Raw genomic sequence first — 144,179 nt, forward strand, 5'->3', positions numbered from 1 at the left:
GTTATAGAGTTGTAGAGTTCTGGGTGGAAACATTAAGCCATAGGAACCCCCTCAGAAGGTTCTCGGGAGAGAAACCTAAAATGGTTACAGGTAGAGCCTTTATAAAGGTTCTACTAAGAACCAAAAACAGGTTATCCTATGGAGAGAAGCCAAAGAACCCTACATGGTTCTAGTTAGATCTTTTGATTTTAAGAGTGTAGTAGAATGTGGATATTACAGCTAGAACATCAAGCGTTTTGCTGCAGTGCTTCTGTTTGTGATTCTGCTGTTGGCATGTGATCAATGTCTGGAAATACAGCTATGGCTAACTATAGCAGCTACAGCTAATATGTCTTAAAGGAAAAGTTCACCCAAAAATGAAAATTCAGTCATTATCTCCTCACACTCATGCCGATGGAATGTCAGATTAAGTTTCATACTCCACAAAACATTTCTGGAGCTTCACAGCAAAACAGTGTTGCAGCATTCTCCGAAACAACCGCAGCTGATGGAGAGCTGTTTTAAAGCGTTAAAAAACAACCAGAGAAACCCCATAAAATGGTTCCTTACAGCTCGTCTGGCATAATCCAAGTCTCCAAACGCTCATAGATCCCACGCTGATTTAAAAAGACAGTATTTACACCCTCGACGCGTTGTCAAGGTTGCACATCCACTCCAGACGGGGTTTGGGCTAATGCTTTGAGCTTAGCAGCTACAGTGAATTACATCTTGTCATGTCAATTTGGGATATCCGCGCTTCTGAAGACTTGGATTATGCCATGTTATGTTTTCTTTCAGTTGCTTTTTTTACGCTTGAAAACAAGTCCCCAGTGCTATTTTGCTGTGAAGCTCCAGAAATGTTTTTTGACTTTGAAACGTCACACAACTTTCCATCGGCATGAGGGTGATAATAACTACATTTTCATTTTTAGGTGAACTTATCATTTAATAATAAGATGTAAGGTTTTGTTTTGACAGTGCACATCTCCACTGAGGATTTTTAATTCTTCATTCATTCTAAAACTAATTTTTCATCTTCTGTCAGTGATTTTGTGTCTCTTCCTTTTCCATCTCTTCATCTGACCACCTTGATATAAAATTTACCTTCAGTCTTTCCACCATGAATAGATGATGCGATGTGTTTTGACAGAAGGTTCATATTTTACCAACAGTTTCATTACACATGCTCTAAACCTCACCAATGCACTCATCTATGAAAACCTTTACAGGGCTGCAGCCTCACCTTGTGCCTCTTCGCATGCACACATGAACAAACTATTGCATGCAGTACGCCCAAACACACACACAAAGTAGGTCACCTTGATGTGTGACGCTGAGCTCAGCTGGTGTATCTATTGTGTGTGTGTGTGCACCTCTGTGTATTGTGCTCTGTCCTCTCATGTTCCTCTCTGTGTCCTCATGGCCCCAGAGAGAGTCTAGTCATTAGACTGGCTGTAAGTCACTTAGCTCCAAACTCTAATTCAATTGTGCGACCTGAAGTCAGATGCACTTACAGTCATGTTTTGCATGCACATCGATACATGTTGCACATGGCTTAACGGCTGAGCATCCACAGATACGGTATGGTGATGGCCTTTGATTGAGAACATGAAGGGTGGAGGCTTTAATAAATAAGCAGGGGCTGTCACCATGCAGAACCATGTGTGCATTTGCATAAAGGGCACAAGTCCAAAAATCTATCACCAGTGATAAACAGAGCTCCGCACTTGCAGTACTATTTCTATCTATGGACCACCGTGAGGATGAATGAACACCCATGAACTGTCTGAACAAACTGAAGAGTCCTTCAGCCTAAAAATCCTTGCACACCACTGGGAAGGACGAGACAAGGCCAGCTCCACACCAGTGTGTCGGATTTACACACAGATAAATGACATGGACACACACACAGACTCAAAGTCATACTGTTTAATTGGGGTTTTAGTCTAGTTGGTTACATCTGCAAATGTTGCCCCACCAACTTGCTGTTTTAATTAAGACTTAATCATTCATTAAACGTTCATTAAAAACGCCTCCGGTGACAAACAGCAAGGATGTGTTTTCCTGGAACACAGTGTCTGTTGGGATGAGTCAAACAAGAACAACTTCCTTTAAAGTACATCGTTGCCTTGAATGTGCCCTTTGCCCTCTTGCCTCGTGAGGGCTTCTCCTGTCTGATTGTATTACAGACAGGGGTGGAGTTGACTAATTACATCTACTCAAATTACTGTTATTAAATCATGTTTCTCATTTTCAGTATTTTTTCAAGGGTCCAATTTTACTCATACTTACGTATGCATTACACTATGCAATCTACTCAGTTACTTTAAAATCATAATTTGAATTCATATCTAAACCTTTCATCTGCATTTTTGTAGCCAATAAGTCTATCTGATCACAAACAGGCCAATGAAAAACTGTATTCCCCCTGTCTGAAATGCTCTGCTTTAGCTCCTGTCTCTTTAAGCCACCCCCCCACCCCCCCCAGTCACAGTATGTTTGACTCGGTGACAAAGTGTGACGTCACTAAGTCACGGAATTAAAGGCGGGAGGCGTTTCAGGAGCCATGTTTCCTGTGGGAGAGAGGAGCTTTACATTATGAAGTCTATGTATATATTGTTTTGCAGAGATAGCTACTGAGGTTAGCATGCTAGCCATCTAGTTCCAATCCTGTCCCAGCCCAGAGCTCCTGTACTATTGGTGTAAACACTAACCCTGGTCCCCGAGCTCCAAGTCCGGACCACTAACTGCATGGCTAATTGAGCTAAGTTAGCAGCAGTTAGCTGTTACTCTGGTGATGTGCTGCCCCCTTTTGGTTTGACTATGAATTCAACAGGTGGTCAATTCCTACATATTGCATCTTTTACATGTACCAGAATATATTAAACACCGAGGGAAAGGAAAAATATGAAAAAGCATCCTTTAAAAATCAACGGCTAAAAAGTAACTAATACTCTGAGTAGTGTTTGAGAAGATACTTTATACTTTTACTTAAGTATTATTTCAATACCAGAAGTTTTACTTGTAATTGAGTAATATTTCAGTAATGTAACTGTACTCCTACTTGACAGGACAGATGTTAAGTACTCTTTCCACCACTTTGACAGCACACAGGACTAAATACAAAAAGAGGTCCACGCAATTACAGCAAACTGGTCTCACTTTGGTCACAATGTACCACTCAAATCATTATTTAATTTACATTTCCCTTAAATTTCCTGACTCCATTAGGCCAGAAAGGTTTCAAAAGGGAGCGTCGAAAACGTATCTACTGAAATTGTCTGGCACACACACAGTGTCTGTGTTGATGGTAATTTTGGTTCCCAAATGGGATTAAGCTCAAAGTAAGGGGACTAGACTCAAACACAAATCTGCATCTGGATCTTTAAAAACAAGCTTTTTCCCCCACCCTCATTTGTATTCAGTTGTGGTCAAATGTCCCTCACTCAGAAGGATAGAGGGAGACAGATGTGGGGTGGGGCTGGGGTGGTCTTAGTATTTGGTGTGACCTGAGGAAAAGGGTCGAGCAGAGCCACATATGAAAGATAAGCCTGATGCGTCGGACCAGGCTGCGTTTGGCCCAACCCCAGATGATACCGTGAGAGGAAACGGTGATGACGACAGCGCGTAAATCGGCAGCTGGAGCCAGGAGGTGCCCCGGCTGCGCGGTATGAGCGGTGAACACAAGCGCCTGCGAGCACGGCACCGGGAGGCTCCACATCCAAGGCACTGGGAGGCTTTGGTTACGCGTGCGTTCCCGTTTGGATCGGAGGAGGATGCTGCCTTGTCTCTCTCTCATCATCAACACAGTCTGAGATTTTTTTGTTTGCTTTTTTGTTGTTGTTGTTGTTTTTTGTTTGTTTGTTTGGGTTTTTTTTGGAGATGCTGCGTTATGTCGTGCCAGCGCGCTAAACTTTACAGCCTAATGAATCCGATTTGACCAATTAAAAGTGCCAAAAAGAGACGGAGAAGTTAATCCACTGAAAATGTCCACCACGCACCTCAGCTCTCCGGCGCCCAACCAGAGCTACCTTCCCACGTCCACCTACGAGAAGAAGACAGACCCGGCGGGGGTGGAGAGGCAAATCCGCCTGCTGCTTTTCGGCTTGTGCGTAACCATCGCCGCTGCCACCCTCGTCGGAGGGGTGTACTCGCTGCTCTCTCTCCTCCGGATGAGGAGAAAAACCTCCCTGTGTCTCATCGTGGCTTCCATGTCGGTGGACGACCTGCTCAGTGTGGTGCCCCTCTCCTTGTTCATGCTTCTCCAGTGGGAGACGAATGGAGATGGAGGTGGAGGTGGAGGTAAAGGCGCGGGCAGCCTGTGCACTTTATCAGGACTTCTGTACGTGTTCCAGGGCGTCTCCAGCAATATGAAGGCTTGCCTGATAGCAGCCTACACTTTTTATGTCACTAAGAGGTTTGGAGTGCTCCAGTCTGTTCGCCGGCCCCTCAGGGTGATGTGGGCCATCGCCGGTGTGTGGGCGTTCAGCCTGGCCGTCAGCGCGTTGCCTCTGTGCGGATGGGGCAGCTTTACGCCGGCTTCTCTCGGGTGTTTCCCAGAGAGCGACAGCTTTTACATCCTGCTGCTCTTCATTTTATACTCCCTGTGTTTCTGCGGCTTGTTATTCTTCTTCATCCCCCTCACCTACCAGCTGCTGTGCTCCAGAGAGCCCCAGAGGACCTTACTGTACCCCAGCTATCTGGAGATGGCGAGAGGGCTGAGTGGGTCCGCTCCCCTCTGTGATCTCCAGTCCTTCTCCCGGGACAGCCTGAACAAAAGTTTGGGTGCCTACAACGAGCTGAGCCCGAGTTCATGCGGGACTGGGCTCAGGGACAAAGAGGGCAGCTGTGTGTCCCCGGTGTCCGTCAACGGGCAGAGGACAGCCGCTGTGGAGGACACACCGGTGGTGTTCGCACAGAAGCGCTTCTCCCTGATCCTGGCAGTGGTCCGAGTGATTTTATGGATGCCACTGATGGTAAGTAGTGTAATAAAAATCCAATTCTACAGCACTTGGAGCCAAAAGACACAGCATGATAACTTTCAGAACCCTCCCCCCTGCCAAACCACTTAATCTAATAGGCTTGAAATGATTTCATTGTCAGTGGACATCTACCAGTTATCTTTATTTCCAGCTTGTTTGCAGAGCTTTTAAATGGGCTCTGTGGAACTTCTGTTTAATACTGGAAGCCAGTCATACATAATGTTAGTGGGCTCCATCTCTAAACTAACCTCAGCTACTGTTGCTCTCTGTAAGCAGAGAGAGCCACTGTGCATCTTTGGGAAATCCAACCTGAGTCCTTCACAGGGAAAGCCACCATCCTGCAGCTTTAAACAGCTTAAACAAATAATCAACAGGCTTGTAAAGGGGGATGGGAAATGGGGAAGGTCTCCTTTTTCTCTTCACCTTACTATCCACTAACATATGGCCAATAAAGTGATTAGTACATGTTACATTACATTATATTATGTAAGTTTTAGTCACCAGACACTCTGTTTTTTACATTGCAATATCAGTATCTACTGCGACCTTCCACAATCCAGGTCAAACTTTTTGCACAACTGGATAAATCTGGACACCTACTTTAAAATCGGTCGCACTCTATTTATATTTTTATATTTTTATCATGTCTTTTCAGTATTTTTAGTATTGTTTGTTGTTTTGCACCCACAGACGTCAGCAAATTCCTCATATGTGTAAACTTACTTGGCAATAAAAGCAAATCTGATTCTGATTCTAACATAGAGCCCCTTTCATGTTGGATTTGTTTTCATGTTAATGTTATTAAGTTGGAATGATCCCACGTTTCCAGGAAATTCTAACAAAAGAAACTATCTCATTATATTGGAACAACTTCTCAGCTCTTTCAAGAGAAATAAGATTAAAGATGAAGATTAAGTCACCCGAGTTTTGTTCTGCTGTGTTAGTGATTTGGGTGCTTAATGTGAAAGATAAGCAGAGCGAGGCAGTTTCTGGTCAACCAACTACAGAGAATCATAAAGGAGAAAGTTGTCTGGCGTTATACTGTAGGTGCAATAAAAAGATGTCAAACAAGCACCAAAAAGTGCTCAACAGCCAACTAGAAACTCTGGGCCTGAAATGAAGCAAGCATTTTAAAGGTGCATTATGTCGTTTTTTTCATTGACTGTTTTTTTTTATGCCTAAACAAACTAAATAAACAAACTCTCTTTGTTTTCATGACTGAATAGACTGAATAAACAAACTGACCCTCAAGGACAACACAATCTCATACTGTTTTACTTTGTTTATATCTGGCGTACCCTGCCACCTTTCTAGATTCAAACAGTGTTCTGGACCTTTTTTCCTCTGAGAACAGCTTGTTTATTCAGTTTTGGAGAAAAATAAATATTTCTGAGTTTATATTATTACCTCATTAATATTATAGATATTTAAATATTTATATTTAAAGTTCAAATTTCCTCTCCAAAACTACATATTGCCCCTTTAATGCCACGAACCAGCAGTCCTGAGCTGTAAGAGTCTATTACGTGGCAACAGTAACAGGTTGTGGGATCTTTAGTCTGAATAGAAGTGGATGATTCTCTAAAAATACTTTCCTGTGATGAAGAAAAAGACAAACTAGTCTTCCTTTTTTTGCTGGAGGCACAATAAAAAACCCTGAATGTCCTCTGAGGCAGGCTTAGAAAACACTATTTTCCAGGCTGTATTCAATTCACAAATAATCTGTTATCTGTCAAGGTTCAAAACCATTTAGACATCGAGTCTCATTAAATTGGTTTAACAGTGATATTTTAAAAACAAGCAGCCAGTGTCCTGTTAAATTAACGTTCCCCGAAGGCCTCGGGAACAGAAGTTGGTGGGTTTTAGTCGCCACTTAAAGGGCACCATTCACGGGGTTGAATACTGTACATGATTGCCACACGAGCGGGTGCTGCTGCTGTTGCAACATTTGTTCTTGCTCAAAGAAAAGAAAAATGAATAATAGGTGATAAATGCTGTGCAGCCAGCTGACAATGATAGGCAAACAGAGCTGGCATTCCAAACTGAGCAGAAGCACTGGATATGATTAAAAGAGAAAATGTCAAAATTCAAGAACAAAAACATTTTCTAGGTAGCCGCTGAGGTCAATATCAGCACAGTGCTGAACCTGTTGCTGGGCCACAGTGTCTGAGTCATAAAAGCACGCTTTCATTTTTCTAATAAGCAATAGAAAATTATGCATTTATTTTCAATTCAGCACACCCATACATAATACAATGGTGCGACTGTCTCATCATGTTGCATTGTGGCTCAAACAGCAGTGACGTATTTGAAGAAAATAAAAGAAAATGAAAAGCAAAAAAAAGCCCAGTATGGGTGAGAGATCTTTGTCATTTCTTTCCATTCATGTGTGTCCCTGCCCCCACTTCCTCATGCATACTAAATCACTGACTCCACAGTGAATTAATTTCCCCTTCCCCTTCATTCACAGACTTTGGTACTGGTGCGCCACGCTCTCAATGCACGCAGCTCGTCCCTGGAGACTCTGAGCTTCTTCCTCACTCTGCTTGCCCCTGCGGTCACGCCGTTGTTCGTGCTGTCTGAGCGCTGGATCCACATGCCATGTGGCTGCTTCATTAACTGCAAACGGGATCCAGCACAGGAAGCCTCAGGTATACATAACAAACCCCTGAATGAGTTGCCTTTGTTTATTTGCTGGCAAGCTGTTGCACTAAAGTTATTCTTTTTGTTTCCACAGTGATGAAAAGAAGATTTGAGTTCAACCTTTCCTTCCAACAAGGCTATGGAGTGTACAAGCTGTCACATGCCACCATGTCTCACAGCAATCCACACCTTGACAAGCCGGCCTATCACAGCCTCTTTAACTGTGACTTCCCCAACACCCGCCTTGATGCACTAGAAAGTGGCGGGCTCTCCACCCTGAGCCCTGATTTTGATTTCAGCACCACCTGCCCTGTGGACAGCTCCTCTCACGCAGACCTTCTGTTGGAGGCTGTCGCCGGTGGAGGAGAGGGGCTTGCTGAGTGTCCTTCACTCCCTCACGAGAACAACGGAGATGATGGGGACTTCCACTGTGTCACTTCGCTGCCCTCTCAGGATCACAATCTCACGGACGCGTCGTCTGTGTTCGAGGGCACGGAGAGGAGGCTGTCACACGAGGAGTGTCGGAAAATCGAGCTGACAGACTGGGAGTGGTGCAGGAGTAAATCAGAGAGGACACCCAGACAGGTACGACAGAGTAGGCGCTTTATTATCATCAAATTAAGTCGCTTGTGTCCGTCACTGTGTGGTTTATGGCTGGCATTAATTGATTTTCCACAATCTCACCCTCTTTCTTCCCTAAACTAGTCAAACACCTGCTGCACTTGCATGCAACATATGGCGATGTATTCTAGAGACAATCATTTAGGAGTGTTTGGTGTCTCAGGACCATAAAATGGATGGATTTTCAATCTCCCTTTCGGTGTTTACATTGTGTTCAAGAGGAAATTAACTGCTGTCTTATTGCAGTGCACCTGTACAGAGACACAAAGACACACAGATGGTGGATTTGAACGCGGGCTAGAGAGGAGAGAGTGCATGTTTGTGTGTTTTTTTGGCTGTCTGACTTTCTGTTTGTTGGTCCGTGTCACTGTGGGTTTTCTTTACGCATCTGCGAATATGCCTCTTTTATAATCAAGCTGACAGACTGGGAGCTGCGTGTGTGATTCGGATAAAGTGGTTAAACTCTTAGCGTCCTCTCTCTTAGCCTCTGTTCTCTCCTATCTTCTCTCCCCATATCTCTATTTGTGCTGAGCCTCAATGGATTCTGATCAACAGAGCGATTGATCAAGCCACTATCAGCAGCAGAGCGTTCGAGTAACAAATGCCAGGCTGTCTTTCAAAACCAAATATTCATTCATTCGACGCTGCTCCACACACCCTTGAAAATCAGAGCAGCTCTTCAGACTCAGCTCCATTCATTGATTTAGTCTGGCGGTCTTGGGGGATTTAAAGGTAGTTTTTACGGTTTCAAGAACAGTAGTGATGAGATTTATGAAGGTTAGCTCTTCTTTAAGTGTTTTGAGCAAAGCTGGGATTTGGTGTAATATGAAAAATTAAACAGTTTTTAGATCAAGTTCAGTCAAACAAATGCTGTTTTTCTATGTGTACAGTACAGTATAGTGGAGTGTTGTCTGTCTCCCAAGACCCAAAGTTGTGCTCATAAATATATTATTCGCTCAGTCGGTCAATAGTTCCTCAGTGCAGTAGATGCAAATTCAAAGAGCGCAAAGTGTAAACAATCCAGCTCAAGACAGTTTCAGACACACGAACCACTATCCTCTAATCCATTTTTAATCCATTTCTCTCCATGCCTCCTGACATCCTGTGCTCTTGTAATACCAGAAGCTTAAATCTCTCTGTGTTTTGTTGGACCCAATTGAATTGTTAAACAAGGACAAAACGGTGAAGGCTTAATGGTTAATGTATCCTGGCCTTAGAGATGCCAGACACAGATGATAGAGAAGCTCCAGCAGAGCAGCCACAGGCGCTTCGTTTGAAACCGACAGCACCGGAGATGTGACTTTTACAGAGAAAGCACTATGAGCTTGTTCTAAACTCACTTAACTGTCTGAGACGTGAGCAGATGCGGAAGCATGTGCGCGCGCACTTCGTGTCTGTCTCTGCTCTACTTATAAGTCTGAAATGTTTTGGTTTGAAAATCACCAGAGGGTGGAAAATCCATGAAGCATGCATCTACAGCTTTGCTTTGGCACTCACTTTGCATCATGTATAAGTCTGTGATGCTCACTGCTGGCTTGTGTGTGTGTTTGTGTGTGTCCTACTTCTCAGTTTCTTCGTGGCAAACTCTGTATATTGTGCTCCCTTGGGTTTTAATCATTGATTGGGGTCAGTATATACAAGTATAATAACAGTATATATGTGCAGTCACGGACTTCCTATCAAATCCAGCAACTTTCTCCCTTTGCAAACACAGCCAGACATAAAGATCAAAATTTAGCTCACAAACTTATACATACCAAACAACACACAAAAGCCCAGCCGAAATAATTTGTGATTTATAGCATTTCCTGGTCGTGTTTTGTTCCTCGTTAGCAGGCTAGATGTCATTACCCAGCGTCTGTCCTCCTTACTGTCAGCCCCTCTGGCCTTCAGCCTCCGCAGGGAGAGGTGGAATTAGAGCTTAAAGACATCTTTACCCTCCCTGTGACTTTATACTCTCTGTTAGCAAGCACAGAGCTTGGGGGCACATTCACAAAGCCCGCTCCCAGAGGGGAAATGGAGTGCTAATGTGCATTCAGATGTGTATGGCACAGAAACACGTTAACCCTTCAGAGAACACACCCAAAACTGAAAGTAAATGTCGTTCTTATAAATAAAGCTACAAGGCGGTGAATGAGAAAAACTATTGATTTTGACTGGATAGGGGGAAAAAAACACAATCAGAATCAATATGCTGCAAACATGCCTGTATCTGGAGGCATCGATAACAGATACCTAACAGCACTGTTGCTTATATGAAAATATGTAGTATATGTAAACACTTTAATTCAGTTGTTAGAATAAGTACAAAAATCTGTGAATCTGTGTGATTGAACTGAATGCTAAATGTAGCATGCTAAAATGCTCACAATGGATGCTGTTAGCATGCTAACATTTGACAATTAGGACTGAGCAAAAAAAAAATGATGAGGCTAATGGGAATGTTATTAGTTACCTTCACCAAGGAGGTCTCTTTGTTTGTTGGTTTGTTGGTTTGTAAGCAGGATTACTCAAAAACTACTGAGCATATTTTCGCAAAACTTGGATGGAGGATGGGTCTCAGCCCCAAATAGACCACATCAACTTTTTGTATGGATCTGGATAAAGGGACGGATCCAGGAATTTATTCTCACTGTCTTTGACACGAGATAGTGTGTTTGTCCGCTCTCTCAGGAAATAATTAATGCATCTTGATGACACAAAATCTGTCATATTAAGTTGGTTGGAATCTAATATCCTAGATCTAGTGAGCTTAAATTATTGCTAAGCAGTCACGCTGGTCTGAAGGCGCAATTTGTAGGATATGGCCAGAATTTTGGTTGAAAGCATTTTTTTTCCTAAAAGAACTAACATTATCAACAAGTGTGAAGAAACAACTGTGTCGATGTTCTATCAGATGTTGCGGAGATGCTAAACAGCTAGCCCTAGGTCATCCTGTCCCATAAAACCCATTTGTACTGCGACATAAGAGGCGATAGCCCATCATAGTCTTGGTCAGAGCCGCTGTAAATCACCTCTGTACTGTATTCCCTGTTATCAAACTAACCTCAGTTGGTCTCAGAGGTTGTGTGCAGTCCCAGTTCGGTGTTCAGCCGTGTTCACTCTCATGTCAGGCTGCCAAATCCAGTTGAGTTGGGCCCCGTTGTCCGTGGTTACCTCCCCTGCAATCTGAGGTCCTGGTCCAGACAAATATAGGGCCGCTGGCTTCACGGCTAACTAAGCCATGAACTCATTTGCTAACGTTAGCTAGCTACAGCCAAGTATAGCTAGCAAAGAGCAGCAGTTGTTGGTAACTGGTGATATGCTGTCCTCTATGATGACACTAGATGAAGAGGGGATCACTTAAGTAACCAAGTAAGATTTGTCCTTTGTTTCCAGTTGCTATCTATAAATGGTAATGTTAAAGCAATACTGAAAAAGCAATGCACAGTGAAAATGTTGACATGGATTCATGTCATGCAAGTTTATATACTGGAAATCAAAATAATTTAGAGAATTGCAACACTGAACGTAACAAAAGCAAGTTAGTTGTGTGAGTATACCACACACACACACACACACACACACACACACATCCATCACTGTACTTCCCACACTGATGGGTTCAGAGCATGATTTGAATTACTTGTCAGTGTGTTTTCAGCTCAACATGATGCTCTCCCTCCCTTCCTCTGCGCCTCCCTTTATTCACAGTGATGCAAAGACAATAAGAAGAAAACAGACAGTGTCAGGGAGGACAAGAGATTGACATCCTCTATTGTTTCTATTGTGCGTCTTAGTCACAATCAGATCATTACATCGAACTAATCTAAATAATTTAGAAGGCTTAATGAGACCTGCCACAATCTCCCCACTGTTACGCCACAGGCAGGACGCTTCTCCTTCCCCCTGCCAGCAATATGCATCTTCTACAACACGTCATGTTGACAGAAGCTCACTTTGATATACTGTGGGGTGAATTAATCTCTGAAATGATTTAAAAATATGATGGAAAAACGTGAAACACGGGAGTCATATGAATGAGCCCAGGAATTGAAAACAGATGGCAATCTGACGTGAAACGCAGAAGAAATTTATATTCAGATCAAATTAGTTCATTAAAAAATTCTGTTAGGGGCTAAATAGCTTACAGATCACGCTTCCATCTTTTTGCTGTGAACCTGACTGGTCTGATATCTCATTTGAACAGTAGAGTGCTGTTGACAGGGCTCTTACATGTAAGCCTCATTAACTCGGGATGGAAGTGGTTGGTCAACACATTCATCTCCCTGCCTCTGACATCATGGACACAATCGAAGCTCAATTGGTTTGAACAAAGGCAGCGAGATGCAAATGGGCCTTGTAAGCTTTGAACTTCTTGTCAATAACGAGACGAGCAGCTAAGATGGATTTTGGTAGCGCTTATAATGACATTCTCTTATTTGTTTCTGCTCTTTCCTTTCATTTTTCCATGCAGAGGTCATCAGGTGGTCTGTCAATCCCCCTGTGTGCCTTTCAGGGCACCGTATCTCTGCAAGCACCCACAGGGAAGACCCTCTCGCTCTCCACCTATGAAGTCAGCAGTGATGGACTCAAAATCTCCCCCAACAACGCAAAGAAGGTAAAAGCCCTCAGAGCAGTCTCCTCTTAAGTCTTTGTGGTTTCATTCCTATTCATTTTAGACAAATTAACAAAGGAATTGTTTCACATTTTCAAGCTAGTGTCAGGAGACAGTTACTGTAGCTTGGCTTTAAAAAAACTGGAAGAAGGAGGAAACAACTAGTCTGGCTCAAGTGTACACAAAGAACTTGTTGCTTTTACATTTCAGTCTGCATGTGGATTAAAGAAGTAAGATATATAATTACCAAGATTTAGAGATGCTGGTAGGTGGGTTATTTAGCTTTGAATAGAATCAAGCTGTTTCCCCCTGCTTCCAGTCTTTCTGCTGAAATAAACCAATCTCCTCCTGGCTCTCGCTTCGTCTTTAACACACAGATATGAAAGTCATATCCATCTTCTCATTTAACTCTCAGCAAAAATACAAATAAGAGTCCCTCAAACTATTCCTTTAACATCTGTCTGCAATTGTAACAATTACTATCAAGAACAACTCTTTAAATTTCCCATTGGCTGATGCCAAAAGATTAATGTGAGATTCAGCTGGATGATGATTTTCAAGTAGAAAGAAATTAATTAGCCTTTGAACAAATCTGTTGGATGTATTTGCTTGGGATATAAACTAAATTATGACATACTACACTGTATCCCAAGATGATAAGACTTGAATGAGCCCTGGGGTGTAGAGCTGCAGCAATTACATCTACTGGCTCCAGCTTCTTAAATGTAAGGATTACCTGCTTTTCTTTGTCATTAATGATAGTAAATAATGGGTCTTTGCTGTTTAGACTGCTGGTTGGACAGAGGAAGCAATTTGAAGAAGCCATTGTGGTCTCTGGGAAATTTTGACTTTTGACATTTGATAGGCTAAACAATAAATCGATTAATCGTGGAAATCATCAGCAGATTAATCGATAATGAAAACTAGAATGGCACTCAGTAGAGCGCATAGGTGGAGCTGCCAAGGCCCAACAGTCCCCTTTTGTACTCACTCACAGTTACCAGATAGCTAAATACACCAGATTTTTTAATCAAGAGCCATGCATTATTCCCTGAGAAATGAATGAAAATTTAAAAAATAAATTCATAAAAATGCCCCATCTTGCAATGCTAAAGAAAGTGAGAAGAAATTCCTGGATCTGCCCCTTTATATGGATCCACACCAACAGTTATTGGGGTCTATTCTGGGCCGAGACCCATCCTTCATCCAAGTTTTGTGGAAATCCTTCAAGTAGTTTTTGTGTTATCCTGCTGACAATCCAACCAACTAACAAACGGACATGGTTGAAAACATAACTTCCCTGGCGGAGGTAATAATTGTTAGTTGCAGCTCTACTGTTGTGAAATTTGGTTTCCAGAATCAAGCAAATATTAAAGGAGACATATTGTGCTCAATATCAGGTTCATTATTTTATTTTGGGTCACTACTACAATATGTTAACATGCTTTAATGCTCAAAAAACACATCAGTTTTCTCATACTGTCCAGTACTGCATCACTGTATTCCCCCCCTGTCTGAAATGCTCCTGTCTCTTTAAGCCCCCCCTCCTGAATACCCAGTCTCCTCTGATTGGTCAACTCACACACGCCTGAGCCAGCACCGCTAACAACAACAGAGCAGCTGTGCTAAATCAATTCTTACATGCCAAACTAGCTGCTAGGCATACATTATGCAAATGTGTGACATGGTGACGTAGTGTGATGTCACAAAGACTACTAACAAGGTGTTTCAGGTGCAGTGTTTTCTGTGGGAGAGGAGCTTCTGTTGGTGTGGACTGATCATTTTTACTTTACATGCATGTTTACATGCACATGTTTATATGTAAAAGACTGAAGGAAAAAAATTAAGAAGCATCATAAGTTTTTAGAAAAAAAATTACCTAATGTTGACTCACATTTTGACCCCATATTGTTGATGAATAACTGACTAAATCTCCCTGTGCTTCAAAGGTTGAAGTGTATCGCTCCAAATCAGTGGGCCACGAGCCCAGCGCAGACGACCCAGCATCAGGAGGCCAGGCCGGAGACGTGAACGTCAGCAGCGTGGGAATGGGCATGGAGATCGGAATGGGGATGGGCATAGGAGCCGGTGTGGCGGACACCAACGTCAAGATCCACCTGGAGGTTCTGGAGATCTGTGACAACGAGGAGGCCATGGACAGCGTCTCCATCATCTCCAACATCAGCCAGTCCTCCACGCATGCCCGCTCACCGTCGCTGCGCTACTCTCGAAGGGAGAACCGCTTCGTCTCCTGCGACCTGGGCGAGACGGCCTCCTACTCCCTGCTCATCCCCAGCGGAGGCAACCCGGAGGCGGAGACCATCAATATCACTATACCTGACACTGTGGAGGCTCACAGGCAGAATAGCCGGCGGCAGACGCAGGAGAGCTCGGGGTATCGTGAGGAGATACAGCTGCTCAATGAGGCCTACAGAAAGCAAGCCGGGGAGAGGGAAGAGTGACATACACAACGAGAGAGTGTCTCTCAGGAGGAGATTCAGATCACACCTCTGAGAGCAAAGGATGAAAGACAAATTTCCAAATCATTCCACATTTACTTCTTTCTGATCACCTCTCTAATACAGCTGACAGGTGACCCAAATAGAGACTTAGCTGAAGACTGTTATTATAGACTTGTGTACTTCCTCGCAAGATAGCATCATAAGAGCACGTGCATCACCTGTCTGCAGAGTACATAGGGATAGATTGGTCTGTAAAGGAAGAGGGATAGCAGAGAGAGAGGAAGGGGAGAGAAACAGTATTCTAGCAGAGCATCTGTATTCCTTGCGAGACTTTCACCATATGGCAGCCTGTCATCATAAAATAGACACGGCGAGAGAGAAATTCACTTAGACGTGGAAGAGGAGGGGTCTGATATGAAGCCGCTCCTGTGATGACGTCGCCGGTGACTCAGCTGTGAGGGGAGGGGTCACCTGACCCGTGTGTCTGACTCATCCCAGTGTGTGTTGTTGTGCATTTTTCATGTGTGAGAAGTAGCCATCCCATAAGGATGAGGGTGTGAGAGTAATGATGTCAGCCAGCTAAATGTATTCACGTTTCGCCTCATAAGAAAGCATATATTACTTTTAATTGCAGTGTGTTTTTCCTTTGCATACAGCTGCTACGTCCATCATGTATCACACAATTCCTACTATCAAATGAGAGAAAGAGAGCGCTGTCCGTGCTTAAAATCTCAAACAGGTGGAGAGGAGAAGGACAGAAGAGGCGAGCGATCGAGGGAGAAGTCGAGGGGATACTTATGCAGAGTAGTCTTCTGCCTCGTGCACATTCAGTGCAATTTAAAAGAGTGACAGTGTGCATATTTTACTACACAACACTATAGGCAGCATATGAATGTACATTCCAGAGCCACTTTGGGGGATCATCTTCTCTGCCTGCTCAGTTCACTGCCCGTCCAATCAGCGAGCCACCGGGGCCTCTCGCTTTCTATCGAACACATGCATAAATTCAACTGGAATCAAATTTACATAGATAGTATTGTGTTTCAGTACATGGGCTGTGATCAGAAGCATCTTTATTCTCTTTCGCAGATAATATCCTTATATGCACATTTACATGTACGTGTGTGTGTATGCAATTGCAGTAACATAGTAAAAAATGTGTATTTCAGAGTAACTTTAGAATATGTATTTATTTAAAGGTGCACTGTGAAGTTTTGGGGGAAGAAATTCAAATCTTCATTGGCTGATTTTTTTTTATGCCTAAAAAAAACAAACTGTCTTCATTTCATGACTGAATAAACTGAATAAAGGACAACGCAGTTAGTTACTGTTTTACTTTGTTTATATTTGGCGGACCCTGCCACCTTTCTAGCTTCAAACAGTGTTCTGGACCTTATTTTCCTCTGAGAACAGCTTGTTTATTCAGTTATGGAGAAAATATTTCTGAGTTTGTATTATTACCTCGTTAATATTGTAAATATTACAATTCTGAGTTTTGAATTTCTTCACCAAAATGACACAGTGCCCCTTCAAGTTTGTTTCATGATGGTGTCAGCTGTTTGGCTGCTTGATCTCCAACATCACATAGGCACTTTGTGGACTTCATTTGCAGGCTTTTGAATTGTCCTTCAGCGAGCCCACTTCATCAGCTGCGACATGTTCCATCCCCCCTGAAGAATGTTGGCATTAAAGATTCATACCAGAAAATTGCCTCCAACAGGATTGCGATGCATTTCTATTCCGAGTGCTCCTGGGCAAAAAAAATGTAAAAGAAAAATAATGTACAGGCATATGAATCATAATGAATGTAAAGTTGCAGTCAATGTCAAGCTTTTCAGCTGTTAAATGGTGCCATAGGTTTTTTTTTCCAGCTGGGCACAGCTTCATCTCTGCAGCTTAACAGAGTGGAAGTGATTTGATCATCTGCTTGTTCTCACTTTCAAACGGGACTAACGTTCAGCTTCTGGTCAAACGTTCCCTTAAACCATTGTGATCAATAAACTGTCATTTGCCTCGTTTGTGAGAAAATGGGAATTGCACATCAGCTGGACAAGTGTTTGCATGTTTGCTCATTGACGTCAACCACCTGGACTGATTGGGTAACACACAAACTTCTCAAAAGGGATTCTCTGTCACAGATTAAAAGCAAATGAAGCACAATAATGAACTACTTAAAGAGACTGACCTAGATAGTTGGCAGCCATCATTGCTTGTTGTGCCCCTAGGATGACAGTAATCTGACTAATCCACAACAGCTGTATGATATTTTTTTTTTTTGTTCTGGTCTTATCAGTGTTTGAGCTGACATAAAATCAGAAGTAAAGACGTTTTCTTGTGCTTCAGGGAGCAATTAGTAAGATATGTACAGACTTTTACTTCACTTTAACAACAACAAAAACTAACTAACATTATCAACAAGGAGTGAAGAAACAACAGTGCTGATGTCATGTCAAAGACCTCTATGCACTGTGTTGCAGAGATGTCTACTGAAGTTAGGATGCTAACCAGCTAGCCGCAGCCCATCCTGTCTCCTAGTACCACTTTGTACCGGCAAGAGGCGATCGTCCAATAGCCCCCATAGTTTCAGCTGGCTAGATACTCTATACGCCAGCTGTTATGGTAGTAAATAGACAGAATAAATCCACAAAATGCCAAGAAATGCAATACTCGCTGTCAATCGCCTCTGTACTTTATCCCCTCTTCTTCAAACTGACCTCAGTCAGTCTTTAAGGCTGTGTTCAGTCCCAGTTCGGTGTCAAGCCATTTCACTCAAGCCACATTTTGTTGAGCTGGACATCATCGCCTGTGAGAACTCTATGAGCTAATTAGCTAACAGTAGCTAGCTACAACCAAAGATAGTGAGCAAAGAACGGCAGTTGTCAGTTACTCTGGTGATGTCACTTATCTTTTTGGAGCTACCTTCAAATTCTGGCCATATTTCACAAATTATACCGCCAGCAAATTATTCTTTGAATTTGATCTTTGTGCAGTAAATGTATATGCATGTCGATGTTGTCTGCTGTGGAAGGCGAATGGAGGCAGGGAGAGCCCCGAGTGCAGGAGAAAATGGTTAAAAGGGCAGCAAAAACTAAAAGTAGCTATTCCTACTGTTTTATCTTCTTGCTCTGGTCCAAGGACTTTCACCTCCCACTCGCAAACTCTGATTATGCTGAAGCAATAATGTGCAGGTGAGCCGGCATCACGATGCAGCATCAGTGGCACCGCTTGAGACCTCCGGTTCGACACATGCAACCATCAATGAGTACGGCATGCATTATTGAGACTGTGAGTCCGAAGAGGAGAAAACACAATCATGTTAAAACATTATGCTTTCATCAGAGGTTTTTCATCTTGCTTAAATGATTCATTAGGGTCAGAGATCATTTGTATGCATCACAGGTAACCCTGAGGGTATAAAAACAAGGTGTGCAGAAGAGTCACAGTACAGTGCTGAGAGCAAAGAGCAGGGGGAGGGGGCTCAGAGCATGCGAAACAGTCCTTTTTCCTCTCGTATCCTTTTGTTTTCACAAGCTTCCACTACTGAAAATGCTTTCTCCCTTTCCTCACACATCTCAGCTTCATTCTCAGCTTGTTTTCTGTATATATTTCCTCCCCTTGTTTCTCGGACTCCAGCTCATTTTCAGTCCCTCACCTGTTCCCTGCAGAGCTGCCTGCTGAGATATTGATAGTGCTCATATCAAAATAATGATGGGTAAATGTATTGGCAGCTGAGGCGAAAGCCTGTGGGGCACTGCTAATTCAAACAAACAAGGTTTAGCTGATCATAGTTGATTTATTTTTTTATTTTTCAAGCTGAGCCTCGCTCGAAGACACGACTGAATACATTTCTGTCAAAGCTCATTATTGAAGTTTGCTGAAAAACAGAGCCAGAAATTGATTTCATGTGATGAAACCAAATTCCTCAACACACAGACTGAAACAGAAATGTCACATAAACCAAGCTTATCTTTCACACATTTCATCCAGATGAATGATTTTCCTTCTGTATCTGTGTGGTTGTGGACAGCTTGGATTTTCCTTGATTACAAAATGGTCGTCGACCAATGTTCATTTCACAGTTTATGAAATGAAACGTATCATACCCTCCAATGTATCATTGATGATGACAGAACAGGAGCGCGCGAGGGGAAGAAGTTCATCTAAAAGTGGTGATGCATGATATTCCATGACAGCGACACAGAGCCCGAGGGCGGGGATCTACTCGGCAGCCTCTCATGAGCATCGTGCACAAACCCCATGAATGACTCTCTCACACCTTTCATCCCTCTTTCTTTTCTCTCGCTGCTTCATGGCACTAATTGGGTGTTCACAATGCTTTTATTTTGTAAGACAGAGACAGAGAGAGAGGAGAGGAACAAACACATCCCTCGCTCACACAACAATCCAGCTAATTTAAAACAGGAGAATGTTGCGTACAATCCAATTGGACATTTGCTTTAAGTGTGAACACTCAAAAACAAACAGGATCAGTGGAGAGTGAAGAACAGAAACGAGAAAGCAGCGTAATTGCAAAGCCCCACATAATTCAGGAATATGAGCAAAGCAGAAGTAGATATTGATTGAAAACAGTCTGTTGCCTAATTATGTTTCACAGTGTTGCCATGTTGCTTTTTCAGACATGATTTATTAAAAACATTCAGCCTCGGGTGAAACAAATCATGCAGTGTCAAGGTTACAATAGAGAGAGTCAGTGTTTCACTAATTGTAAATGTTACTAATCCAGTGTATTTTCAGTCAGAGGGTGATAGACTGCTTTTGTTTATTAAACTTTACTAGAGTAGATGAATCACCATCATATTTTTGGATAGAATAAAACAGAATTTAACTGAAAAGCTACAGACGTTTTATACATCTGAGGTCAACGCTTTGAATGTGCTGATAGACGATATTCACCACAACGCCCACAATACAGCAGAGCCGGAGCCCTTAAGGTGAATCCGTCTATAGCAGTCATGGCAGATCTTTTTCATTTCACTGTAACCTTTAAGGCCCAGACAACAGGTCATTCCCTGATGTTCAGCTGAGCTGGGCGCAGGATGAGACGCTTACAGCAGTTAAACTGACAGCACAGACTGGTTCTGTCGGTGAATACATTACAGCTTGAAGATGTTTTTCGCCCAATCCTCGCTTCTTCGGGAACTCAAGACGGACTCAACGCCTAAATACTGGCTATTCGTATAAGCAGGATGAGGTCACAAGGGTAAACGGGAATGTGAGGGTCTGAGGAATGAATAGCCAGAGGTTCCTTACATTTTGTGCTTTATTTTGTTCTTTTTGGCATACAGAATGAACCAGAGAGGGTTGATAAAAAAAAAAAATGTTATAATGAGGAGAAAATTAGGTATAAAAATAGTGTATAATAAATTGGGTACACCAGGAACTAATCAAAATGTCCAAGGAAAATCCTTTTTAATCACTTCAAAGAAAAAAATATATACCAGTAAATAATGTTTTGAGAGAAACACGTTATTGTTTACAAGATATTTAACCTATCTGTCCTGCATAAAGAATAAAGATTCCGTAAAACAATATACTTCACGTATGACCATACTGTTTTGGGGGGACGACCCATTGAATGATATATCGTTGATTAACAGTAATCAATGACAAGAGATCAGTTCTTTTGAGGGAAATGAAATATATAATTGACATTTGCCTCTAATCTTAGCAGCTCTAATGATCTTACTGTATTACCTTGTCTGTTATCAAGGCTGTAGCAACATTTGTACAGTTTGACACAAAGAAGTTTGGATTATTGAGGGAAAACGTGAAAGCCACCGCATCTATACTGATGATTGCAGTGAGAATTTTTAACCACATGAGTTCCATGGTCAAACGTAACTAAGTACATTTACTCAAGCACTGAATACAAATTCCAGGACTTGTACTTTGAGTAGGCCTATTTATACTTCTATTCGACTACATCTGTATATAAAGTAGCCTATATGAATTTGCCTCATCCATACACATCTGCAGTAGTGAAATACAACATACACATTAATGCAGAGGTAATATTAATCCAATAACATCATATATAATAGAAAAACTCTGGCAGGGACCATTCTTCTGCATAAAGAGTACTTTTACTTTTAATGTTTTAAGTACATTCTGATGATACTTAAATACTAGCTTACAGTAGTGGAGTATTTTCACAGCGCGGTATTCATACAGTAATTCTACATAAGTAAACTGCATGAATTCATCATTTGATGGTAATAACTTCAGAGGTTTTTTGTTCCTTTCTTTATTAATAAAAGCAAAACATACAGAGGCATTAATACATGAAAAGACAAGTTAAGAACAGAGCCAGGGGGAGTTCTCAAATAATACATTGAACAAGGAGCACAAATAAAAAAGTCTTTGCAGCTTTCTTATTTTTTAAGGAATAGTTTCAATGTACTGCTCGGTTTCTTTTTCAAAAGCTATAAAGAGAGTTTTTGAATGGTTAAATTTAGCTTTATGGATATGGTACTTTCCTAAAATGATCAACAAATTGTTAATATATTATTCAGTATATAACAGTACATTTTTCCAACATAACGAGAATTCAACAATTTACCAGGATACATCTCTCCAGACTTTGCTTGTGTAGGGACATTGTCAGAACAGGTGCAGCATTGATACATTTCACACAGTGGACAGTAAACACAGATGTCTTTCTTAAACTTAAGAGGATAGTGGCAAGAAGGTGTAATATCTATGTATCATTTTGAAAGAAACTTCCCTTAATTCATCAGTAAGGAGATATTTGTATTTGTGTGAGTATGTGCTGTTTGTGTGCGTGGGATAGAGTGAGAGGGCGAACAACCAATCACAGAGCGCTGCGACAGTATCAGGACGCCGAAAATTCTGACGTCACTACGGTGCGACATGCCGGATGGACTCGACAAATGCACACAAACTGCTGCATTTTGACAGCAGCGTCTGCTTGCTGTTGTTTAATGAGCTAATTATTGTACCGAAATTTAAGGTGTACATGTAGCTATCAATAAATGAACGGTCAGTAGCTACGTGGGTGTAGCTTCATATTTTTAACGTCAGTCTCTGGTCCACAAATCCATCCAACAGCTAGCTGAGCAACATTAGCGTTAGCGAGTAGCTAACGTTAACTGTTGAAGACACCGTTTATACCGGTTAACAGTTATCTTGACAGCGGTTCAGCATTTGGTGCTACTACCGCTTGTTCCCGACGGCGGGATGAGTTATGGATATGGCGGTGGAGGAGGTGGGAGAAGAGGCAGAAGAGGAGGTCGAGGCTACAGAGATGGAAGCAGGGAGAGATGGGACAGAGGAGGTGGAGGAGGCGGAGGAGGCTCGAGGGGACACAGCACCGACTTTGACCAGGATAGAGGAGGAGGAGGAGGAGGAGGAGGAGGAGGTGGAGGTGGACAACGGGACCGTCCTCCTCCACACCTGAAGGGCCGGGAGATTGGTCTGTGGTACGCAAGATATGGAGCCGTGAGGAGGAAACAGGCTGACCGGAGATCGGTATGGACTCTGTTTGGTTGTTCTTGTCGCGTGCACAGTGTCAGTGTATTAGAAACAGAGATCAGGACCTTCAACACAGATGTGAGAGACGTATAAGTAAACAGTTAGTACTTCTGAACTTAAGTGTCAACTGTAAAGTGTGGGGCACAGGCTGATTTAATGCATGCTGATCTGTGGGCAAAATCTTGCAAACATGAGCGAGGCAGTGAGCCACCAAGATCTTGAAACACTGGGTAGACAATGACCTACAAAAGGCAAACCTTACCCGAATGTTAGTTTTTGATTCATTGAACTAGCCCATCTCCACAATAATACCATTGGGAAAACCTACAGTTGTTTATTTCCTTTACTGGGTTTTGTATGGGCATCTTCAGTTTGAAGGTGGCAGAACTGGTTTCGATCCTTAAAGCGAATAAACGTCATTTATATACCACCGATGTTATAAAGTGCTGAAAGAGCAAGTCATCACCCAGCTGTTATTAAAATGAAAAAATGAACAGACATATTTAACATATCAGAAGCATTTCATATTACTGTTATATGGATTTCATAGTTTCAGAGGGATATAAGTGGGATTTGTCAGTGGGAAAACATTTGTAGTACGATTTACAACATTTGGAAAGATTTATTCAAACCAAGCCATGGTATCACATCTGGTTAGGCTAAATGCAAGGACCTTTCCCCTTCCCTTGTCTGTGTGCAGCGAGCTGTGGTCCAGATGGACGAGGCCAGAGAGCAGCACATCACCAAGCTGCTTAACTCAGTCCAGAGTGAACAGCCTGGTCCAGCGAGAGACGGCTGGGATACAAGAGCCTCTACGTCTGGCAACTGGCGGGCAGCTGCAAATAGCGGTGGTCACTGGTAAGAACAGCTATAATTTCTAGCTTACAATAATGCAAATGGGAAAGCTAGATAGAATCTTAAGTGTCTGGAGTGTCAGTACTCTAATTTACATGTTTATTTATTTATTCATTTTATTTGTCAGGGACAGTGCATATTGATGAACATTGCTGTAAATATGCCAGAATTAGCCAAGAGGCTAGTTTTCATCTGTTGTTGTGACCTTTTGTGTGCAGTTTCTTTGACGGGGATGAGCCAGAAGAGGAGAAAATAAAGATCGAGATCAAAAATGAGGAAGAGGAGGAAGAAAATAATGCAGGCCAGAAAGCAGCTCACAAATCACAACGGTAACTTGAGAAACAAAATAAGAGTTTAAGAGTTTAATATTTTGATGGTGCTTCATGCCACAGTCACAACTCAACCAATATTGTCTGGTGATCTACTTTGTATATTGTGGATTTTTACATGCTTAAATGTATTTGTTTAGTTATTTCGCTCAGGCAGTCGTTAAAGACGAGACTCCAGACCAGTGGGATGACGAAGAGCAGCAGGAGCAGGAGCAGCAGCAGGAGGAGGACAAAGAGGAACTTAGAAAGAAAGACAAGGATCTGGAGTTTTTATTTCAGGAAGTACGCAGAGACAGTTCACTGGACGAGCGCTTACAGAGAGATCTGCAGAGCAAGAAATCAGATCCAAAGTACAAAGAGATGCTAGTGAGTATAATGATTAGTTCTGTGTATACACCGGTAAAAGTTAAGATAGGCCCTGTAGCCTTGCCTGCATTTATCTCACAATTAATTATGTTGAATTAATGATTTTATCATCTGCCTATACAGTGTCCACTGTGACAGACTTTTATTGCAAATTTGATTATTTGATATTTTTTTAGATGATATTACAAAGTCGCATGATGATTTCTGTCTGCAAATTAAGTCACTAAAGCAATGAACAGTGGAGTATAATTTACACGACAACAAAAGGATAATTGGTGATGATGCAGAGCGTCTGTGTCTCAATAATGAATAACACATGCCAGTTGGTTTGTAAGAATCTGTTGCTGTGTTGGCTTCTCTGATATTTACAGGTCAACAGATGTTTATATTTACAGCTCTAGTCAGTCTAGTACAAGACCCTAACACAGACTAAACCTGAGCCATATGGTGAACTAACATCTCTGTAATCACAGAGATATTATCACAATATTCCTTTTATATATAGTGTTAAATATTTTAAACATGAATTTACAGAGCAGATGACTCACAGCATCACAGTATTGTAATGTCATATTATTCCACTCAGTGAATGGAGAGGAATTACTGAATTATTGCCAAACCACTACATGGAATCTGTTTTTTTGTTCAGTTCAAGTTGTAAAGATAGATCATTTGCTTTTTGCTCATTTTTTGTCCTCAGAAATTCAGGGAAAAGCTACCATCCTACGGGAAGAAAGAGGTACGTTTTTGATTTCATGCACTCTTAAAGCTTCACGAATCACACCATTTCTGCCAAATCAGACTTTTTCCCTTTTCAAATTTGAAATCTTATTACCCTCCTTCTCATCTCATAATTTCACTTTCTCTCGCCTGCTTCCATCTCTTCGTCCTCAGGAGCTGGTGGAGCTGATCAACTCGAACCATGTCTTGGTGGTGAGTGGCGAAACAGGGTGTGGAAAGACCACTCAAGTCACCCAATTCATCCTAGATGACTACATCAATCGAGGCGTTGGCTCGATGTGTCGTGTGGTCTGCACGCAACCTCGTCGCATCAGTGCCATCTCAGTATGTACTCTTTTGGATTGTATGTCGCTGTGATATGATTAGGCATTGTTTTTCAGTCATGTACATTTGATGAGTGTTTTTCTCACAATGGTGATTGTAATATTTTTGTTTGTGTGTCCTTCTACACAGGTAGCAGAGCGTGTAGCAGCAGAGAGGGCAGAGAGTGTAGGGAATGGAAATTCTTGTGGTTATCAAATCCGCCTGCAGAGGTAAGGAAGTCTCTTCAGACATATGTTGTATAAAATGTAAGCACATTGTTGCTAAAATAGCTATTGGTTTAGTAATTAGGGAACCAAAAGAAATGGCCAGTGATGAGTTTCTAGAAGGATATCACCGGTTTACTATGGTCCCAGATAAATGCTGAGTGAGTGCATTCAAATCAGTGATTAGATGTGCCAAAATGTCAGCCAGTAAAGAAAGATACAACAAAACGTGTTTTGACCCACAGAATAATGATTCAAAGTCAGTGCTCGCCTCCAGTCGCTAATGTTGCAGACCACAAACCAGGCCAGAAATATTGGTGTAGTCAAGAGTCGAGAGTAAAGGACTTGTGTCTCAGGAGGATTTAGAAAAACATGTCCATGTATTTATCTTCAGTAGGCTCGACTGCTGTAATGCTGTCTTTACAGGTGTCTCTAAAAAGTCGATCAGACAGCTGCAGCTGAGTCAGAGCACTGCTGCTAGAGTCCTGAAGGAGAGAATCACAACATTGATTTTAAAATACGACTGCTGGTTTATGAAGCACTGAACGGTTTAGAGGAGAAAATACAATTTCTGATCTGCTGCCCCGTTATGAACCGTACAGACATCTCAGATAGTCATGGGCCGGTCTGCTCACTGTCCCCAGAGTCAAAACTAAACCTAAAAACCTGAGATGAGCTCCAGCTCTCAAATCTTTGCATCAGGACTTTATTTTTTTAAGTTCAACGTGGGAACATTTATTCATATCTTCCACTGCACTGCAACATTTATGTGTGTCTTTTTATTGCCTTAACTTTAAATTGCCTTGGTGGAGAAAAGTGCAGGTACATTTGCCATGTCTTGCTTTGCAAGTGTTAATAATCTGATCATGCCTGAGAAATTGTTTGGCATTGCTGATTGGCCTTTTATTTTGTTTTTGAAGGAATTTTGTTGCAGCACAAAGCCTGTGACTGTTCCTTCCCTGGTGCTGTTTTTCTTAGAATTCTGTCTGGTTGTTTACTTTAGAAAAGCCTGCTGTTAGCTTTCCTGCAAGGTTGAAGAATAAAATGAAGCCAACAGCCTTTGTGCGTTTGATGAAAGATTTCCTTGGTGCAGTTATCTTTACTGAGGATCATGTTTGATTCACAGTCTTTCGAAAGAAGCAGATGTACCTCTAAATGTGATTTCTTTTTGGGTATTTATGCACATGAGATTTCACATGAACTGCATTTGCTTGATCCATGTATCACAAATGTGTTTCTTGATGTATGGGCTGAATTAAGATGGATAATGGAAATGCATGGGATGGATGAAGACTACAGGTGTCAAGTTTTTTTGAGGGGCAGAAGATATGAGAATTGCTAGATGGGAAAGGTACTTGACCGTCATGAGAGGGTGCAGCAATCTAAAGTGAATTACATACAATAGAGTATGGCGTATGAGAGAGGATTAGATGGGTGCAGTAAGAGGGGAGGAAAGAGGCAACTCAGGTGTGATATGAAGGAAGACTGATACGGGGAATGAGAAGCGAACAGATGGAGAAAAAATGATTACTGAATGTCAAAGAATGGGACATAAAAGAGGTGGCAGACTGTGAATTTAAGACCATTTTTAAATCGTTTTATGCTTTTTTATTATGAAGTTACCGTTGCTGTGATTCATAGCTCTCCCTAAAACAATGAAGAAAGAAGAAAAACAACAAAGTAGTGCTTTGTAACAAAGACCTTGAATAAGTCTTGACGGTTTAGAAAAGCATCTTTTTAAGCTTGCTGCTTTGCTGTCACTGCCCACTGAGAGAGACCACTGTCTCTCAGTGGGTATATGCAGAAGAAATTTGTTCTTTAAAATGTGTCTAACTTCTGTTGATTCACCAGCACCCCCACATAGCAACTAATATAAAAAAGTACACTCTTCTTGTCTTAACTTTTCTTATGTCTCTCAGTTGGTCGTCCGCTTCTTTGAAAACTGAGTACAAATTGGCCAAAACACATTTAATCTTTTTCTTTAGAAACTTCATTTCCATCTGCAGGGAGGCAATGTAGTAGTCCTCATGACTCAGTCTCTGCGGACAGCCACTGTATAAATAAATGTCCTATAAAGTAAGAAGCTGCCTAGGGTTAATAAAGTAAATGTGATTCCTAATCTTTCTCAGCTATGAGATTTCAAAACAGCCATAGATGGTAGAGAAGTTGTGTTTGTGTGTTTTGGGATGTTTGGAGAACATCACCTTTATACATGACAATAGCCCATTTGTTATTTGTAGTTTTACTAATCACTGAGTAAACTCATCTTTTAGGAGGTAACACAGCCAAAGATTCTCAGCCGCAATCTAGATATTTATGTCATTATTCACTTGAAAATAAAAAGATGACTGGACCTGTGTGTGTGCACAGTTGCAGTACCAAACAGACAAAGCATTAAGCTGTTCCAGGACCCTGAAAGTTCAATGCTTACTGTTTTTTTTTGCTTTTGATTTAATTGTAAAGATGTTTGAAAATATGCACCAGTAACTGCTTGGGGCATTAAGGTTGGTGCTGCTTTATTACCGGACCTTGAGGTTGTGTGTGGAAGAGGGTCACTGAATAAATTGTAATTTGAAGTTTGTGCTTACATGTGTGTTTTACTAAACTAATTTGTGATTTAATCAAATAACTACACAGCAAACCTGTCTCCAGGTAGTATAGCAGTATAGAAAAAACTATACATATTGCACAGAGAGTGAGGACTGGGAGGTTCATAGAGGTCCAGAAGCACCTATTTGCCCTGAGGTTAATCTAGCCATGGCACCTGGCTCCCAGCAAGCTTCTCCTTGAGTAGTTTCTTTTCACTTTATAATGAACATGCTTGCTGTTTTAGTATCTATATATTGGGGCCAAAGCTGATGCCGACATATTGATATTTGGGAGGAAACATTCCAATATCAATATATAGGCCAATATACACACATTTTTTGCAGTGATCCCTGAGATGTAGTTATCAAACACTGGACATTTTACAGTTTAACAATAAACGTTTCTGTCTAAAATGATATCAGTGCACTGAAACAGTTTGATTAGAATTTGAATTAGATTAGTTGAAAGAAAATTAATTGACAACAATTTTGATAATAGGTAAACTTTTTCAAGCAAAAATTTAAATATTAAGATTTGCACCTTTTTTGTCATTTATGACAGCAAGTGATGAGTCTTTGGATTGTGGACTCTTGGTTGGACATTTCAAAACAACCTGTAGCCCTAGTAAGGTTTTATTAGTCCCACTGTTTTTTTTTTTGTTTCACTGCTTTGGTTATTTGCATTGGTGTGTTGATGGTTTGATGTGTTTTTATTCTCCTGTTGTTCGTCTTATTTCTCCTGAAATATCACAATTATTAAATATCAAACTTGCATGAGTGAGGCATTAAAGCTTTTGTTGCGGCAGTTTCAGCTTTGTTTGGGATCGAAATAAATGAGAAGTCATTCCATGGTTGCTATCAATGGAGAAACCTTTCATCATTGACTATTGCTTATGTTAAGTCTGGTATAAAGATAGTGTTAAGTGGCTATTACAACCAGTTACATTAGTTATTAAAAAAGCCTTTTTTGTAACAACAACTTTTTATAGCAACTTCAATCTCAGCTTTATGTGCACTTTTGTGTCCACGCTGAGCATCGATATATAGTGGCTTTGCATAATCTTTGAACAACCAACTGAAGAAAGAGAAATATAGTCTTATAACAGCTGCATACACAAATGTAGGAAGATTAGCAGAGAAACCCAGGATTCATTCTGGCAACCTTTGTCCTCACTGGACACTGTGCTCGTCTTAATCTGTGTCATTTGGGAAATGTAAAGTCTTTTTTTCTTTCCTCCTCCCGTTTCTCAGCCGGTTACCACGGAGACAAGGTTCGGTCCTGTACTGTACAACAGGCATTATTCTTCAGTGGCTTCGCTCAGACCCGTGAGTACTCCACCACCTACATCTGTCCCTGCTTCCTCATCCTCATCCTCATCACATCTTCTACCAGCTTTTCTTTTCTTCCCGGCTTTTTGTCTGTATCTCTGTTCCAGTTGTCCTTTCACCATTCTGTGTCACTCTGTTTTATCCCCAATGATTTGTGGTAGAAGCATTAGTATGGGTCCCCATTCTCACAGGCAGAGAAATGAAGACACACACATGCACACACACACGCACGCACGCAGGGCTTTTGTTGACTCATCCCTGCCTGCTCATCCTTGCATTCTGAGCGTCTTCAGAGGAAACACAGAGACTTAGTGAGGGTGCCAGCATTTCTTGTTGTCTTGCTTCATGCTTCCTTCACAATTGGCACGACTCTTGTTAGAGTCATTTCAGGACTACAGCAGTCTGATAAAGTTCTGCAACTTTTTTAGGATTCAGGTAAATTCACACAGCAGCTGGCTCACAAGCTGGCAGTCTGCGTGGACCTCAGCTGTGTTTACCCTTGTCAGTCATGGTGTGACTATTTGATTCAAGCCATCACTTTAGTGACTCATTAACCTTTTCAGATGCTTCTGACTCGTCATTACGGACTACTGCTGTACTGATAAGCACAGAGTGCAACCCTTATTCCTAAAAAGGTGGGAAATGTCAATGTAAATGAAAACAGAATGCAATCATTTGCAAATTAACTTTGTTTACCAACAACAGTTTTGCGAAGTGTTTCTGAGCCTGTGTAGTAATATCCTTTACACAATCGTGTGTTTCACGATGCCCTGTCCTTGCCTGTGACTGACTGACTTTCCCAGGATGCCCCTTTCATAACTGATCATAACCAACACCTGCCAATGAACCTGTTTACCTGTGAAATGCTCAACATTTCACAACTTTCCCAGTCTTTTGTTGCCCCTAAATATATTGTCTTTGTACTGTTCTCAATTAAGAATATGTCCAAAGGATTAGCAAATGATCACATTCTGTTATATCTATGTTTTACACATTGTCCCAACTTTTTTGGAATCTGTGTTAATCTGTGTTTTCTGTGTTTATGAATAAGACAACATGTTTTACTGGACCAGCTTGATATGTAAAATTAAGATTAGATGACATCTTTTAAAATGTGAGGGGAAAACTTTTTTTATTTATTGATTTATTTTGATACAGGCAATTACAAATAAACACATGACTAAATGACACAAAAGGACAAATAGACAATTGGACACAGAAAATTAAGAATAATAAATTCTTGTTTTTTTTTTAATGAAAATAAAATGTAATAAAATTCGATTATATGAACTGCTGATGGGATCCAGCGTTTTTTTAAATTTTTTTTTTTCCCCAAAAAATATGATTTGGCTGCAAATCTCTACTCAGAAATGGGCGTGGCCTTTAATAAATATTGCTTAGATTTCACCCAAAGAAAGCAAAAATTTAAAAAAATATGCATCAAAGTGTCATGGTTCAACAATCATGCAGCAAAGTATGAAAAGAAAAACACTTTGATAAACAAAACTAAAAACATGATCTTTATTGCCATACTTCAAGTGAGGACATACAGCCGCACACGTAAACCATTAAAACCCTGTTTTTTGTTTTTTGTTGTTGCATGTCAGATTATTGTCCAGTGTCAGCCACTTGGTGTTGGACGAGATCCACGAGAGAAACCTGCAGTCTGATGTTTTGCTCATCATCGTGAAGGACCTGCTCAGCATCCGCGATGACCTCAAGGTCATCCTCATGAGTGCCACGCTCAACGCAGAGAAATTTTCCAGATATTTTGGTATGCAACCCACCAAATCACACACTCAACCTTGTTCCACAGTAATCTTGCAATTTAATTGGTTTCTTCTTCTTATCTACCCCTTCCTCTGTGTCACACTCTTAGGCAACTGTCCAATGATCCACATCCCTGGTTTGACGTTCCCAGTGGAAGAGTTCCTACTTGAGGACATTTTGGAGATGACCAGGTAAAACACATGCACAGACACAAATACAAAAAGACAAATGGTACCACTACATCCCTTTTATTAGGGTCTTATGTAAACTGGTTGGTGTGTGTTTGCCAGGCATCAACCCAAGAATAAGGACCGTCGCCCCGCATGGAAGAGAAACTTTTGGCACGGACGCAACGCCAGATCCGAGAAGGAGGAGAAAGAGACTGAATACAAGGAGAGCTGGCCTTGTTATGCTCGCACGCTGCAGGGCAGGTGAGTTAGTGAGAACAGAAGGGTAGATAAATTGGCAGAGCAGCTGCCAGGTTGATAGATGTGTTGCTGAGGTGGGAGGATTTGGCTGTGTGACATTCACAGTTTAGAATAAATAACTCACTTCTCTTTGTGAATTTGAACCTCAAGTTGACACTCGAGTGTGTAAAAGCCGAATACAGAGCCGGCTGAGTGCTTTCGGAAAACTTGACCCTAAGAGAGATTTGTCAAGTTAACGCTGATTTATACATCTGCAAGTGTTGAAGCTTCGCCATATGTGGCTACCGTCTCTCCTAAAGTATGAAAAACGGAAATGTTGTAGCTTATTTGCTTCTCTTCAAAAATAGAACTGCATTTAGGTAAAGTGGCCTATATAAACACTGCAACTGCCACTTTGCACTTTTCCTTCCGGCAACTGCCTCAACATTTCACTTAAGATGTCGTCCTCTTCTCAATAACAGTCAGAAAACATTCGTCTTCATTTATCACAGCTGTTTGCTGTAAGAGAATGTCAACATAAGTTCTGTAGAAAGTGTATTCAAGTGTCTGACCACAAACAGCGCCATGATCATGTTATGACAGCGCTACAACGGTCGATGGGCAGAGAGCTTCAGGCAGAATTATAGATCACTTCCTACACTGCACCTACACTGCCTTCCTACACTCTATGCAAGTACAGTAAGTCCTTGATGCCCAAGTGTAATTCAGGCTCAAGTGGTAAATGTAAGGTTAGGGGCTATTTAGCACTCCATGGCTTTATGAAGATTGAAACAAGGTTTTCTGCCTGTGATCATCCCTTCTGTTCATACTGACGTTTTAACATCAGTCTCAGTTAAACAATTAAAATGGGTATCTTCCAAAGTGACAGTACTTACTGACAAATGCATTCTTTGTGTTTCCTTCCTTACTGAGCTGCAGTAGAGGCATAGTAGAAAAAGAGGGAATTTTGTAAAAAGACTGTAGGCCTGGGGGCTGTATGCACTGTCATTTGTCTAACTTGGACATGTGAAGCCTCATATTAGCTCCAGATTCATTTTTGAATACATTTTTGCACAGATTTTTTCCCCCATCACTGACATTAAAAGCCTATTTTGAAAGATCTTCATTGCGTCTGTGAACAGAAGGAATGATTACAGCAAGCCAAAGCTGTTTTATGTTCACATGGGCACCTGAGTATTGTTAATGGGACCTATCCTTTAAACTATAGGTTTTTGTTGTCCGTGCTAGGTGCAATGCATTTTGATATTGGTGCTGCAGTGTTTTGCTATCTTTCCATTTATTTGAAAACATACTAAAATATTCTATGAAAAAGAAATAGTCATTCTGACAGAATTCTGATAGTTTGATACGCTCAACCCAGCATGTAACCAAATAGAAAACATTTTGTGCTCAACACTGGCTGGGTATTATTACACCTGAAAAATTACACCAGCTTAAGCTTCAAACCAAAATAAATCCACAGGAAACACCGATTTATGTTTTGTGTTGAATCCTGGCTGAATAGCAGAATGTAAATGTCTTTTTTGTCACTCTTTGGAATAAGTTTCCAATTGTTTTGGTGAACAACTCCAGGGCCATAAAAATACTTGTGTTGTTTAACACCACACAGACATTGACAAGGCGCCATTCTCACAACTCTAATGAGCTGATTAATGACCTTTCACTCTCACATCAACGGCACTGCTTCCACATTTGCAAACTTTCATGTATCTGACCAAGTAATTTGCAATGGTTCAAACCCAGCATATACCCAGAATATTTATGTATTCTTCTGTGTCCCATGTTTTACAGATACTCTGACAGCACCATTGAAGCACTGGAGATGTTGGACGACGATGACAAGATTGACCTGGAGCTGATCCTGGCACTGATTCGCCATATTGTGCTCAATGACGAGGTGGGTTCAGCTTCGTGTGTCTGGTGTCAGGGCAGCTGTCTGCAAGTGGCAACCATTTTTGGTGTCTCAAATTAGATTTCTAATCCTCAGCCATGAAATTACCCGCACCCCCAAAAACATTAGTGACTCAGGAAGCTTTGCGTTGTTTAAAACCAGCCTTAAGATTTGGCTAAATATCAGCCCAAAAGTATCACCACCAATGATTCTATTTATTGTTATCTCACACTAATGCATTTGTATGTTTTACACTGTTTTTATATAGTGTATTTTTTGTTCTATTTTTTTTCTATCTACCTCTACCTGCCTTGAGACAACAGATGTAAGTTAGCTGCTTGATGTTGATGAAGGTTCTCAGTCATCCAGGTCTTGGTTATTATAAGTGCTGTACTGTAGGCAACTGGACATGTTTCAATTTCTTGAAGACGTTTCACCTCTCATCCAAGAGGCTTCTTCAGTTCTAACTAACTGGAGGAGAGTTGCAGGCTTTTAAACTTGGTGTGGGAGTGTCCTTACAGAGTTGTTAAGGACACGTGTGAGCTCTGAGTTTCAGAGTCATTAGGGCCACTTGTGGGTGAGCCCCAGACAGCTTAACAACCATTCACACCTGAGCTCACCTAGCCCTAGCAACCCACATGAAGGCCGGTTAAGTCAACAACCCGCAAGTGGCCCTAACGACTCTGAAACTCAGAGCTCACACGTGTCCTTAACGACTCTGTAAGGACACTCCCACACCGAGTTTAAAAGCCTGCAAATTCCTCTCCAGTTAGTTAGAACTGAAGAAGCCTCTTGGATGAGAGGTGAAATGTCTTCAAGAAACTGAAACTAGTCCAGTTGCCTACGATACAGCACTTAGAATTAGCTGCTTGCTAACTCTTCTGCAGATACTTTTAATAATGTGAGCTGTCCCTGCAGAAATAAACAATAAAATAAAAAATTAATGGGATTCTAGGGAACCTGTTCTATGAGCCTGAGTAGTCCAAAAGCCCTTAGTGCTTGTTTGACTAAAACTTTTCTTGCATACTTTAAGATTTACGTCGTTGGACTTTTATATCTCCCGACAGAGCAGTGGTCCATGTGGAAGATGGTTTCAGATCAGATAAAGTTGATAGTTGACACAGACGTAGAAACTTAAAAAAGGAGAGGAGTGTAGTAGACTCTTAGGTAGAGCAGATGGAAGGAACAGGAGGGCTATCTTCCAAACGCAGAGCAATATATTAGATCAGAGGAAATAACACAGATCCTGGCAGCTGATCTGTGCTAATGAGTGATCGAACAGATGCTCTCCCAACACGTGTCTATTTCCTTTTTTCTCATTCCAGTTCTTGTTACATTTCCTCGCTTATATTTCCTTTGTTTCAGTGCTCAGTTTCGGTGATATAAAGTATAATGTCCACTAAGTGAGATGAAACTTCTCTTTTGTGTGAATGTTTTACTTTTTCAGTAAATCCAGTGACATATAACTGAACTCTTCCCATATCAGGAGATGTTAGGGCGGATTAAATGACAGCAGAGCAAATATGTTGCAATGTAGTCACTATTTCAGTAACTTCACCGTTCAAATTTATATTTGCAGCACGTTTCTTGTGTTTTTCCATCAGTTTCTTTTCACAGAGTCACGTAGACCAGTGCCAACATGTGTGAAACAGAGCTGCACAGTGGAAAAGAATATCACAATCAATACTGTTCAGTGTAGCCTATTGTCACTATTAAAAGGAGAATAATGGAGGGGAAGACAACCTGAGAAAAACAGTGCTAGAACTGAAGGAAGAAGAAAAACCGATGCACCCACTTCTCCAAGTAAAGTGGAACTATTTCACATATTTGTTAGTTTGTGGCCGTTTGTAAAAAACATTTACGAGAGAGGAACTGAAGAAAGAGACAGGCCCAGAATGAGGAGTGACTAACGCAGATAGACAGAATAATTATCCCTTCCCTCGTGAAGCCGTATCTCTATCAGTCACGGCCACCCTGAGCCAGTCGACCAGCTGATTCGGCGTGGCATTGTCAAACGGCCGAGAGGGGAACTTGCTGATTTGCTGTGACGGCGTTCTGAACTGAGGATACAGGCCGCCTGCCAGGCCTTCGACTGTGATGATTGGTTAATTATGTCGCAGGGGTCTGTGATTAGACACCTAGGGGGTTGACATGCAGGCATTAATGAACGCCTGCTGGGTGCAACTGTGTGTGTGTGTGTCTGTGTGTGTCTGTGTGTGTGTGTGTGTGTGTGTGTGTGCGAGGCCAACACTAGAGAGCTCAGTGTGCTGGTAGATGATTTGTAGTTTGAATTAATCAGAGCCTTTTTCTACACCTCATGTGTGTGAACATGTCTGTTAGACAGGTTGTAAGTAGGCACATTGCCTCTTTCACACACACACACACACACACACACACACACACACACACACACACACACACACATACATGCAGAGATATTAACACACACATACAGTCCCATGTGGGTGCCGGTGGTTAGGTACTGGTAATAATAATTAGCTTTAATTAAAAGGCAGGGGTCCTCAGAGCCCAGAAGCTACTTCTTATGTCTGTTCTTTATCTCTCTTCCCTCTCAGGAAATGAATAGCTTGCAGTCCTTTTTAGTTTATACTAGCTTAATATTATCCTGAGAATATTTTTGTACATATGTCTTTGATGTGGTGAAATAGCATTTTCCAGAAACTTTTCCCCATTGATCATAGCATACAGTAAAAGTTGGATTTTGCTCAGGTTTCTGAAGTTTAGAGCTTCTTAAATCCCTTCTTCTTTCTTTGATATCTAAGCTGAATTATCTCTGACCATTTCAGCATGGTGCATAATGCTGCTCTGGTCTGCTTTGCACAATCTGATCTGCAGGCGTATGTTGTTAATTGCAGCCTTCATATTTGTGTCAAGGATTAGTCACACACTTCTTAACACCTTTGAAGTCATCCTGTTTCTTTTGTATCTAACTCTTGACTATGTGAGTATTTAAACATGATAGAGCTGGGTGTCAATCCTCACTACTTTCTGAGTACAGACTGAAATGTGTTTGCAGTAGTGGGTGTTGAGCAACTGCCAAATTTGGCATCATAATCCTTTGATCAGATATTTCTGTCGCTAAATCACTAGACAAGAAAACATAGCCGTTTTTGACAGTATTTTATTTATTGGAAAGTTATTGAATGGCAATTTATGTTAAGACAACACACATTGAACACTGATACACTGAGCAGTTTGGCATTTTATCAAAGTAAAAAAACAATCTGTACCTTTTGTATTGGTAACCTATGATGGAGTATTAGGGCCATGTTAGGTTAAAATAAAAATAAAATACAGAGCCAGTGGAGGGATGAAATATTCATAGGTAAAAGTTGTAAATATACAAGAAAAAAACCAACAAATGTATAAGAAAAACAACTTGAACCTTCTCTGAGATTACGAAGTTATAAATCTGAGACAAGAACTCTCACTTCATTACTTTAAGCATCCGGACTTTGAAGAGACATTGTCATGAACTGGGCCTATTCAGAAGAAAATAACTGATTTGGATCAGGTGATGGCTTTGGTGCATCAGGAACTACAATGCAATGGAAAGATGCAAGGCTATCGCTGGTTACATGCAGTTTCCTTTGGATATATAACATATAATCTGGGTTAAAGTCATGAATCACAAGTCATATGTCCTTATTGCTAAATCAAATTGCAACGTACATATATATATGTTAGTTATACCCCACATAAAAAAAAAAATCAAAAAGAAGACAGCACCTCAAAAAACACAATCAAAAGAGTTTTTCTTGCCAATTGATCTCCCCTGGCTTTTATATTAAATTATTTATTTAGTTATTTAATGATTTATTTATTCCTACAATGGTCCTGATAGGCTGTCGACGTAAAAGTGAAAATCTTCAAATAGTACCCAACCCTAAATAATTAACATGTGTAAATCTGTTGTGTATGAGTGTTCTCCTCCCCTCCTCTTTGTAAGCGTCTTCCTACCTAAATTCAAGAAACTAGCTCATTCGACTCTTTCAAAATTAAAGTCAAAACACATCTTCTTGCTTGAGCCCTCAGCCTCACTTAGTCTGCACTAAATAATTCAGATATCCAACTTTTACACAGACTGTGTGGGTAATGGGCATGGTTAGGTAGCCTATTTTGCATGTTACACCTTCTTTTTTGTATAAATATGTGTCTCTCTTCTGTACGTTGTATATTTTGCCAATGCTGCTGCTAGTTTTTGTCTTTTCTATGTTTTTGTGTGTTTTGATAATGTTGCTGCTTGCTGTTTTTATTCTACCAAAGCCCTTTGAGGCATCATTTGTGATATTGTGCTTTAATAAACTTGACTGACTTGACTGCAAGCATCTGTTGTTCCCAGTAAATCTTTTAAATATTCTGTCTTGCAATCTAGTGAAATTCGCTGTTTGACTCTCTGTATCTTGTTCTTTGCTGCTACAGTAACAGAGTCGCTCCTCATTAATCATTAAAGGCTTCTTTATCTTATTTTAGCATTATGTGAGATTGTTTGTACGGCCGAGTGGCTGACACCTCCTGCACTGTACGTTAAGTGGTCACCCATTCACAATCGCTGTCAGACGGCTCATTTGCTCTCACTGGAATACCTCCAGCTCCATTAGTCACCATCACCTGTTATCCTGCTGATGTTTTCTCAGCTTGCACTCGTGTGTCTCTATATTTTCCAGGTGACTAATTGGTTTTGTTTTTCGCTTGCTTTGTGAAATTTGAGACTTTCTCCGTGTTAATGTGCAGCAGAGGCTGTCCTTTAGGGGTGAGCTGTTGTTGTCATAATGATGTTGGCAGGCAGTGTCAGGGCCTATTGTGTGGCTGGATGTGGAGGTTGGAAGCTCGGGGCAAGTCGTCTCTGTCTGGCTTGGCTCGGCTCCTCTGAGGACACAGGCACCCCGTCCACTTGGCTCAGTTGTTGCTGAGACTCGGCCTAATGGCTGTTTATCTCCCTTGGCAGTTTGTTTTTTGTGTTTGTGTCTCTCAGCTGCTAAGTGTTGTGTCATGTCTTTGTCTGACAGGAAGGAGCAATCTTGGTCTTCCTGCCTGGCTGGGACAACATCAGCACTCTCAATGACCTGCTCATGGCTCAGCAGATGTTCCGATCAGGTAAACACACTTGCCAGTAACATGCAGCTTCATATGCTGGAGAATAAATCATAAAAAAAAACATTTTTTTTTGCCAGCAAAAATCCGACGTGATGTGAAATGTCTCATCTGTCATCCATATTGTTTCTGTACTGTGAAAACAGAGCCTGAAAACACTCACATATTGTAAAACAAGGCAGCACTGATCAAATATGAATGACAGTCCTATTCATTGTGTATTTCTTGCCCGAAATGTTTCCAACAACTTATTTTAGTGTATTGTTTAGCTGTGATACGATAGTGTTTGTTACTAGCTGACCGACTTGCTGTTTGCTTTTTAAAAACGGACTCTGAGCCATAAATAAAACAAGCACCCTACAACTTGCAGTACATCACCGATGTATTGGTCCGGTGCAGCATTCTGGTTGTTGGTGGTTTTGCTCTCATCTTCCAGCACCACTTTCAAAAATATGTATGCCTTTCTTCTGCATGGACTGCCCAGTTTTATCCAAATGCCACCAAATACTTCTTGAATTGAAATACAGTACAAAGATATAGACAATATATTCAGCGTTCTACCTCATAAACTTCATTGATTTTTGTTAATATCTATCCATTCTCAATTTGATGCCAGCAAACAAGTTGGAACAGGAGCAACCAGAGACTCCGAAAGTTGTGGAATAATCCAAAAACACCTGTTTGGATGCTCAGTCATTCACAAGCAAGGATGTGACGAGGTTCACCACTTTGTGAAACACATGATGGTATAGAGGAGACGAGGAGCTCAGGAACAGTTTGTACAACCGTTGTCGGTAAACACAGTTTGTTTGCAAATGGTCACGTTCTGATTTTATTCATGTTTTACACAGCGTCCCAACTTTTTTGTAATCAGGGCTGTAGTTGATGTACATGAACTAAAAAGGTCTGATGGACATCATCAGGTTTTAGATAACTGTGATGGACAATTTCACCAGTGTGGGACATTTTAAAGACGATTAAATACTTAAAAATGCTACAATTAATTACTAGATATTTTATGGGCCTACAACTGTGATGTGAACACTTAGAAACCCTCAGTGCACCAACACTGAGAGTTGACTGAAAGTACAGACATCTTTTATTTAGAAATTAAGATATCAAAATGAACAATACTTCCATATTCATAGATTCTGGGTTTTTCCAGACGCTTCAGTGGAAAATCATATCAAACTGAAATGATTATTCTAGCAGAGTGTTTTTATAAAGCCATAAAACATGACTGGAGGGGATCTTTCAATCTGTCGGATTTCCTAAAACTGAACTGTTCTTCTAGTGTTAATGAAATACTATGTCAGAGCGAAGTCGGTATTCTTACATATAACAAAATAACAAGATGAATAATACATTAAATAAATAAATTCGCAAGGATATTTAAGGTAATAGTTTTAGACATAATCGCGCAGCCTCGAGTACTCGCAGTAGTCTCTTGTGTTTGCAAATGGTGCTTTGTTTGAGTTTCTCTTTTGTGTCCTGTTGTGTTTCAGACCGGTTCGTTATCATCCCTTTGCACTCCCTCATGCCTACCGTTAATCAGACGCAGGTCAGCATTCTTCGGTTCCTCTCTTTGTCCGTCCCTCTGGCTGTGTCTGTCTGTGTCTTTATTCCCTTTCCAATATCAGAAAAGACCAATCTAATCTTTCCCTCTCACTCATCTCAGGTGTTCAAAAGGCCTCCTCCTGGAGTTAGAAAGATTGTGATTGCTACCAATATAGCGGAGACCAGGTATTTGTATGCATGTGTACTTGTTTGTGTTGTCCAGCCTTTGTAGTTTTACTCCCTTTGAAAATGTGTTGTTGGTTGTTACTTTCTAGTGAGATTGTACAAAAGAAAAGAGAAAAATGATGACACTCTATTGAGTGTTTTTGTGCATAAGTGGAGTGCAGCCGGTCCCAGTCATTAATACAAACAGCGGATTTGAGGCCCATTAGCATACATTTCTAGGATTGATTGTGAACACTGTCACATTGGCTCCGATGGAACAGACTGAGACTCTGACAGGCAATTTGTTAATGCATCTCACACACACTAACCGAGCAAATTAAGAAGCTGCCAGCACTCCCCTCACATCACTCCACTAAATATAGACTCTAAACCTACTGAAGGGCTAAATTTTATTTTTACTTCTGAATGATTGCGTGTGTGTGAGTCTTAGCCAGGCGTTCTTGACAGACTGCTTTGAAGTGCTTTTTTTTTTTTTTCCTTTTTGATTTGGTCTTTATTCAAGCCCCTTTTTTCATATCTTTCCCTCTTTTCTCTGTCTGCCTCTTTATTTTTCTCTCTCCTCTCTTCATCACAGCATCACCATAGATGACGTCATTTATGTGATAGACGGAGGCAAGATTAAGGAGACCAACTTCGACACCACCAACAACATCAGCACTATGACGGCAGAGTGGGTTAGCCTGGCCAACGCCAAGCAAAGAAAAGGACGTGCCGGCAGGTGTGTGTGTGTGTTGGTGTGTGTGTTTGTCTGCACGCTAGGGTATTTCTTGATTTTTTGATAATGAGGGCAGGCTGTATGTTAGCGCCTCTGGGTATGTGATGCTAATCTGGGAGGATTATTTTTTCCTTCTACTCGCCATCTCAGCTTTCTGTCAGTCTTCTCCTTCCTGCCTTCCCATCTGTTAACACTGAGAAAGGCAAATTGCAGCAACTCCCATGTTGTCTCCAGTCTGTGACCTCAAGCTCTGACATCAAAGTGGAGCAAGGCCCAATTAGCAGGAGCTGCTTACTGAGTGCAGTTTCATCCCATTGATTTTAGATTAAGCACCTGTCACAGCACTGATGAAACACATAACCCTTTTTTTGCTTCCTCTCTTCTTCTGCGCATATGTCCAGAGTGTGTCCAGGGAAGTGCTATCATCTGTACAACGGTCTCAGGGCCAGCCTGCTGGATGCCTATCAATTACCGGAAATCATGAGGACGCCGCTGGAGGAGCTGTGCCTGCAGATCAAGGTTGTGTGTGTGCAGATAGAGAGGGAGACAGACAGACGGAGAGAGACAAATAGATGTTTGGTTGGGAGTTGAGATGAGGACGATATTGCTGTGAATGAGTTTTGTGAGTGCAGGAGGAGGGGAGGATCAGGACAGTGCTTCTGTTTTAGGTCTTTGGAGTTGAGTTACAGCTTCTCCTGCCTAATGAGAAAGAGGGATGAACACTGAGGGCTGACTCATGCCCCCGTGCTCTCCAGCTCTTGTTCTCTCTTTTAGCCGAACATCATAATCGCTTCTCTTTTGAGCGTTGTACTATCTCTTCTTTGCTTGCTTACTATTTTTTTCCCTCCTCTTTTTTTTACGTTCTCTTTATAAATCCTCAAACTCCACTCAGACATATTTCAACCAATGCTAATGGAACATTAAGCCAAAGTTCACTCTGATCTAGTGTTTGCGGTGATTGTTCACACCGGTGGCTTTATTGGATATGCGTTTGAGTGTGTCTTCCACGGGTTCAGCTGGATCTAGTTGAGTATGTGTGTGTAATGTGGTTTTTGTGAAGCTAGTGGGTGAGAGGCGGACTAATGCATCAGCCTGTCCTTAAAGTGAGAGAAACACTGTCAACATGCTAGCCCTCAGCACACTCTGCTAATGCACAAACACTCCAACACCAGCCTATTAGTCAGACATAGAAATGCTTCCTTACTTTGTCACAGAGAGATGTTTGGTACATTTAGAAATCTCTTTTTGATGTGGAGGTGAATACACAATTAGAGAATGTGGATATTCTTAGTCTCATCTTTTATCATCACATTAATTCTGTGCTAAGCCCAGCCACTTAGAGAAGAATGTTAATGTGGTTAACTCTGCACGGTGTTGTTTTGTCACAGACAGCTTGTAAACAGCAATTTGAGTAAACAAGAAGAGGGTTTGCCCACAATTAAGTATTTGTCACAAATGACAAGAGATAGTTTTGCTGATAAATGTGTGATGTAATGTGATGTGTGCTGCCTAGATATTGAAGCTTGGATCTATAGCTCGATTCCTGGAGAAAGCCTTGGATGCTCCCACTGAAAAGGGCGTCAACCTGGCAATCAAGAACCTGACAGACCTGGTAAGAAAGAGTAAAGAGCATTTTAATGATATGTTAAAAAGAAACCAGGAGCAACAGTTCACTTTAGGGTTAGGGTTATTGTTAGCTCTATAAAATGTCAGAAAATGGTAAGAAATGCTCATTGCAATTTGTTAAAATGAAAAAGAATGTTTTCAGGTAGCTCGTTTATACAATCGAAACTCAAAATGATCCGTTCACATAAGAAGAAAAACGATACTGCTCAGAAGCTGGAATTTTGCATTGTTGGTATCTTTGCCTGAAAGATGACTGTTGACTAATTGATTATCAAAATAGTTGAATATTCATTTTCTGCCTATCAACCAATTATTTAATCGACTCATTGTTTCAGCTTTAAAGCTGCAATATGTAAGAACTGACCACCTGTCAAAGGTAACTCCAAAAAGTAGGAGGCAGCACCACAGTAACCGCTCACTGCTGCTAATTGTAGCTGCCATTAGCTAGTTAGCTCAGTTAGCCATGCAGCTACCAGTCCAGACTGGGATCTCAGAGTGGATATATGTGACAGGATGGGCCATGACTAGCTGGTTGGCATGCTTACTTCAGTAGTTATCTCAGCAACACGATACAAAGATGTCTTTCACATAAAATTTTGAAGCTTATCTTCTGGTGAAGAGTTAAGTATTAAGAACATGAACAATGTTTCATGCTAACAAGGCTAAGACAGTGAAAATCATTGGTGGAAACCGTGTTCTACCAGACAGTAATAATAACTCACCTGAAAACTAAATCAAACTTTATTAATGTGGCAACGTGATTAAAGGCATGACCGACCTAATAGTTCTTGAAAAACCTTGTCTGTATTAACCCGTTGCCATGTATATAAAGGCATTCAATTTACACTTTAATGAAGCCAGGAGCTTTGCAATCTGGGGAAATATGTTCCCTTTCATGTGAATATATCAATTAGAATATATTTATTACATTCTTTCATATACAACACAGAGTAAAACAGCTCAGAAATGACAGAATGAGTAGGTAAGAGCAAGAAAAGAAAAAATAACAGTGGGCATTATATCCGGCTCCAACCCTCTCCACCCTCTTTAACAGAAAAAGGCAAAAGTAAATAAATATTTAAACACATAGCAATTTTACAGGAAAACTGGTTTTGCTGACGAGGAGGTACAGAGACAGGGGTCAGTTTAGGAAAACCTTGTAAAATGGAACATAAAAGCACAGGTCCAATATGTTGTAAGTTATGGTCCCAAACTTTATAGAAATTGTCCACTGAGGAGTGAAGCATGTATTAGGATTTATTTATTTGGCATACACTCCATTATAAGATTGTGCCACTTTCTGCTGGAACAACTTAATCCAACTCTTGATCCAAAACAGCAAAAATATTTTTCCTTGCCACAGAAGTCAATAGAATGAATAGTGTTTTGTATTTTTAATATGACCATCTGGTAAACAAAGAAGGAGGCATATGGAGTCTAACTCTATTGGAATACTCAAAAAAAACCCACACAGTTCATTTACAGTACTATTATGTGGCTATTTAAAAAAAAAAAAAAAAAGCCTGTTTTGAGCTCAGATGATTAAGTTTGTGTGCATGTTGTGTGTTAGAACGCCCTGGACCGTTCAGAGAACCTGACAGCTCTGGGTTTCCACCTGGCCCGTCTCCCCGTGGAGCCTCACATCGGGAAACTCATCCTGTTCGGGGCTCTGTTGGGCTGCCTCGACCCCGTGCTCACCATCGCCGCTTCACTCAGCTTCAAAGACCCTTTCTTCATACCCCTGGTAGGGCACTCAGTTCACTGACATGAAAGCTTACGTCTGCAGCGACACATGCACACTTCAACATGTTGCTGCACTCTATCTTCACTGCAGAGTCTTTCTTAAAGAAATGTTCGTAAAAACATGCGTCTCTTTCAGGGTAAAGAGAAGATGGCAGACATGAGAAGAAAGGTCCTGTCCAGAAACTCCAAGAGTGACCACCTCACTATTGTCAATGCCTTCCAGGTACAACACCCCACACCTGTCGGTTTTCTTTCATCTCTGCCTGCTGTATGAATTGATCTTGGCTTAATTTATCATCCATTGATTGGCTAGGGTTGGGAGGAAGCGAAGCAGCGTGGTGCCAGGTATGAGAGGGAGTACTGCTGGGACAACTTCCTGTCTGCCAATACGCTCCAGGTGAGACGGGCTGATTGTGAGCGCTGTGCTGAGCTCTTCACTGAAGTGCTTTGAAAATAAAGTCACGGGTCCTCAGTGATTACGTTTTCAGGTCCGGGCAGATAAGGACATGCAGCCAGTTTAGAAGTAATTCGTTCTTTTATCATTCAGATGCTGCACAACATGAAGGGCCAGTTTGCTGAGCATCTAATGAACACAGGCTTCGTCAGCAGCAAGGACCCCAAAGACCCCAATTCTAACATCAACTCAGGTAAGTAAGAAGAGTGTTTGGGCTGCGATGAAGCTGTCAGAAAATGTTCAATAATGTCAGTAATGTTTAATATATTGATGTTATTGTCATAATCAGTGAATGACTAATGGTCTAATGATTATTTTGAGACTATGGTTTTGCTCTTTTTATAACTGAGGGGGATGTAAACCATCTGACACACCATTGTTTTCAGTGAAATGAGACAAAAATATTTTTTTTAAAGACTAAAACTGTACCCCCTCAAAACAAGTAAGACTAAAATATACCTTAATATAAGACTATCCCATATCTCTGACTCTGATGAAGACACAGTAGTGTCGACGTGTTGGCTCGTCTGCACTATTAAAGGCTGCAAATTTATCAGTGTGTGCTCCAGTCCCCCTCCTTTCTTTGAAAGTCTGCTGTCCGCGTGGAGAATCCTGTTTTTGATTAGATTATCCCAATTAGTTGGAAATATTGTGCTTGAAATGAGATGTTTTTGTACTGACATACTAGTGCTTAAAATAAGTCCTCTAGCCTTAAAGGCGTCTCTCGTATCCAGTTAAAAATAACTCAAAGACAAATTGCTTATCAGGGCGAGGGAAGTGACATTTACTTGAATTAAGTAATTAAGGAACTTCCTTTGAAAGCACTAAATAATCTATTAACAAGAGCAACTTGATTTTAATCTAAATTTAAGATTCTTTCACTTGGGCCTTTCAAGATAAAATAGATCTGGATATTACCTTGTTAAACTAGACACTGCAAAACTACTAAAGGTTTTTGCTTTATACCATTAATGTCATCCTCTTCAATTCATGACACATCACTCCCTTAATACAAATACTTGAGTCTGAATGCAGTGTACTATTTTTTCTGATGTATGAGTTGGGCAATGACTTTTGACTTCAAGGTTTTCCAATAAAAACAGATTTATCTTCTTGAATCAAGTCTTTTTCTTGAAACAAGATGATCCATCTTTTACAAAAAACACAGCAGCTTAAAAACCGTGACATATCAAAAAAGCTTATTTCATCCATGAAAACGAAATGAAAAATGAAAATCAAACCAGATGTTTTCAAAACTTTCACTTAACAAGATATTCAAGACGTACTGTCTAAACAAACCTGTTTTCTCACTGACTCATTGGTTACTTGTTAGGTGACTGTGTCTTGTGTTAATCTTAATGAAGTATTTTGACTATACATTAGACAAAGATACTGTAAGATTTTGAGTCGTTGCAGTTTAAAGGTTTAAAAGCAGGCTGTGGAGCGGTGGTAGAAGATTTTATGTGATATGTAAATGTAGCAGTGCTCATTTGTTCCTTCCTCACTTTCTTCCCCAGACAACGAGAAGTTAATCAAGGCTGTGATTGTAGCCGGTCTGTACCCAAAGGTGGCCATGATCAGACCATCTCACAGCAAAAAGAGGCCGGGGTGAGTGTGCCTATCAGAGAGGGAGATGAACAGAGACATGCAGGACAGGGCTGTGCAGCACAAGATGGAGAAGCACACAATCATTCTTATTGATCCTAAGACGGAAAAAATGGCCTTCATGCTGCAATACCTTGTCAGTCCTCTTAGGTAAGAGTTCTCTAAGGGTCCAGGGACAATTACCTGAGGCTGTGCACGGACTGTGTTAGGAAAAACGTCAAAAACAGAGGTGCTTTTGCAGCTGAGGATCAATGCAGTCATCATAAAGCCGCCCTCGGGCAGCTGTCATAGGCAGCGGCTGTGACTTGTGTGCAAAAGACAGACGCACACTCTCACAGCAGGGCTGTCACTTTTGTTTGTCTGTCTCACTGACAGCTTTAGACCCAGTCGCACAGTGAAATTGCTGTGGTCATTTCCTCTGCATAGGTAATTCTTAACAGCTTTGATGGTGAGCCAGTTGTAAGTTTTCACATGTCCGCACCACAGCTCCGCAGTATTTAATGAAAGCATCGCTCCATGAAGCAGTTTTCATTTGTTTTGCTGCGAAATTTGACTGTTGTCTGGTACAAGCAGCTTGTTCCCACAGTCAAGCAGTCGGTTTTGTCTGGCTGATGTGCAGGAGTTTGGAACACGGTGTTACTTTCATGTTCAGAGAGGGTTTGCCAACTGCATCATAAGATCTCTTTGGTACCCTACGTGCCAAAATGGCAGGAAGCATTCTTTATGCATGGATTAACAAGCCAAAAGCACCTGATGGGTTTTTTCCAGAACTACTTTATGATTCATTTTAATAAAATTTATTCCGGTGATGATAAATTATCAGACTACCTGGGCAATAACTGGTGCACAAGTAGTGGGTAGATGTGAAAATTGTATAATTTTGACCACAATAATATCTCTGTACAGCTTTGAAGCGTACTAAAGCGTCCACACTCACAATGGACATTTCCAAAAAAGTATTTTTTTCTGCTTTCCAAAGCACTTGGGAAACATTATCCATGCCTTTGTGTCCTCCCGCTCAGACTACTGTTACGCTCTTTTTTCCTTCTTCAGCCAAGATGCCATTACCAGATTACTATTAGTCCAAAACTCTGAAGCAACACTTACTCACTTTCACCTCAGTTTTGATGTCACTTCACCAACTTCCCATTAAATTCAGGATTCTGTTCAAGATCCGTCTCCTTGTCTATTTGATTGTTTTTGATTATAATGTTTGTGCGGCATTTATCTCTTGACCTAAAATCTTACTAACTTCACTGACTATTTATCTTTCTCAGGGCAAAGGTGTACACCCAGGCTGATGGAAAGGTGAACATCCACCCAAAATCGGTCAACGCTGAAGAGAGCGAGTTCAACTACGCGTGGCTCATCTACCACCTCAAGATGAGAACGAGCAGCGTGAGTAGGAATGATGTCGTTTGAATGCGTGTTTGTTGTATACGAGTGGAGAGAGAGAGAGACCAGTGGTTAAAGGTTGGCCGTGGTGCCACGCCAGCTTTACACTGAATGAATATTTGATTAAAACACTGCCTTTCAACTCCCTCTCAAAGGCTCTTGTGCTTCAAAGCTTCCAGACACAATGTAAGAGGTGGTGGTGGTTGGGGAGGGGGGGTGCAAAACGGTCAATGCGGCTCCGTGACTGCCGCCCTCTCTCTCTCCTCTCCCTCTTTCTACCTTTTTTTCTTTCTCTCCCATTTCCTCTCCCTCCCTTCCATCTGTCTTTGTTCTTTCCGTGCTGTCTCTTTGTGAACGTTACCATCCTGCAGAAAAACACCTTTCATGTTCTCTCTGATTGCCGCCTGTGCCATTGTCTCTCACTTTGCTGCCTTCGCCGTTATGAAGAAAAGTGTTTTGCTGGATTTCTCCGTCATTATTCCCACCATTAAATGTTTTTTTTTCTTTGTAGCGCTTAAGTGGTTTTGCGCACGGTGCTATGCAGTTTTGTCCGTGATATAGAAAGGTATTCTGAGATCGTGAGATCGTCAAGGTCATTTGTTTACTGAGCGAGAGAGACAAAAGGAGAAGTCCAGGGACGGAGAAAGAATAGAAAAAAAGGGAAAGAAAGTGAGGGATGACGTTAAACTTTATCTCTTCTGACGCACTTGCCCCTGGTGGTCCATTACATTACATATTCATGGGGCAAAAGCAGTTGTCCCTGCTGTCTCCTTGCTTTTTTATTTCTCTTGTCTCCTTCCCGCTTCCTCCACCTTTCTCTACCGCACACTTGTGTCTGTTACCTTCGAAGCTGAAACACCTTTTGTTGGCCGCAGTCTGCTGCTTATGTAGTCTCCGTGGCTTTTGACCTCAGACGTAGGCAGTTACAGTATGTGAGCATGTGCATACAGTCTTTCTCGCTATTTCTCATTCTGGATATTAGTAGGCAAACTACTTTACATAAGCAGCTGTCAGTGTAGCAATGGGAGGAAAATGGATGGAAAACAGTGTGACACATTTAGGAGATTCACAGTCAGGGCATGATGACATTTCTCCTCACACTACAGGCACTGAAACACATTTCAAAATCTCCCCACTAATGGGACACTTTCAGCCCACACCACAGAGTAACTGTCGGGCGCGGTGTGTCATAATGATGCCGCTCCCTGTCACAGCGCGTGTTAGGGTGTTAGTTGTAATCCTCCCGTCGGCGTGCGTTATCGACATCTCTCTGTGTGTCCTCAGATCTTCCTGTACGACTGCACCGAGGTGTCCCCGTTCTCGCTGCTGTTCTTTGGAGGAGACATCACAATCCAGAAAGACGGGGACCAGGAGACTGTCGCCGTCGACCAGTGGATCGTCTTCAGATCCCCGGCTCGCATCGCTCACCTTGTCAAGGTAAGCAAAGGACACATCAACAGTACTCCAGTCAAGGCAGGTAATTTTGCTGACCTCCCTTTCTTGTCTTTTTCGACAGAGTTTAAAGAAAGAGCTGGACTCTCTGCTGGAGGAGAAGATTCGCAACCCCACTCCGGTGGACTGGCAAAACCGTCAGTCCAAAGACTGCGCGGTCATCACAGCCATCGTAGACCTCATCACCACCCAGGAGAAGCCTGCAGGCGGCAATCGGGGCTATGACCGAGCGTGGGCCTCGAGAGGACAACACATTTATTTCGATGACGACGATGATGACGATGATTAGAAGAGGCCATGTGTTCGGCCTGGGAAATGACTGAGTGCATCCTTGGACACAGAGGTTAGTTGGGATTATTTATGACAAGCAGCTGGCCTCCTTCATGATGCTTCTTGGTGGAAATCTTAGTGCTCCCTGGGTGCAAACCCAGAGCACTGGAAAAAGTTACGCACTTGAATGACTCCCGTAATTATTATTTTTTGCGGTCATTATTTTGCAAGGACCAATCCATGTTCAAAAACTATGAGTAGCTGTTTTTATTGTTTAGTTTGTGCATTTCTGGTTGTGCTTGTTTCTGAGAAATGTCACTTAATGGACTGCGCAATAAAGAAAGGATGAATCACCAAACGCCTTGCTTCATCTGCCCTGCTGAGGCTGAGATTTTAAATGCTACAGGATGAATAAAAGTTAAAATTTCTTTAGCAGTGGTCCTCAGGAAGAAGAGATGACATCTTGACCATTGAGAATACATGGCAGGCACCAAGCAATTCAGTTTTATTTAGAGTGGCTGATTAAAATATATAAAGTTTGACTTAATAAGCAAGTTTCTGCAATATAAATCTGTATTTTGGAAAACATACATGGTACAATTCAGGCTGTTTTACATATTTACATGTACACAGAAGATTTACAATAGTTACAAGTACAGGAAGTGATTGGAATAAAGGTGAGTTCATGCTTAGATGTGTAGAATTTTCCCTGAGTGCAAATGCAAAGCTTGGAGAGTCCAGATACTCATGTCCTTCTCTGCCCGCCACTGTCATACCTCGCCTCCTGTAGCTCACCAGTCGTGGTCATCATTTGGACCGGGGCCAGAGCAGTGGGCTTGATAGATTGTGTTATCACCACACTCTGACCAAGCCATTTATTTCTTTTGGCCGGGCATGGCAACACTGAGAAGATGACTCACAGTGGACAATCACATTAAAAGCAGGGCTGCTCTTCCCTTCCGGTCTCCCCATCAGCAGCTCACACAAATTAATTTCAGCTTGCCTCTGTAGCATCACAGATATAAATCCTGAGGGTGTGGTATTTATATATACACCTCTGGTTGGCATCAAGTGTGTGTGATATTTCAGGCTGTCCAAATCATTGAGTGGATCGAGAGAAAAATGGCGTTTGTGACACAAATGTGGAGTCTGATTCATGGCGCTGACATTAACTGGTGACAAACGGTAAGGTGGAGAACCGACACTTGGCCCTTCTGCTGAGCTCATGATGACATATGAGATTATGTCTCCCAGGTGACTGTAATATTTTATATTATCCAATTAATTAAGTTTTATTCTATTTACACAAAGTGCCTAGGGCAAAGTAGCTTTCATTTTTCTTTTACGACTCAGCCATATTGTATTTTCTTGCAAATGTCATTGTTATGGTTTCAGTTCCTACATTAAAGGGTAGGTCCACCAATTTCACACATTAATGGGGGAGTACTCCTGCGTATATGAAAAGAAAGGTAGAACAAAGCCTTCTGTGGCTCCAGAGGAAGCTGCATGTAATCTGATACATTTCTAGCAGTGATGTCACTGTTGCATTATGGTTAATGTAGTTGCCAGGTTTCAAAAAAGAAGTAAGTATGCATGGAAAATTGTTTTGTTTTAATAATTTTTTTTAAACTGTGCATAATGAGTCCAACAGTGTTACAGGAGAGCAACGCTGGACCAGTGGATAGCCGCTCAGAACTGGCGCTTACATTACCCATAATTAACCAGAGGCAATTTAATCAGATTAAGGGGAGCAAATTTTATCGGTTAACTATTAAAAATGTATGAAATATGTTGGATGTTTTCTCCGCTCTAAAAGAGTTTTAACCACTGACATGAACCATGTTTGATGCAAAGTCAGACTATGCTACATTAGGAGTTTAAAATGAAGATAAAAAACAGAGTAAACACCAAGTTACTTGAATGATAAAATAAATAAAACAATAAAGTCGCTTCATTTTCATTGTGGTGCCCCCATTAACATCTGGCACAACAAAATCCAAACAACATTAAGGCTTAAATGGCTAAAATGTCAAATGTATGTAATATGAGTTTGTACAGTATTTTTTTAAATTACAAATTACTTCGGTTAGATACATGTTCTCATACCAGTATTTTGTGTTTTGTTTTGTTATATTTGACAAGCAAGTATTTGTAATTTGTAACAAGATACTTTTTGATGCACTTGGTGGTGTCCATCTCTGATCGTCAGTTAAAACATTTTGCATCGGTTAAATTCTTCTAGGCGATTCATCAATTAATCATTTACATCGCTAATCAGATTACATGCATCTTGTGCACTTCAATGTGTAAAAATGATGGAGTTAACCTTTAAAGCACACACTGTAAAGAAGCTGCCAATCCAACCCTCTTATTAAAGTTTTTACAATCAGCATCTTCATAGCTAAACAACAGCACACATCAGGCTATAGCGGTACTGTAGTCTCACTTATTACATTGTACACTCAAAAAATATGTTTGGAAAAATAACAAAAATGCACAAAATTTCACACCAACAGTTGATATCTAAGCAGGGTGTTGAAAGCAGTGACTCTGGCGGTGACTGTGAAGTTTTCTAACCATCCAGGGAATTAATGAATGTGACAGATTCCACTGCTGAGCCATCCCACCCACGCAAGGACAGATCTGTGATTAAGGAAATCTCTGTTCTATCGCTGTGTTTGTTCTGCACGGTCTTTGCTTTGAAACTCAGGCAGCATGCCCTATTATTTACTGGACGCTGAGCAGAAGTCTTCATCTTTTTATCCAGAGTCCAGCAGCCGCCAAAGCTCCCATACTGGTCCCACGTGGTCCCCTCAAGGGCAGGTCACTGATGCTGTTACTGAACTCATTTGTCTGGGTCACTGCTGTGTCAAAGGGTCTCTTTAACAGCTGAGGAAAAAGCCCTCCCTGGTCCCGCTCATACATTAGTCTCCAATCCCTGCAGGCGGTCCATCCTCTGCATGTTGCGTTCGATGGTGGCCTGGCACGTGATTGGTTCGGCACACTCGGCGAGGAACCACCCCCTCTCTCCGTCGCGCAGTCGCTCGCCTTCATACCAGCCTAAGAGGAGAGATTGTATGAATACGTGAAAAACTGAGGAATGCGTTGTGTTTACTGTCCTTCTGTTCTTTAATATGAAAGCCGGTTGCCATGGTCACCGAAAGGGAAATGACCTTTAGCCTTTGTGTAGCTTTAAAAGCACATCTTCAAACATCTATGAAGTCTATTATACGTGAGGCAGGCAGGTATTGAAAGGGTGAGTGTATAAAAGTGCATGATGAAAGGACGTGGTTAAAGTAGGAAGCTGGGGAATGAGAGGAATACTAAAGAAGGTGAGTGAAAAGGAAGCGGAGGCATTGAGCGCTGACGTACCGTCTTCTACAGCCTGCGAGACAAGCACCACATCAGCCACCTGCAGGGACAACTCGTCTGGCTGCTTGGCTGTGTAAGTTCTGATTACCTCCACCTGCATGACGTCTGAAACACAAACACAGGTCACATAAATCACTTTAAAGTTGCACTGGGTTTGTTTGAAAATATGGAAACCAACCCGTGATTGAATTATGTAGTAGTAAGTACATTTAATCAAGTAGTTTTAGGTATTTCTATTTTGTATGTGTGCTACTTCATACTTCCACTACACTACATTTTGGAGGCAAGTATTGTACTTCTTACTCCACCAGTTTCACAAATTAAAGATGTTCACACGTCTTGGTGTAAGTAGTAAAACGCCTTTTGTGGCTCCAGAGGAAGCTGCATGTAATCTGATAAGTTCCACCAATGATGTCACTCAGTGGCTAAGTTGCATTGTGGGTAATGTAGGCGCCAGGTTTTAAAAGAGTGCGTGAAATTAAAAAAAGGGCTATCTCTGGTTCTGCTGTGTCCATTTTGATCATTCGTTTTTAAACTGTCCATGATGAGTCCAACAGTGTTTTAGGACTGCAATGCTAGACCAGTGGACCACTTTTCAAAATCTGTTGCCTACATTACCCACAATGCAGCTTAGAAACTTATCGGACTGCACGCAGCTTCCTCTTGCTGGGCTTTTTACAACTTTTTTAACATACGCAGTAGTACTCCCCAAGACCTGTACACACACTTTAACATGTAAAATTGGTGGGGTTACCCTTTAAATGTGTTTTTTATTGATTTTATTTTCATTGTGCATCTAAATATAGGAGTATTGACTGAATTCTTTAATCTTTCTTCAATCAATCCCTTGGATCTAACTGCACTGGTTTACTTTTAAATGGTGTGTCTCTGTATTGCTCGCCTGTACTTCTGCAAGTTTAAATTGTAAATCTGTTTGCTGCGACTTGATGTTTCCACGAGACAAATGTTGAACATCAGATCTGATAACCAGTCGACCCATAATGTACAGCATTACATACATGTAAGTATACGTATAATTTACATGCACTTTTGATACTTATGTACATTTAATATCAGATACTTTAAGAGTCATACTCAAGTCATATATTAATATGGGAAAACTTTCACTTTTAACAAAGTAAGCTTTAACACAATAACTACTTTTACTCTCGCTGGAATTGTTTTGAAATCAGTGTTAGAAAAACAGTTTCCACAAACAACCACACGGTGGTGCAACAGGCTAAAAGTAGAGGTCAGTAGAGCAGAGCGTGTATGTGAATAAGTGTGTGGGAACTCACTGGTTCTGTCCTGACACTTCTTGTTGTTGACATTGTGGCCCAAAGCAGTGATCCATCGAGCACGCTCGTTCCTAAAGGCAAACATAACAGCAGACAAACAGGTTATGAATATGATCAATATGAACACAATGGAAAGTTTTACCAACTTCACAACTCCTAAAACTTAACAGTGATGTTGGAGTTGCTCCCCTCCTGAACCGTGGTTAAAGTAGTTTAATTGTTATGATTTTGTATTACAGATGTGGTTCACACTCTGTCACACACAGCTACAACAGACCGTCAGGATTCATTTAAACCGACTAACATCAAATCTGGCTTGCCTGCACACAAGCTAACAGGCTGTTGAGGCAAATGCATTATTTGGTTGCCCAGCCAGTGTTGCCTCCCCCCCTCCTCCTCTGTCCCCCGTCAATGAGAGAACAGAGGTGAGTTTTCAGTGGGAGAGAACAAGCACAAAGGCCGATTCTCAGGAGGGGACAGACCTGCTTTTGCTCTCTTTCTCTCTCTTGTGTGCGTTTCATGGGAAAAAAAAACAGTGGGTGGAGTCGCTCAGGTCAGATTCCAAGAAACTCTACCTCTGATATCACCTGTTCTCATCCCCTACTGATGGAAGGAGAGGATTTAGAAAGAGCCGGAGCGGGAGAGATAAAGGGGGGGTTCAGGAAATGAACCAGAGGGGGGTTATACTGAGGCCCTCTGTGACTCAGCGGCGCTGGCCCTCATCATGCAGATGGGAACAACATGCACAGACAATCACGGACTGAGCGAGGCATTTGTGTGGACGCTCTTCACAAGGGCCTCAAATGGACCTCAAACTGGCAAGTCCCATGAGTCAGCCCTCGTTATTGTGTTCCCGTCGTACACATGCCGTTTCCAACCCCTTTCAGGACACAGGCTGTAAAACACCAGGTCACGTCATCCCTCAACAACTAATTGGACTGTGTGAAATCACCATAAATCTTTATAACCATTACTGTGGATCAAAATCAGTGGCTTAGAGGTTATCAGTGTGCACCCACAATGCAGTTTTACGACTGTTAAAGTGCAACCTTTGGAGCTGAACCACACATTTTTATAGTCTAAATTGACAGCTATCAGGTCAATCACCTCTTTTGGTACCTTTCAGTATTTACCACTGACATTTTAACCAGGCTATTTCTTGGGCTCATAGTCCAGGTAGGAATAAATCATTAGTCGGCAAAAGTGACGTCAATTCATCTATTAATAGTTGGTGTTTGTTTAGATTTGTTTCCTGCTCTCGAGCTGACTCGAGAGGTTAACTCAACTTTCATTTTGGCTTCTCTTGATACTGGCGATGCTAATGTTTAGATGTTTGACAGGTTGATGTTGATGTCGACAGATTAATCAATAATTAATTAAATAGTTAGTTAGCCTTACTGTACTGTAAAAGATATTTCAATCTGGACTAAAGTCGTGGACCGACGGACGGACACTGCCATCCAGTCGACCGTGTTGCTAGCATGGCTGAAGAAGAGAGAACGACATTGCTGCCGGGCACCATCACATCCACGTTAGTCACTGATGACTAGGCGCAGCACATATTTATGTAGATCTACTTATTAAGCTTTCAACAGCCCATGAATGGCAAAGCATTCAACAGAAGAAAGTGGTGAAGGCAAAAATGGAAGAGGCATACCAGCTGCCAATTACATTCCTGAAACACACACCATATCATTTTTTTGCACCCAACAGTGACAGTCACTGACACATTTGGGATCCATCTGCCACGGTGACCTCTCCAGTGTCTCCTGCCTGCTTTACAGGCCGACAGTCTGGTAACTAACAGACTGGACATCCCACGGGAACACACATACGAGAGATAAGTGAACTTCTTCTAACGTCCGAGCTGCTCCGTGGGAAGGGCAGCTGCGAGTCGCCGCATCTGACAGCTGGACACACATGCCGACAGTCAGATACTGTACATGTGCACATACACGACCACGCCATCGTGACAGGTCGCTTTCTCATGCTCAAACAGCTGAAATACTTTATCAGAGCTACGAACGTACACGTAGTCAGTATATGTCCAGCAAACAGGCGACAGGCACTTCATGGTTATCTGTGGAATGTGTGGCACATACCGAGAGAGGTTCAGGTAAAAAAAAAAAGCAGCCTGTGAGAGTGTTTGTTTACAAGCTGCATATGCAACAGCAGGTGCTCGCCCTCTTCCCCTCTGGGTGGCTACAGGCCCGTGCAGGATCGGTCTATTCACGGTGGTAAAGCTCCCTCTGCTTTTAACCATTCATCCCAATGTGCACGAGAATGCCAGGAATCATAAATCTATTGTCAGAGGTTTTTGTTTCACCTCTGAAAAGCGGAGATGCCTGGCTGCTGCACTGTGGAAGCTCCTTCGCACAGGCAGATAAAGAGCGACGACAGCCCGTTTCTAACCTTCCCTCCTCTGCCAACTTCAAATCAACAGCAGACTTCTGTTTTTCATCTCTTCCTCTCCTCCTCACCCCTTTCTGTTCTCTCCTATCAACTTGTTTACTCTCAACCAAATCCCTCCCTTGTTTCCACTTAACCACAGGTCAGAACAGCATTCGGGTACAATTATTACTCATCCGACAAAAACATGAAGTCTCTCCGCCCGGAGCTGTCCAGCCAGGGAAACTCCCCCGGCAGACGGAATGATTCCCATCAGCTTCTCGTTATCATATAAATGAAAGCAGACTTAGTGAGAAAGTCAAAAACAATAACAGAAATGAAATCAGAAACAATGCCAAAGTGTGCAGCTGAAGTACAGACTCCCTCCTCTGGCCGGGGATGTTACATAACCGGCGCTGCTTTGTGTTATAGCCGCATATCTGCTGCAGACTTCTGTAGCTGCTCTGTTCCACTAAAAGAGAAGCACTATTCACTGACTCTGGACAGGACACGACATCAGGGTCATGGGGAAGGCTCGCTGGCATGAACACAACCAAACAAAAAGGATACAGAGAAAAGGAAGAAGACACAGACAGAAAAAAAAGAAGAGAATCACAAACGATTGCCAGAGAGACTGTCAACAGACGAGCCACAGAGACGTCCTTGTGCCATCTCCGATCCAGCTGTCTGTCTGAATTCCTGATGTATTATGTAACCGCTGCGGTTAGAGATTGATCTCTTGTATGTGTGCTACTTAAGACCTCACACATCGATGTAAAAACACAGGTAAAGCATCGGCTTAAAGGCTGAGCAGGTGGAGAACAAATGAAAAATGAAAGCAGAAACAGACGCCCACGCTGACCAACGCGAGAAAAAGTCCAATCCTACAGTTTTCATTTCCACAAAGCAACAACACAGACCCGCCTTCAGCCAGAATGTGTGGAATTTCACATCGGAGTCCGAGTTTAGCTGCACTTAAATTCAGTGGTGAGGTGAGCAATAAAGGCAAGTGTATGCAAAACATCTGCTGGCTTCTCAGTATTCTTTTCTGTCGTATACGATACACCTGCTCCAACACTCATTAACAGATATATCTTGCACAGAGCAGGTTTGATGGTTTTTCCCTTTTGAACTGTGACAGCAAGAAGAAATCAGCCGACCGTCCTGTTCCATCCAATCAGCAGCGTCCTTCCCACACTTTGCTTACCACTCAGTGAGGACTGAAACACACAGTTTGGGTACTTTCAAGTTAAAAGTGTAAACTCAGTTAATTACCTTACCACTTTTTAAAAAAGGTGCCATATGTAAGAATTGGCTCGATTGGCCGTGCAGCTAGTGGTTCAGACCGAGAGCTCGGAGCACCACAGGGGTGTTGGTGTTTACACTGCTAGCACAAGAATGTTGACCGGAACGGACTCTCTAATAACTAATATCTCTAAGGTCTATGTCAATAATGTCAAAACTTTTTATTTTTCACACTCTGTTGATAATTTTGGTTAATATTTTCAACTAAAATTGTTACATATTGCACCTTTAAACAAATATATTTTTTAAGCAAGTCACACTATCTTGAAACGATAAGACTACGTACGTTTAATGACAGAAACCCTTACACGAGGACTTAACCTGATTGATAAATTGAGCAAAGCAGAAAATCAATTTTGCAATTTTAATAATTAATTAATCATTTATCAAGCAAAAAGACTGATTAGACTTTTGCTCGTTCGCCCAGCTTCTGAAAAGTGAGTATTTGCTGCTTTTACACTTCCCATCATTAAATTGAATATTTTAAACGCTGTGCTGTAATGATTTGTCAATTAATTGATTAGTAGTTCGAAAAAAACATCTCTATCATTGCAAATTGAATCCATTTGGGTTTGTGTTAGTTGAACAACAACGAACGATTTAACACCTACAGCTCCGAAAACTAGAGAATTGTCATAATTTTCTGGCATTTTATTGACGACGCAATCCTTTAATGTAAAAATAATCAACATTATTGATTCAATAATGAAAATAAGAGATAGTTGCAGCCTATTAAAACAAGAAATTTGGAGACATCACCCTGGGAAACTATGCATTTCTTTTTCTATTTTCTGACATTTTACAGATTTAACAAATAATCAAAAAGTAGTTTAATCGATAAAGGAAATAACCATCAGTTCCAGCCCTGCTCTCCACTCTTACAGCATTTTCTAAGCCTGACACTCATCATTGTCCTCTCTACTTGATTTAAATCTGATAAAAGACAAAAATAGGCTGACTAATGTAACACCACTTCCATGTGTCATGTTGGCTTAGATCACTAAATTGGGATGAATGGCCGCAGGAACAGGAAGTTATTCTCTGCTCATCAGCAACAAAGAGCAGACACTGGCTGCTGTCTAAAAGATGAGACACGGGACTGAAGAAGAGTCGGGGAGAGTGAAAATAACAGGCGGGGGGGGGGAGAGATAGTCGTGGGAAACAGCCCACTTAACAATGAGCCGCTGCTAGGCAACAGCTTAAACAATGGATAGCTGTGCCAGGGTCTCCTCGTCCTCGGCTGGTTCAGGGCTACAGTGAGAGTGAGTGGAGCACACACACACACATCATTACAACTAAGCCGAGGGCCCCAAACGCCAGCTATCAAAAGAGGGAGTCTGGGGGCTTTCCACAGCGACACACACTAGACACAGGGGCACTTAGTCGAGGAGACCCCCTCATGTATACACGGGCAGCGTATAAAGCTCAGCGGGCAGCGTATTTAAGTCACATCACCAAGATTCCCTCCCACACAGTCCACAGCAGTCACACTTAACACTATTACTGCAGTCGCTTTGTCAGTGTTTCTCTTAGTAACAGCACGGGGGCTAATATCAGCGCTCCACACTGCTACACAGCAATAAAACTAGCTTTAACTTTCAGCAGCAGCAGAGGACCACACGTAGCAGCTCCTGTTTGTCAACCGGTTCCGACTACTGTCTCTACGTGCTTCTGTTCAGTTGTCACCATACATGCACCTGCACCATCTCCCAAGCTGTGGTTTATGGCTTTTATTACGGTCTGCCTTAAAAATAATTTACATTTTAAAACGTTAGTAAAAATTTAAACTCTCCTGGATAATAACTTTACACCCGTAGCCGCAGAATAATGGCAGTGTTTTGTACAGTGGAGCTGAAAACCACACCTTCTGTAATGAGAATACAGAGGGAGGCTCTCTAGCCTCACAGGAATGAAGAGGAACGGGCCCTGTGCGTATGAAAACACTCCTTAACAAAGCCATGAACCACAGCAAATAATTACAGTGAAAACCGAGTGTGTGTGTGTCTACGTGCACATGAACTGCGAATCCTCCCGCTAGCTAGAACAAATAAACGCTGTATGAAGCCCAATATATGACAGATCCCCTTTTGTTTGTGCGGGTTATATAATCTATCTAAACAACCTCACTTTACTGTACAGAGACAGCCAATCAGAGGAGGGTTTAGCTCCGAACTTCACCAGCACCAGCACAGCTACGGGCATGAATTTCAAGGAACCTCAAAAACTTCTATTTCTAGGTCAGATGTGTGAGTAATCACTCACGCTGCACATGCAACACATTTCAGCTACAACCAGCAGACTCTAAACAAAGAGAGCGGCTCTGCTCAGAATAGATGGTTGGGTTAAAAACAAAACAATTATCTAGTACAGCCGGTCCGCGTTAGAGTACGACTGCAGACAGTATGACTGTATAGCGGACTAATAAACTTCAGTTCCTAGGTCACGTAAACAACAAGCAGGAAGGCTCAGGCTTTGTCTCGAGACTAGATGTAACAGAATATCCCTGTGAGCTGTAATGGTCCAAAGAGAGGCTAAGAAATAAGAGCTCAGGAGAGAGGGGTGATGGGATTTTCTTACCTTGAGTTAAAAAGCATTTTAGAGCACATAAAGGGGAGATAAGGGAGTTTGTTTCAGGGAGAAGAGAATAAACTAAGCTATTTCTTATGGAGAAAATAAACAATAATGAATTGAGACTCTCTGCTTTCTTGACTTGTATATAAATATCAAACCTTATGCCTATCCTGACCTACTATGACGCATCTAAAAATGTCCGGGGTTAACGTTATGTCACCGGAAAGCATGAATCACCAGCATGGTCTTGTAAATCTGTAACTGAAACGCAAGCGAAACAAAAAAAACGGCACAATTAAGAGGGACAAAGGTTACAACAAGAATAAAAAAATTGCACTCACAGCAACTCCGTCCCCAGGATCATGGTCACCTTTTCGCCAGAGTGGTTGCTACGGAAACGCAGACGGAAAAGATGGTTGGCGCCAGCTTGTCGTGAGCTCAGCATGCTGGCGGTGCTTCTGACCGGCGACAGGTTGAGATCCTCCAGCTGGCAGGAGCCCACGGAGATCTGGTCCCTGAGTGCGTAGTCGATCACAGTGTAGCTCTCCTCGCTGGAAGAGGCAGAAAGATTCAACATGAGTTCACATTCAAGAAACCACGATCATAAGTTTAACTAAAGTTTCCAAGCCAAGTATCAGATTTACACGGGATCATCGTTTTTTCCCTTCCCTCCAGTGTTTTATGTACTGTATGTTCTGCTGGTAAAAGACCTTGAGAGTTAAAAAGGTCAAAGTCCAACAGAAGCTCCTCTCTCCCACAGAAAACACTGCTCCTGAAACGCCTCGTCAGTACTCCCACCGCCTTTAATTCCATGACTTTGTGACATCACACTATGTCACACATTTGCAAATTATTGCCTGACGGCTAGTTTGAAGAATTGAATTAGCACAGCTGCTCTGTTCTTGTTGGTGGTGGTGGGTCCGGCGTGTGTGAGCTGACCAATCAGAGAAGACTGGGTTTTCGGGAGGAGGAGCCTTAAAGAGACAGGAGCTGAAACAGAGCGTTTCAGACAGAGGATGTGTTTTTGAGCATTAAAGCATGTAAACCTATTCTAGTAGTAACCCAAAATAAAATTATGAACCTGAAAATGAGCAGAATGTTTCTTTAAATTTAATAAACTGCAACATACATAGAGAAACGATAAGTTACATCCCTGTATGCGTTAAAAAAAACACACTTTGTAACATCTTAAAAACACTAAAACATACTGGCACACATTGCTTCAGTGGGAGAATGATAGAAAGTGAGTTTGACATTCAAATGTAGTCACTTAAAAACATTTTTCTTGGAACTGTCACAGCCACAAAAGACAAAACTGAAATGTTATTTCAAGATTAAACTGTAACTGGGTTCACTTGGATTGCTTCAAATATCCCGATATTTAGAAACACTTTTGGCGAATATAAATGTGGATTCATTTTCTGACAAACATTTAGACAGACATAAGTATGGTTATTCCTCATTTTGAATTTTTTAAAATGACTTATTTGTGCTTCTCTGTTCCCAAACTGTTCCTGTGGTCGTCTGTTGAAAACCCCGATCATGGTGGTTGGGGTTTTCAACAGACGACCACAGGAACCATGTTGTGTGTGTGTGTTGTGTGATGTGCCCTTCAGCCCCAAGTTCAGCCGTCTGCTTTCCAGTTTCTGCCCCGACATGGACATGGTGCACCAGTCACCAAACTATACCATGTTGCTGCTACTTTGTTTTTCCAGTATTATAGTAAATGAAAATGTTTAAATGTTTACATATTATTTTCTCATTGGCCAATTAATTTGGATTTAAAAATAATAAAAATATAATGAATGCTTGAAAAAAAACATGCATCCTGTCATAAGTGCAACATTACATTTGAAATACATAATATTTGCTGATTATGTTCCCACAACACCATCAGCCCCCCTCCTCTGACACATTAAATCTAAGCTCATTGTTTTCAGTGGAGATCTGGTTTCATTATCCCTCAGCAGTTCAGCCCCCGAGAGGCTAAACACGGTGTAGTTAATCAAATTCACCTGGATTAATAAATCAGCTGTCACATTAGTATGCCAGTCAGAGGTCCAAACATTCATCTCTCTACATATCATTACACAAAATTAGCTGCCCGCTGGTTTCTTTAGCATACAGCGTGCCAACATTTCCCATGAGTACCCTTTACCTGAGCGTGACCCCGTGTCTAGCAGTACACGGAGTCAGTTAGAAACATCTGGAGCTGATTGTGAAACATGGTACCTCAAATGCAGCACAGAACCTGGAGAAAAATGTGTGCGTGTATTTTTTTTTTTTCATCGAGCTCTGAAGGACGAGCCAAGCTGAGAAGCTACTGGACAGGAACCAGCTTCTTGTAAGCCAGCATGTCCATTAGTGTTCACATTCATGCTGAACACACACACACACACACACACACACACGCACACACAAGAGCAGGGACAAAGGTAGCAGTTCAACAAACAGTAGTGACAGTGCATCTGTCTGTGTCTCACTCTTTCATTTACACACATGTGGACTCGGGTCATGACTCACTGGAGAATCCACGGTCACGGCTGGGAAGCTCTCAACAAGGTTCAACTGTTACTCATCTGCCCCTACTGTCCACCAATCAATCAAGTTGAAACATGTCGGCCACAACCACTTAGACCTCTCGGAAGAGGAGAAGAGTACAGAGAGAAGGTGGGGTGGGTTTAATAATGAGGACGGACATAGAAAATGCAAGAAAGAAGAGTATTTGCGCTGAAGTTGGAGCTAACTTCAACCGAAAGCTGCTCTCTGTGTCATCCTAATGACCGAGCTGGAATAGAAAAGGTTGACATTTTTAATACACTTGCTAGCTGTGACTAGCTGTGATGCTAGGAGTAAGTTAGCGTGGCCTAGCAAAAAGATTAGCAACAGGAGGACAGCTAGCCAGCTAGCTAGTTCCTCCCTGTAAAGCCACACATTGTCGTTTTAATGGAAGGGGATAGTAAATTTAAAAAAAATAATTGAAAATAATTTATATTAGGTATTTCTATTGGATTAAACGAAAACATGAAAACATCCCCTCACTTCATGCCTTAAAATGGCTAGCTAAAACAACAACAACGCTAACAGCAGCTTTAAGGTGAAATTCACAGATGGTTGGAAACAGTTATTGTTCAATTTATAGGTGGTTTATACACCTTAAGATCCCCTTAATCTATTAAAAACACCTTAAAATATTATGATTGATCAATTTATCTACAAATTTGGTGTGAACCTCTGGATTTGCACCTGAATTGATTAAACAAATCAAGAGAAACATATAATGTTATTTTGTTTTTAACCCCTGAAAAAACTCTTAAGGCAAGCCTTTCTTAGGAGGCCGGATTTTACAGTCGTCATCATCTCGGTTCCTGACAGCCCTGCAGGTAAAATGCCTGGAATGCCATTTACATGACAGCGGGAAATGGGATGGTCGGGGAATCTGCGTGTTTGTCAGGTGAGTTTTCTCATGTAAGCGGGGAGGGGGGCAGGTGTACAGTGTTAAGATTATTGCAAAATAGAGGAATGAAGCTGGGTAATAGTTGAGATACACTAGGTTGAACGGTGCGTTCAAAACTGAAACATTATGAGAAAGAAAAACAGTCTCATGAGCTTCTTCCACAGAAACGAACACACACAACCTCGCTGGAATGAGGATCTCTCTGCCGGTAGAGATAACACAGGCATCTACCACATCACAACTGTGACAGCTTCCATCTAACCCGTGTACAACCAGTACTTCAACACACAATCAGATGTATTGCAAATCCTCAAAGAGATTTTGGAGATAAGACTTGGTAAGTAGAGCACGAAGACAAACATGCACACACACACATACAAAGGAAGAGCATGGTGTGCTGGTGCAAAGTAGGAGTGTTGAGACTATCGCAAAGTCAAACAAACGGAGGGAGGGAAACAAAAAAAAAGTAAAACAGAAAGTGTTGGGATTATAGACTTGCACGCACACATAAAGAGAGGTCGTGACTACCAAAAAGAAAGGAAAAGGACGGAGAGAAGAAAAACGAGAGAAGAGAGAGAAATGGAAATCTGAAGCTCAACAATACCAAATGTTTAGATGATGCCCAACATCACACAGGAAAAATGGGGGAAGATGAGAGAGGAGCCAGCTGGTGTGGACTCAGTGTTATGTAAGTGTTCCTGTGAGCCAGAGAGCAGCAGATCAACACTTTCCCCCGCTGCGTGACAATAGCCCAGTCTGACATGGGCTTGGTTTCTAATAACCAATTCCATGTAATCCAGTTTGGTAAAAAAAAAAAAAAAAAAAAAAAAAAGCACATTTGTTTATTGACACTTCATCTTCTCTCCTTTTCTAGAGGCCAATGTACAAAACAATACCAAAGAAGTGAACTCATCTTAGACTGGTGAACTTTGATTTTCTGTTTTCTGTAAAGTCATAATTATATTCTCAAGTAATCGTTAGTAAGTAATTATTTGGTCCATTAGACATCAGAAAGTTGTTAAAAATGTTTTCCAGAGTGTAAGTCCAAAAACCAACGGTATTTGATTTACAGCAACAGAAAGACAGAGAACAGCAGTTAATCCTCACATTGGAGAAACTGGAACAATATTTGGCATTTGTGCCTAAAAATGTTATTAAAAAGGCTCAATATGTAAGAATTAGCTATCGTGAATTCATCCAAACAAATAGGAGCAGCATAACACCAGAGCAACTGCTAACTGCTGCTAACTGTATTCTTTTTATCCATGACTGTAGCTACTGTTAGCTTGTTAGCTCAGTGAGCCGTGCAGCTAGCTGGACTACCAGGGGAGTGTTGGTGTTGACACCATTACTGTAGCACAGGAGCTTTGGACCACTGGGAGAAAAAAGTTTTCAGGCCTGGGGCTAGCTAGTTAGCATGCTAACTTCAGTGGATATCTCTTCAACACAGCACAGAGACGTATTTGATATGATGTCAAAACTGTTACTTTTCCACATTCTGTTGATAATATTAGTTCAATTTTTTAAATAAAACTCAAAGCGGTTGCCTGTAAGCTAGGTTTGCTGGGGTACTGGCTGTTTTAATGAAAATAAAAGCCATTTAGTTGATTTTTGTGTATCAGTGCCCATCAAATAAAAAACTGTAATTTAAGAAAGATCCTTAGGGGTGTCACAATTTCGATTTTAAATCATTTTTGACAATTTAATTTTAAAAAAAACACCAAAAACACTTCAGAGGACACAGCTAGCTTACTGGTAGCCTACAGCTGCACTTTCAGAACAAAGATCCTTGATTTATTTACTTCAGAAGATGGTTAACTCTGGACAGGTATGAGAAAGTGAAACTTGTAACAAACTGCACTTCTATTTTTTGTTATTGTTGAATCACTGAAGGATGGCATTTCTGTTGAACTCAGTCAGGGCATAAAAGTCTAAGTCAACTTTTTTTTTTTAAATCGAAAGTCAAAACGAAACATGGATTTGGAGAATCGTGACACCCCTACTACAGACAGACTTGATAAGAGGATTAGATCTGATACACAGACACAATACTAGATTTATTTACAGCTACATGCTTTTGAACTGCAGCCACAGACCAGCTGACTAACCTTTTAGGATTCCCAATCAACTAACGCAGGATGACAAGTTTGCACTCCCCTTCTCCTGAACAGTAAGAAATACTGGCCTTTAAAACTAAAAAACATCCTCAGGTCACATGTATGTTTTCTTTCTACTGGGTAAGTGCTGCGACTTTGACCTTTCCACCCTTTCCCTCTGGTGTTCATCACGGTGTTCCTAGAGATCTAAGCTCATGAAAAATGAGAGAAGAAGAATGATTCAAGCACACAGTGTTATTGCATTTGGCAAAGTGCAGTTAGCTGCTTGTAAGCTATCCCCCCACACACTGGGGAAACAGCTATTATACCATTACGTCTGGGAGGGTTGGTGACCTGGCGCTGCCTGGCTAGCCTTGCGTACCCCTGGTGTGCTTTTGTTTTGATTACTGCAGATGGAGTGCAGTCGAGTAACGTGCCACAGCAGGGCTCCAGCGCTCGCCACAGCACAAACCAATATTATAACAGCTTCTCCCATTCAAACGCGCACACCCTTTCCCAAATCCCTCTTCCAAAACACAGGCCTGACACCAGGCCCTGCTGGAGTCTGCCGTCCCAGATCAGATTCCCAGAAAAATATCAAATGGTATGTTTCTCCTTGTTTTTTATGATTCCTTGGATTCTGGAGTCAGAGCGAATGACGGTAAAATCAGTTCCAGACACACAGAGCGAGATGGACGGGAAGGGATTTTTCTGGCGCAAATAGACAGACACCCACGCTACACAAATGAAAACCACATCATTTCAAGGAAGTCCTCTTCATGGCTCGCTTCGTGAGTTTCTGCCTAAAACTAGAGGAAACAGAGGAGGGGAAACAGGCAGACTCGCAACCAGTCTGACAATAAGCAGGTCTGCGAGCTCCAGATGATTCACGGCACCGCCGGGACATGTTGAGACCTCGACAACTTTCAGGAAAACAGGCTCCGGTTTATGATGCCAAGTCGCAGCAGGTTCAGGTAACTGCACCTGTTCAGCTTAGTTAACACACCCATGACACAGGGGGACAGCATGGAAGAACAGTTAGGAGTCAATCCCTGTTAACTTTTCTAAATCCCCCTCCACCGTGCCAATAATGACTTCACTCAGTCACAGTGAGGCTGTTGTTTTTTCCTGTATTTTTAATCGCTGTATTCCAGCATGGAGCTCATAGAACAGGCTCACTTCGCAGGACAAGTTAAAACATGAGGTTGGAGAAGACAATATTACACGCCCTGCACTCAGGTTCATGGTCATACTCGGTTCAAACGCTCACTGTTGTCACTGGGAGGGATCTTGGTTACACTTTCACCCTCAACGTGTCAGAACAGGTGAGTTATGAGCAAAACCTGCCCACCAAGGCCACACACCAACACCAGCTCAACCAAACACAGAATCTCACCTCTTCTTCCTGGTGACGATGAAGACGTCGTTGAAGAGGAAGAAGTAGACCTGCTGCCGTGACGTCCGCCTGAGGAAGATGCCGCTGTCCTCCACGAACGCGGTCAGCTCTCCTCTCTTCACCATCCACCTGGAGGAGGAGACGAGCGGGAAAGGCTGGATGGAGGAAGATAAAAAAGATAATGTGAGACAGTAAATCTAACCGAATAAAGTATTTCAGAATGCCTGTAATGTTGGTGCTGTCAGGAAATGCTAAATCACAACGTGTGTGTGTGTGTGAACAGCTGGCTATGCAGACTGAGAATATGTTCGCGAGACATCTGTGGATCCCAAATGTGCCAACAGTTATTTCCCACAGTACTTAGGCACACTTGAGCCTGCCAAGCCTTGTGTCCATTATGTGTATAGCTACTCGCTAAGTGAGTGGCGATGGTGTACTTTGCACTGCTGTGTCTGCATGTGCGTACATGTCAGCGCATGACTGTAATGTAATGTCTTACATAAGAAACACACATTTAAAAAACAAAGTATTTCTGCCATTCAATACCACTCTGTAAATATGAAACTACAACCAGTAGCACCTTGGCTTATCTTAGCATAAAGATTAGAGGAAACAGCAACCAGGCTCCATCAAAATGGATAGCTGCTGTATCTCGGCACATTACTGCTACCTGTCGATCAGTAGAATAACATGAAACCATTGGCTGGAAAGCTGTTTTGCGTCACTTGTGTGTATCAGCACAAATCAGGGATTGACTCACAGAAAAACCTGCTTCACAGAACTAATAGAGGCCAAAAACTCCACAGGATACCTTTAATTAGTGAGCTTTCCATGTGTGAAAGGATTTTGTGTTGACCATTAGACAGAGGCAGGCTAACTGTGTTTCACTGTTTCCAGGCTTATAAGCTAAGCTAACCATGAGAGTGTTATTAATCTTCTCTCTTAACTCTCAGCAAGAAAGCAAAGAAGCACATTTCCCAAAATGTCAAACTATCACTTTTCCAAAAAATGCAATCCAAGATGTTAGTGGGGAACAATCTGACTTATTTTCGCGCCGTGTCCTTACCTTGATCTTGAACTCCAGCTGAGAGTTGATGGTATACATCATCTCTGTTCGCTCCATTGTGCGAGCTCCTTCATTACATTTTCTTACCACCTGCACACACACATATACACACAGTGTCTGTTAATCACAATGTACGGATACCTTTTTGTTTTCACCCTGCATCCATTCATTCTAAACTACCTGCATGCTCTGATGATTGAATACAGCTTTAATTAGGAAGTGACTGGCTCCGAGCCTAATTCTAGTCTCCTGTGTCTGAGGCAAGTCTCCTAAGACATAGCGTGTATATACAGTATATGCATGACAGTGACATTTATGAAAACATAAAATCCAGAGTATGTGTCCCTCAATGCACACACCTTGCTGACTCCTTGTAAAGCCCTCTTACAGTCTTCATATTGTGCCGAGTCTTTAGGTGTCTTCTGACAGATTGTCTGCAACAAAAGGGAGTCACGGCGATAATGAGTAATATATAACATAAAAAAATCCCACATAAAACACATTCGCGTGCAAAACCCCAGAACAATTTACTGAGCCCATGTACACTCGGAAGCGAGATAAAATATTGATGCCTTAAAGAAAGCTGTGGGAAGAAGTGATCTGAAACCAAACTTTCTCAGGATCCAGAAGCCTCTGAGTGTACAAGCATAAACCCCAGAGTCCCCGGGGGAGACACTGACAGAAGACGGGAGAGGGGATGATGAAAGTAGAGCAAGGGAGAGGAAGAGAGGGAGAATAATGTGGAGCCAAAGGAAGCATGAAACCGAAGAAGAATAAAAACACTCGAAAGAAGACGGAGAAGTTAAATCAGTTAAGATAATTGAGGATTGATGTAAGGTCGCACAAACATCTCTGAGGTTAGAACACATCCCATGTAGGATGAGTCAGGGCAGCACGAACAAACAAACTGTTGCGCAAGAGTGAAAAGTCTTGTGATTCCAGAGCTCATGCTACTGTACAGCTTCAATAATGCACTCACATCCATGAGCAGGGGCAGGCGGGTGATCCTCTGCATGGGCAGGATGAGGAAGGAGATCATGGGGAGGTTCCTGCAGTCTGGGTGGCCCTCTATCCTGGTCAGCACCTCCTTGAAAGCTGGATTCTTGGACCTGCAAGAGAGGGCGGAGGGAGGATTGGATTGGATCATCATTGGATCATCTCCATGAAAGTTACAATATCTTTGTGTGCGTTTGCTCGGTCACTCACACCAGCCTCTGCAGGGTTCTCTGCTGGTAGACCTCGTTGGAGCAGTACGTGATGTAGGGATCGAAGTTAGACTGAGCGTGCTTGCAAACAATGTCGCTGATGTCATCGATCACTATGTTCTGTTGGTGCCTTTCCTCCAGTTCCTTAAAGAACCTGAACACAGGATGAAGAAGGGTTAGCATGTCAGGGATTCATACCGAACATGGCAACAGCTCGAGTCAGACACATCAAATTATGACTCATCCTGCAAATATGGGGGACAATGACAGATCCAAAGTCAGGAAGGCAGGAAGCAGCCCGAACACCTTACATCTAAACCCACTGGAAGATCACAAAAGAGGAACTCCCCGCCTCTTAAAATAGACATAGCCTACCATTAACCATAACACAAAAGGCTTTTCCTCTTCCTGAGCACCACCAGATGGCCACTTTAACGGCACGACACATGGCCTGCTTTAAGAGAAGAAGTGTTTCAGCATGGGCGATCCAAGGTGACAAACAGGACGCTGTTGCACAGACACAGGACGCTGGCCTTGACCGGTTGGACCGAGTTTGAGCTCATCTGCAAAAGCACCTCTGGTGCCCCTGCCCATCCCTACCTACTCCACACACACTGTGTTGTGACTATCTATGGGAAACAATGCTTCTTGCGGCCATCCCTGACCTCGTACTCTTTGAACTTTAGCCTTTTTCTAATAAGGGCGTGAGCACACAGGATGACAGAAAACACACACATGCTACCCTGATCTCTGGCCCATGTCCTGAAGGTGTATTCATGGCTCTGGCAGGTCAAGGCTGCTCAAGTTCAGGCTGCGCTCCCTCCTGGGGCAAAACTCTCTGACCCCACTAACAGCATGTAGTCACGATGGAAGAGGTCAAGGCAGTGAAGTTAAATCAGAGTGACGAAAACAAGAGGAATGCCCAAAGTTAGGCTGATAACCAGGATTTATAAATGAAAATGAAAGAGTTCCACCAGCCTCCCTTTCACAGTTTGCCTCTGTATTACAGTATGTCGTTGCAATTATAAAATGTGTTGTGGTAAAGAAGGACACATGTCATATCCCGAGGCTGCGAGTGAAATACTATCAGTAACACCTGTATTTAAACTTTCACACACAGGCTGCTCAGGAGCCGACAGGTGGAGGGATGTTTCTGCTATTTGCTTTGAGAGACTAAACTCAAAGCCTGACTGTCTGTCCTGAGAAAACATCTTGTTTAACCCATGCTACAGGCCAATCTTTTGCTTGTCCCAGCGTCTCTCTCTGCCCCCTGGGGAGGTTAGAGGATAGCATTAACGAGTGTGGCCTGTGTGTGGGAATGAGAGAGAGGCGTGAGATGGGCTACAGCACGTCTGAAGGCAGGAAGGAACTCTTGAGGAATTTACAGATACCCTGATATCATGCAAAGTGGGAATGAGGCGTAAATAAATGTACAAATGCTGTCCCTGAGAGGTGATATTTGTAGAAGCCTGTTTTCCTTTCTGATATCGGAGATAAGTCAAATGTACATGTGCTGTATGCTAAGAGGAAATCGTTCACTGTGTGAGGAGACGGCTGCGATCCTGACATGGAATCCTTGAGCAAATGTCACGAACAGTTGCACAAGGGAGGCAGTGAATGCTCTGCATGTATGCACACACACACCAAAGACAGCCACAATAAAATAAAACTCAGTAGGCCACTTACATTTTTCAGCTGAGTAAATTTACAGCCGAGGCAACAGAGAGATTAAGGCTAGCTTAACCTCAATTCACCCTTAGATTTATTTACACAGCTTCGAGCAAGCCCCTGGATGAGTGGTCACACTTGAAAATTGGAGTCCAGAGAAACTTTCCAGACTGCTCATTGCATGTGACTTGGCTATGCTGCTGAACATCACAATAATCTGATTGGACATCAAAATGTTACACTGCATTGGCTGTAGCGGAGGTTTACAGTGTGATACTAACACAGTTTCTGACAGGTCCCATATTGTTGAAAGTGAGATTGCCATGTAAATCAGGTCTAGGTGTGTAAATGCTGTGAAAATATCGCGTGATCAGTCCACGGAGAGCTGCACACAGTCTGTATTCAGAAACTGTACGTAACGTTATGATGTCACAACTATACACTCACTGCCCTTGGCCATGCTCCCAGCAGGGCCATCATTGCAAAAACACCAGCAGAGATGATGCCGAAACAAGATGGGCGGTGCCTACTCAGACTTGTGAGAGCTGACCAATCAGAGCAGACCAAGCTTTGTCAGGGATTCCCCCTTTAAAGAGACAGGCACTAAAACGTTGCGTCCAGGCAGGGTGTGAATAGAGGTGCTGCAGCAATGGACAGTGAGAGAGAAACATTGAAGCATGTGAACATTTTCCAGTAGACACTCAAAATAAAAGTAGAAACCTAAAAATGAGCAGAATATGGGACCTTTAAAGCTCAGTTACAACTCGTTGGCAGAGTAGCCTCAGTGAACTTGTGTGAAAAGACTGTAAACTTTGGACTAATTGCGGAGTCTTTATTGCCTATAGCAGGCTTGTAAACTGACATCACCACAGCAATAACTTCACAGAAGGACAGCCACGGCGAACAGTCTCAGACCGGCATCTGAGGCCGTTATCATAATGAAGACTGACCTGAGGATATTCACACACTGAGCAGTTATATCATAGCTGTACTTGAGGCCATGATCACACTGAATACTAATCATAAAAAAACATGAGAAATGATACCGGAGTAAAAAAGCATCAAAACACATAAACCTAATAAAATACACATTTCCAAAAAATCCATTTGTAGAAATAATGGAGCCTCGTGCAACACAGTAATTGCCGAGGTAGTGCAGTTTCCATCGGTATCAACTTTCATGGCTTCTTATGCATGAGCGCTTCCATCAGTTTACGGGAAAATTCATGGTTACCTGGCCATGAATGAGACTTAACAGTCCGCACACATGCACTCTAAATCATGATGGACGGCTAAACTCAGAGGGCTCATAACAGAACATTTCAGCCATTGTATTTTTCTTACACTCACCTATAAAACCGGGCAAATAACCGACACATCCAGTCTGCTTTTGGGCTCTCTCGAGCAGCAACCGAATGCACATGTTGGTAATTCAAGTGTAATTATGCTAAATTGTTCTTTTGTTCTTTCACCCAATTTGCCCCTTGCCTCTCCCCAGGCTCTGTTTTTCTGTCTACCACCACGTGACCTCACATACACACAGAAAACAGCTCAGTGCCGCCGAACCACAATCTCTTACACACTGAAAACAACTCTGACTGCAGCTAGGACATCAAAGAACGGATTTACCATAGAGTAAATAGTGTTTACAGACACACCTCATATGGAAGGAGTGCCTTCTAGCAACCGTTAAGTGCTCTTAAATGAGAACATTATGCGACTCATTAGCCAAAAACACAAACCACAAACACTGATAGACTACTGGAACGTGTACGAGCAGGCTAAAAATACCAACCGCCATGTAAAAAAAACAACACTAAGTAGAAAACACAACAATATTCAGCTGATAATAATCTCACAACATGACCACACACTTACTTTTTGCTTGCTTCGCAGACGTCTGCGATGTTGGAGAAGAGGTGGTGGTGTTCAGTCTTGGTCATGGCCTCGCTGAGCTCGGCGGAGTCCTTGAACATGCGGATCAGGACCTCCAGACTGTGAAGATAAGAGTGCTCCGACGAGATCACCTCAAAAATGGCCTAAAGAAGGGCAAGAGAGAGGAACAGAGAAACATTCAGTTTATTACAGCCATTTAAAAAACAATACCATGCACATGCACCTATCTGTATCAATCTTAATCGTATGTGACACATTCAGGTAGATATTTATTGGAACATTTGTCCTTCTCGTCCCCTTTACATTGTTTAAGCATTAAAGATATATAAGTCCATGATGCATGTTCCCAGCTGTACTCCTTTAATGGCTTTTTTATTGGTCTAGACCAGTAATGGACAGCAATACTCCCACAGTGCTTTGTAACTCTTAATATAGCATGCATGTAACCTAAAACGGGAACATTTCCTTTAGAGTAGAGCTGTGACGTTTAGTTGATAAAACTATTATCAACTATTTTAATAACTGATTAATCATTTCAGTCACTTTTCAAGCGAAAATGTCAAATATTTGCTGGTTACATTTTAAATGTAAAGATTTTTCTGCTTTTCTTTGTGACTGCTGATAGTAAATCAAGAGTTTTGGGGGTTACATTTTATAGACTAAATGATTAATCAATAATTCTTAAAAAATTCAGCAGAATAATCCATAATGAAATTAAAAATAACAGGTTGCACCCTAACGCTGAAGTGATTCCCACCTCTTGTCTTTTGCGTTCCTCTTGACTCATCAGTTCGGACAGCCCACTTTTCTTCACCTAAAACAGAAAACACACATTGTGAAGAAAAAAAAAGATTTAAAAAAGTCATGAAAAGATTTCAAGAACACACACAAAGTCACACTTTGTCTGAGTTTTTGTTTTTTTTTTATGTCGGGGCCCTTTGCATTTAAAGCATGGGTGTGTGTTTGTGAGCGACTGTTGTCCTCACACACAAAGAAAGGAGCACTTTGCATACCACACTGGATAGAAAGCCAATGAGGTTGTTGTAGAGAATGGAAAAAGAAAGATCTTCAAGGGCACAGAGTGAATGTAGAAACAGGGAATTTGTTGCATCTTTCAAGTTTAAATGGGCCGCTCAGTGTAATTTGGCCGATAGGTAAGCGGTTAAAAGTAAAGTGTAGTGCGTGTTGGTATGTGGCTGGTGAGATTTGGTCCAAAAGCTATTTGAATAAGATCGAAACAAAGCAATCTGGAATGAACTGGGTGTGGAGTGCTATTGAATTAATCAGCCTGTGGCTTTGTCAAACTGAGGGTAAGGCTGAATAAAAATAACATGCCTCCATCTCGTGTTCCACCAAACCAATATGACCCTGGGCACATTCACATCATAGTCTACTAGATCACAGAGATCCTGAGAGGCCAGCTTTCCTTACTTCCACTAGCTTCTCATCCTGTTTTGGTGTGAGGGAACAAGGAAGTGATACTGCTCCTGGAGGAGCCTTCCCTCTCTCTGCCTTCAACAAACACCGAGAGCAAACAAAGCTGCAGCAGACCAAACATCTCTTGTGGTTCTTTCTATTACTTTCACACCGACATCCGCTTTATTATTTCTCTCGCTCTTACTTTCCCTTCTGCCAAACGTTCAACACTCAGAAACACCAGCTATCCATGTAAAGCTGTGAGGTTTCAGTGTGCTCATGCCAACTGAACTTTATCCCCTTCTGCAGTTTCGCTGGGTGTAACCGCATTATCAGTTAGGTATCATTATTCAGTAGCAAGGTTTGTTTGAAACTTGAATCCATGGTTTCCTCGCTTGAATCAAAACGAAACCGACAAAAACTTCAGGCGACGGGAGGAGGTAGCTCCAGGACATCTCTACCTCCTGAAAGTACAGGTAGGGATTCCTGGAAATCTGAAATTTGGGCTGTGACATGTCATCAAACCCTTCATGACAAGAGGTGCCACAGTGACAGTGAGGGAAGGGAGGAGCTCGGCTGAAGTGAGAGAAGACTTGACAAGACAACTCGTCTATCCGGTTCTTGGCTCTTACTTGAACTTGCTAATTTCCCATCACACCAGTCTCATGCAGGCACTTCCGACAAAATCTGAAAGTTAATGAAGAATGCTGCAGGGTTACATCTGGCCAAACACATTCACGCTCGCAGATCCACAGCTGTAAGGCAGCTGTGATGGAAGAGGAACTGACTTTGAGAAAGTCAGCGTGTAAATTGTCCGAATCAGCCCAGTTACGAAACGACCTGAGAAACATACTCAATGTTCTCTACTTACTTTGAATCCAATTTCACTTTATTAGAGTCTGTGTGTGTATCATTGTCTGCCCAGCAATTTCAGAGCTAATTGTCTCTATCTGTACCCTCGCCTGTTTTTGCTCCCACACATTCCCCTCTCAACAAGTAAACAAACAGATGGGAATGCCTGAGTAGAAAACTAAATTAGCTCATTCCCTTCCTATGTACGCCTCTCTCCCTCCGTTCCAATCCCTAACTATATTATGTAATGCACAGCCACCGCACTTCTCCGTTGAGGCAACATTTTAAGCATATTTGCAGTCTGACGAGTGCGTGGAGTTTGCCAACACGCTGGCATTCGGCCCAGCAGTGCTTCCAAGACTTCCTGTGGGTCTGGCTGACTGTCTGCCTCCCTGCCCACCCGAGTCTTAGAAGAAATGCTCCTGTGCTCCCTGATAAACAGAGCAGGGGTAGAAACAGTGGGAGGATGGGTATGGACTGGGGCCAAACTGGATATGACAGCATTCTTCAGAGCACTAGCATTCCAAGACTACACAGGCACAGCACTGAGTGTATACAGTATGTAGAGAGGGTGAGAAAGATGTAAGATCTATGTCTGACCACGCTGAGCTGGCTCCAGGAGGTGCGAATGGGTCTGTACTGCACCACGATGCCGTTATCGGGTTTGGGTTCTCTGGAATCGGCATCCTCGTCTGAGTCATTATGCAAGGCCTTCTCCTGGTAGTTCTGGTACAGCTCCTCCTCTGTGAACAGGAGGGCAGAAAGTTTCATTTGACAGAGACGGAGAGTCAAAAAGAACAGATGTAGAGTAAAATGAAGGGAGAAGTGTGGTGAAAACAGAACAGATGGGTTAGAGTTAGTTTCTCACCTTCACTGTCAAACGTCGGCTGAGAGGTCAAAACTTTCTTCTTATCCGGACTCTGAAACACAGACACAACACAAATGTGACGACTTGGACAAACTCAGAGTGAAACACACTAACTTTAAATCAAATGCACCTTTGTCACCTGTCCATGACCTGTCTGTGACCTCCTTCATTGACCCCTGTCTAATTACAGAGCCACTGTGTGTATAAGTGTGTATGTGTGGGCATGGTGTCACATTACGTCACGACTCCCAACAAGCACATTAATTGTGTCCTTGTATGGCCCTGTCCGATCTGCTGCCGCTGCTAAGTTTGTTCCACAATACTCAGCCTGTGTTGTAATTTTACAATTTAGACTTTGGACCACCCCCCCAATAGTGGAAAGTCAAAGCAAGCTTTGTGCACAATCGAATATAAACCCATCAGAGGGATTATGATTAACTGAGTTGAGAAATCTCAATCTGCCACAGCAAAGGAAGAAAATTAGAACACAAAGCCAAAGTTCATGTGCGCTGATTGTCGAGTTCAGCAACAGGCTTTGCAAATAAAAACTAAAATTGATTTCATTTAGCATTAATTTCTCTAAAGCTTGCTTAATAGTGCTGGTCCAACAGGAAGTTCACCCCATAATGTACAAAATAGCAAAATTCAGACCTTAAACACAGACTGGATGGTTTTTAATTTAAAGAAAATCTGTTTAGATTTCAACCCTTTTTTCTTCAAGAGCACCGTTTTTTGTTGCCTGATCCTAACACTCACCTCCTTTGAACTCACCTCTATCTTTTGAGGACAAAACAGTTTACCCACCTTGATTTTCCCATTACTGATCGGCTTTTCTGTCCCAGGGCTAGTCGGCTTTGAAATCCTTGGGCTGCCTGATTTGGGTGTCCCAGGGCTCGCAAGTTTCGGTGTCCCAGGGCTCGCAGGCTTGGCTGTTCCAGGGCTTGTGAGGCTTGTGCTGCCCCGACTTGCTGGGCTGACTGGTGAGTCTGGAGTATCCCCGTCTAGCACTTTGAGGACAATCTGGGGCAACTGAAGGGTCTTTGGATCGAACGCTGGGACCTCCATGTCTCCACTCACAACAGCCCTCCTATAGGACGTACTCCTCAGGCCTCTTCTTAGTGTCCCCGGGCTCTCATTATCCCCATCCTTCCCCTCACCAAGGCCCCCTCCTGTAGAAAAGTAGGTCCCAGTTTCCACCATGCTGAGCGCTTTCAACGCTCTCTTGGAATGATCGACCCCCAGCAGCCCTGCCATACCTTGGCCTTGTGGCACAGGGGCAGGCGCCTTGTTCTGCCGAACATCGGAGGCTAAACCCTTGGGAATTAGCTGCTGGGTGCCCATTTTCAAGGCAGCGGGGCTGTTGGTGCTGAGAACGATGGAAGGAGGGGGTGAGATAGCTGGGGAAAGTAAAGGAGAGGGGGAGGTGGAGGAGAGGGAAGAGGAAGAAGAGGCATGACTGGTGTCCTGAGAGGAGGCAGGCGAGGATGAGGACTGTCTGAGGAGCGCCTGTCCTCTGTCCACTGGCGACGGAGAGCGTGGGGTCGGGGGGTCTGAGGAGGTGAGGGAAGAGAGGGAGGGGATGCTGGAGGTGGAGCTGTGGGATGGGGTGGGGGTACGGCAGGCTGGAGGAGAGGGGCTGGAGGCGGATGAATGGAAGGACAGTTCATGGTGGTTATAGTTGTTGTTGTTAGGAGTGCGTGGAGGCAGGACAGGAGAGGATCGGTTAATAGCCTCGGACGACGGTGAACTCGTCCCAAACGCTATCTGGTCTTTCTGCGAGTTCAGACTGAACGGACTGGACATGCGTTTCTGCTGGTCCTGGACACGCTTTTCAGTCCATACTGTCCCTCCATTACTGGTTTTCTCCCTGTCACAGTGTCCATTATACACTCTATTGTCCAGAGAAGCGGATTTGCTCTCCTCAGATCTAAATCTGGACAGTGAGAAGAGTCCGCTGGAGAACTGCCCGATGCTGATGCTTCGAACAACTCTGGATTTCTTGGAGGGTTTGTGCAAAACATGCTTCAGCACCACAGTGTTCTTGCTCCAAGATGGGGGTGTGACCACCAGTCTCTCAGCAGGTTGGCTCAAGGTGAAGGAGGACTTGTTGTCCTCTGCAGGGAAGTCCGTCGTCATGACCCCATTCATGTGATAACTGACGGGTCGCTGTTTGGGTGTGTGAGAGTCCTGGGTTTTTTTATGATTGTCTGTGCGGCGTCTCCACAACGGTGTGATGTTTTTGTTGGAGAGATCCACATCGTTACCAAGATCCATGGCGCTAACGTGTCTGTGTCCTCTTCGCTATCTGTGTCCAAGCCTACAGGTGACAGTGCAAACACTGCAGCCCTGCAGAAGACTTATCTCACCCCTGAAGGGTAAACAGAGGAGAGGAATACCAATCAGTGTCGAAGAGCTCAGAGCAGTGTCCAAATTCCCAAAGTTTACTCATTAACAGGGACTCAGTGCAGATACTGGCAGCTAAATCTGAGAAGCACATGAGTGAAAAAGTTGATGAACTGCACAAAACAGAAGCCAAGCCAGCAGAGACAAGTGATACGCCTTTTGTGTATGTTCACTGAGGTGAAATGGCCTTATTACAGAGACAAAGCTGGCAAGATATTGTTAGCTGTGAGCAATCACTGTAATATCCCAACAGGGGAGACAATGGTGCTCAGCAACAGAGAGCTTAGAGACCAAAGTTTGTTTTTATCTCCTTTGTTACTCCATCCGTACAAACATCACAACACAAACAGGCACAACACCAGCAAAGGAATTTAAATAAAACAGAGTTTCCGATTCAGTTGTGGATGGAAAAAGTTTCTCAGTCCAAAGTGATCAAACTTTTGGGGTCCAACTTACCTCTAATCAGTCGCTCTGCTGCAGAATGCGGTCATTGTACCTGCGCTTGTCGTGAAACAATCCTTTTTTTGGAGGGGAGTAATGGGATTAATCCAGCATGGTATCGAGACCGAGAAGAAGTTTGAGAAACCAAAGTTTGAGCCGCAGAGTAATTGACTGTGAAGTATGTGGAAGCGCGGCGGTGAGCGCGTCTGAAGCGCTGCGGAGTGCGCCGAGGAGTTTCTATGAGGGGGAGGAGGAAGAGGAGGAGGAGGAAGCTCACTGAAAGTCACCTCCTGTAGTACTTCTGTATTTGATGCCATGTTGTCAAACTGGAGGGACGCGTTTTCATTTTCTATTAGTGTTTAATAAAGTTGGAAGATGAAATAAACAAAACATAATCAGTCTCAGTGTACTTCATTGTCCTAAATTATCATGTTATGTCGTGTAGCTCCCGCAGGAAGTCCATACAGTCCAGCGAGGTCTAAAAAATAAAAAAAGTCAGCCTTTAAAAGTTGAGTAAGTTTTAGTGGACAAACACAACATTATTATTGAGCTGCTATATTGACCCATTGCTTTTGAGCGCCATCTCGTGGTTTGTGGCGTAATTGCAACAGGCCTACACAACACTGGGAAATAGTGATTTAAAAAAGAAATTCACAAACATGCCCCAAAGTAGTCACAGCTGGAGGTGCAGAGACGTCAAAGTAAATGTGCGGAATTCACTTTTTTTGTATTCGTTTAAATTTTCCAGGATAACATTTAATCGGTAGAAACAATAATGTATAACAATTTGCATAGTTTTTGGGAGCATCTGCAAATGACAAAGCAGAACAAACAACAAAGGATATATGCTAGGAGCGAGGAGCGAGGAGATGAAGAGGGAGAGAAGATTCCCAAGACTCCCTTAGAAAATCGCTCAATTTTCTGAGTTGTTGAGATAACAGGATCTTTATAGACTTTATGAAGCTCTGTTTCTGACAGATTCCTGATTATTTGGGCCTTCTTGTAAATTCGGCATGTTATAGCCTCGTTTTGGAGGTTCCTGCAGCCCCCTTAGCACCCAAAGTAGCCCACTTTAAGTGAAATGTGTATTGGTGGGAGTGATTGTAGAAGCAGGTAATCAGAGCTCTTTTGTGGACCCTAAATAACAAAAAGAAAATCTTTCAACATAGACTTGGTATGTCTAGTCAGTCTTTATCATAACCCCCCTGCTGTCTGATCCTTTAAGCTCCTCACATATAGCTCCCATAGCATATCCCCTTTGTTTCATATGTTTGTTCTGCTTTGTAATTTGCAGATGCTTCCAAAAACTATGCAGCAAATAGATGATCTGGAAGGATTTATAGTTTTCCCTCCCGCTCCAATAAACTCTGTTGTTGTGCAACACGAGGCTGTGGTGGATTCGGGCTTCACTGGAAATTGGAGATTGCGAAATAATGTGTGACTAAAGCATTTTCTCATTAAATCCACACGACCTCTAAATCATAACACATGATTAATCACTCACACGCGAGCTCCTGAGTAGATGCCAACTTTTATAATGGGTGGAACTGGTTGGCCTGCTCACTGGGAATAACCTGTCCCACTGTCGTGTGGGTCGTGCCCCACCTCCTGGCTCTTGTGCGCCAGTATTTCACATATTTGACCGCTAAGGGGCGCAATTGTAATGTTTACCAACCAGCACCACTCATATTATTCTACAAAGTAATGCACTACTAAAAAGTAGTTAGGGCTATAGCGATATGGGTGCATATATGCATGCGCATGGATATGCAATAAAAGTCAGATGAAATGTGTTGCATTATTTATGGGGACCAGAAAGATTCAGATATGTCGAAGCGAACATCAGGCAGGCATGGTGTTGAAGTGATAAGATGTGTAGAGGTAGGACAATATAACTGTTATATACAGTGGCGTGAAAGTACTAAAAACATACTGTGAAAATACTCCACGACAAGTAAAAGTCCTGCAATCAAAACCTGTATCACTAAAAGTATCAATTGTGCAGTAAAATGTTGCCTGTCAGTGTTTTACTATTATAAATGGTGTTTTTGGATCAATATTACTGCATTTTACTGCTGTAGATGTTTAAGGTTGAGCTTATTTTAACTACTTTATATACTGTTGTATAGTTTGATCTGCACTGTAACATCTGACAAAGTGACTTTACGTAAAAATAAAATTGCCTAAATCAATTACCTTAAAATGAGTAAAGTAGACTAATAATTTTAGCTGTTCAAACTTTTTAGCTCGTACAACTTAAATTGAATTGCCTACTTTACTTAGTAATTCTGAGGTAATCAGTCTCCCTGACTTTAAAGTCAACTTTTAAAAATTCACAGTGTACAGTAATGCATCATATTCTATGAGATCATCATGTGATTGTTACTCTCTCCCCTGTGAGAGCCACATATCTTTAAAAAGTCAACTTTTCATGAGCTCAGTAACAGCTCAGTAATGAATTTTCCTGCTTATCCAGGAGGGTTTTTCAATAGTTTATTTGACTTTAGAAGTAAGAGAGTTAGACACACAGACACAATATATATATAAAAGAAAATCAAACAACAACATAGAAGATGTATAAAGTTGTATACAATTTAAATACTCAAGTAAAGTACAAGTATCTCAAATTTCTAGCTCAGTACAGTACTTGAGTAAATGTACTTGGTTACATTCCAACATTGCATATACAGTGTTAAAATACAGATGTAATTTACAGAGACCAAGATAGAGATTACACAAATCACCACATAGTGGTCAGCTGATCAATGTGGAAATAGTTTTAGAAGTATAGTGGAAGAAGACTTAAAATAAAAGTTAAAAAAAAAAACAGGCCAGGAACACATTATTTCATGTGTGTCATCATTGCTTTATTCTTTGAATTTTTTAAAAAACATATACAATCACTGTAAACACCGCCTTCTTCCTGTTTGGTGTTTATCACCTGCAGCGTTGTCAGATAACTCCCATGAATCCACAGCAACATGAATGTAATCACTAGAAACATTACGCTACCAACTCACTTATTCGGAAAATTCAAAATAACTGAATTATCATCATTCGTTACCACAGCGAAATTTTCCTCCTCGTATTTGTCGGACGGACCTCATGTGACTGCTGGTGTTGTGCGACAATCCTCATTATGTTCTATAGAGGAAGTGCAGCAGCCTATCCTGTTGTATTGTTTAAAGGAGCTATACGTTTCCTCGTGTTGTTTGGTTAAAAAAAAATAGATACTTCCTCCTCCATCAGACAAGACACTCACCTCCGACTGCAAGGCCGAAATGTGAGCCCCCTGAGCCAATGAACATCCGCCCTGACGAAGAGTTGTTGAATGAGGAGGTGAACCTCCACCACGTTCTGACCCTGAATCTTTATGAACCTGTGTCTTTGTGAATCAGTGGAGTAGAAACAATGAAAAAAAGCAAGGCAGGGGGAAAATGTTACAAATTCTAAAGATCAATAATTGGTATCTTCTCAACTGGATCATTAAAGCAAAATAAAAGTCACAGCCACAGAGCGGGCATCCTGAGCGCCTACATGCAGTTTCTCCACATGTCTGCCTTTCTTCTTCCACACATCAAACACTGATAAGCCATTATCTTTGTCTGTCTGTCTGTCTGTCTGTCTGTGCGGGCTTTTGTTTGTCTGAACAAGTCTGCCTCAAAGCAATTTGAAGCGGCAAAGTTAGGTTGAATTAAACTAAGTCGAAAGTAGAGAAAGCAACAGGACAACCTCAGATGGAACGCAAAACTGATGTGATTAATATGACTAGAACAGAGAGGATGCTAGAAAAGCCATTAATATCAACGGGGAATATCAGATTGCTCTGAAATTTATGCAGAATTTGTGTTTTGCTGGAGTTCGCAGCCCATCACTAAGAAATAAAAAGTAGATTTCTCATAAAACAGGTAACAGAGGAGGTGTTGTTTGTTGACATATGGGCTTCAATAGCATTGTTTTCTCCACAGTCACGGATTACATTTGAGTTGTAGCAGTCATTTGCCGAAGAGATGAGCTGCTCTGAAAGCAGAATTAAGCATACGGAGTTAAACCCCAGTGTTTAAGGCGGATGAACCAGTTTTTCCAGTCGAGTTATGTTTCTGAAGAAAAAGACAATGAGAAGAGAGGAAAATGATACCATAGCGAAACTTTACATCCCTCCTACTAACTCAAAAACACACTTCAGTCACACAAAGGTATCTAATCTACACATCTAAGTCGTCTTGCTTATTTTTAAATGAGTCATCCCAGCTGTCTATTGCAGGTATAAACCAGCTACCCCGCTGACCCTCCATGAATAGATCCTAAATGAAAATGCAGTCAAGCGTTCCCCGCAGACTGGTTTCCTCTTTAAGAAGCTCTGCTCCACTGATAACAGTCACCAAGTTCATTAGGTTCATCCTAAAGAGAATGCTAAGAAAAGGTCTGAGCAGTTGGGAATGTATTTCTTGAACAGTGCAAAGTCAAAAAGCGGATTCAGATCCTTGCTGTAAGTCAAAAAACAATAGAATTGAAAGAAAAACTCACGCAGTATGCTTTTTTTTATGGATCATAGCTTAAATATAGTGTACGTTTCAGGAAGAAAAGAATATCTTGTTATATCAAGTGCCAAGGATTACTGCCTTTGTCTCCATTCTTTTGTATTTAAGTAGCTTAACCTGCGGCGGTTTAACCCAAAGTGTTCACTGGTGTTTTGTGTGCATTCGCATTAAACTGTGTCAGACCTCACTGGAAAGACGTCTCCACAGCACTCTGCTGCAGGTGTGACGTTCTGAAAGCTTATTTTAGATATCAGGTTTCGAAATCCTCTTAGTTAAGATGGTTGTTTTGTGCCGCCTGTTCTCTTCCAGGTCACCGGAGAGGAGGTCGTGTGGCTCGGGCAACACTCGGTTCACATATACAGTATTTCATAATCTACTCGTATCAGGTATTTTGTCGTTGTAAGCTGTATGTTCTGTGTTTTTTTGGTTTTGTTCTGTTCACGGGATACGTATTGCATGTCTGTCCATCCTGCTGTGGCTCTTCCTGAGGGTTCTTACATTTTTTGCCCTGGTAAACAGGTTTATGTCCTTCATTGAATCGAGGGTTTAGTGTAGTTTAGTGCAGTCCTAGATGCACTGCATTGAGTGTTTATAGCAAGATGCTAATTTACAACACCTTTCCACAGGAGGCTTTTTAAAAATTTAAGCCAGAAAGAAGACAAGAAAAGAAATGAGAAGAAAAGGACAGAGTGTCACCCCCTGTGGCAATGTGACTTGTGATTTGGGGATTTATCTGTAACTACAATTGACTTGACTTGTTTTAAAACAAAGTATTGCAGGATTTTTCTAGCACAGTCATTTCATTTGAATATTTGCAGCCATTTTATGGTATTATGGATCGGATTGGCCATACAGCAGAACCAGAGATATCACCTGTTTTACTCCACATATTCTTCTTCCTTTTTAAAACCTACCATCTACATTACCCACAATGCAACTTAGCCACTGAGTGACATCACTGGAGATAATTTATCAGATTACATGCAGCTTCCACTGGAGCCACAAAAGACTTTACACAGTACTTTTTTCACATACGCAGTACTAATCCCCAAGACCTGTAAACAAACTCTTTACTGTTTAAAATTGGTGGAGTTACCCTTTAAGAGTTATTTTCCAGTGCTGTGAATGCTACAAATGAAATCCCATTCATCTCAACTGTATTGGACTGGTAGTAGAAATCTCAGAGTTGGATATCTCAAACATTTGGAAAAATGAAAACACAACTCTCTGCATGGTTACGTACCCAGAGCTGTGTGTATGAATAGCCTGGATGACTGTGGTGTCTGTTTTGCTGGTGGGTGTGCAAAGTAGCGTAGCATATAATTCAGATAATTCACTCACACAATGGGGATAACAACCGTGTGTGTAGTCTCGGGAGTCAGGAATGCAGGGGTCAAGTGATTCCTCATCACGATGATGGCTATGACGGGGGAGGCAGGAGAGTCAAGAGGTGAAACAGTTTTGTTGGAGCAGACTTTGCATTAAAATGTCAATTACCTGTCAAACACAGGCAGAGAAATTCATAGTTGTACGCCGTTTAAGGGTGAGTAGCCCCCACCTTCTCCTCCTCTTTGCATCATGAGTCACCTGTTCCAGTCCTACCTCGCCAGATATGAACATTAACTCCATAAAACGGAGAGATAACATAAGCGCAGCATCCCTCAGCTCTCTCAATCCTCTGGCATTTTTTTTTTAAAAAAGACCTCCATACACTGACCTTTTCCTCAGCATACCTATCTCTTTCTCTCGCTCCTCTCTCCTCTTTTTTTCCCTCTGACTCACAGCCCATTGTACTTCTCCTACTCAGCTGTGCTGTTTGCTCGCTGTCCTTGCACCCCCCCCCTCCTCTCCCTCCCCTCCCCTCACCCTTCTCTCGCCACCCACACGTCTCCTCATCCATCCTCTCGGAGAACAATACAGAGGAGAGCTAACGACTGTAATTACCATCGCTCTGAGTTACGACGGCTGAAAAAGGAGTGTGTAGCAAACAGGAAACACAACGCAGGAGCTGCAGGAGAAGCACGTCGGATACATGTATGGATCTCATTGTGAATGCATGAGCCATATGTTAAGAAAAGTGGGACAACAAGCTCTGCATTGCACGTGTGGTGGTGTGAGTGTGTTCACCCCGGTGTCCCATGTTGATGACAGCTCTGTGCCCCTTCATGCATGTACCCACAGACAGTGTAGGATTAATGCAGCGGGGCCCATCTATGCACACAAGTGCATATGGAGCCAACACAGGGGGCATCTGCCACACTTACACGTATTTGAACCCAGGCTAATCACCATGGTTACGGCCCTTTTGGCTCGTGCCGATTGGCCGACGTTATTGTGATGACCCGTGATTGACTCCCCCCTCGTGGATTATCATTGGCTGTTTGCCCCAGGATGATGATGTCACCATGTGTGGCAGTAGATGTGGCATTGAGACACGCACTAATGGGCATTAGATCAAAGCTGGAGGTGATGTGTGATGTATGTCTTATTTACAGTGCTGGGGTTTTAGCTTCCTGAGAGCAGAAGTTCAAGGTGCATTATTCTCACACACCTGTCATGGTTGCCTTTTGTTCTGGTTAAGATTTATTGATAGATTAGCAGGATTGTTTAGAATTACAGTATTAACCCAACTAACTGATAATAATGACAATTATAACCAGTAGAGGGCACATTTAGAGAGCAAAAACAGACAGACTGTAGTGAGAGAAACACATGCAAATGCTTGAATTTACACTATATGATGTTTCAAAGGTGTCATTTTTCCCTTCAGATTGAGCCATCTCCATGAAGCCTATATATACCTGTCAGATTCAATCACAAATACAAGTTTGATCAATTATTAATACTTACAATATTTTGTATGTTTTAGCCCATCTGCTCCGTAAATAATTAAATACACAAAGACAAACAAGGTGTTATGCATTTAGTTCACACACAGATCAATGCTGCAGCTTCACTGGCCTCATGGTGTATTTAACTGCCTCTAAAGTCAATAAACTGTACCCAGTGATCCGCTCTGCTCCTGCGAACACCAGAAGAAACCGTGCATTTGCTCCGAAGCTGTACGGTATAAAAACACAAGTACAGCCCATTAACTGTATTTTATGAATTGTTGAATTATGAATCTGAGGGTGGTATCACTACAAGCCCCTGTGGAGCTTATTATGTTGCTGTGGATCTTGCAATCTGGAGTACAGCGGGGTTTTGACAGTCAATGTGATAATGGGACTCCGTGGAATCTAAAGAAAATATCTCAATAACTCAAGAGGCATGCTTGAAGATCAGTACCTACGCCCCAAAAATAGTTGACACACATTTCTGAACAATGAAAATGATTTTCTACTCTGATAAAATCACAGATGTTGCTATTTTCAGACTTACTTAAAGGTCCAGTGTGTAGGATTTTGTGGAATCTAGTGGTGTGGTTGCAACGTGCAACCAACTGAATTGGTTTGTCCATTCTGGGCTGCTGTACACTCCACCGAGACGGACCCACTCCCTCTGTAGACATAAAAGGCTCAGTTTAAGCTAATGAAAACACATTTTCTTAGATTCAGATGATTTGACACTAATGAAAGCATAATTATCAATATTATATTCAAATTAAATCCCCCTGAATCCTTCACACTGCACCTTTAAATTGGATTCTTAAGTATAAAAATAATCTAAAAAATAAATTTAGAAATAACATGCTGACTGTGTAATGCTAAGCAGTGTAACGTTCACCATGCTCACCATCGTAGTTTAGCTTTTTAGCATGCTAACATTGTCTAATCAGCAATGAATGTAGCTGAGGTTGATGGGAATTATGTTAGATTTGCAGGTATTTGGTCAGAATGAACATAAAGTACACATTTAAATGTTGACCTGATGATGGCGCAAGATGAAGTGTGTGTTTCGCAGCCTCTTTGTTTTGAGCTCTATTTGGTACTGCTTTTATGACCAGGAGACTCGTGTACAGTAGTATGCGTAGATGGGGCTTTTTCATGGTTAGATAAAGTTATAAATACTAAGTTTTATCTGTTTGTGAGTTAAAAAAAAGAAACAAAAACAAACATAGGTGTAAAGTCGACTCATATCCTCATATTCTTCTCTGCTGACGGACAGGTCGATGCACAATAAAGAGAACTTCATTCAAATGTCATTCTGAGACATTCGCATATAAACACATTAGCACACACGCATACATACTCTACATTCACAAACCAGGAGGATCAACAAAGCCAAACGGCAACAGGAAGAGGTGATAGCATCACTTCCTCCTTGATAACTGTGGAGTGAGTGTGTGACTATGGGAAAGAAACTGTGAATGTGTGTGTGACAACCCCATTCACTTTCCCACTGTAGTTTCCCTCACACTGCTGGAGGGACTGAACATAATATTGAGCTTCACCCAAAGTGCAAACTGAATATTATTTTATTGGTTCGGCATGAAAATGGATTAACTGATGAATCCAGGTATCTCTGCAATGTTCGGTCAGTGGAGTTTCCATGCAGCTGATGATTCATTATTGCATCTTAGGCAAATAGCCGCAACAACTGAGACCCATTAGCATGATGTTGGTTGCAATTAGGGATAATTGCTTACCTTTGGGATTTGCTTCAGCCAAGACACAAGTCCCAACGTTAGCACCTCCCTGTCTTTACACACACACACACACACATAATGCAACGACAGACTTACCATTTGCCCTGCAGCGTCAGGTTGAGTCATCTGGTGGCAGAGAGTCTCACGCAGGAACAGAGTCAAAGGGAAAAGGACAGACGTTGACATGTAAGGAGGAAGAAGGAGACGCTTTTGTGGTGCTAATCACTTCGGACATTTTTTTTTTATTATTTGTGGAAGACAAAGTGTGAAAAGAGACAGAGGAAGCAGGAATGTATGTGTACTGTAAAGGGATTGTGGTAGTGTGTTTACAAGGGAGGTCGCCAAACAGCAATTTACCTGAAGAGGATACAAACAAACAAAAAAATCGTTTGGTTTTCTCGCATAGTGCAAACAGACACCACACGCACACACACACACACACACACACACACACACAAACACACACAAGCTCTAAACCAGCTGACAGGTAAATCAGGGAAGACACAATCATGGAACTAATTTTCTCTCAAATGCATGATGAGCAGTATTGTATTGAAGATAAACAAGGAAACAGCTACATATTGCACACAAGCAAACACGCGCACACACGCACGCACACACACACACACACACACACACACACACACACAATAGAGGGCCACATCTCTGTCCCTCTGCAATTAAAGTCTTAGTCATACTGCGCCAAAGGCTATTTCAGTCCTCTTCCAGCCCAGTTTCCTCAGCCATCTCCATAGCATGTTTTCTCCCTTTTCCATATTTCTTTTTCCTTCTGTCTGTCTCTTTTGCTTGGTGACAAGGTTGCTAGTCGAAGGCCCTGTCCCAATACACTTACTTGCCCCTACAAATTAGCCATACCCCTCCATCACAATTCTCGTTGGGAGAGAGGAGTCAGGCGAAGTGTTACACCCATATTCCAAAGGGCATGTCAGCGTCGCTTTCCATCGTGAAGATTCCAGACAATGTTCGTGGTTTTCACCAGACGTGCCACGGTGTGTTTCAGAAGCGTCCCAGAAGCTTCTCTCCGCCCTGCTCTGTGTAAAATTCACGCAGAGTCTATTTTTGATGGAAATGGATAGAAGCCATGTCAGGCTGTACAGAGCAGATCGAGCCAGGAAGGGAAGTCAGGCACACGCACTGCGTAGAGCATCAGGTCAATTTTCAAAATAAAACACCCTGTGCAGATTCGAACAACAAAGTCGGAAATAAACACAAATAAAACAGACAAAGGAAGAAAACATCTGACTACGTAGCCTGCGTACCCCTCACCCATGATAGAAGCATATAGTCATGGAAACAAATGACAAAACAAACATTTACGGGCAAGTTACCAATATCATCATAACAATGGAAGAAAACGGCGTTGCACATGAAAGATTGTGGAGTGCCCAGTGGAACTGAGGATTATGAAATCTCTGTTGTTTCTACGTATTCATTTCTTCCTTGTCTGTCTTAAAAGTATACAACAAGAACTACTACCTTGCTGTTTCATCGGTAGCTACCGAGCTAGCTCGCTAACGTAATATTGTTATTGCTGATTTGTGCATGACAGTTCCACATTTTGACGTATTTCAATGGTGCATTCCCCCCGTTTGATGACATATGGTGCCCAAAATTGAACGTAAGTCCAGCACGCAAGTCCACATAAGTTGCTGCACTTGGTACTGCTCCTCTAATATCAGTGCAGACTGACAGGGGAGAAGCACAGGTAGGCAATGTTAGTCTGTAAAGCATCGCTAGTGGCCAGGCCATGAAGCATACTTTTCTATCTCCATCAGATAAATGGCATTGTGATAATGCCAGGATTGCCACAGTGCAGCTGAAGATGTCATATTGGAAATCACGTTGCATCTGTTTACGTAAACTCCGTTGATGACAACCGATGACGTACGAGGACGTTGGAGGGTTTGTCCCATTTCATAGGAGAAGATTTCAACCGCTACCCCTTTTAAATCTGCTCTGAGGGGCAAGGGGGCACTCGAAAACGAGGGGTAGGGGTAAGAACTGGAAAGTCTGTCGATGCTGATCCCATTAGACCGATCTGAATTCACACTGGCTGCAGTTGAAGGAGCTGTGAATATATTTTGAGAGACAGGCAAAACCTGTTCTTTTCATTCCTTCCACACGCATTCACATCGAGAGGGAAAAAAGAAAATCATCCAGTTTGACAACTCTCATCCGCCTGACATGAGCACACAACATGCTCAACACTACCGTCCTTCTAAATCACTTGAATATACAGCCATCTCACATACCTCACTGTCCTGTCATTCAGTCGCAACACTTTGAGGCTCTCTGAATAGATCCCTCCTCTCCGTTTCTTGTCAGTCTTCCCTCCCACACTCCTCAGCTTGCCGTGGATCCACTGTTCCTGAGCGGCCCGGAATACCGCTGAATGACAGTTCTGCCTAACATGCCACGTCTGACGCTGACAAATCTGGCAGCATCCCTTTTCTCTCTCATCTGTTCACGTCGTGCTCCACACGGCTGGCTTGCATTCCTCAGACCTGTAAGCTTTCTCTCTTTCTTTACACTGAAGTTGATGTCATTATAAGGTTGTTGTTTTTTTCTGTGAGGGTCGATGTTTTCCTGGGTCAAAGTTGCAAAAGCACACACGTTTTGTCACATAAACCTTGTGACAGAAAAAAAAAAGCACTCGGTACAGACAACAGCTGGAGGAGAGACATGACACTCACCACCGCGTCAACGCTTCCCAGCACTTGTGACACATTATGAAAGCAGCGCGGCGGAAATGTTCTCTGTCCTTCTCCAAACGTGATTTTCTAGAAATACCCTGCGGGATGTATTGACCCAGCGCAAGCTCTGAGTCTGAGGCAGTGGTATGAAGTCATTGTCACATAATCAAAGTCTGCAGGGTGCTGAACACATGAACAATAAATGATTTAAGACGGCTTGCCCCCACAAACACAGTGATATCATCGGGGTATACGGACTGACATCACTGACGAGTTTACGCCTTGTGCCGCAGCATGACTAAAACGATCAAGGGATATCGGTGAGGGCGAATGGTTGAAATTTTAAGTCAGCACAATGAGGTTCAGGTAAAGAAGCAATCATGAATGAGCAAAGACACTGCAGCATGAGCTCATCAGTGAAAGAAGTGAGCTCATGTCTTAGCCATTAAAGCGGTAGACCAAAGGATCCGAATTTTGTTTTTGCAACTTCACGGTCAAAGCGGAGCTTTGCCTGAAATCACTCCCTTGTTCGCTCATTCGATATTTCCTACGTAATAAACACTAACTGAGATTTTTTTGGCCATTTTTTGCACCATCATTGATGGATTCAGTGTCACACTAGCAAAGCTGTGAGATATTTCTGCCTCTCGAGGACTCTCCAACACTCCCTTTAGCTTCTCAGATAAAGAGGATTATGCTCAATACATAAATATGAGCCCCTGAAAATGGCTTTAAAATGTACTTTTACACATGTTATAAAATAGACATCCAATCCAATAGTCCCTGAGAGGCAGAAATCACAATGACAGTGTTTGGGTAGACTAGAAAGATGTGTTTGTGTGCTTTGCACAAAAGTCATGGACCCTTTCATCGTACATGTATATTGTATGTTCCATTATACAGTGTGTAAAATTTACATGGCAAATTTGTGCACAAAAATAAAATGGTGGAATCAAAATATAATGAATTATAGCTAGTCTGATTCACCAGATGCGGACTGTGGGTGGTATAAGCCCGCCACTGGCCGACTATTTTGTTAGGCATTCTCCTCCACTTCCTTTATCTGCGTGTGAACATTTTCCAAACCCCAGTCGCTACAAGAAACAACAACAAACCCTGAGCTAGCAACCTACTGTACATAATGAAGATGGCTAGATACCCTAACCTGGTCGCTAACAGTATGAATGTGGGTAAGCTAGCAGTTGCTACCTTTTTGTGTGGAGTTCCCACAAGTTCCCCCTGAGACTCTTTTGCAAGGGCACCATCGCTGCATCCTGGGCTTTGCGCCACCCAAGACAACTGTGATTGGTTTAGGAAATACATACAAGCCAGAGCTATTTCCCCCTCAGGGTATGTGAGACGACACTACAGCAAACAAGAGGTGATTTTGCTATAGTCTTTTTGCTCTGCATCACCAAGTAATCTCTTTGTAAACAAGATACGCTACGAGCACAGATGCTTTCAATTTCCGAAGCATTATTTCCTTGTAATAGTGTTTTCCTCTTGGTTTGTTCTGCCAAGGTCGCTATCACCTTACATGCTAACTTGATTCTTCCACTATTTGTTCCAAACAAAAGGTGGGAATACAAAAACAGCTGTATGATGTCCTCTGTGGCTCTGGAGGAGTTTGTCAAGCCTGAGAAAGTAATCTGAGCGATGTCGTCAGGGTTATCTCCAATGAGACTTGAGACTTGAAATATTTGACAGAAAACCTGTGTTATTAACTGGGGGCATGACATTTGAAAGCTTACAGCATTTAACTGGCAATGAAAGATGTTATTGTGTACTAAAATTCAGGATATCTTTATCAGCTTTACAGAAGTACAACACTAAATTGTTAAACGTATTTAAATGATTTCTTTTAATTGATGCCGTGAAAGCCAAAATATCATGATTACTTACTCGTCACTTATATACAACTCAATGGCGTCACTGTTTTTTTCCTCAAAATTCCAACTTTCTGATTTAAATCAGAATCAGAATTCTGAAGGGAAAAAAAAGTCAGTTTAAAGTCTTTAATTTAAGTCTTTATTTGAATTTAATTTGGACTTTATTCTCAGAATTTGAAGGTTAAATTCAGAATTCTGAGAAAAAAAGTTGGATTTCTGAGAAATAACTCAGAATAAAGTCAGAATTCTGAAGGAAAAAAAGTCAGAACTCAATTTGTTTTTTGAACAGTGGCCCTAATCCTCTTCCATAAGTTTGAATCGTAGGCTTTTTGACCAAATAAACAAACAAACAAACAAACAAATAACAAAAAACTCCAAGCCTAGAGATATGTAGTCATCGGTGATGTCAGCACAGTCATTCTTTCCTCCTCAACAGAACCCCCTGTGTAGTACTCGCATCTTGTAGATTGACTTTGACGCGTAAACTTGGTTGAGTGGCCCTTTGATACAACCATTATTTGTCTGACAGCAACAGCTACAGCAACATAACCTTGATTTATTTATATAACTGACATCAAAATGTATTTTATGTCAGTCATATCATGAGCGCTGCCAAAATGCAGATGCCTGCTCTTCATCTCAGCGCAATGTAAAAGCTGCGCTGACTGACACTTTACACTCCCACACAGCAGGAGAGCGACAGACGGAGGGAAGAAGAAAACAACTATGTAGTCTAGATAGAGATAGATAGATAGATAGATAGATAGATAGATAGATAGATAGATAGATAGATAGATAGATAGATAGATATGGCTTTTAGCTGCAGCGTTGCTCTGAGCAACAGTCTTTCTCATCTTTATTTTTGTATCTGTCTTTCACTCTTTCGCAATACTAGATACAATAAAAAGCCTGAGGGTCCAGAGAACTCTAATCTATTTTTCCTGCACCTACACACTGTGACTCATCTCTCCACACTCAGCTAACCTCTCCTTTATCTGCCTCTCCGTGAGGATGGCACAGTGGAAGAGAGCCTCCTCTCCCAGACGAGCTGTTTGACAGTGACCCCCCACAGACTAATGGAGCACTTCACCATGACACCCTTTCACACCTGAAACTGAATTAGAAAGCCGCATGTAAAACAGGTCGAAGGGTGCATTTCGCCTGGAATGCAGGTAGTAATGGATTCAATATAGTCAGTGCTCAGTGTTTCAGGTTTGCACTTGAAGAGAAAGACTTGGAAGCTTATAGTTGTCGACAAACACACCAGATCTAATGTCTCCCACTTGGTTTGTCTGAATTTGGTTAGTGACTCATAGGTGAGGCTCATTTTCTCAGTATAACTGGGAGTCATAATAATTGCGGTCTGATGTTTTGCAATAAATTCAGTGGCTATTCAATGGGATATTTGGAGCAACACCTGATCTTTTATCCTGTGGGGATATTTCTCACAGCTTTCCCTCAGTCCTTCTAAAACACTGACATCGTATAGGCTTACTATACAAGCGGTTATCTGAGAAACCTCCTGTAACAATGCAAAACAATTTGTCCATCCCCTCTTGAGCAACATACAACATGGAAGCGTTTTCTGACTGCATGTCCCCTATTGGAAGGACAATATAATAACAGGTGGTGACGTTTTGTCTCTGCGATATACAACACTGCAGCACACTAATGCACCAAATCAAATTGGAAATCGTCATTTTTTTAGAATAGATTAAAGAGGCAATATGTAAGAAGTTTAATTTCATTTAAAACATTCAAGAATATGCTAAAATTACCATCAGAATGTGAATAATTAGCAGTTTTGACATTTTGATATCTATGTATTGTGTTGCAAAGATATCAACTGAAGTTAGCATGCTAACCAGCTTGCCCCAGCCTGTCCCAGTCTAAAGCTCCTGTGCTAGCGGTGTAAACACTAACACTCACCTAATCCCCATGCTCCCAGTCTGAAGGGCAGGTCAGGGCTAATTGAGCTAACTAACATAAATGGTGGCTAGTCTACACTGTAAATTTTAGCCGTTTTTTGACAAGATTATCTATTGATTGATTTTTTAGAGGTTTGGGCGAGCAGGATTGCACAGATCATCAAGAAAGCAAGCTTCTGCCTTGTTAGCATTGTTGCTAATACCTGCCTTGGATCAAAGTGATCTTTATTGACAATTGTCAATAGCCAGGATGGTCCGCAAGGGCTGACCGGCCGTTTTTACACGTACAGTGTGAGCTCCCAGGTCGTGGCTTGATGATCGGACCATACAGTGTGAGCACAGTAATTGTGAGCTTTGGCTTCACATCGCAAATGATTTACTCGTACAGTATGAGTTGGAATTAACAGCAACATTTCTAAAATCGAACAGGGTATGCACAGCTTTCGAGGTGCTGGTATGTGAATTTTTGTACCTTTGGACAGAGCCAGGCTAGCCGTTTCCCCATTAGTCTTTGTGCTAAGCTAAGCTCACTGGCTACTGGCTGAAGCTTCATGTTAAACACATTTAAGAGTGGTATATCAATCTTCTTATCGATCCCTCCACCAGTGAGTAAAGTATATTGATGTCATTTTTATTGATTCATATCTAAATAATAAAATGCCGCTGTAAATCACCTCCATACTGTGCCCCCTGTTGTTAAACTGACCACAGTTGGTTCAGTTCCAGTCCCAGTTTGGTGTCCAGGCATGTTCACTCTCACGTCAGGCTGAGCTGGGCCCCATCCTACATGGTGACTCCCCCTGTGAGCTAATTAGCTAACGGTAGCTAGCTACAACAAATATTAACTAGCGAAGTGCAGCAGTTGTCGTGTTATACTGCCCCCTATTGGAGCTACCTTCATAATCTGGCCTACAACTAGCTGACCCATTTATATTATTGAGAGTAATTACAGTACACACAAAAAACTGCCTCCAAAATGAACATTAGGTTGAATCAACACCTCTGAAACAGTTTCAACAATAACTGTACAACAGTGAAACACTTTCTCAAATATTTCACACGTAATAGAAGGTGTGAAGTTTTTGTTTTCACATGTGAGTTCTTCCAGTTTACAAGTGAAATATGTGAAAACCGCGTGCCTATATCATTAATAATACACAACACAGCACTTGAACCCAGTGACTTGGACAGAAAACAGAGCTGGGTCAGTGTGTTTGTGGGTCTGCGACAGGGCCTTCATTCAGCAGAATACAATAGTGCCAGCTAGTACAGTCGCCCCACTGTCCCGTCTGGTGGCCAAATGGCAGAATGCAGACTGACCTACAGTATGGCTGCTCTTTCTTTACACTCTTTTTTGGGGCAGAGACACTCATTCACACGGAGCACAAGAGGCCACTCAGTCCACGAGTGAGAAGGAGCATTCATTGAGGCAAAACAGTGAATTTGGGGAAAACCGTTTGGCTGGCGTTTGACAGGAGGGGAGAGGGCAAACGTTCAAACAAGCAGCGCACACACACGGACACAAACAGGCATGTAGATCTGGAGCCGCACCATCCCACCCTGTTTCAGCTTCCTGTCAACGGTCACAATAGTATCTGCCTGCAAGCTGTGCAACCCAACACTATCTTATCAACTGCAGGCTCAGACACAGCCACAATACTCCACAGTGTGTGAGTGAGTGTGTGTGGGAGAGAGAGAGAGAGACAGAGAGAGAGAGAGAGAGAGAGAGAGAGAGAGAGAGAGAGAATGTGTGTGTGTGTGAGTAATTGTGTTGGTGTGTGTGCCCCAGGAGGCATGGGGAATGAATTCACTTCACAGGAATGCACAGCTGAGTCTGGGTGTTTTTACATCAAAACACCTACTGTATGTTTGTGATAAATGGTCACTACTTTCTCCTCATTTTTCTATTAACTCATGTCTTTTGTTGACTTTACTTCCCTGTTGTTTGGGATCCTACAGACCCCGGAGTTGCATGTGTAAAATTGTGATAATAGCTGCTAAATCAACCTTGCTATTTTCTCCTAACCTTATTAAAACCCAATATGTAGAATATATTTTAAATTTCCCCTTGGGTTTACACGTTTGGATAAAGTGACAAAATAATGAAATGAATATAATAAACCATAAAGAATGGTTTTACATTCTACAGCCTCGCTCGAACAAATGTGATCTTACCTCTGTTTGACGTCAGTTAAAACCCAAAGAGGCCTCACTGCCTGTTGGGAGTCAGACCTGTGAGGAGGGTGTTGAAAATGTTTCAACAAAAATTTGCATCCATCCTGGAGATAAATGACTTTGCTTCAAAAGCACACAGACAAAAGGAGATTAAAATAACAGTAATTTTGCGAGTTTGCAAGCTAGCTAACAGCTAGTCTGACTCCTGCAATATAGGTTGTGGTTATAAGCCTGCCATAGGCCGTGCTACATCCCCGTCAACATCGACAACAACCTCCGAACTTGCAAGCTACATGCTGAAAAGTTACCCTAACCCTGGCTGCTAACAGTATGAATCCAAACAAATTAGCTGTTGTAACTTTTTCTTTTGCAGGGCTTAGCCATTTCAATCCCAGGGCTCATCTCTCCATGTGAATAACATGTTCCCCTGACACTATTTTTCACTATTTTGCTGCTGTATCCTGGATTGTGATTGGTTTAAAGAAATACAAAGAAGCCAGAGCATTTCCCCCCTCCCCATAGCAGAATGATAATTGGTGAGACCCATGCTTCTTTCAGAATGTAAGCTTACGGGGAAAAGTGTTTTTAGACCCCAGCGCATTACGTGATGTTGTAATTACATGGTTCGGCCACTACGAAGATTGGGTTCAAAGCCTGGCGCTGTTTTTCTCAGGGCTTGGGGCAGCCAGACCTTTCTCCAGCATTAGCACGGCACAGTGGAGATAGGTCTGACTATGTAAGACTAGCTAACAGCTAACATGCCATCAATATATTGGCTGTTAGGGAAGAATAAACACAAATGGTCCAGCCGCGAAATCTGTGCAAATGACACAAGGTGAAAATTTAGATCATGTTTATAAGCAGTTCCGCTGAAATTAAAAAGGTCATTGACACATCGAGGTGATAAAAAAAACAAACCTATACAGGCTTACAGTTTTGTCTTTCTTCTTTTTAACAGTAAGATACAAGAATGGCCTTCAGCATTGTTTGCTGTTTGTATATTTTTACACAGAGTCTACCTTTACACTATAAATCCACTCAAACTGCTTATTGTGCTCTCCCCATGCATGTACTTCTCTGTCACTGCAGCTGTTACATTCTTACATCTCCATCGTGTCCTGGCTTGAATACTTGCTCTTTACCGCCTACAGTTCTCTGAAAATAGACAAATAACCCGTGGGGAGCCTGAGAGACACATTCAGAGCTCTGCACCTTGAGAAACAGTAAATTGCCGTTTTGCGACCACAGAACCATCGCCTCGTCTTGCTTTTATTTCTCCTTCTCACTGTTCCCAAATGATTTGGATAGTGCATGCTTTTTAACAGTTGGTTACGCCAAATACTGACACTGACAGGACAGAGGCTGAGGATTAGACGTACAAACCAAAAACACCCTCTTCTTTAAAGCATTTTGCGCACAAGCCTGGAGCCAGACCTGCGCGTCACATCGCCTAATCGACATGCAAGTCACAACCTGAAAAACTACATTAGAAAATGTTTCTGATTGCTTGGATCTTAATTGCTTTTTACACAAGTATATGCAAGTTTTATGTATGTGACGGCAGAGAGAGAAAAGGTTGCCTGCAGGCCAAACATCCAAACAGAGCACTGCACTTAAAGGTGCACTATGTAGTTTTGGGGAAAGACATTTTATTCAGAAAAAGACCTTAAAGGACAACACAATTTCATACTGTTTACCTTACTACATACCTTATTTTCCTCTGAGAACAGCTTGTTTATTCAGTTATGGCAAAAGTAAATATTTCTGAGTTTGTATTATTCATTATTATTCCTCATTATATCATTAATATTAAAATTCGGAGTTTGAATTTCTTCTTCAAAACTACATAGTACTCCTATACATTTGCTGGAAGAAAGGCAGATAGTGAGTCATGGTCAGTATCAGCAGCGCTTAAATAGGATGTGAGATAAACAGGAGACACTCATTCTCTCATACATGCAGGTACAAGTCAGGGTAAACATACCCTCCCTATTCTTACACAGAACCTGAGTCTCTTTACTTAGAATCTGCCTTGTCTGACTTTTCCAGAAGACTGTAGCTGAATTATATCACCTATCATCAACTGACTCATCTACCGAGAATAAAATCTCTCGCCTTCAGACTAAATCCTTCAGCTCCTGAAGAAATATTTAATTATTTAAATACAGACACTTGATGGTAGTTAGCATCTGTGATAAAAAAAAAAATAAATAAAAAAAAATCAAGCCTAAGCCGAAGCATATTACAGTATTAGATTACAAACTAAACACGATAATATATACCATATAGTGGGCGGGTTTGTGCTGGTACATGATACCCACAAATCACAGTGTAATTATATACTGTACACAGAGGGAGTGGATGGAGATGCAACAGACAAGTGCAGACAGCACCAATTAAATGCTGGTTTAAGTGTGTTGTTGTCATGGTGACTAAGCTAGTAGGCTACCTCTGAAATTCTGTTTCATATTAAATGCCGTCGCTTTTGTTCCAGTGCCCGTCTCTTTATCCTTAACCTCCCTCTGCGTGTGTCTGTCTCTCACTTCATCTCCGCCTGTATCCCTTCGACTGGCTGAAAAGCATCAGAAAACAGTCCCAGTTAACCAGCTCGTCTCCCTCTCCACCCCTCTCTTTGTGCGTCTCTTTCCATTCCTCCTCCAGCTGTGCCCTCATCCGTGCTACCACGTTCGACAGTTAGCAGACATTGTGGCACAAGACGCGTTGGGGGTGGAGGATTTGTGCCACAGGGGTTTACAATCTGTCTCTCCCCACATTTCCAAAGAAAAACACCGTGTTTCATTGTTTACCCCCGGTGCTCAGAGCCGGCGAGATAACTGGTTTTTATGTGATGTGTCTAATCCAGGAGAGAAAGGCTGACTAGAGGAGAAGCGTGGGAGCTTTGGAGTACTTTGATTTCAGTGACCTTCCCTTTTTTTGTGCAGTCTGGCTCTGCTGCAAGTCTACGCAGGTATAAAACACACACACACAAGGCAGACCGCCACACAGACAGGAACATGCAAACATTGAATTGGTTGAGGGATTATCGTAGTGTTTCTGCAAGTTTGAGCTACTTAACAACAAATTTGCTTGCTGCTTAAAAACGCATGCTGTGTTTTCAATTTCTGGATTAAGCGTTTCCATTCATTTCTGGATGGAAATCAATTAGCAGACTGAAAACTTGCTTTAGATGTGTCATCTATGAGAGTAAACATTAAGTCTGCATACATTTTGGTTACATTAAATCTTATTTTCATTCACTTTTGGTCATAATTTCCATCAGGTATGATTCCCGTGGACTCACTAAAGTAAATGATGAAACAAAACAGAAACAACAACAATGTCTGAAGGGGCAAGAAACACTAGAGGTCAGACAATCAGACATGTTTCAAATAAATAGTTTACCAAAGCTAGTAAATACGAATGGAAGGTTAAAGTTGAATCAAATAATTGGTTGGTAAACTGTGATGGATGTTTGCAACAGAGTCAGGTAATAACTTTACCTCTGGTTTTCATTCCCTACACAAAATAAGAGTGGGTGTTTGTTTACAACCTGTCTGATCGTCTATCCAGATGTGCTGAGTCGAGGGCAACAGGACTTGCTAGATTCTTGAACCTGTTTCAACTCTCATCCAGATCGTCCAGCTGCTTGTGTTCACTGCCACATTGCACTCTTTTAGCAACCTTAGCCCAAGTTGTTAAAAACAGACCCCCTTCTGATAAGATTTTGCCCCAGGGTCACGCATCTGGTTAGAATTTTGCTTTTAGATGTTTTATTACTGAAAGGGTATGAAACCCACAACCCAAATAACCAAACATTGTGTTCCTGATGGATTATAGTAAATATAAATGATCCCCCTTTTTGATTGGGACAGACTCAAGGACCCCTGGGGGACCCCTGCTTAAACAGCACATTACCACATAATGATTTTGTAACTTGACTGACAGTGATCAATGCAGACCTGATTTGTGATCCATTACACAACTCAAGCAAGTTTTAAGACCCTGCTAATTTATTGTCATACCATACAGAAGGGAAGGAAACCAATGATTGCCCTGGAAATGGTGGGCAGAAATACAGTACATCCAAACTATCGTGTCATTTTCAAAGTGGTTAGCTGTAATACGTGGTTAACCTGCAGAACCATAAAAAGTTAAGTTTCTGTCTTTCATTGAAGCAATTTCAAGGCTTTGAACTGCACCATGACTTTTATTCTTTAGTCATGTCTCTTTCAAACCTATTCTATTTTAGCTTCCTATTTCTAAACTTGTTTTAATGTTTTGTTTTCTTGATGACTTGTTGCCTACTTGTTTTAACTGTATTTTAAATTCATTTTAATGTCTTTTAATGTAATTTTATGCCCCTGTAAAGCACTTTGAGTTGCCTTGTGTTTGACTTGTGCTGTACCAAATAGCTTGCCTTGCCTTCTGTAAATTGTGATACAGGTGGGAGGAGGGTCCCACACCTTCCTTTATTTTCTGTATTTTCTGCTTTGGTTGTGGTGCAGAGACTTTTCTTTTGTTTCCCTGTTTGATCTGTAGAATGGGTCAACTGATGACTTTTTCAAAGACTGGTGCTGTGCTGACGGACTCTTAAATTATTAATGTTATGGCCAGTGCAGAGATGACCCTGTGCTTTTGTTTAGTTGTGCTCTTTGGTTTTTGTCTGTGTGTTTTTTTTTCATGCTTGTTCATTTGTGTTAATGTTCATCAAAAAACTGAATAAAGACTTCAGTAACAAAAAGAATGCATGGTTTTTAGTAAACGTATGGTGGCCTGAGAACTCAATGCACTGCAACTTAAGAAAACACATAAAAACAGGCAGACAAGACACAAGCAATTTAGGAAAACAGCTTCACCAATCTGACCACAACATGTGCAACATTTACAAGAAATGCTGCAAAGAACCAAAAACCCAAATACAGAAATGTTCCAGGTAGCACAGACGAAAACCTTTTCCAAGGGAGTTAATGTCCCTTGGAAAAGGAGAGGAGAGACAGAGCGCAAGTGTGCACCGACAAAGCAGACAGACAAACCTCCATATAGGTAGTTGGACGTGTGGGAAGAAGGCATGAGTCGACTTCTGCATTATGGCTCAGGAAAGGCCTGATGACTCAGGTAGGCCGGGGGCAAGTTGCTTCGGAGGGAAAGATGGCAAGCATGAGATGCAGACAAGTATAGGCAGGCAGGTAGAAAGCAAATCAGCCAGAGGAAGAGGAGGAGGAGGAGGAGGAGGAGGGGGAGGAGGGAAGACGGCGAGGGGAGCAGAGAGACTGACAGATGAACACAAGACAGGACTGTTGGTTGTCACTGTAATACAACAACAGACGTGGAGGTGCAGACTAATTACAATGGACAATACAAGTACATGATACTGAGGTTGTGCTAATTGAGTGGAGCGCGTGCATGTGTGTGTGTGTGTGTGTACTGGTGCCTCTGCTGCCTTTGCATGCGGGATTTATCTTTGCCCAGCAGGCAGTGTTGTACCATATGGTCAACAGAGTAGATATTCCTAAAACAACACACACACACACACACACACACACACACACACACACACACACACACACACAGACACAAAGACACGTAATCTCACACATGAATACGGACATGTGCACACGAAAAAAAAAAATGTGATGGAGAGGAAGAGGAAGAAGAGAGAGACAGCGAGTCATTGGTGAGAAAGCTAGAGAGCCATCTGCCCATCCTGGATTGCTGAGATCACAAACCAAATAATAATTACACAACGAGCTAACGCTTTGCTGTGGCGAGGAATGAATTTGGAATATTTGCTTACAATTATGCAAAACGTTTGGGCTTAAATAAAACCAGACACGCGGGGAAGGCAAAGGAGGGGAAGGGAAAATGAGATAACAGAATGACAACAACCCCTCAGACTTTTTTGTTTCATTCTCCAGACAGGAAGTCCGAAGCAGCTGAAAAGATGACAAGATGCCCCTGAATTCACCTCAAACAGCAGACCCTCCAAGGGGGGGCTGGCTGGCTGGAGGTCCGCTAAGCCCCTCAGAGCCCATATGGTCTGGAGGCTTACACACCCCGAGATGACATGAGAAGGCAAGCCCAGAGGCCTGGATCCATCCATAGACAGGAAGAAGGAACGGGAACAAGGAGGAGGGAGGACTGGAGGCATGTGAGCGTTGGGAGATGTGCGCTCATGTGTGACACACTCGAGGAAAAGCGTAATTTGCGAGAGCACACGTGCATGTGTGTGTTTGGATAGCCATCTTCAAGGCTACGGGGGGGCATGTGCGAGGAGGCCTACAGGATGTGTGACATGATGGAATTATGTGTGTGCGTGTGTCAGGGTAAATAAATAAAGAGCAATAATGACTCTGTGTCATACGATCCGCCTGCACAGTGACACTAATGGCATTAGCCTGAATGAGAGACCCGCAGCGTGGCCTCCTCTCGCCCCTCACATCCCCTCCCTCCCTCTGTTTCCTCTCCTCTGTCATCTCCAGCTCGTCTCCAACACTTTTCGCTCTCTCGCAGTTCATTTGTTCCATGTTGTTTATTGATTTGTTTCAGATTGTTTTGGACAGACATGCAGCGATGATTAGTCCCACACACATTCTTAATTGGATGGCATCTCATTACAGCTGTCAAGTAACACACTCAGTGACAAACATCTCGGATATCAATCAGTGTTATCGTGATCGGAGCAGTTCCAAATTGAAAGAGGATCAAGGGAGGCAATTAAGATATTGAAGATGAGATGTGCTTGTTAAAGTAATTATCCCGTGAATTCATGAGGATTTTGCTGTTTTTGATATGTCAGTCTGATAGGACCACAGAAGTTAATTTTCATGTGAACAACAGCTTTGAAAATAAACTGCATTTTGGATTTACTTGGTGTTTTATGGGGTCCGATTAAAGATATTGTATGTAACATTTCTGCATTAAAATGTCTAAAAACAACGAGACCTTTGTTACATATTTTGTTGAGTACTTACATTATCTCAAAACTTTACGACAATGTTCAAACCAAGAAGAATCCTCAATTTTACACATTTTTAGTTAAGGTAGCGTTTAATTTGGTCACCTGTCGCTATAACTTATGGGTAAATGCTAGGGTGGCGCAATTTTCCCACAAACTAATGGGCTCGTGCCAACACCAGTGTTAGCTGGTACCCCGGGCTTTTAACACAAAACACACTCACTATCTGCAGAGTGCTGCATTAATTTACTGCTAATAAAAACTGAACATTTAGCTGCAGCGCTACTCTACATTAAAAATATTTATCTGGCAAAAGACGTATCGACTCTTATTTTGAAGTAGACTAGTCACAGGAAATGCAATGTGTTCTTTGAGTTTAGCACCTCCCGCTATCAAGAAGCAGCTAGTAGTAATGGAACAAGAAGTAGCTGTTAGATAAAGAGCTGCAAGCACAAATGCACACCTCCAACTTCTCAGTGAAGTAACCAACTCCTTCTCCCTCATTAACGTTATAAGGTTCCCTGTTAGCATTGGGTTTAAATCAGAAATATTGCTAAAGGGGCGCTTTTGTTTTTTGCTTTGACTACAAATCCTCCACCATCATCTTGCCGGTCAGCTCTCCTTATTCTAATTACGTGAAAAGTGAAATAAGATTCCCTGCCACTGTGTGCTGCAACACTGTTGCTGGTGCTGCTGCTGCAGGTAGCCTGATAGCCCCGCGGCAAGCCTAAATGTCAAATGATACGTCAGAGAGTGAGAAAGGAATATAGCAAACTAAAGGAATAAAGGTAACGTGAGTTAAAATGTAATTTGTTACCTACTTCTTGTCATCATCAAAAAACATCTAGAGACCCCTAGTGGGGTGGAGTACGAATTATAGGAATAGTTTAATTCTATGAAAATACATGTGTTTGCTTTCTTGCAAAGACAACAGAAAAGTTTACCCTCTGTCTAAGAGTAACACAACTAAAGCTCACCAATTTACATGTTTTATCTTAATTGTTTAATCTGTACAGAAAAATGGTCATTTGTGGTTTATGGGGCGTGTTTTGTGTTGGATTATTTCTTGGCAGGGCACAGTGACTTCCTGTCATCATGTGCACGGCCGAGAAATAGTCCTGTAGACAAATTTAGACAGAGCCATGGTAGCTGTTTCCAGTCTTTGTACTAAAATAAGCTAATCCACTGCTGCAAGTAGCTTCATATTTAGACATAAGAATGGTTCAATCTTCTCATCAAAACCATTGACGATCAAAAAGTCTCTGAAAAACGTTCATGTAAGATATAAGAAATGACTCTTACTGCACGCCGCTAGTCGATGACATGTTGACTTTTGAAAAAACATGCACAGATGGTCCAACAAAAGCTACTAAAGTAAATGAAGAAAAATGTGAGTGACAGAGAAAAGTCATGATAGTTTGAGTGAGCCCTGAAGGAGGGAGCAATAGAAGAGTGAAGGGAAAAGTAAAAGAGCAGCACAAGGACCGACACTGAGTCACACAGCAGGACAGGAAGTCTTAGATGGAGACACCCTTCCTTCCTGTCAGCGCACTGATCACCAACACTGGACACCATTCAGTCTCACATCACATCGCACATGTTACAAGTATTACGGTAGATAGTACCATGTGTTGTACTTTGTGTAGTTTATATGGAGTTGTACTCAAGGCTACGCGTTGCCCATGGTAACGTTTTTAGTAAAAACTGCTGCATCGATCCAAGACTCCACATGAAGCCAGTGAGGGTGCAATCTTCTCTGAGAACAGTGGATTTTTCCCACCTTCTGCTTTTGATTTCAGTGCTTGTGATAATAAAAAATTGATCTCCAGGGGGTGTATATTTTATCTATCCTTGTGGAGTTTTCTTTTGGTAAAACCCCACAGGCAGTGGGATTAGGACACACAGAAATCTCAGCAGCCAGACAGTGAATTTGAGCACACCCATTGATCAGCAAATTAGTTTGTAACCCGGCACACTGTGCCAAAGGCAGAAAGGAGCAGTGAGCTCTGGATTTATGTACGGCTCCCATCTGTTAACATGCTTTTCAGTTATCTTATTGTGCCTGAAGCCCAGCAAGATATTTGCATATGAGCACAAACAGACTGCAAATATCATTTTGACACCTTTAAAAAAAAAAAAGAAAGAGTGGGTAGGATTGGATGTAATTTTCACAGGCAGGCACTGGCTAAGTTAGATCACACCACCAAGAGTGTGAGCTGTAGTACTGGAGAAAAATGGCGAATACAGTGCTCTATAATTGGATATAACACACAAATCGCTGCCATTGCTCCACTCTTGTGATCAATCTGACTTGAGATGTTGACACTAAGGGACTTGAATTGACTTTGAGAGTTATGCCACAATCACATCATATCATTCAGACCATTATTACATGCAGCCAAGTGGGAAAATCACATCATGCCCGCCTCCGACTTGTAATTCTGAGTCAGAGATATCAGGAATTTTCGACAGCTACCACTTCTCCCACTCAGTGCAAAGAACTACAAACGTTCCAGCAAACTATTGGAGACATGGCTACAAAGCTACCATCAGCTAATTCAAATGTTATTAAAAAAAAGTCTCAATTTGCATCTATTCGATCGACATAAGCAAACACGACCACCGAGTTATTTCTATATAGTTATGATAGCTGTTTTTAGTAACCGTCCTCAGGTTGGATTCCAACTTATCCAGGTTGGATAAGTCATTAAATTAAATCTATGTTTTATGGCAGAAAGCTGAGGACAAATTGAGGAGTCTAACAGCCTGAGGAAAGACGCTGCTCTGTAGTCTGGTGGTACGGCATTAAAACAAAGGTTACTTTGTTTCGCCATGGTCATACTATAGTTGTAAATCTTACAACTATAGCTGCTGTAGCTCCTTTAAATCTAGCGATATATTGTTGGTTTTTGGTTTCAAATGCTAATGTATAACACAACAAAATGAGGTAATTTAAGATATTCATCCTGAATTATTTGTATGAATGCAGTGTAAATAATTAAATGTGTAACATTTTCTAACAAATAACAGTTTTGACACCATGTCAAAAAAGTGTCTATGTATTGTGTTGCAGATATATCTATTGCAGTTAGCATGCTAACCAGCAAGCCCAAACCCATCCTGTCATGTAATACCACTCCAAGCTCCCAGTACGGACTACTAGCATCCACACAACGACCCACATGGTTGTACACGAGCGTGCACTTTTCGTTTCGTGCTATTCCAGTGGTCCAAAAACATGGTGGCAATGACAAGAGATGTAGAGATGCACGTGAAAAAGGTAGGGAAGAAAAGGGCGGACTTCAAACTATTTTTAAAAAACGCCTTTGCAAATGTTTTATGAGGCAGGAAACGCCTTAACTGTATTTGATAGGCCTCAGGTATCCAAATAAAGTGATTTGTAGAGATTCACTGAATATAAACATAACTGTTGTTTGTTTACAAGAAAGCTCCAAAGGGCCCCTTTAACTATAGTTGCACCAACATAACAATGATGCATGTTCTCCAAATACTGGCATCAGAATTATGACTCGCAATTTAAGTTTCTATACCTCTAAACTATGTACTTGAACACTGCAGAGCAGCAGTGCTGGTAACAATAGTGCAGCAGGACCCAGAGCCCAGTGATGTGGGTCAGTAGGCTGGAGATTCCCAGTGTCACAGGAGACTTCCTCTTCCACAGCTCCACACAGGATATGAGCAATTTCCTCAGAGCCTAGTCTCTCCAAAATTCCCAGAAATTATTTCAATACACTAGGTCACATGTAGGGCATCGACTGCATCTTAAAGATAACACATAATGACAGTTTCACGTATGACCCTTATGCTCTTTCATGGGAGAGCAATGAGGAAGCGTACGCACAGGTATAATTGAACGCATTGTACCTTGTCCGCACAAAAATATCACGTCAGTTTCAGCGAAAACGTGTGACTCATGTCGTAACAACGTGGTGTTATGTGTTAACAGTGATTTGGTTGTAGAGATATGAATGTTTCGTTCTGACTACTGCACTGTCACGCTCACTTCCTGCTGCACTGTGTGAGACAGATACTCAGGCATTCTGGGTGGGGCTCCTGTGTAATTTTACAGGGTAAACTAAGCAAGCAGTCAGCTGTGCCACATACTGATCTGTTCGTGTACACTTCCTGTCAGGACCATATTTGGGATACCTTTCCGCAAGGTAAATAAACATGTTATGACACCTTACGATCATAACCTTGTTAAAGTAGAAAAACAGTCTACAAATCACGTTTTTACACAGTTAATAACTTCTTTTGCATTCTATACTTTTCAAACTTTGTCCGAGATGTTTTTAAAGGTGCACTATGTAGTTTTGGGGAAGAAATTATAGTCAGAAGAGAAAGATCTTCATTGACTGATTTTTTTTATGCCTAAAAAAAATTAAATACAGGACAACACAACACATACGGTTTTCTTTGTTTATATTTGGCGGACCCTGCCACCTTTGTAGCTTCAAACTGTGTTCTGGGGACCTTGTTTTCCTCTGAGAGCAGCTTGTTTACTCAGTTATATGTCTGAGTTTGTATTATTACCTCATTAATATTGTTAATATTAATAATCCGAGTTTGAATTTCTTCTCCAAAACGACATAGTGCCCCTTTAACTTTTAAGGGCAAAGTTTGTTGTATTACATGCACCGATTGCTTGGAATGTGTTTGCAAGAATCCAAATAAGAAACCCTTGAGAATAGAAAATAGGCCACAGATTCTGAAGAAATAGTCTGTCTTTCATTCCCTTGAAGGTTGGTTTATCTCCTGGTTGGTTAACAGACAAAATTCTGGATAATTTGACTGGGTTTCATTTGAAGACAGCAAGATGAGTCCCCAGTGGGCTTTATGCTGTGTGGAAGAGCTCATTTGTTGTTTTGTGGTAATGGAATGGTTATGAGAAAGTTACTGAAATGACTTTTTGTTTTTAGCATTTTCAAGGTTATTATTACCATATCTTACCACAGGAAGATAAAGACAAGAACACAAATGCATATATCCTCAGAGCTCCAATATATATGGCAGTGAAGCATACTTCTCACTATACATGAGAAGCTCAGCTCGTCTTTTTGTAGTTTCTCTCTCCCACAAGGTTCTTTTTCTGCCCCCTGGTTGCTCAGGTTATAAAAGAGATGTTGCGTAACCTCGCCTCGGGAGAAAAGTTTGATGATGAATCTGGACTCATAACTGGGGGAAGGAAGAATGCAGACTGATTGAGACAGAAAAGGAGTAAGTAACTAAATAAACATGCCTCGATGCTACCACGGTAGGTAAATCTCTAAAAAGCCATTTCAGGTCTCGCCGCACCAAGGAAAACGCAGATCTGAACTGAAAAGCCACAAAGTGACACATTCCTAGTAAGAGACGGTGATAATCACAGAATATAGAGTAATGGCGAGAACAGTCGGAGGGGGAAAGATGATGGAATGAGAGAAAGAAATGGGTTCGCAAATGGGGGAGGAAGGTCACGGGTGTCACGGCATGTTAGTCAGAATGCTGACGTTGCCGTGGTGACAGGAGGGCAACGCCAGAGTGGTGGGAGGCAGTCACATGACCCAGCATCAGGCCCTGGAGGAGGATGCCACAAACCCTCTCCTGACCACAGATCTACCAGATGGGGGGGGATGGAAAGGAAAGGAGGGCAGGAAGATGAAGCCGCAGTACGTGTATGTGGGAAAGTTCTATGTGATATAGGTTGAGTTTGTTTTTACAGCACTGAGGACTCCGGGGAGTACGTAATGAGTGAAGACAGATTTCTGTCACCAGAAGGTCAAGGTTCACTCTGCACTGACACCAAGCATCCTGTCCTACTGTAGCATCCATAGCACAACATTAACTCCCACCAGAAGCCGGGTGCACCAGCTCTTCATAAGTTCAAACTGAGGTTAGTCATAATGATATTGTTTACTAGGTGGAGATTAATCATCCAAATGAAAACTGCTCGCACCACAGAAACTGGTTCTCACACAGGGATTACTTACAAGTGTCCCCTCCTAGAAGCTGAGGTGTAACTGTGAAGATAGACGCAACAACTGACAATGCTAGCATTTGCTTGCTAACATGTGACATTTCCACTGAAGAGTAAATTCTGACCTCGCACGCTGTTTACTGATGATGTAGATGATGAGACAGACTAGATGACCAAAAAACGTAAAGTAGGTTGATTCTTAACAGCCCAGTCGTAACAATAACATTTTGGCAGTTTACGTTCTGCAAACCACTAATATGTTCACATTTGTACCTGTCATAGGCTAAGTACCACATTGACATTGTTATAATACGCCTTAATATCAAGTTTACATTATATGGTTATGACCTGACTTTTTATGTCCGGAGGGGGAGGGGATGATGATGGAGTTATAGGCGACAAGGCCGGCAAACCAGTGACCGCAGTTCAAGACTGTGTTTCAACAATTCTAAGTTTGAAACCACTGGATATGTTTAAGGAGACCTTGGGACAATTTCCAGCCTTGTTTGTGGCGACAGAACCGGTTGGTTTTAATGTGACCATAAGTGTTTATGGTGACCAAAGCCGATATTTTAAAAAGGTGCAATATGTAATAATTGGCAACCTGTTGAATTCATACTCCAAACAAATAGGGGGCAGCATATTCCCAGAGAAAATGCTACCTGTAGCTGCCGTTAGCTAGTTAGCTCAGTTAGCCGGGCAGCTAGTGGTCCCATCATAGATACAGTATATACTTTTATAGCTCTCACACAGCATGAAAACTATTATTTATTCAAATTCTGGTGTTGATTTTACTTTTTAAAAATCTTTTTAAACTAGAATTCTTACATATTGCATCTTTAAACCTAAACATGATCTTTGCCAACCCTAACCAAGTGGTTTTAATCCCATAAGCACAACGTTGTCAAAACATACGTTTGAAAGTGAAACCATAACAAACAAAGTTACAACATAAAGAAAAGTCCATTATAACAACCGTGGTTTGCATTAATGTACATAACCAACATTTATTCTGGAGATAGGGTTTTTCTAAACTGTGTAAATACAACTCACTCTAAAACACTTTTCTGCATGTACTGTATAAAAGAAAGAGAAACTAAGTCACACCCACATTCACAAAGAATTGGCAGTTAAGTTTGCTGCCATTGCCCCTGTTATTAATTTACAGCTGCTTCAGATGCCTCCTTGACTTCTTTTGACATCTTTTTAAAAAGGTGTAACCCAACTTAGTAAAGCACTTGTTTGTAACTAGATTGTAGTTTTTAAGCACTTAGAAAGGACTTTAAACACAGACTCTGAAATGGATTTACAAATAGCTGGTGCAACCCGATCCAGATCCGTAGATGCTGTTTTGTTGCTAACTGTGCCCTGAGAAGTCATGTGGCGGGGGTGGCAGTGGTTTGGGGGCGTGGGTATTATTATATCAAAAAAAAATCTCAGAGGGCAATAGTTAAAACTCCTAACTCTGCTGTGGTTTCACCCAAACCTTCTAAAAAAAATCTCGCAAATAGCACAGTCAGGTCCAAATGATGACGTTTTCCCTTCTCCGGCCTAAATTTGACCTAAATGCATGACTTCTAACCATCTGATCTAGGCCAAAGATCAAACGGTGACACAAACAAACTACAAGGACTCATTCAAGGCCATTCACTTCTTGTAAGTCCTCCGGCAGAGAAGCATGTCTGCCATTCAAGTGAGAAACCACACCCAAACCTCAGGAGCTACATCTGAAGCCTGCTGTACAGCAACGGCAGCCAAGAAGTGAGTGACAGTGCCGGGCTCAGTCAGGACAAAGGTTACACCATGCTATCTGCGTTGTTATTGAAGCTCTTAACACCCTATAAGTTTGAGAATTTATCAAGATACCAATTAAATATTTAATCATACCGACAGAAAAAGATCAGATTGCAGCCAGCCATGCCTCCGCACGCTTATTGACCTGATTCTTTCCCCTCCATCATAATTAAAACACTGATTGTAACCGGGCTCAATTACAAATCAGGTCCTTAAGCATTACTTGTCCTCAGTGACACCAGTGAGCGAAAGCTATTAATCCACACAGGGGACGCAGCGAGTAACTAGTCCTGTCTGACTGGCTCATTTGGCCTAGATTCCTTTTGAGTTGGAGCTCTGGTGTGAACTGAAGCAACTGTGCTATGATTATCTAAAGATGGTATAAAGAGCAGTTTGACTGTGCGCCCAGTGGGATCCATCTTGTGACACAGTGGGGCGGTGTCTGGAGGCCTGTTTAGACAAACCCTGCACTCTCGCTTTTATCCTTTATCTCAGCTGCTCTATCTCTCCGTCTCTACCTTTGTGTTTGCGGTAGCTTCTTGGGGATATTTCTCTCTATCAGAGCTGTGATCAGGAAGGGCAAACCAGGGCAGCAACGAGGAAAAATCATCTACAATCAGACACAAAGGACCAAAGCCGTGAAATAAGCCATAAAGAGCACATAAAGAGCACATAAATAGCGCTCTCAACTCCCCCCCCCCCCCCCCGTTCCATCTCTCTCTCAGTTCAGGCTAAAGACATGTCCAGACATTACAGTTGAAGGAATGACAGGAATGAGAGGAATTCTGGGGCATTCCCATCTCGGCACAGTCAGCTCTGAGTGAGGAGGCCACTCCCTGATTTGCAGAGAGAGCTCAATGAATAAACTAATGGATGATCAGTCATGATGACTCCACTGACACTTGTTATGTTTACTCCTGTAGACATATACAATGACAAATATGGAGTTAACACTGTGAAGCCCAAAGCAGCGCTCGATCTCTCACACACTGTAGTAAATCTTATGACATGATCTCACAGTTCAAGGTGTAATTTGGTCAAAGAATATGATAAAGTCCCATAGATTAAAAGGTGCGATATGTAAGAATTGGCCACCTGTTTAATTAAGCCTTAAAACAAATGCGGGCAGCATATCACCAGAGTAACCGTTAACTGCTGCCAACTGTATTTTGTTTATACATCCATGATCGTAGCTACTGTTAGCTTGTTAGCTCAGTGAGCCATGCAGTGAGCTGGACGACCAAGAAAGTGCTAGCACAGGAGCTTTGGACTGCTGGGAAAAAGAGGTTTTCGGGCCCACTGCTAGCCGGTTAGCATGCTAACTTCAGCACAATACATAGACATCTTTGACATATCATCAAACCTGTTATTTCTTCACATTCTGCTAATAATTTCTGATATTTTTTTTTGTATAAACTAAAATTCTTACATATTGCGCCTTTAAGTGATAACTGGGTCATAAGGAAGCTGATGTGCTCTGCTGCTTGTGTCTGGACAAAGTCTTGGTGTTGGAATGCTGCAGGAATCTAAACTACAGCAGGGTTTAAATGTGCGCAACGCAGGTTAACTAGAGTGTGTGTGTGTTCATGTGTGAGTGAAGGAGAGAAAAACAAAGCTCATTCAGCCCTCTGGGGGAAGACAAACAAGGAGCGAATGGTCATTCCTGTGTTGTTATGGTAATGCCCGATACAAAAAGAAATGATGGTGACACATAAAATTAACAACGCCGCCGCAACTAAGCTCAAGTAAAGCAAACTGCTGCAGGAATTTTTTTGTCATGTAGAGAAAGAAAAGGCTAATAGAGTCAAGTAAATTTCAGAGAGCATGCTGCCTTCAAGTACAGTACATAACACGCACATCTGCCAAGAAGAAAAAGAGCAAAAACCACACTCTTGAACACAACAGAGCCTCGAAAATAGCACGATGACGCTGAGAGAGAACGAGAGGTCTGTAATTCAGCAAGGAGCCTATATAGTGATTAAGTCCCATGTAAAAAATGCAAACACACACCACCCACTCTCACTGGCTCTGTCGCAACACTTCCTGTCAGAGCAACTGCTTCCAACAGCAGAAAAAAAAAACTAAATACCACAGATCGTGCATCCGTGCAGCAAACAACACACCCTTATCTTAATCATGAACAAATCAATATTTAGTTTACTGTAACAAACGAAGGGAAGTTGTTTATCCATGGCTGTAAAATCTGCCGCTGCAGTTCTCTCTACGCAGCAGAAATTAGCTTTGCAAGTATAATCACACTTCCCGTTGTGAGCAAAGAAAATATATGTTTGTGGCAACTGAGAGAAAGATGATCAAACGGGCCGACACCCTCCTCTCTTACAGTCACCATTCCAGCAGTGACTGAACTCCCATAGGTCACGAGGCCACCCGGAGCAGCCATACCACATCCCAACCCCCCTTAACCATGGCAACCACATCACATGACCATCTCCCATGACCAGCAACCACTGACAAGCCGTGCAGTCTGTAAACCTGAACACCACCGATTTCTTGGTGAACCCGGTACGCTTAAAAATAGCCCAATTAAATTCCCTGAAATAAACAAAACAACGCTGCAATCCAAGTATGAAAAAATGTGGCTGCAACATACTGAAACTGAAGAACTATAAGGCTGAAAGCAATTAAACTCACAACCACACAGAGTCAGTGCTGGTGCCGAGTTGTGCAAAAAGAAAAGAAGGGGGCAGGAAGTGAAACTTTCACCTTCTCGTTCCTTAGAAAGAGACGGATAAAAAAGAAACAGGAACTCGACAGGCCCCTTTCTCTCCAAAGGGCAAATTCTTCTGCTATCAGATGTTTATACCACAGCAAGAGGCTGAAGCAGCGCAGCAGTCGGAGATGGGGGGGTGTACATTTACAGTATCTGGGGCATAGCTGTAATAACCGCTCCCTCTCATCCACCACCAGTTCAACTATATGATTTTAAAGACGTTCGGGTGTTCAGCCTCGGCTCTGCTCGTGTCTAATCACACAATCTGCATCGAGGCCTAGGAGGAAACATGCTATTAGAGTTTGCAATAGATAGCATAGTTGTGAACTAGCCACGGCTTGAGGAAGATCTGACACCTGCTATCAACAGTCACACTAACACAAAGCACTTCTGCACACAACACTGAAAGCAAATATTAAGCTGTAGAGCTGTCTGTGTGTGTGTGTGTGGTTTTGTACACACACACACACACAGACTGAATATGCAAATAATGCAGATTGTTGTGTATATATACATAATAGGGCTGCGCAATAATTTAATATTATTGTTTATAGTTGTCAGCCAAACAGTAATGTGATTATACAGATGGATACAGCATGCTGTGTTTTCATTTTGCAAATTCCTATGTCTAAAATTAATGATTTAAAGGGACAGTTCACCCCAAATTAAAAAATACATATTTTTCTCTTACCTGTAGAGCTGTTTATCCAATCCAAATTGCTTTGGCGCGAGTTGTCAAGTTTTGGGGATGTCAGCCTTCTTTTAAATATAACAGAACTAGATGGCACTTGGATTTTGGCGATTTATGTGCCAAAAAAATACATTTGCCTAGCGTCTCTTTTCAGAAATCATGACTGGGGTGAACTGTCCCTTTAAAGCAACAAAACTGTATGAGTCACTTAGACATGTTCACAGCAATATACAGAAATCTGATTATGCAATTTGGCATACATTTACTATATTGTGATATACGTCAGTATCAAAAATAGCCTCAGTATCACTTCAAGCTCATCACTCATGCACACCACTGTTCGATCACACATGTTGGATGCGATATTCATGCTGTATTGCCCCCAAGCACAACCCTGTACCCTGACCTCCCCATGCCCCACAGTCACATGGTGCAGCCAAAGCCAAAGAACACACACGATACCATTGCTTACACTGGCTAACAGGCACAGATGCCCAGGCCTGCACAGTGGTCTGAGCCTGTGCGGGACAGTGACAGGCAGACACATATGCTCAGACTCACAAGACACATACAGTACATACCACAACACATATACAGGACAGCTTGAAGACCAGCACAGATCTCAGAAAAGACTGGACTCTCTGTGAAGCTCGTCTTGTGTTTGTTTACTCTCTCCCCTCCCTCAAGCCATACTGCGGTCCACCAGCCGGCCAGGGCTAGGTAATCCCTGTAGGTAAACAGAAGCAGAGCGGGGCCTGCTCAGTCATACCAGCCTCTCCACATCACACCACTACACCCACACACACACGCTGCACCCAGGCTGAAGCTCTGGGCTGAAACACTAGTACACCCACACAGTTAAAAGAGACATTTCTCTGGAGCTGCAGAGCCCGGACTCGTCTATTAACGCATGTGAGGAAGATGGAGGAGATAGATGTGCCTTTATCTTGATGGCATGTTGTAGGTGAAGACATCTACTGTTCGGTTCATCAGAAATCTCATCAGGTACTTTACAGATATCTTTACGTGATTTTCTGCTGTTCAGGGGCGTTGCACGAGCTCTAATGGCCTGAAAATAACCATGCTTGGATTAGCATTGTCATGTAAACACCTACACAAGACCGACAGAGGTGAGTTACTCATCTCCTTTTCAACACAGTCATATCATGTACACACCTGGGTCTGTTTTCTTTCAGCTGTTGCACATGTAGCATAACAGCGGTTTCAGCGTCAACCACACAGGAAGTAAAGAGGCAAGGTTAAGCAAGAGTAGAAAAATAAAACTAGATTTTTGGGCGACAGTGTTATGGTTTCATGTTATGAATGACAGCAACAAGGTGCCCAGTGAATTTTTGTCAACATTAAACTCAGTATTTTTCCCTGTTAGCCCGTGAGCTATCTTTAACTATCACACACCTCAAATAAGTTTTGGTTTTAAGGAAAGTCGTATTTAGGGTTGCGGATAACAATAATTTTCATTATTGATTGATCTGCTAATATTTTTTAAGATGAATCGTTTAGTCAAGAAAATTGTGAAAAATGCTCATCACAATTTGTCAAGAGCCCAAACTGACATCTAAATATGGCTTCTTTTGTCCTAGAACAGTCCAAAACCCAAAGACTCTTCATTCTCTATCATAAATGACAAAGAAAAGCTGCAAATTCTTACATGTAAGAAAACGTTTTTGCTTGAACTATTAATTTATTATCAAAATAGGTAACATTCATTTTCTTTTGACTTACTAATCCTTGCAGCTCAAGTCATGTTATTGTAAATGAAGCGCACAACCTGAAAGTTTACTTTTTGAACTGTCGTATAACTGTGGGTATTTGTAGCGATCCAGTTATTTGTGTGTATTCAAACACAGTAAGCAGGAGTTTAACCCTTGTATAAACTGCTCATGACAACTTTGTTTAGCCTCAGCAAACTCGCAATTAGCCGTTGTGGTAAAGCGCTAAAACACGTAGACGTCAACAAAGAGAAAACACAGCCTGGTTTCTTTTTTTAAAAATGCCATTTGTATTAAAAGTCTTGTTTTTTTTTTTTCTTAAAACAGACACAGCCCACTGTTAAAAGGCTGGTCTGAAATTGAACTTACAATCAGGTTAGATTTGTCAACGGTACATCATCACATTTCCTGTTAAAAACAACAAAATAAACAGAACAAACAGAAGTTGATTTAAGTGGCCTGGAAAGGTAAGCGTTTGGTGTTGTTATCGTCACGTCAAGGGGATTCCAGTACCTGTGCATTTCAAGATATAGGTTTGGCCAGACTAAAGCAGACATTGCAAAAATGAACACCTTAGACTTCAAGAAGGCCAATGGAAAACATACAGAAAACCGCCATTCCATTAACAAAAAGCCTATTGTAGTTTCTTTTTTCAGCCTCCACCCCTACGAGATTATCCAGAAGAACAGTTCACTAAATTCGTGGATTGCCATGTTGAAGGGTTCTTTTGGTGATACATGTAGGTTGGCACTAAATCTGAACAGCTGATTTGTTTTGGAAAGGCACTTGACACAAGGGCGATCAGGTCACCGTCCTCGTGTCACTTCAGTTAAGGTCCTCTCGCGCACTGAAGAGGTGATGAAGGGAAAAACACACACAAAAAAAAAAAGTGGCACTCGTCACGTTTACTCCATCGGCAGAAGAGTGGTGTCAATTTCTTTTGACTTTGGAGAACAAAAAATAGGATTTGGAGTGTTGAGGAGCATTTGGAGATGTCACCCCAAATCTTTTTACCCACCCCAGACTTTGCAGTTATTTAACAAAATATACTCTATCTCTCTTGTCATCTTCTTTTACAGAAATATCCATTTATGAGTGTCTCTAAGTGTTGCCCTCCATATCTTTTCCATTGGGGTTTAGTTCCAGTTGGGAGTACAGTTGGAACCGGCGAGGGGGAGGCGTTGCTGGAGCTCTGGATCCGACACTGTGTTGACATCAACGGCGGACACTGATCGTGCAGCAAAGATACTCCAACCCAGCAGAATTCCTGAAGAGTGGACCCCTCCCCTGTCTCTGTTGCTCCCCTCCTCCTCCTCCTCCTCCTCCTCCTCCTCCTCTCGTCCCCCTGCAGCATTCCTCCCTGTATTTTCCTCCAAGGCCAGGGTGAGACACGAAGAAGAGCTCAACAGTACACACTTGCTGCAACACACTGCCACAAACAAGAGATAGAGGGGGGGAAAAAAAATGAGTCATGGGTGAACGACAGCAACTTCTGACAACACACGCACACGGCTGGAGAAAAATCAACTTCCCTGAACGATCCCTGAATGTAGGCCATTACAAGAACATCGGAATCTCCCGACTCCTGTTAACCTCATTCTGGAAAATACCAACCGAGCAGTTGTAGGTGTACAAATTCAACTTCTGACTTTGCAAACCTCGTTAAAATCTGCCACAGCCTGCCCCTCCAGTTCTGCAAATGAGTCAGACACTTCCCCAATCTTGCTTAGCAAAACAATAGGCTGCAAGTGTCCTACCAGTGCACGCTCCCAGTGAAAACCAACAGAGAAAATGACAATAAACTTTTTTTAAAATGAAGCCAAGTTGGGCACACATCCGGCATTTTGCTGTCCACTTTATACTTATATGGACATGTGCTTCTTGGGAGAGGATTTCAATAACATGTTTGTGATTAAGTGTACGTCTTGACTGTGCTGTCATTAATGTCTGCTTTGTGTTTTCAGTGTGTTTTGGTGCTTCAACTTACCATTGCAAACTTAAAACCGAGCAAAGAATAAAACTTTATGGTTGTCCTTTTTCTTAAAGAATGACACAAGACGAGCAGCACTGGTCGTCGCCATTTGGTGTTGAGGCATAGTTCATCTGTCGGACTATCTCTGCAAACAGTTCGTCCACCGAGGTTTTATTTTTGGCTGAAGTTTCCATGAACGGGCAGTTCCAGTCGTCCGCCAGTGCCTTCCCCTCACCGGACGAGACCTCCCTCTCCCCCTCCAGGTCCACTTTGTTTCCAACCAGAATCATCGGCACCCTCTCGTACCTTTTCACCCGAATGATCTGATCCCTCATCGGTTTGATGTCCTGGAAGCTCTGCTGGTTCACCAGGCTGTAGACCAGGATGAAGCCCTGCCCGTTTTTGATGTACAGGTCTCGCATGGAGGCGAACTGCTCGGTCCCCGCCGTGTCCAGGATCTCCAGCACGGACGGAGAGGAGTCCACCTCGATCTCCTTCCTGTAGAAATCCTCTATCGTGGGGTCGTATTTCTCTATGAAGGACCCCGTCACGAACTGGACGGTCAATGCGGATTTCCCGACCCCTCCGGACCCGAGAACCACTACTTTGTACTCTCTCATGGTTCTCAAAACAGCCGACGCTCCTGCTTCCTCTCCGCTGTGAGCCCGCTAGCCGCCCTGCTGGGTTTCAAACCGCTCGCCGTTGCGCCTCCGCCAGCACTTTTGTACGGGCTCCGGTCGGTTGATACGGGGCGTGGCCGTCAGCTATCGCCGTTCAGGGGGTAAATACGGTTGTTTGGGACCCACGCTCAGCATTTGTATTGTGGCATGTTGAGTTCCCGACGACAGCCCAGCCGGTTCTTGAGCGAGCTTCCCCCGTTTTCGTTCAAGTAGCCACCGTGCGTCCGTTGCTCTCTTCGGCAGAGGCAAGTCATCCTCAGCGGAAACGCACCACTTCCTGCGTTAGCTTTCAAAATAAAGGTACGACGGCCTAACATGTCCGCTAAAGTCAATTTTGTTACGGTTTTACAGCTTATTAAACAGAATAATCAACACACTACGTCACAAAACATATTTATATTCAATTAATGTTGAATATTATTATCATTAATTGTTATTTAAATGTCATACATATTTTATCTTGAAAGCGTTGTTTGTCATTTCCGGTATCGGCTCTGCTTACTCTCGCTAACTTGACGCCGTGCGCTTCCTGCCCACACTCAGCACGCAGTCTGCGTCCCACGTCACTCAAACGCTCTCCAGCGTTTAGTTAAAGGTGCAGTGCGGCTGTTATCGCACAGTCAGCGCGGCTGCTGGCCCCAGTACCCACGCAGACCTGCCACACCTTAGTTTCGACATCGCTGATCCTTGGGCTTACTACTGCTTGAGTCATTCTCAAACAACTTACTGGAAAAAAGGGCTATCTACTGCAATTTCTGCACTCGGCTTATTGCTTAACCACCTAATGCAATGTGGGTCAGTGGTTTTTCTTCACCTCTTGAACTCTGGGTTCATCGCAGAAGAATTAATAATTCCAATTACACCAAATAAACCAAGCTGAATGACAAAAAGAAGTGTGTATAAATCAGTAAACAACTCATATGTGTGGTAATATTTCCAAAGTTTAGGGGAAAAAACAATACTTAAGATGTGGAGTTGTAGCTGGATGACATGACAAGAACACTGAAGAGGAAGTGAGTCACATCAGCCCGTGAAGCATGACCCCACATGTGACACAGCAAAGGGCTTTTGTCTTACATGTTCTGACACTCCTGTGCTTATTTTTTTGTTTTTGTTTTCTAGATGCAACCCAGAATCAGATAAATCTTAATTTCCTTGTTCACTGACATGCACCACTGAGCCTTTTTTCTGTAGTCAGTCAGATCAATATCTGAACCACACTCAGACCCAACATGAAAGAAAGTTGTTCATTCTCTCGGTTGTCTATCCACATATTCTGAATCTGGAAGTTACCGTATCCATGACTCATGGCATGTGGCGCAATCTTTAATCCAAGTGGAAACCTTTTGATAAGATTGTATTAAAGTCAATGATTTAAGTCGTCACAGTTCTCTGATTGTGTGTGCATGCGTGGGCGTGTATAAATTCCCCATCACATCCTCTTGCAAATTGTGATATAACCAATGTTTCCAATCAATGCCTGTCACGAGGCACAGTGATGATTAAACCACAGTCGTGACCTCATCACCTCCAGGGATCGCTGGGAAAACTCTGCTGGATCAATAGAGTTTTAATTCATCCACAAATCACCAACAGCGATACAACACACACACACACACACACTCATGCAGTGTGGTTAGAGCCGTGAATGGGGAAGTAAATCTGTGAGTCAGTGTGCATCACTGTGATTGTTGAAACTCAAAGTATACATCATCATGGAACAGATGGAGGCACACGCAGATGCATAAAAAAAAAAAAACAGTCAGTGACAGTATGTGAAACATGTGGATTGGCTCGTCATGCAGGGCTTTCAAAAGCAGTCCCTCCCCAGATCCCATTAAGAAACAACAAGTCAAAGCCTATATGGAGACAATCAGCGCTCTGCCCCATGGGGAGCGAGGGTAATGTGACCTCGAGCCTTGTGATGTAGATTGTCACATCTGTGAGAGTGATCACCCTGAATGTAAAACCAGGCCATCCTGTCAGAGAGGAGTGGAGTTTATTTTCACACACCACTGATAATTAGATAGACACAGACACACTTTATCAACTCATGGTATGTCAGCCTCCCCCCCAGGTGAATTCTTAACTACAAACCACAAACTATAAAGACCAGGATAATGCTGATGTGTGGCCTTTCACACAGTTGTCATGGTGATTAGGGCTTGTGATGTCACTAGTATGCACACACAGATCACATGAACAGAGAGGTAACATTTGCAGGGTCATATTTGATGCTGACCTAAAAGCTTTCTTTAAAGTAAGTAAAAACAGAATAGGAAAAAACACTGTTTGTTTACATGAATTTCCTAAACACGAAGATGAATGAGAGACTCACAAACACTGACTTTCAAACTAAAAGTTAACTTTCATATTATAATTTTGTAAGATATCCACTTTATGCTAATTCAGACTGCTGATGTCTTTTTTTTTACTGACGTCTGATATCTCTATATATATTATTTTACGCTTAGCTGACTTTTGCTGGTATTTTTGCCTGGAGTGAGGAATGCAGATTTTCTATCTCTTACACTTTACAGCAAGATTTAAGAGGAGGAGCGATTACTTATCTTTCAACTGAGGGCAGCGGAAATAAGTTGAAGAACACAACATTGACATATCATCGGCTTGAAAGCTGATATGGTGAAGCATGCTTAGAAAATTAGCAACATTATCGTTCATACCCAGATACCAAAATTGTACCAGACACGTTCAGCCACAGTTCATCTTTATTCTGGTGGGCTGGACCTGGTCCTGTGGTTCATTCGGTTTGCTCTTGGCTGACGTGTAACTATGGTATGGTCTGCTTGTGGCTCATAACGGACAAACAGGAGTAAACCAGCCAAGTGCCATCATTCCACATAGTATGTGGGCTGTATGAATGTATCTGGTTTGGGCCAGATCTGGGCCGCAACAATGTTGCTATCTGCGTATGGAGTCATATTTCTATATCACTTATTTTTTCAAATCAAATCAGTTTTATTTATAAAGCCCAAAATCACACTCACATTGCTTCAGTGGGCTTTACAATCTGTACAGTGAACAACATCCTCTGTCCTTAAAACCCTCAATTCAAGTGGGGAAAAACTGCTAGTGAGAGCAGTGAGACTGAAACAAACATTAAAGTTGCAGGCCAGAATACTCAAACAATGAGGAAAACGTGATACTCCATAGAGGTAAGGGGAACTGCAGTGGAAGGCAATAATGAGGCTATTTATTAGTGACTATACATTGTGCAAAGCCTTTTGGTCAGAAGATGGTCATATAGGCTGTAATAAACAGAGCAGAGGAAGTGAAGGTCGCAAAACCAGGAACAAAACCAGTTGTTTGCTAACAACCAATAAAAATCAAAGAAGAAGAAGAAGACACAAAACCAGTCACCTTGGCCATCTACGAGGGAATGTGGCAATTAATCTGGGAATGGGAATCTTTTGGGAATATCTGGGAAGACGGCATCAACAGACACAGCTTCTTCTTCTTCTGTCAGAGTGGTTTGAGTTAAATTTTCACTACATCATAACTTATTCAGTGACTCAAGTGACTAAAACTTTTTTATGTTAATGAAAACACTGTTATAGTCATTTGATCCATTGCTGATATAAAAATATTGATTATTCAAGCTTTAAAGTTAGTTTATGTCCGAACTAGAGTTCAAAGTCTACAATTTCTTTAAACTTTTCACTTTATATCTGAACAATAATGTCAAATAAAAAGAAAAACAGCCCGTTTAAACATGACACCACTGCTAAAATTAATCACAAGATCTCCTCTTTCCTTGTTACAACTCCTTATAACCTCTACCAAGAGGCCTGGGCTCATTGCCCCTCACCTAATATCACTTTCATCTCATATCATCCCCAGCATGCTCTAATTGAAATAGCCTGAAATAGCCCGAGGACGGCCCCTGTGTGCGATCCATTCAGTAAAAGGTGAACATCTACAACAACAGAATAAGATGTACTGCGACAGGTCTTTAATCCTCAGCCCTTGTCCTGTGAGAGTGACAGTAGACTAATTAAAATGTCTGAGACCCCTGAGCTAATTAATGGCAGAGATAAGTCGCCTCCAATGTTTTCACTCCACAGGGACTCAGAGGCCTTTTCAAACAACAAGTTTCAGGCTGTAATTTTAAAAGGGAAAAAGACTTGTGGCAAAATGTTATTACCTGGTTTAAAGCTTCTGACCTTGAATTAATCACTCCGTTTTCATAGTTTGTATTTCCACTCATCCTCTGTGGCAATGTGTGTGTTTTGATTTATTAATTATTCAGACGGTGTGAGGTGATCGTTTATCATTTATCATTTTAACAGCATCAGAGCACAGTACAAATAAAATGCTTTCCAGAGCCATCCTGTGATTAGACCTCACAGCTATGAAGCTACAATTGTGGCCAGAGCGTAGCAGCTATGTATTATACAAGTGTAACTCATTACACATACTAAATAAAGGCTACGAAGGGCAGTTATTTCTGAACCGCTTCCACTTTTATTGTTTATCGACACCCCTGACAAAAGTTCATCACCACAGTTCCTCCTATCATTGTCACCCGAGCTGTCCAGCGTGTTGTCTTCACAGGTCCATTGTTAGCTGCGTCAATGTGTCCATTGTTGTATGATGAAATATTTTTAGAGAGGGGGAGCAACAGTTCATCTTAAGCCTGATGATCTGTTTGTTGTCCTGGAGACACAGGCCCTCAGCCAAAGAACACATTGTTTTATCAGCTTGAAAGTTAATGATTTTTCCTATTTTTATGTTTGCTTATAAATAAAGTTTGAACTGATTAAATACTTCAGAAGTCTGCTACAGATATTTCAGTTTAGGGTCTCAAAAATCCCAGCTGTAAAACCCACAAATGAAACAGATCGGTGATTGGTGTTTACAGAAGGCCTACTTTTTATGCAGCGCTATCTGTAAGGAATCCCAAAATATGATTAATTGGATTAAATGTCTTTAGTTGTTTCAAAGGGGAAGATACGGGGATAAGAGCACACATTTTCTCCTCTGGCAGACATTCATAGTGTTACACTTAATTGTTCATATGACAGAAATAGTTGTGAAGAATGCAAAAAAAGAAGAAAAAAAAAAAGTGAGCTAGAGCAAGAAGTTCAAATCCAGACTCCCTTCTCACCTCTGCCCTGCTGGCCAGTCACAGTGTGAAGTGGGTGGCGGATCAATCAATCAATCAATCAATCAGACTTTATTTATATAGCACCTTTCAAACAAACCAAAATGATATTCAGAGTGCTTTACGAGTGATTGAAAAGACATCGGATATTGAGAAAACAAAAGTGGTTTTAGAGACTAATGCACACCAAGACAGCAATAACATATCGTTAAAAGAACAAAAGATAATGAATAAAAGATACAAGCAAAAAGAATAATTATAGAAGATGTCAGATTGTCGGTTTTGGAGAGTTACAGAGATGGTCGGACACAGCCCACATGGGAAGGGTGTCACTTTAGACCTCTCTTGGATTGAATTGACCCAAAACATTTGTAGCATAACTGTGAAGGGTTACAGTACTGTACATTTCTTTATTTTGCTGGTGAAAGTCTTTTTGGCCTGCAAAAAGACTTTGCTAATGCATAACATTAAAAAAAAAACAAAAAAAAACAGGAAATTACATTTGAGAAAACTTTATTATTATTATTATTATTATTATTATTATTATTATTATTATTATTATTATACTTTTTAAGGAATATTTTTCCCAAGTGAAAAAAACAAGATGGGGAAGACTGAGATGGGTGACAGCTGTCCAGGTCCAGATGCAAACTGAGTCCTTCACAGTTATGACTTAAACCACTGAGTCATAAGACACAAAACACAGATAAAAAAGGGGATATAAAGCCACTGTGGTTCACAACCTGGGGTGAGGAACTCCTAAGATTGTCTAATCCTTGCATTTTATTATGAAATGCTCGAGAGCTACTTCCACCAGAGTATAAAAAAAATTGTAAATGACACAACCTTGGAGACAAGAGTGTCACTTTGTGTTAAAAAGTGGTGGGGACATAAGGGCTCAAAGGAAAATATACTTTAAAACAGTTTTCAATATATGCAGTTTTAGGCAATGTAGTACTTTATAAAGTGATGACAACAAAATTGGCCATGTCACACCTATGCTTAGAGAGTAATATTACTCTCTGACTACTAAACTCTGCTTTAAAGGGTCACAAGATAAAAAAGTTTAGGGTTCTGCCTCTCTTTGCTGCAGTAAAGCGTTCTGTCCACCGGAGGACAGCAGACCTACATCTAACCCTGTGAGTGCGCTGACATTTCCTGCATGAGTTCAGATGCTCACAGCTCAGGTGAGAATCCACACACTGAGGCGACAGTGCTGTGAAATGTGCAGCTTGTGTGTCATTTTAGATGACACATATGCGATCACCCAAGGAAAATGTAGAGGAACTGAGATAAGACTGATCACTGATATGTGACCGTGTTTTGATTTGTGTCTGAACATATTTTATTTGATAAGTACGTGACATAGCATCACAAATCTGAGAAAACACAGCACGGAGAGGATCTTCTGCGCACATCTTGGTGGATGACAACTCGGTATTGTTCAGGAATGAAAACAAAAGGCTGTTGTCTTGTGTCAAACGCCATTATATTCACCAACAAAGCCCGAACAGTCCGGAGAGAAACTGATAGAGCCATTGACACTGTGACATAAAACTTTTGGAACCAAACTGATTACAAAATGTATTAAATAAAACAGATACTACGAGAATATATGATGTAAGATGAGACAGAGACCAGAAACAGAAAGGAGACGTAAATAGAAAGAAACAGGCTGACAGACAGAGAGAGTGGACACAGAGTCTTTCATCCGGCCCACAATGGTAGCCTTTCATGCGTGGAATTTGTCCATCATTAATAATACATACAGCTCCATCCAGTACAGTACAGTCCACTGCTGGGGGTTAAAGTTTAAGGTTGAGAGTCACAGTCACCATCATCATCAGAGAAGAGTCTGACATTCTCACTTCCTCACTGAAGCTGATGGGGGGAAGTTCATAATAATGAGAAATGCAGTCAGCGAGGGCTTGGAGCTTGAAGGTTGCCTCGGGAGGCTGCGGCACTTTTGTAAAAGTCCTCAGGCAGATGTGAATATTCTTGTCATACCCAGATGCCATTCTGGGGGACGTGATATCCACGCTTCAGTGTCGTGGCCAAAAGAGAAACGACAGAATCCCAGCAGCAATGTAATTACTTCTGTTGCTAACACAATGGGAGCAATTCATCCATTAAAATAGGGGTTGCATGCGTGTGTGTGTGTGTGTGTGTGTGAGTGTGTGTGTGCGCACGCTCCTCACACTCACTCAGTCTGTGCTAAATAGGAATTGGAATTGGAAAGGCTCTGAGGTCCACCGGGCTTTCACGGAAGACTTCGAACAGACACAAATAAATTGACTGACTTCTCACCTTGTATTCGTCTGCCTGCTGCTGTTGCGTGAAGTGCTCGGATGACATTTCAGAAATCTGTGTGGAATAACGAAGCAGTTGTGTGCCAAGGAGTTTTAGATTTATATCTTTGCTGGCAGTTCACCATTGAATATCCTTAAATCTCTTGTTTTTGCTGTTGTTTAGCTGAAGGAATAGATGAAAAGATCTAGTATACCCATATCTGTGCATTACATATAAGCTGTAAGAAGCTGCATGCAGGGAACAATTACAATTGCTGAGCGTAGAGACTCGAAGAAGAATGAAAGTCTTTGCTCAAGGATAAAATGCCTTAATGCACCTGGAAATCCCACTAATTACCACACTATATCTCATTTCTTTAATCAGTGCTAGTATCTGGAAAGCCAACCAGCTGCTACCCCATGTTTCCAGTCTTTATGCTGTCTAAGCTCAGCTAAACTGAGCTAAGTGTTTCCTGGTGGTATCAATCTTCTCATCTAACTTTGAATGAGCATATTTCCCAAAATGTTGAACTTCTCCTTTAATTTTCTGTAAGTAAACCACAAAAGACTGGTTTCATATAAGAAACCTAACTCAAGGTCCTCTTTGTAGCCACTTCAGAGGCTTTTAACTGTATGACATGGTCTTCATCAGCAGATGTAGCTTGCACAGTTGTCATGGAAATGGATCTGTGAACCTTCAAATAGCAGCCTGGCAGTGTAATATCAACTCAAGGTCTGCTTGTTTTTTATTTTGCTTTTTTCAAGGCAACCCTTTTAACCTGTTGATGGTAAATTGCATTGATATAGTCTACCCGCTACTCAAAGCGCTTTAAAACACATGTCACATTCGTACAAACATTCCAATACACTGATGGCAGAGGCTGTCTGAAAAATAGTACATATGAAAGAATAAAATGAATTGTCTCAAGGGGAGACACTACAGGTGAAAATTACGGGTCTATTTTGAGATTTTGGGCCATTCAGCTTCCATAACATGTATTCTTTAAGACTAGTGAAAAAAAAAAGTCCAAAATACACTCCACTATATTTAGGTGTTTATTCTAGTTCAGATTTCTTCACTGGACATTAATGCAAACTAATGCATATTTCATTAAATAACCTCATTTGCACGTTTAAAGGTCCTATTTGTAAGAAAAGCAGATTTTTGAGTCTCGTTCCCAACTCGTCAATTACTGACACTTTGTGATTCTAGGTCGGGTTGGCCGCCATCCTCAAGCGTCAGGTTATATGAGTTGGGAAAAACAAGGCGTCAGTATTTGACAAGTTGAATAAGACTCAAAAATCAACTTTTCTTACAAATAGGACCTTTAAACATAACATCCCAGAAACTTGTGATCCAAAAAATGTTTTTCTTTATGTAAGTAATTAATTGGGGGAGTTTGATGGTGATATCTATCAGTTAAGAACTTTACCTAATTCAACTGTATGTGTCGCCTTTACAGTATAGGGTAAGGTTTTGACTGTTTCACACCCATACAGATGTTTTGCAAACATTTTGGCCTCTCAATTCACTCCAACTCGTAGTCCATCCACACAAATGAATCCTTTTGCTTTATGTTTCTCCATTGCACCTTGAACGTGTGCCAGAAATGTGTTGAATCAAAGGTCAGGAAATATATGTCAATTAATAATTAGCAACTACTGTTTAAGTAGTTGGGGAAAAAAACACTGCTCATAATGTTCTTCTCTGGTATTTGATGTATCATTGATCTAGACTTTATCGCCACCTATCGGCCCGACATACGAATTTCAGCCTTTGTAATCATTTTTTGGTTCTTGTGTGTCTGGAGATATTTTGCAAAATGAAGGTCATGTGGACAGGAGGAGAAAAATCTCTGTATTAGTGTGGACAAGGCGTGAAGTTATGTTTTTGCGTGTTTCAATACAGTAAAATACACAAAACAGGTGCTTCACCGACATAAACGTTTCTGGTTTTACACCTGCGTGAGTATAAATTGTGAAACGTGACACAGCTGGAATAACAAAGGCGAACTTCAATTCCTGTGTTCAGCACTGACATAATGAATCGAACCACTTGTGTCATTTTGCGGTCGTCTAAGGCCATTTTCATAGCAGACCTTTTGACTTGTCAGGAACCTGAAAACCAAAGTAGCTAAATAAAATAATTTACGACTTGGTCTTCCTACTGTGACATGTCGGGCTACAGAAAGAGAAACACAGAGAGTTACAGCACTCACACTGTGTGATTGACTATATTGGAAACACAAGATAAGTGATTACAGAGAGAGGGTGAAAGGTTGGTCATGTGGGAGTCATAATGAGAGCTCAGTTACACATTCAGACCACCATTAATCCATGTTGAAGAGCAATTTTGGAGAAAAACGAGTCTCCGGCAGTCAGAAACATCAACTAGATGTGGATGGAGACCCAAAACTTGACTTAATTTAAAATGTTCCTGTATTATGTGGACATGACCTTAAACCCACTGTCAGCCCATAAAACTTTGCAGTCCAGCCTCTGTGAGTCACAGTGCAGCCACCCACTGGATCAATAATCATCTGATCAGCGAGTTCATGCGGTGTAAAAGCAACAGGTACTCAAAGAGTGCGGGGCCGCAGCCAAGAGCGGCTCAGTGAACCGTGCTGATGACCACTCACTCATGACTACTGTCACTTGGCTAAGTTTAGCAGGGAATCCAGGACAAGTGGATCGGCTTACAGACGCACACACAAGTGCATACACACACATTTATTAGCCCACAGGGGAATCCCAAACTTGGGAAACAAAAGTTGAGCACAGACTGAACAAAAAGTATGAGGGGGGAGAAAAATGATTTACAGGCAGTCGTTTGAAGCTGTTTTCTCTGAAACTGTTGATCGTGTGTGAAGCAGTTTCATTTTAAGCTGTTTTGGTCAGCAACAGCAGTTTCACAATTGCAGCTTATTCCTCTTTAATGACCCACAGCTCCTCCACCACACTGTAACTACTTCCTCATTTCACTTCTCCGTCTGACACACTTCATTGAAAGAGACACAACCTTGCTCTGGAGTCTGTTTTTGTCCAGACGGACAAAGCGCTCCAGACAAGATATTAACAGCACACCTGCACAAAAATAAGCGCGTGTCAGCCTACGTGTGTGTTGGTGCGCGCGTCTGTGTGTGTTGCCATTTTTCACCTCGCCTAACCCAGAACATTAATCATTCGTAGCCACTACACTACTCTCACACTGGCTTCACTTATAGCCCCCATAGACATCTATGGACGAGAACACACACGCACACACACACCGAACTGCTAGGATTAATAGGGTGAGGCAGCCAAGCAGCACAGGATAATAGAATCTAAACAACAAGGCTGGAGGGGAAGGGAAAAGAGGAAAGGAGAAATGGGAAGGGGAGGTGTCTGCAGGGAGAGCGACTAATCAGTGGAGGAGGTCGAGGAAGGGGAGGTGGATTTATGGGGAGGAGGGAGAGGTCACAGGTGAAACTGGCGACGCAAAGGAGGATGTAAATAAAATACAACTTTCATTTTAGTCGGGCTGTTTTTGTGTCCGTCTTTGATTAACTCTCACTCGGCTGTTGTGCGTAGGTGCAGCAGTTTTAGGGGGCAAACTGTTCCGTCAGCTGTTTTCTTGAGAGGAGTATGCACTCCACTGCTGATCATCTCTTTCTGCTAATGGAGTGTGTGCATAAACGCAGCGTGCAGATGCATTTGTGCGTGCGTGATCGTTAATACTTGTAAATGCACGTCAGTAGAATTTGAAGAAAGTTCGGTCCAGGGAAAAGTGCAAAAGCAAAAGTGACTTTAAAAGTGGAAATAACCTTTATTTTGTCTCATATTATATTGACTTTTCTAATTTTCTGCTTGACTTAATGTCTGCACCAGGATGCTGATGAAATCTTATCTTCATGTGGATTTAATTAGGAATGACAAGGCTATCCCTTGGTACATTTTCACACTTTAAACACACCTAAACAAACAGCAGCAGCAGAAGCAGCAATAAAACACCCGAGAGTCAGCTGCCAAGCATTCAAGGTGCATCTCTAAGAAAAACACGCCTGGCACGGCAGGTTAGAGTCTCGATAACACAGCTTTATCTGCGGTGGATCATTAACGCTCGCATGCCAGAACACATGAGGCGACAGGGTACAGCATTACTGTGTCAGTGCATCTACAGCGCTCACACTTACAGTACAGAGAGGGGAAATGACAACATAATGGAGGCACAGAATTAAAAAAATATATAAAAATGAACTTTGAAGTGATTAACTTTGAAGTCGCTAAATCACAATTTCAAAGGCAAAGTTAAATGCCAATTAGCACCATGTGTCAGCTTTAAAGGAGATTCCCTATCACGGATTTTTCATGTGGATTTTCAAAGCCGCAGTCGTTAATTAGATTGTAAAGGTTTTTTTATTAAGCCCTTCACTAATATTTTGAGACTTTATCATTTTGTGATGTATAAAATAAGTTTGCATTAAAGTCAAAAATAATAGCGACATTTTAACTTCATTTTTACCAGCATTTCGACTCCTTCATGATGTAACACAGCTTTTAGCTTATTGTCAGACCCTTCAGAATTGACAGGTCATTGACACAAAAATTGCTAAAATGCTGCACAGGAAGTGATTTTTTTTGTGTCTTGTGTCCATGCCCCATGCGTGTTTCTCAATCCACTGTGATGTGGATGGATTAGGAAACATTTAATGTACGATGTTGTCAAAAGTTCATCACAGACTGCAGCTGTGGATTCTGATTCTGACCCTTCATCCAGCATGTTGATATTGTGCCAAACCAACATGTGGTGGAATAAGTACTCGGGTCTTTTACTACTAAAAGAAGCAATACCATAGTGTAAAAATACTGTGTTGAAAATCTTACTTAAGTAAAAGTGCACAAGCATAGCATCAAAAGTAAAAAAATGTTAATGTTGTAGCTGGTAAATGTGGTTCTAATTTCAGATACATTATATGCAGCTGGGTACCTTAATCCATAGTAATACATCATACTAGCAGCAACAAGATGGTGATGATAATGTGGTCGGCATCTTCATATTAAAAGTTCAACATCAAGTAAACTTTCCATCAACTTTCCACCTGATTCCACCTCTCCTCATCCCACTGTTGTCCTGCGCTCTGTCAGCGGGGAACATGGCACACACGTCCAGAGCAACAGCTTGATCCAGGAAGTGGTGCTGGACACGGGTCTCTGGGCACAACAGATTTCCTGTTCCCTGGCCAGCCTGAGTCCCTTTTGTCCATTTCATTTTCCTGCGACTAGACATCAGCCAGGAGCTGCCTTCAGTCCAAAGCTGGATTAACATGGCTCCCATCCTGGATCTCTCCCCTCTCCTCCCTGGGGTGGTCCAGCTGGCCAGGTTCTTTCTTTTCTGTTTCTGTCATATATAAAACTTGTTTCAGCAATAAAGCAAAAACTAAAAAAACAAAACAAATAAATAACAATAATAATAATAATAATAATAATAATAATAAATAAACAATTAAAAAACAAACAAAAATGTAGCAAAAATTGAAGGAGCTACTGGCTGCTGCATCTGCACGAGCCACTTGGTAATTGTATCAACAATCTCAATCTACAAAGTAACTGGTAACTAAAGTAATCAAATCAAAGTAGTTGAGTAAAAAGTATAATATAGGCTTCCAAAATAGTGGCGTAGAAGTAAACATAGCACAAAAAGTAAGGACATTAGTGTTTGGCAGTTTATTTCTTTGTTGTAACAATGCTTCTTGGCAATAAATCTCATACATACATACCATGCCTGTTTATTTCCCTTTTAAAATTTGCCAAATCTTCTCTGCCAAACAGCTTATTCTGCTATTGACTCTTGTTTGGTGTTGTTTGGTGGATTGGATGATTGAAGTCTGAAGAAACAAGACATACTGGCAATTTAACAATTTATTATTTTAACAAAAAGAAGCCTCAGTAGCGTGTGGAAGAACCATACACAGCCACAACAGCCTGGCACCTCCTCCTCATGCTGGTCTCCAGCCTGGTCACACACAGCTCTGCATCCCATTCTTCAACCATCATTTGTCACAAGTCAGCCAACGTGGTTGTGTTGGTCACTGGCACGAACAGAACGCCCAAGCTGATCCCGCAATTGTTCAGTGGGGTTGAGGTCAGGACTGCTGGCAGGCCAGTCCATCCTCTCCACTCCCAAATTCTGGAGGTAATCTCTGAGAAACCCCGCTCTGTGTTAATATTATTATTAAAAATGACTTAATTACATGCCAACACTAATATGTTTGAATAACATGATATAACAGGGCAGTACACACGTTTTGCTTTCATGTATCATTATGAAGTAATGTTGATTGCACAAATGTGATGACTGTAATGACATCAATGTTTTTATTACGCAGTTTTGTCTGCCTCCGGGCACATAGCAGGAAAATGAAAGGCTGACTGAGGATCCTTTAGAGTTGTCTGTCTCCACTGTAACAAACCACTTTACATGCAGAAGTAAATTTGCACGGCTGAAGCTGTAAACACTGTGATGTGTTGAGAACAGTTTTCCCAGATTTTCAACATGTTCAGACTTGGCTTGTGGCTGCACAGCTGCTCTTAGGATACAATAAACAAAAACAAAAGTATATCACACATTCATGTGTAGATATTTTCCTCCAGTCAGGGAGCAGGTCGATGAAATAAAAGCAGTGGCTCAAATGTTTGCATTTGGAGCGGCAGTGTTTGCATAGTGTACTGTGGGTTGTTGGTATAATAGGGCTGAAATCCAGAAAAAAGTGAAAACATACAGTATATTGAATACATTCAGAGAAATTCCTTAGACCAAGTTAAACATCTTTATCTTTGGGGCTGTTGCTACCACTGAGAACACATCCGCTGTATTGTGTCTGGAAATCTGAGGTGTTTAATGACCTGAGGAGGAGGAGGTAACATTTAACCATTTGTAGCAAAGAATATTATCCAGAATTCAAATTAAACTTAAGCCTTTTTCCAAGAGACGTAGGGCTTTCAGACGGTAGTTAGATCACGCATAAGGAAACCAAAAATGAAAGAAAATATAGGAGCCTTAACCTTTCGACTCGTCTTACGACCTGATTCGTCTGGCCGTCTTGCAAGAGGCACTCAAGTTTGATGAACTCTTTGCTGTGTCATAAAGTGACAAAGCATATGGCATGCAATCGATTCCTAAACGAGTGATTTCCTTCGAATGTTCGTCATTTTAAAGAAAATATTGAGAGTGGTTTCCTGAACACCAAGTCAGATCCAAACAAAAATGAAATTTCATGGTTTGTGTGTAGTTCATATCAGAGACAGACTCTTTCCCACCACACACATCTCCTGACCTGCATGACAGCAAACCAAAACTGTTGAGAAGGAGGAGTGAATCTGCGAAGGCGAAGGATGACTCCTCTCCTTCCTCAGGTGGCGTATATGGTTATGTTTGTGCAATATCTCCTTTATTCGCCTGCTGTATATATAGATATGCCTACACACCGCTTGTCGCAAGCATCTTGTTTCCTTTCGTCCACCATCTTATTCCCACTCGCTGTAACCCCACACTCACTCACACGCTGTGAATATGGAGCAGTGGATGTAATCTTCCGGTGCATAAACTTTGGTCTAAAGAGATTTATCATCCAGCCTGCAGCAGGGCAGCGGGCAGACTGACGGGTTGCCAGCTAATAAAAGCATTGGACTCTCAGCGGAGTGCATAGCTCATCACCCTTTACAGTAGTTTCATAACTTGTAGACAAGCTGCAGGCAGAGAGGAGCTCAACACTAAGGGGCTTGCTTCATACTTTTTTTGAAAAATGTCTTCATTTTTCTTCGTTACAGTTGCCTTCACAGCATGCTCCTCCAGTTTGGCCGTTGGTGTTAATTTGATTCCAACTTGGTTTTGGGTGTTTCAGAATTAATTAAAAGTATAGAAAGTATAAATCCAGACACTCTTTGAACTGTTTTCCCTTTGGCCTCATGGTGCACGGCCCTTAGTCTCATTATATTTCACTTTGATTTGTGCATATTTGGACATGTAGACATATTACTCTACCTGTCAGGTGTAGAGAAAAGACTTCCGGATACGAGACAATAGAAAGACATTAATTGAATGCCGGAGCAGCAGAACATGCAGAGGCCTGCAGTTTTTAATTCACCTCCTGGGTCCCATCAGTCACCTGCATCGCACTAATTCAACCACCTGTACAGACCTACAGTATACAGGTGAGTCTAACCTCTTTTTCAAGTTCTCACATACCTTGTTCTTCTTCTCGATCCCTTCTTGTAGCACGGTGGCTCAGCAGTCGGCATCGCTGCCTCACAGCAAGAAGGTACCAGAGGTCAGAGTTCACATTCCAGTACTCGCGTGGTTTCCGCGTGGTGCTCCGGTTTCTCCCCACCATCAAAGACGTGTTAGGCTTAATACTTTCATCTTAATCCTTCCTCTCAGTTATAGGAACCACAGGAGACGTACTCATCAAGACATACCGAGTCTCATCCCTGGAACACGAACCTCATCCTCTATCTGTCTATCTCAAAACGTATTGCACCTTTAAAGAGACAGGCACTGAAATGGAGTGTTCAGTCAGAGAGGGAATAGTGGTGCTGCAGGAACGGACAGTATGAGAAAAATAATGTGTTTTTTGAACACAAAAGCATGTGAACATTTCCTACAAGACACCCAGAATAAAAAGTGTGAACCTGAAAATGAGCATTACACTGGACCGCTTTAGAAGCCATCTTGGATTAGATGGAAAATCGTTTGTCACATGAGTACTTTTACTTGGCGTGGGGTTTGGTATCAGTACTTCAGTAAAGGATCTGAACATTTCTTCCACCACTGTCTGTATGTATATTGCGCAGAGTATTTGCCACCAGTGGGCCAAGCACCTTCATGTACCCTTTAATTTTTATCTCTACTTTTTCTTTCTCAGTCCATCGATTTCTTTTTCCGCTGCAACTTTTTTGTATGCCGACAGCACATTTAGTATCGCTGTAGTTCACAGCTCCTCACACCTCTCCTTATCGCGTCTCTTCCCTATCCTCCCCAGCGGCGGGCTCCCTTTTATTTAACCTCACCTCATTTCAGAGCTACACTCCCTATCTCATAACTCTTATCGTACGGGCGAGCTCGTCTGCGCTCCGTCTCACAACGCCTCTTGTCACCCAGCTGCCTCTGTCTATTTGCAAAACGGCATCTTGTGATATCTTTTCAAAGGGGAGCAGCATCGGCTTCACCTTTACTAAATTTAAACTGTGTGAAACCCACAGGATGAATTTTTTTAAATAATGTGACTGTTTGGCCTGACAGCAACCAAGCCAAACCGCTATTTGACTTTCAGATGTCTTCCTCTCAGGCCAGGTTGAACTCTTGGATCAGATCATTGAGGCCAGCATTGTGCAAAGATGTAGGTTTGTGGTTGTCAGAGAGCAAGCCGGTCGCTCGAGTTGATCGATGTTAATGCCAGGGGGCTGAAGAAAATCAAAAAGGAGCCAGACGGGAGTGGCTGCAGAGATATTGATCCTCATCTGAAAAATGACAGCCTCTGCTCCCTGTCACACACCCTCTCCCACTTGTTCTTCCAGTCCCATCTAATCCTCGCACTTCTTGTATATACAACACCAGTCTGATGTTATTGCTCATGGCAGCAGGCCAAGCCATAACGATGGCTTTACCACTCATGTTCGTTGTTATGCTCTCATCATCATAAAGAGGGTGTCTGTCATTTTGTTTTAACTTGTTCATACAAGTGTTAGATCAAGGCCTATATTTGGCTTTATCACTTGAACATGTACTGTGTCTGACACTTGATGAACGTGTAGTCATTTCAACAAGTAGGCCAGCACCACAGGCGACAGTAAACACATCACCCCGAAGACACTCTCATTTCAACCGGCTTTTACTGTCGAAAGCAGCCCCACCCCGGGTCATCCCGAGTTTTGATAGGCCATCACTCATGCTGCATCGCTAGTTGTATTTTTTCTTGGCAGTGTTTCTTTTGACAGCGTGTAGATGCAGAAATACAGACACAGCTGAATGGACGGCCACTATCTGATCATCCTATTCAACTGAATTTTAATGGAAATGACTTCTGAATGAATTTCCTCACTTTTCTCAACATATGTTTTGCTTTTTTTATTTATTTTTTCTGTTTTGTAAATTCTATATTCTTGCTCTTTTTTTGCTTTGCTGCTTGCATTGATGGGATGCAATTAAGTACATTTTCAACTTTGAGGTATTTGTACTTTACCTGAGTAATTCTGATTTCTGCTACTGTATAATTCCACTCCACCAATTTTGGAGGCAGATATTGTACATTTTTACTCCACTCCATTTATTTGATATCTTTTTTAATTACTTGGTACTTTGCAGATTACATGCTGCATCATCTGATAATAATCATGTTAATCGGAAAAATGATGAATATTGGATCCGCGACTCAATAGTGTACAGTATGTACATACATGTAAATATATCCTTACTTATACCTCTGATACATTTAATATCAGATACATTAAGACTTCTACTCAAGTACTATTTATATGGGTGCCTTTCACTTTTACCAAAGTAATATTTTTACAACACTGTCGGCCTGTTTAATCTTTCATGCTAAATGCTTTTATTACGCAGCACTTCCTTACATGTTTTACGCCATGTGGTGAAAGAGACAGTCAGATCTCTTACTTAAGTAGAAGTTTAGCACAATGTAAAAACACTGCAAATGATGCATTAAAACCTTCCCTTTTCAGTGTTATTAGCAAAATACACTTCAAGTCTAAAGGTGAAATTATTCATTGCGCAGGGAAAATTATTTCTTCCAGTGGTGCATTATCATAAACGATAATATGGGAATGTTATTATTGACACATTAATATGTATGAAGCATTTTCATGCTGTCACCGCCGGCGGAGAAGATAATTTTACCCAATTATAGAAACGGTTGGGTGGTTTAATTCACAGTATTACAATGCATCATACTTCTTATTCAAAACCTTATTCTGCAAAGTAAATAGCAACTTCAACTTCAAAAGAAATGCAGCGTAGCAAAAATATAAACTAGTTTAAGATTAAAAAACTCAGCTGAGCTTAAATGTGCACTGTGTAGTTTTGGTGAAGGAATTTTAATCAGAAGAGAAAGATCTTCATTCTTTATGCCTAATCAAACTAAATAAACCAACTCTTCCCTTTAAGTCTGGTACTTCAGTACATTTAGATTGGTTGGTTTCAAATTAATATAGTGATGAGAATGTATTACACACACTCAAAAGACATGTTTGGGCATAAACACATTCCTTGACCTATTCATCAGTGTAGCCTGTAATAAGTCATCATTTGTCATCTCACCTTCACACACTGTTGATCAGCTCAGCAGAGATAATGTGACAGTTTAGTCTCTGGTGGCTTCTTTCATCAAACCTGTGAAATTGCGTTATTACCATGTTTGAAAATAAATGTTTGCGTGTCTGCGACTGAATGTACTCCCTCACTGCTTGCACCTGCATTTCCACTGTGACTGCTGCCTGGCACGTCGAGAACTTGCCAAGCAGCGTCTCATCTGTGATGAACGACACAGACGTACTTGTTTGCATTTGGGCATGCACCGACAGCCAGACTCCTCGACTGTCAGTGAAGCGTGAGCTACCCTCACCTGACCAGCGGCGTGTGGTCTGAGTCCTGGATCCTTCTCTCACAAGTTCACAATAAAGTCCAAAATATTTAATTGCAGTCTGACATTACCATATAAGTGCAATAAGAGCTCCGGGAGTGTTCTGTTGTCGGGTTGGGTGGTAGGTCGATGCCTGATCGGAGCGAGTAAACACATGTTAGTATCAAAGCATGGCGGCACCACGGTGTTGTAGCCAAGAGACGTCGAGCAAAATATTTTTCCAACTTTGTTTACCCAACTGCAGCAGATGAGCACATGTAGCTGGTTGTGTGACTTCTTCTGAAAAATGGCATCCTGTTGTGTACAAACACTGTACTTCATAATGCATGGCTGTCCAGGCTCTGCACAGCCTCCATGGTGCATCTGTGCATTGCACAAGTAGGGCAATGTTGCACGTAAAATCAGAGAATCAAGTGGTCGATGGATCCATTCAATCCTGCAACATAACCACATCACAGTGAACACACTGTCCTGTGATTGTTTACATCACCAAGGACCACACACTGACAGCTTGATTACTTTTGGTTTTTTGTGTGGTCGGTGGTAGATTTTGGCTCGGGCAGATGGTGCCCCTGTGATGGATGTGGTTTTGCTAGCTCCCACTGTAAATCTCCACCAAACAAAGCTCAGTATCTTACTTGAGCTGTCCTCACCCTGATCACCCTGTGGGGGCCTCCCCTGCCACCAACACTGTCCAACAGGCAAAAAAACACACTTTGTCCTCCACAGCTCCCATTACTCTTTACACTCGACTCTTCCCTCTGTTCTCCTCAACGTTAACGAACTGCCTGTTATTCAAACAGTATTCCCCTGAAGGTGCTGAAATGCAGCGAAGAAAAGCCTCTTTTTCTAATTCTAGAATAAAGAGAGGAGGATGTGAGAGAAAAAGAGGTGAAAGGTGGCTGAGGAGGGAGGGAGGAGATACTGGCAGGCATCCCAACTTTGTGCAAGTCAAGATTTGACACTCGGGCTCCAAAGCACTGACGCTGGCTCGAGATTCGGCGCTGGCTGAATCCAACCTTCCTTTCATCTAATCACGTGTACGCAGGGAACAGAGAGTTATATATTCCACAAATAAACAGATGTACATACATAACATGTGCTCTACAGTCACAGCGGCTCCCCTTTTGAAAATGAAACAACAGCCAATAACCAACAAACGGACACAACAGCTAAAACAGCCACCTACTCGAAAAAGGTCTCCGTTGCCTTCAGGCTCTCTAACACAGAGACACACAGATACACGCACACACATTTGCCAAGGCCAGCTATGCAGTTTGCACCTCAAAGCCAGGAAATCAAAAGCCGTTTGTATTCAAACGCTGTGCGGAGGAAGAGGGTTGGTCGGTTTCCTGTGCCCACCGCACCACGCAGCCCCGGGGTCCTGGCGACAGCCTCACAAGCCCCGTCTGCATCAATAACCCCACACCATTGTGACGGACACAAAAGCTGTCTTAGGATAAGCCAGGAGAAAAAGGTGCCACTCTTTATTCCTCCCTCGTCCCCCTCGTTTCCTCCCGGCTGTGCTGGAGAATAAAGTCAACAGCAGCGCGGAGACAGACGAGGCACGGGGAGAGGAGCTCTGCACGCACGCCTCCAAAACCAACAGTGTTCAGGAGCAAAGTTGACAAACGCTATGAATCTTAAAAAAGGATCGTGTGAGTGTTACGGCAGCGTCTGGCATGTTTTAAATATCAAAATTTATTGACAAAGATACACGTGGCCCCAAATATCCTGTACAGGTGATTCACTTCCTTTCTCGACAAATAGTTGACCACATTACGGATTTACAAAGGCATTAGTACAGACATCAAACATCTATGTTGTCCGATGGGTAAAATATGTACAGAGAGAGCTCCACGATCATTTACAACAGATAGAAAATGATTATCTGTCAAAACACGGGCACAGTGCAGTATTCACTTTGAGGTATCTCATACAAACAAGTCTTCAATGTGTTGATGGAGTCACAACGCAGGTGATGGACTGTGTGTGTGTGTCTGTGTGTCTGTGTGTGTGTGTCTGTGTGTCTGTGTGTGTGTGTGTGTGTGTGTGTGTCTGTTCTGCTCAGTTAAAGGTGCACTATGTCTTTCTGGGGAAGAAATTTAAGATCTTCAGTGACTGATCTTTGCATGCCTGAGCAAACTCTCGTTGTTTTCCTGCCTGAATAAACTGAATAAACAAACTCACCTTCAAGGATAACACAATTTATGTTACTTTGTTTAAATTTGGCGGACCCTGCCACCTTTCCAGCTTCAAGCAGTGTTCTGGGGACCTTATTTTCCTCGGAGAGCAGCTTGTTTTTAATCACTCTCTCATTAATAGTGTAAATATTACAATTCTGAGTTTGAATTTCTTCTCCAAAACTACACAGTGCCCCCTTTAAATAGTGATCATGTCGTAGTTGGATCCTGGTGTGGTTTAGTCGGACTCATGCACTAAAGGTGTGGATTAGTGAACATAAACAGCTAACAACACAAACTCATCTGGAAACGTCACAACATCCTGTACAGTACACCTCAAACAAAAAAAAACATTCATTGTTTCATTTACACAAAAATACTGTAAGTATATTCTTCTCGTTTTTTTTTCTGAGCAAGTTAACAGGGAGAGAAAAAGATTGCGGTAACACAGCCGTCGCAGACCACGACCTCAGAGCTGTCAAAATGAAAAACTAGTCGACCACATTCCTCGCCCAGTCAGTAATAGATGGAGGAAGAAATGAGGAGTGATGGGTAGCCCTCTGAGAAGAGACTCCCCCAGTCATAGTGCATTACAACGTCTGCGCGGCCCATCCGTGCAGCCATCTCAGCTTCAGTGCATTTACTCTTCTTCCCTCTAAAAGCCATCCCAGGTACGCTTCCTTAACCACGAGCTCTCACCTGCTTAATAGCTATTGATTAAGCATCAGGAGGAGGCGCTATCCATTCTCAGTCCTGTTTCTCGCACAACAAACTGATGAACGGGACGTTACAGCTGGTGGGGAAAGCCTATTTCCTCACAGCTCGCCTGCTCGTGATGTTCATTTTGTCCACAGTGTGAGCAACGCTAACTACTCGATAAGAATGAAGAGTGATGGCTCTAACGTTTAGAGAACGATACGTTACGATACAGTACGATAGCTTATCAACACAGCGAGCGATGGTTATCACAGGGTTAAATATGGACAGTTCTATGAACCATCGTCGGTTTAATTTTACACACAGCCGTCAGTCCACACAGTGCATTTAATCAATCATGGCTTCTAAAGCGAACGCAGATCACAGGTCACAGCCTGCGGTCGCCGTTCTCCACATACTCAGCCAGGCTGTTTAGAGCCGTCTCCTCGCTCTTGGACTGAAGAACGTGGTCGCCCTTCCTCGAGGGTTTCTTAGTGGCCCGCGACAGCTTCCTCCTGAACGTGTCTCCGGCCAGGAAGTAAAGAATAGGATCCACGCAGCTGTTGAGGCTCGCCAGCCCCCGCGTCACCTGGTAGGTGGCGTAGACGCGGTTGTTGAACTCGCACATGTCGGGGCTCTGGAAGTACAGCCTGGCCCTCATGTTCAGGTTCTTCATCACGTGGAAGGGCAGGTAGGAGACGGCGAAGACCGCCAGCACGATGATGACCAGGTGGATGGATTTCTGCCGCAGGGGCGCGTTGTTCATGTCGTTGTAGATCAACGCTTTGACGATCATGCCGTAGCAGCAGAATATGATGATGAACGGGATGCAGAAGCCGAACACGGTCAGAGTCATGCTGTAGATGAAGTAACCAGGGAGCTCATCCTCGGTGGTGGTGTCGTAGCAAGTGGTCGCGTTACGCTTGGAGCCCGTCCTGGAGTAATACAGGATGGGGGAGATGCCTATAACAACCACTGCCCACACCAAAGCGCTGGTGATGACTGCGTTTTTCTTCTTCAGCCGGCCCAGAGACTTGAGCGGGTGCACCACCCCGGTGTACCTGTGCACGCTGATGCAGGTCAGAAACAGGATACTCCCGTAGAGGTTCACATGGAATATGAAGCGCTGCAGGCGGCACAGCACGTCCCCGAATATCCAGTCGGTCTTGTTGAAGTAGTAGAAGATGAGGAAGGGCAGCGAGAGGACGTAGCAGAAGTCAGCCAGGGCCAGGTTGAACATGTAGACGGAGATGCTGCTCCAGGGTCTCATGTGGCACACGAACATCCAGATGGCCAGGCTGTTGCCCACCAGCCCCGTGATGAAGACCATGATGTACACGGTGGGCAGGTAGTAGAACTGGAAGCCCGTCTTGGTGAGGGAGCATCCTCGCGTGTGGTTGTGGAGATCGGTGACATTCAGGAGGGAGGTCAAGTTCAGGTCTGTGGTCATGGTGTCAGGGGCAGAGGCAGGTCCTTTCACTGCGGGGAGGAGGACACATTTTGATGCGTGAGCTGCTACTTAGACATCAAATAACAAGTCAGACACATCAGTGACCTGCTGCTCTGTGCTGCAGATGTTTGGTTTGTAATTAAAACCAAAGCGGTCATGCATTAAGTCAGCGTTCAAGCCCCAAAACTTCATTTTGCGGAACGCCTACGCACACACACACACACACACACACACACACACACACACACACAGAAAGAGAGAAAGAGAGAGGAGTGATTAACATATTGCAACACTCACCGCTGTGATAGACTTGTATTCCACATTCCTATAGCCTTCACAGTTGCGAAGATTTCAGTCAACACGCAGGGACGGGGCGTTACGAGCTGTCAGGTGTCTTCATTCAGTCTCCAAACAGTGTTGGGAATTGTTTAAAAGTTCCGACTTTTTTCACCTTCCACACTTCAAGGGGCGAAGAGGAAGAAGGAAAAAAAAAAGTCTGCGGTCGATCCGTCACGAAAAGAACGGCGACGATTTCCCACAACAACAGCGGCGGCGGCGGGACGCAGCAGAGACAGCTGCAGGCTCTGGCACGAAGAGCTGGAATCGCGAGCAGAGCTCCGTAAAGCGAGAGGAGGCTGTGCGCGCTGCGGAGAGGGGAGGGGAGGTGCGCGCCACACAACACCACTGAGCGCGCAGCTTCCCGTCTCCAAACGCGCTCTTTCTGTTCCTCCCTCCTCCCACTGGACCCTGATCAGATCCGAGCTGCTGCCTGCCAGCCTGCACGGGAGAGATATAGGTGTAGAAATATGGATTCCCTTTTTTTGGAGTCAGTTTTTGCAGAATAAAATAAAAAATAAATAATAAAAAAAATGTTTGGCATTTCCGTCCATCCGGGGAGAGAGATTGAGGCTAGATTTGTGCAAGCCAGTAATAATATTTGGCCCATTACGCACAGATGTATCATGCCACAAGGTTGAGTAATAACGTGTCTGCTGTTTCAGTT

General features: G+C 42.1%; 5 protein-coding genes across 5 annotated transcripts; 2 read left to right on the forward strand and 3 right to left on the reverse strand.

Moving 5' to 3' along the window:
• The first annotated feature begins 3,965 nt into the window (after positions 1-3,965).
• On the forward strand, positions 3,966-15,284 carry LOC141008667 (probable G-protein coupled receptor 149). Its single transcript, XM_073481118.1, has 5 exons — positions 3,966-4,955; positions 7,432-7,612; positions 7,699-8,189; positions 12,682-12,825; positions 14,772-15,284. Exons 1-5 carry the CDS (start codon positions 3,966-3,968, stop codon positions 15,282-15,284), a joined length of 2,319 nt encoding a protein of 772 aa, XP_073337219.1.
• A 6,912-nt stretch (positions 15,285-22,196) lies between these two features.
• On the forward strand, positions 22,197-50,096 carry dhx36 (DEAH (Asp-Glu-Ala-His) box polypeptide 36). The gene is made up of 26 exons (XM_073493460.1): positions 22,197-22,793; positions 23,497-23,654; positions 23,870-23,980; positions 24,121-24,346; positions 25,047-25,085; positions 25,241-25,411; positions 25,541-25,620; positions 29,454-29,528; positions 31,139-31,305; positions 31,411-31,492; positions 31,592-31,732; positions 33,521-33,626; positions 38,651-38,738; positions 40,241-40,296; positions 40,414-40,478; positions 41,053-41,196; positions 41,595-41,712; positions 42,707-42,805; positions 44,390-44,563; positions 44,699-44,785; positions 44,876-44,959; positions 45,110-45,209; positions 46,534-46,624; positions 47,899-48,019; positions 49,301-49,453; positions 49,533-50,096. The coding sequence occupies exons 1-26, from the start codon at positions 22,503-22,505 to the stop codon at positions 49,755-49,757; spliced, it is 3,252 nt and encodes a 1,083-aa protein (XP_073349561.1). The 5' UTR covers positions 22,197-22,502; the 3' UTR covers positions 49,758-50,096.
• A 119-nt stretch (positions 50,097-50,215) lies between these two features.
• LOC141018483 (rho guanine nucleotide exchange factor 26-like) lies at positions 50,216-79,658 on the reverse strand. The gene is made up of 15 exons (XM_073493473.1): positions 79,452-79,658; positions 77,397-78,960; positions 76,593-76,644; positions 76,325-76,467; positions 74,214-74,270; positions 73,439-73,599; positions 69,894-70,046; positions 69,667-69,796; positions 69,047-69,121; positions 68,688-68,777; positions 67,622-67,776; positions 61,014-61,223; positions 54,409-54,479; positions 53,111-53,215; positions 50,216-52,798 (listed from the first exon to the last, which is right to left on the reverse strand). Exons 2-15 carry the CDS (start codon positions 78,864-78,866, stop codon positions 52,656-52,658), a joined length of 3,015 nt encoding a protein of 1,004 aa, XP_073349574.1. The 5' UTR covers positions 78,867-78,960; positions 79,452-79,658; the 3' UTR covers positions 50,216-52,655.
• A 37,757-nt stretch (positions 79,659-117,415) lies between these two features.
• LOC141018208 (ras-related protein Rap-2b) lies at positions 117,416-120,025 on the reverse strand. Its single transcript, XM_073493129.1, has 2 exons — positions 119,137-120,025; positions 117,416-118,578 (listed from the first exon to the last, which is right to left on the reverse strand). The coding sequence occupies exon 1, from the start codon at positions 119,739-119,741 to the stop codon at positions 119,190-119,192; it is 552 nt and encodes a 183-aa protein (XP_073349230.1). The 5' UTR covers positions 119,742-120,025; the 3' UTR covers positions 117,416-118,578; positions 119,137-119,189.
• A 21,835-nt stretch (positions 120,026-141,860) lies between these two features.
• Positions 141,861-143,663, reverse strand: p2ry1 (purinergic receptor P2Y1). The gene is made up of 2 exons (XM_073488921.1): positions 143,474-143,663; positions 141,861-143,205 (listed from the first exon to the last, which is right to left on the reverse strand). The coding sequence occupies exon 2, from the start codon at positions 143,174-143,176 to the stop codon at positions 142,115-142,117; it is 1,062 nt and encodes a 353-aa protein (XP_073345022.1). The 5' UTR covers positions 143,177-143,205; positions 143,474-143,663; the 3' UTR covers positions 141,861-142,114.
• Positions 143,664-144,179: the final 516 nt, after the last annotated feature.

This window comes from Pagrus major, chromosome 2 (assembly GCF_040436345.1).
Source record: "Pagrus major chromosome 2, Pma_NU_1.0".
In the NCBI taxonomy this organism is placed as follows: domain Eukaryota; kingdom Metazoa; phylum Chordata; class Actinopteri; order Spariformes; family Sparidae; genus Pagrus; species Pagrus major.

Excerpts from the sequence above, each read along its gene's own strand:
- LOC141008667 (XM_073481118.1), top strand. The coding sequence starts at position 3,966 with ATGTCCACCACGCACCTCAGCTCTCCGGCGCCCAACCAGAGCTACCTT. Across the intron at positions 4,956-7,431 it reads TTTTATGGATGCCACTGATG|ACTTTGGTACTGGTGCGCCA; the intron begins GTAAGTAGTGTA and ends CTTCATTCACAG. Across the intron at positions 8,190-12,681 it reads CAGAGAGGACACCCAGACAG|AGGTCATCAGGTGGTCTGTC; the intron begins GTACGACAGAGT and ends TTTTCCATGCAG.
- dhx36 (XM_073493460.1), top strand. The coding sequence starts at position 22,503 with ATGAGTTATGGATATGGCGGTGGAGGAGGTGGGAGAAGAGGCAGAAGA. Across the intron at positions 25,621-29,453 it reads TATCAAATCCGCCTGCAGAG|CCGGTTACCACGGAGACAAG; the intron begins GTAAGGAAGTCT and ends CCCGTTTCTCAG. Across the intron at positions 44,564-44,698 it reads ACCCTTTCTTCATACCCCTG|GGTAAAGAGAAGATGGCAGA; the intron begins GTAGGGCACTCA and ends CGTCTCTTTCAG.
- LOC141018483 (XM_073493473.1), bottom strand. The coding sequence starts at position 78,866 with ATGGATCTTGGTAACGATGTGGATCTCTCCAACAAAAACATCACACCG. Across the intron at positions 68,778-69,046 it reads CTTTACAAGGAGTCAGCAAG|GTGGTAAGAAAATGTAATGA; the intron begins GTGTGTGCATTG and ends GTGTGTGTGCAG. Across the intron at positions 53,216-54,408 it reads GAAGTGTCAGGACAGAACCA|ACGTCATGCAGGTGGAGGTA; the intron begins GTGAGTTCCCAC and ends TTTGTGTTTCAG.
- LOC141018208 (XM_073493129.1), bottom strand. The coding sequence starts at position 119,741 with ATGAGAGAGTACAAAGTAGTGGTTCTCGGGTCCGGAGGGGTCGGGAAA.
- p2ry1 (XM_073488921.1), bottom strand. The coding sequence starts at position 143,176 with ATGACCACAGACCTGAACTTGACCTCCCTCCTGAATGTCACCGATCTC.